A 144179-nucleotide genomic window follows, 5' to 3' on the forward strand; every position below is an offset into this window, starting at 1 on the left:
GCAGTGAAACGGCTGATTTTTAATGGAATATCTACATAGATGAACAGAGGTCCATTATCAGCAACCATCACTCCTATGTTCCAATGGCACGTTGTGTTAGCTAATCCAAGTTTATTATTTTAAAAAGGTTAATTGATCATTAGAAAACCCTTGTGCAATTATGTTAGCACAGCTGAAAACTGTTGTGCTCATTAAAGAAGCAATAAAACTGGCCTTCTTTAGACTAGTTGAGTATCTGGAGCATCAGCATTTGTGGGTTCGATTACAGGCTTAAAATGGCCAGAAATAAATAACTTTCTTCTGAAACTCGTCAGTCTATTCTTGTTCTGAGAAATGAAGGCTATTCCATGCGAGAAATTTCAAATAAACTGAAGATCTGGTACAACGCTGTGTACTACTCCCTTCACAGAACAGCGCAAACTGGCCCTAACCAGAATAGAAAGAGTGGGAGGCCCCGGTGCACAACTGAGCAAGAGGACAAGGACATTAGAGTGTCTATTTTGAGATACAGACGCCTCACAAGTCCTCAACTAGCAGCTTCATTAAATAGTACCCGCAAAACACCAGTCTCAATGTCAACAGTGAAGAGGCGACTCCGGGACGATGGCCTTATAGGCAGAGTTGCAAAGAAAAAGCCATATCTCAGACTGGCCAATAAAATGAAAATATTAAGATGGGCAAAAGAACACAGACACTGGACAGAGGAAGATTGGGAAAAAAAGTGTTATGGACAGACAAATCTAAGTTTGAGGTGTTCAGATCACAAAGAAGAACATTCGTGACACAGAAAAAATGAAAAGATGCTGGATGAGTTCTTGACACCACCAACATGGTGGAGGCAATGTGATGGTCTGGGGGTGATGGTCTGGGGGTGCTTTGGTGGTGGTAAAGTGGGAGATTTGTTCAGGGTCAAAGGGATCTTGAAGAAGGAAGGCTATCACTCCATTTTTCAACGCCATGACATGCCCTGTGGACGGCGCTTAATTGGAGCCAATTTCTTCCTACAACAGGACAATGACCCAAAGCACAGCTCCAAACTATGCAAGAACTATTTAGGGAAGAAGCAGTCAGCTGGTATTCTGTCTATAATGGAGTGGCCAGCACAGTCACCGGATCTCAACCCTATTGATCTGTTGTGGGAGCAGCTTGCCCATCAAGCCAGTCCAACTTGTGGGAGGGGCTTCAGGATGCATGGGGTGAAATCTCTTCAGATTACCTCAACAAATTGACAACTAGAACACCAAAGGTCTGCAAGGCTGTAATTTGATGAAAGCAAACGTTTGAAGGACACAATTATTATTTCAATTAAAAATCATTATTTATAACCATGTCAACGTCTTCACTATATTTCCTGTTCATTTTGCAACTCATTTCATGTATGTTTTCATGGAAAACAAGGACATTTCTAAGTGATCCCCAAACTTTTGTCACGGTAGTGTACATATAGACAAGTCATGTCCTGTTCAACAAGTTACACCCTGACACGTGTTTAAACTATTTATTTTAGTAGCCAACTGAAAGACAACTGTAGCGGATCAATATAAACACGAGACGAGGCAGTTCATGGATTGATAAGGTGATTGGAGTTTCAGAGAAATCAGTAGAAACACTACATACATACGTTAATGTCCTAGGTTCTGGATGTATTTCATGTCAGATTGATTGGCAAAAAGCCAATCTAGAAATTCTTCAACAGATAAAAAATAAATAAAAAAAAAACAGCTTTCATTTGAGTTTGATTTATTGATCGGGAACATTGACAGCTTGATTTCATCTGATTAAAAAGAGAACACGTTATTATGAAATCAAACACACATCAATTCATTTCTACAAGACCCCCTGTCCTGTTTTAGAATGGCCCCCTGTCCTGTTTTAGAATGGCCCCCTGTCCTGTTTTAGAATGGCCCCCTGTCCCGTTTTAGAATGGCCCCCTGTCCTGTTTTAGAATGGCCCCCTGTCCTGTTTTAGAATGGCCCCCTGTCCCGTTTTAGAATGGCCCCCTGTCCCATTTTAGAATGGCCCCCTGTCCTGTTTTAGAATTCGCCCCCGATCCTGTTTTAGAATGGCTGTCTAATACCAATTCATCAAAGATCATCATACACAGACTACAGGGAGACTTTAGGGAGACTACAGGGAGCAGAGACTACAGGGAGACTACAGGGAGACTACAGGGGGCAGAGACTACAGGGAGACTTTAGGGAGACTACAGGGAGACTACGGGGAGCAGAGACTATGGGGAGACTACAGGGAGACTACAGGGAGACTACAGGGAGACTACAGGGAGCAGAGACTACGGGGAGACTACAGGGAGCAGAGACTACAGGGAGACTACAGGGAGCAGAGACCACAGGGAGACTACAGGGAGACTACAGGGGGCAGAGACTACAGGGAGACTTTAGGGAGACTACAGGGAGACTACGGGGAGCAGAGACTACGGGGAGACTACAGGGAGACTACGGGGAGACTACGGGGAGACTACAGGGAGCAGAGACTACGGGGAGACTACAGGGAGCAGAGACTACAGGGAGACTACAGGGAGCAGAGACCACAGGGAGACCACAGGGAGACTACAGGGAGACTACAGGGGGCAGAGACTACAGGGAGACTTTAGGGAGACTACAGAAGGCAGAGACTACAGGGAGACTACAGGGGGCATCCAGAGAACATAGAGTCACAATGATCATTCTAAAAGTGTATCTCTGGGAAAGCACCAAACTCATCCTGAATGGCTCCAGAAACGTAGGACCACCTAGATTCTTTACAGCAGATATTCAGTCCAAAACTACCCGATGAGAATCACTCTGTGCATAGACCCAGTTCTTTCATGTATGAACAGAGGCCTACTGTACTGTAACACAGAAACCCGAGGACTATTGTGCATCCCAAACGGCACCCTATTCTCTCTCTATAATAATATATAGTGCACTACTTTGTATCAGAGCCATATGGGAGTAGTGCACTACAAAGGGATTAGGGTGCCATTTGAGACGACCGTTCAAGAGAAGACGGTTCTAATAGTTCTACAAAGAATGTAGATCTGTTCTCTTCTTCTTCTTCTTCTTGTCCTTTTTAGATTTCTTCTCTTTTACCGCGATCACCTCATCCTCCACGACAACCACCTCCTCCCCCCATTTCTTATTTACAACCTCACACTCCGTTGTTAAGTCTACTATTTGGCGGTCCTGGTAGTTCTGCTCCACGCCAGTGGTGGCGCTGCAGTCTTCAGCCAACACCTCTTTCTCCGCCCGCTTTCTCTGTCTCTTCTTCTCGCGCCCCTCCGACACGGGAGCTACGACACACTCTTCCTTCACCACCACCACCACGTCATCCTCTTCCCTCTCCCCCTTTCTCTTCTTCTCGCGCCCCTCCGACACGGGAGCTACGACACACTCTTCCTTCACCACCACCACGTCATCCTCTTCCCTCTCCCCCTTTCTCTTCTTCTCGCGCCCCTCCGACACGGGAGCTACGACACACTCTTGCTTCACCACCACCACGTCATCCTCTTCCCTCTCCCCCTTTCTCTTCTTCTCGCGCCCCTCCGACACGGGATCTACGACACACTCTTCCTTCACCACCACCACGTCATCCTCTTCCCTCTCTCTCTTTCTCCTCTTCTTCTTCTTCTTCTTCTTTGACGTGAGTTCCTCTGTGTGGTCAGGGACAAAATCAGCCGGGACTTGCTGCGTATCACTGGTCTCTGGTGATGAGGTTGAAGTGGGAGCCTCGCCACGACCCTTTTTCAGCTGAGCCATCCGCTGGGCAAAGTACTCCTGCATGGAGAGGTTGCTGGTGACTGTCTTGGTGATGGCCTCTACATCAGGTTCAGGGGTCGTAACCTTTGTAGCTGGTGCTGTAACTGCCCTGGTCTCCTTCTCGTTCATTCCCTGGGAGTCTGGCCCACTGCTCTCCTACAGATACAGAGACATATAGAAACACATTAGAAATGTAAAAGTAAGAATAGTTTTATGTCCCCCTACTGTCTACCACTTTACATAATCACTGGTATGTCTAATAAAATCACTGTGTGCATTTATTTCATGAAAAATAACAAATAAATATATACTTGTAATAATAGATTTCCCCTGAGCCACCTTTTGCCATTAAATGCTCAGGTCTGATTGGGTGAGAGTGTTGACACAAATGTAAATATATTTACATACACGGCCCTGATTGGCGGATAGCATTGTGTAGACTCTAAAAGCAGACTCTTCATTTTGACGAGATGAAAACATAAGTTATTTGTTGAAGTGAAATGGGGGGGGGGGGGGTCATTAGAATTTAAAAATGTTTGAATACAACTGTTCTAGTAACTACCACCCGTCATATGCAAATTAAAGATGACTGGTCATTCATTGGTCAGAATAATCCGATTGTGATGTCATGCTCTGGTCCAAAAACTCCATCCCACCTGCCCAGGCTGAAATTACAACCTTTTCCCACCCCACCAAAAAAGCTCTTACACTAAAAAGGCCCTGACAATAATTTCCACAATTTCAAAGTGTTGTTTTCAACCTCCGGGTGGAAATATATGTATATTTTTAAACAGGGGGGGAAAAAGAAAACAAGTGTTTGTCTGCACTGACCCTTTAAAACAGTCAACACCTCCCCAGTCTCTACATCTCACCTCCACAACCACTGACGGTCAATGAACTGGTCTTCTGTACATGTCCCAGTGACATCGTCACATTGCAGCACTGTTGGGCTTTCAGAACAGCTCACCAGTGTACAACACAAATAAAATAGAGAATGTGAGATCTTGACAGTATAGTTCCCTGAAGCTTTCGGCTTCTATTGGTTTCAATTAGAAGACACGTTTTTTTTTTGGTGTTGCTAAGGGAGTTGCTAAGGGAGTCTTTGCACCCCGTCTATGGTAGGTGCCAGGCACACCGGTTTGAGTGTGTCGAGAACTGCACCTCTCCTAGGGTTTACACAATCAACTGTTTCCCGTTTGTATCAAGAATGGTCCACAACCTGAAGTACATCCAGCCAATGGGACACAACCTAAAGTACATCCAGCCAATGGGACACAACCTAAAGTACATCCAGCCAATGGGACACAACCTAAAGTACATCCAGCCAATGGTCCACAACCTAAAGTACATCCAGCCAATGGGACACAACCTAAAGTACATCCAGCCAATGGTCCACAACCTAAAGTACATCCAGCCAATGGGACACAACCTAAAGTACATCCAGCCAATGGGACACAACTGCGAGAAGCATACGAGTCAACGATGGGCCACTACCCCAGTGGAACTTTTGACACCTTATAGAAGTCCCCTGACGAATTGAGTCTGTCCTGGAGGGCAACGCAATATCAGGAAGGTGTTCCTAATGTTTTGTAAACTCACAGGGTTCTTTCTCCTCTGATATTTGCAGGGGGGGGGGGGGAAATGACATTCCCATTTCCTCTGGCTCTGAAGTCAGCTTCACTCCCTTATGTTAATGTATTCATATACATACAGCAATATATATTCTCTGTGTCTGAATCCCAAATAGCACCCTATTCCCTAAATAGTGTACTACTTTTGACCAGAACCTGGTGCACTATATAGGGTACAAGGCCAGTATGGTTATTTTTTCTTTCTTCGCTCTTTGTTCATGCAGCTGGTTAACTTAAGCAATTCGGGAATATTGCAAGATTTACAGATTCCTCTTGGTTAGGCCACATGGGATTAAAGCAAGCATTCTACTGGTCATTAATCTCTGTCCTCGACCAACCAGAACACAGATTATAGTCGATACTATCCCACACAGGAAAGGGAGGGTAGTGTTCTGAGGACGTATACATTGATCCAGCGGACAAAAACAAATAAATGATTTGAGCTGAACAATGGGATGTTTGATTTTTTTGGGGGGGTTGGTATTTTGATATTATGTAAATCGGGATGAGTCCTGAGATGATTAAATATTTAAAATCATTAAACCTCTCACTTAAAGCTTCACCCTATACAAAAGTCTCACTTCAAACCAAAACGATTCTCCAGTAGATTACTAAGAAACGCCGATTCCTTGTTCAAAGTATCTCTCTTTCCCAAACATGCAATTTTATTTATTTTATCTTTATTTAACTAGGCAAGTCAGTTAAGAACAAATTCTTATTTTCAAAGACGGCCTACCGGGGAACAGTGGGTTAACTGCCTGTTCAGGGGCAGAATGATAGATTTGTACCTTGTCAGCTCAGGGATTCGAACTTGCAACCTTTCGGTTACTAGTCCAACGCTCTAACCACTAGGCTACCCTGCCGCCTCCACACTCTAACCACTAGGCTACCCTGCTCCCCCTACACTCTAACCACTAGGCTACCCTGCCGCCTCCACACTCTAACCACTAGGCTACCCTGCCGCCTCCACACTCTAACCACTAGGCTACCCTGCCGCCTCCACACTCTAACCACTAGGCTACCCTGCCGCCCCTCCACTCTAACCACTAGGCTACCCTGCCGCCTCTCCACTCTAACCACTAGGCTACCCTGCCGCCTCTCCACTCTAACCACTAGGCTATCCTGCCGCCTCTACACTCTAACCACTAGGCTACTCTGCCGCCTCTACACTCTAACCACTAGGCTACTCTGCCGCCTCTACACTCTAACCACTAGGCTACTCTGCCGCCTCTACACTCTAACCACTAGGCTACCCTGCCGCCTCTACACTCTAACCACTAGGCTACCCTGCCGCCCCTACACTCTAACCACTAGGCTACTCTGCCGCCTCTACACTCTAACCACTAGGCTACCCTGCCGCCCCTCCACTCTAACCACTAGGCTATCCTGCCGCCCCTCCACTCTAACCACTAGGCTACCCTGCCGCCTCTACACTCTAACCACTAGGCTACCCTGCCGCCCCTACACTCTAACCACTAGGCTATCCTGCCGCCTCTACACTCTAACCACTAGGCTACCCTGCCGCCCCTCCACTCTAACCACTAGGCTATCCTGCCGCCTCTACACTCTAACCACTAGGCTATCCTGCCGCCTCTACACTCTAACCACTAGGCTACCCTGCCGCCTCTACACTCTAACCACTAGGCTATCCTGCCGCCTCTACACTCTAACCACTAGGCTATCCTGCCGCCTCTACACTCTAACCACTAGGCTATCCTGCCGCCTCTACACTCTAACCACTAGGCTATCCTGCCGCCTCTACACTCTAACCACTAGGCTACTGCCGCAATAAAGAGCTGGTTACAATTGTTTCAATATCATCCACTAGAAAAGACAGAATAAATGATCATACCACAGTCGGTCACTGGTTTTGCCCATTCTAACGTTCAATGGAACAGTAACTGAATGCCTCGATGCCTGTCTGCCTGCTTTATATAGCAAGCCACGGCCTCGTGACTCACTAGCTGTTGGAGCGATCCATTTTCGAGAACGGGTTAGTGTACCTAGTAAACTGTTACGGTGTAAAGTACTTAAGTAAAAATACTTTAAAGTACTACTTAAGTAGTTTTTGGGGGGTTTCTGTACTTTACTATTTATTTATATTTATATATATATATATATTTATATTTATATATATATATATATATATATATATATATATATATATATATATATATATATATATATATATATATATATATAGGACTCACTAAACAGAGAACATCCCTGGTCATCCCTACTGTCTCTGATCTGGAGGACTCACTAAACAGAGAACATCCCTGGTCCTCCCTACTGCCTCTGATCTGGAGGACTCACTAAACAGAGAACATCCCTGGTCATCCCTACTGCCTCTGATATGGAGGACTCACTAAACAGAGAACATCCCTGGTCCTCCCTACTGCCTCTGATATGGAGGACTCACTAAACAGAGAACATCCCTGGTCCTCCCTACTGCCTCTGATCTGGAGGACTCACTAAACAGAGAACATCCCTGGTCCTCCCTACTGCCTCTGATATGGAGGACTCACTAAACAGAGAACATCCCTGGTCCTCCCTACTGCCTCTGATATGGAGGACTCACTAAACAGAGAACATCCCTGGTCCTCCCTACTGCCTCTGATATGGAGGACTCACTAAACAGAGAACATCCCTGGTCATCCCTACTGCCTCTGATCTGGAGGACTCACTAAACAGAGAACATCCCTGGTCATCACTACTGCCTCTGATCTGGAGGACTCACTAAACAGAGAACATCCCTGGTCATCCCTACTGCCTCTGATATGGAGGACTCACTAAACAGAGAACATCCCTGGTCCTCCCTACTGCCTCTGATATGGAGTACTCACTAAACAGAGAACATCCCTGGTCCTCCCTACTGCCTCTGATCTGGAGGACTCACTAAACAGAGAACATCCCTGGTCATCCCTACTGCCTCTGATCTGGAGGACTCACTAAACAGAGAACATCCCTGGTCCTCCCTACTGCCTCTGATCTGGCAGACTCACTAAACAGAGAACATCCCTGGTCATCCCTACTGCCTCTGATCTGGAGGACTCACTAAACAGAGAACATCCCTGGTTGTCCCTACTGCCTCTGATCTGGCAGACTCACGAAACACAAATGCTCTGTTTATAAATTATGTCAGAGAGTTAGTGGCTATCATTAAATAAAAAAATAAAAAAAATAAAATTGTGCCGTCTGGTTTGCTTAATATAAGGAATTTGAAGTATATTTAAAACCAAATACTTGTAGACTTTTATTCAAGAGGTATTTGGCTGGGTGACTTTCACTTTTACTTGATTCATTTTCTATTAAGGTATCTTTACTTTTACTCAAGTATGACAATTGGGTACTTTTTCCACCACTGATAAACCATCTGGTGAGTGTATATATTTTCAAGAGCACAATGTGACGAGTTGGAAAGTCTAACTTAAATACGGGACAAAACCTCCCCCACAAAAAAAAAATAGTGGTGTTTGAATTTGTTGATAAAATGCAGGACATTTATTGTTTGGTTGTAGGATGTGAGGCAAAGGGCCAACATGCAGGACTGTTTTCGCACAATCTGGGACAATGGTGGTCCCCCATTCAACTGATTTAATAAACAGCTGGAGAAATGTTATACACACACACACACCTCTCAAAAAAAGCTCATGAGGCATTTATAAATTATATTCTTCAAGAATCAAATGGGTATACAGTACATCATTCGTTGAAAAGTCCCAAAATGGATGTGACAACCACAGATTGTCTATTTAAGGTGCCAGTGTGGCTGTCAAGTTGATGACTGCTTATTGTTTAAAATCAAACTGCACATCAACTTTTACCACCCTAACGGCTAGATGGTTTCGGTACGGTGTTACGGTAGATGGGTACGGGTAGATGGTTACGGGTAGATGATTACAGGTAGATGGTTTCGGTACGGTGTTACGGTAGATGATTACGGGTAGATGGTTACGGGTAGATGGTTTCGGTATGGTGTTACAGTAGATGGTTACGGCTAGATGGTTTCGGTACGGTGTTACGGTAGATGGTTACGGCTAGATGGTTTCGGTACGGTGTTACGGTAGATGATTACGGGTAGATGGTTTCGGTACGGTGTTACGGTAGATGGTTACGGGTAGATGGTTACGGGTAGATGATTACGGGTAGATGGTTACGGGTAGATGGTTACGGGTAGATGGTTACGGGTAGATGGTTACTGGTAGATGGTTACGGGTAGATCGTTACGGGTAGATCGTTACGGGTAGATTGTTACGGTAGATGATTAAGGGTAGATAGTTACGGGTAGATCGTTACGGTAGATGATTAAGGGTAGATGATTAAGGGTAGATTGTTACGGGTAGATCGTTACGGTAGATGATTAAGGGTAGATGATTAAGGGTAGATTGTTACGGGTAGATCGTTACGGGTAGATCGTTACGGGTAGCTATTGATGACGCCTGTTGTTTCAACGACTAGACAAACACAGACCGCAGTGAAACGGCTGATTTTTAATGGAATATCTACATAGATGAACAGAGGTCCATTATCAGCAACCATCACTCCTATGTTCCAATGGCACGTTGTGTTAGCTAATCCAAGTTTATTATTTTAAAAAGGTTAATTGATCATTAGAAAACCCTTGTGCAATTATGTTAGCACAGCTGAAAACTGTTGTGCTCATTAAAGAAGCAATAAAACTGGCCTTCTTTAGACTAGTTGAGTATCTGGAGCATCAGCATTTGTGGGTTCGATTACAGGCTTAAAATGGCCAGAAATAAATAACTTTCTTCTGAAACTCGTCAGTCTATTCTTGTTCTGAGAAATGAAGGCTATTCCATGCGAGAAATTTCAAATAAACTGAAGATCTGGTACAACGCTGTGTACTACTCCCTTCACAGAACAGCGCAAACTGGCCCTAACCAGAATAGAAAGAGTGGGAGGCCCCGGTGCACAACTGAGCAAGAGGACAAGGACATTAGAGTGTCTATTTTGAGATACAGACGCCTCACAAGTCCTCAACTAGCAGCTTCATTAAATAGTACCCGCAAAACACCAGTCTCAATGTCAACAGTGAAGAGGCGACTCCGGGACGATGGCCTTATAGGCAGAGTTGCAAAGAAAAAGCCATATCTCAGACTGGCCAATAAAATGAAAATATTAAGATGGGCAAAAGAACACAGACACTGGACAGAGGAAGATTGGGAAAAAAAGTGTTATGGACAGACAAATCTAAGTTTGAGGTGTTCAGATCACAAAGAAGAACATTCGTGACACAGAAAAAATGAAAAGATGCTGGATGAGTTCTTGACACCACCAACATGGTGGAGGCAATGTGATGGTCTGGGGGTGATGGTCTGGGGGTGCTTTGGTGGTGGTAAAGTGGGAGATTTGTTCAGGGTCAAAGGGATCTTGAAGAAGGAAGGCTATCACTCCATTTTTCAACGCCATGACATGCCCTGTGGACGGCGCTTAATTGGAGCCAATTTCTTCCTACAACAGGACAATGACCCAAAGCACAGCTCCAAACTATGCAAGAACTATTTAGGGAAGAAGCAGTCAGCTGGTATTCTGTCTATAATGGAGTGGCCAGCACAGTCACCGGATCTCAACCCTATTGATCTGTTGTGGGAGCAGCTTGCCCATCAAGCCAGTCCAACTTGTGGGAGGGGCTTCAGGATGCATGGGGTGAAATCTCTTCAGATTACCTCAACAAATTGACAACTAGAACACCAAAGGTCTGCAAGGCTGTAATTTGATGAAAGCAAACGTTTGAAGGACACAATTATTATTTCAATTAAAAATCATTATTTATAACCATGTCAACGTCTTCACTATATTTCCTGTTCATTTTGCAACTCATTTCATGTATGTTTTCATGGAAAACAAGGACATTTCTAAGTGATCCCCAAACTTTTGTCACGGTAGTGTACATATAGACAAGTCATGTCCTGTTCAACAAGTTACACCCTGACACGTGTTTAAACTATTTATTTTAGTAGCCAACTGAAAGACAACTGTAGCGGATCAATATAAACACGAGACGAGGCAGTTCATGGATTGATAAGGTGATTGGAGTTTCAGAGAAATCAGTAGAAACACTACATACATACGTTAATGTCCTAGGTTCTGGATGTATTTCATGTCAGATTGATTGGCAAAAAGCCAATCTAGAAATTCTTCAACAGATAAAAAATAAAAAATAAAAAAACAGCTTTCATTTGAGTTTGATTTATTGATCGGGAACATTGACAGCTTGATTTCATCTGATTAAAAAGAGAACACGTTATTATGAAATCAAACACACATCAATTCATTTCTACAAGACCCCCTGTCCTGTTTTAGAATGGCCCCCTGTCCTGTTTTAGAATGGCCCCCTGTCCTGTTTTAGAATGGCCCCCTGTCCCGTTTTAGAATGGCCCCCTGTCCTGTTTTAGAATGGCCCCCTGTCCTGTTTTAGAATGGCCCCCTGTCCCGTTTTAGAATGGCCCCCTGTCCCGTTTTAGAATGGCCCCCTGTCCTGTTTTAGAATTCGCCCCCGATCCTGTTTTAGAATGGCTGTCTAATACCAATTCATCAAAGATCATCATACACAGACTACAGGGAGACTTTAGGGAGACTACAGGGAGCAGAGACTACAGGGAGACTACAGGGAGACTACAGGGGGCAGAGACTACAGGGAGACTTTAGGGAGACTACAGGGAGACTACAGGGAGCAGAGACTATGGGGAGACTACAGGGAGACTACAGGGAGACTACGGGGAGACTACAGGGAGCAGAGACTACGGGGAGACTACAGGGAGCAGAGACTACAGGGAGACTACAGGGAGCAGAGACCACAGGGAGACTACAGGGAGACTACAGGGGGCAGAGACTACAGGGAGACTTTAGGGAGACTACAGGGAGACTACGGGGAGCAGAGACTACGGGGAGACTACAGGGAGACTACAGGGAGACTACGGGGAGACTACGGGGAGACTACAGGGAGCAGAGACTACGGGGAGACTACAGGGAGCAGAGACTACAGGGAGACTACAGGGAGCAGAGACCACAGGGAGACCACAGGGAGACTACAGGGAGACTACAGGGGGCAGAGACTACAGGGAGACTTTAGGGAGACTACAGAAGGCAGAGACTACAGGGAGACTACAGGGGGCATCCAGAGAACATAGAGTCACAATGATCATTCTAAAAGTGTATCTCTGGGAAAGCACCAAACTCATCCTGAATGGCTCCAGAAACGTAGGACCACCTAGATTCTTTACAGCAGATATTCAGTCCAAAACTACCCGATGAGAATCACTCTGTGCATAGACCCAGTTCTTTCATGTTTGAACAGAGGCCTACTGTACTGTAACACAGAAACCCGAGGACTATTGTGCATCCCAAACGGCACCCTATTCTCTCTCTATAATAATATATAGTGCACTACTTTGTATCAGAGCCATATGGGAGTAGTGCACTACAAAGGGATTAGGGTGCCATTTGAGACGACCGTTCAAGAGAAGACGGTTCTAATAGTTCTACAAAGAATGTAGATCTGTTCTCTTCTTCTTCTTCTTCTTGTCCTTTTTAGATTTCTTCTCTTTTACCGCGATCACCTCATCCTCCACGACAACCACCTCCTCCCCCCATTTCTTATTTACAACCTCACACTCCGTTGTTAAGTCTACTATTTGGCGGTCCTGGTAGTTCTGCTCCACGCCAGTGGTGGCGCTGCAGTCTTCAGCCAACACCTCTTTCTCCGCCCGCTTTCTCTGTCTCTTCTTCTCGCGCCCCTCCGACACGGGAGCTACGACACACTCTTCCTTCACCACCACCACCACGTCATCCTCTTCCCTCTCCCCCTTTCTCTTCTTCTCGCGCCCCTCCGACACGGGAGCTACGACACACTCTTCCTTCACCACCACCACGTCATCCTCTTCCCTCTCCCCCTTTCTCTTCTTCTCGCGCCCCTCCAACACGGGAGCTACGACACACTCTTGCTTCACCACCACCACGTCATCCTCTTCCCTCTCCCCCTTTCTCTTCTTCTCGCGCCCCTCCGACACGGGAGCTACGACACACTCTTCCTTCATCACCACCACGTCATCCTCTTCCCTCTCCCCCTTTCTCTTCTTCTCGCGCCCCTCCGACACGGGATCTACGACACACTCTTCCTTCACCACCACCACGTCATCCTCTTCCCTCTCTCTCTTTCTCCTCTTCTTCTTCTTCTTCTTCTTTGACGTGAGTTCCTCTGTGTGGTCAGGGACAAAATCAGCCGGGACTTGCTGCGTATCACTGGTCTCTGGTGATGAGGTTGCAGTGGGAGCCTCGCCACGACCCCTTTTCAGCTGAGCCATCCGCTGGGCAAAGTACTCCTGCATGGAGAGGTTGCTGGTGACTGTCTTGGTGATGGCCTCTACATCAGGTTCAGGGGTCGTAACCTTTGTAGCTGGTGCTGTAACTGCCCTGGTCTCCTTCTCGTTCATTCCCTGGGAGTCTGGCCCACTGCTCTCCTACAGATACAGAGACATATAGAAACACATTAGAAATGTAAAAGTAAGAATAGTTTTATGTCCCCCTACTGTCTACCACTTTACATAATCACTGGTATGTCTAATAAAATCACTGTGTGCATTTATTTCATGAAAAATAACAAATAAATATATACTTGTAATAATAGATTTCCCCTGAGCCACCTTTTGCCATTAAATGCTCAGGTCTGATTGGGTGAGAGTGTTGACACAAATGTAAATATATTTACATACACGGCCCTGATTGGCGGATAGCATTGTGTAGACTCTAAAAGCAGACTCTTCATTTTGACGAGATGAAAACATAAGTTATTTGTTGAAGTGAAAGGGGGAGGGGGTCATTAGAATAAAAAAATGTTTGAATACAACTGTTCTAGTAACTACCACCCGTCATATGCAAATTAAAGATGACTGGTCATTCATTGGTCAGAATAATCCGATTGTGATGTCATGCTCTGGTCCAAAAACTCCATCCCACCTGACCAGGCTGAAATTACAACCTTTTCCCAACCCACCAAAAAAGCTCTTACACTAAAAAGGCCCTGACAATAATTTCCACAATTTCAAAGTGTTGTTTTCAACCTCCGGGTGGAAATATATGTATATTTTTAAACAGGGGGGGAAAAAAAAAACAAGTGTTTGTCTGCACTGACCCTTTAAAACAGTCAACACCCCCCCCCCAGTCTCTACATCTCACCTCCACAACCACTGACGGTCAATGAACTGGTCTTCTGTACATGTCCCAGTGACATCGTCACATTGCAGCACTGTTGGGCTTTCAGAACAGCTCACCAGTGTACAACAAAAATAAAATAGAGAACGTGAGATCTTGACAGTATAGTTCCCTGAAGCGTTCGGCTTCTATTGGTTTCAATTAGAAGACAAGTTTTTTTTGTAGGAGTTGCTAAGGGAGTCTTTGCATCCCGTCTATGGTAGGTGCCAGGCACACCGGTTTCCCGTTTCCAACTGTTTCCCGTTTATATCAAGAATGGTCCACAACCTAAAGTACATCCAGCCAATGGGACACAACCTAAAGTACATCCAGCCAATGGGACACAACCTGAAGTACATCCAGCCAATGGGACACAACCTAAAGTACATCCAGCCAATGGGACACAACCTAAAGTACATCCAGCCAATGGGACACAACCTAAAGTACATCCAGCCAATGGGACACAACCTAAAGTACATCCAGCCAATGGGACACAACCTAAAGTACATCCAGCCAATGGGACACAACCTAAAGTACATCCAGCCAATGGGACACAACCTAAAGTACATCCAGCCAATGGGACACAACCTAAAGTACATCCAGCCAATGGGACACAACTGCGAGAAGCATTCGAGTCAACGATGGGCCACTACCCCAGTGGAACGTTTGACACCTTATAGAAGTCCCCTGACGAATTGAGTCTGTCCTGGAGGGCAACGCAATATCAGGAAGGTGTTCCTAATGTTTTGTAACCTCACAGGGTTCTTTCTCCTCTGATATTTGCAGGGGGGGGGGGGGGGGAAATGACATTCCCATTTCCTCTGGCTCTGAAGTCAGCTTCACTCCCTTATGTTAATGTATTCATATACATACAGCAATATATATTATCCGTGACTGAATCCCAAATAGCACCCTATTTCCTAAATAGTGTACTACTTTTGACCAGAACCTGGTGCACTATATAGGGTACAAGGCCAGTATGGTTATTTTTTCTTTCTTCGCTCTTTGTTCATGCAGCTGGTTAACTTAAGCAATTCGGGAATATTGCAAGATTTACAGACACCTCTTGGTTAGGCCACAAGGGATTAAAGCAAGCATTCTACTGGTCATTAATCTCTGTCCTCGACCAACCAGAACACAGATTATAGTCGATACTATCCCACACAGGAAAGGGAGGGTAGTGTTCTGAGGACGTATACATTGATCCAACGGACAAAAACAAATAAATGATTTGAGCTGAACAATGGGATGTTTGATTTTTTTGGGGGGGTTGGTATTTTGATATTATGTAAATCGGGATGAGTCCTGAGATGATTAAATATTTAAAATCATTAAACCTCTCACTTAAAGCTTCACCCTATACAAAAGTCTCACTTCAAACCAAAACGATTCTCCAGTAGATTACTAAGAAACGCCGATTCCTTGTTCAAAGTATCTCTCTTTCCCAAACATGCAATTTTATTTATTTTATCTTTATTTAACCAGGCAAGTCAGTTAAGAACAAATTCTTATTTTCAAAGACGGCCTAGGGAACAGTGGGTTAACTGCCTGTTCAGGGGCAGAATGATAGATTTGTACCTTGTCAGCTCAGGGATTCGAACTTGCAACCTTTCGGTTACTAGTCCAACGCTCTAACCACTATGCTACCCTGCCGCCTCTCCACTCTAACCACTAGGCTACCCTGCCGCCTCTACACTCTAACCACTAGGCTACCCTGCCGCCTCTACACTCTAACCACTAGGCTACCCTGCCGCCTCTACACTCTAACCACTAGGCTACCCTGCCGCCTCTACACTCTAACCACTAGGCTACCCTGCCGCCTCCACACTCTAACCACTATGCTACCCTGCCGCCTCTCCACTCTAACCACTAGGCTACCCTGCCGCCTCTACACTCTAACCACTAGGCTACCCTGCCACCCCTCCACTCTAACCACTAGGCTACCCTGCCGCCTCTACACTCTAACCACTAGGCTACCCTGCCGCCCCTCCACTCTAACCACTAGGCTACCCTGCCGCCCCTCCACTCTAACCACTAGGCTACCCTGCCGCCTCTACAGGACTGTAGGTGAGTTAGACAACAGAACAGGACTGTAGGTGAGTTAGACAACAGAACAGGACTGTAGGTGAGTTAGACAACAGAACAGGACTGTAGGTGAGTTAGACAACAGAACAGGACTGTAGGTGAGTTAGACACAACAGAACAGGACTGTAGGTGAGTTAGACAACATAACAGGACTGTAGGTGAGTTAGACACAACAGAACAGGACTGTAGGTGAGTTAGACACAACAGAACAGGACTGCAGGTGAGTTAGACAACACAACAGGACTGTAGGTGAGTTAGACACAACAGAACAGGACTGCAGGTGAGTTAGACAACATAACAGGACTGTAGGTGAGTTAGACACAACAGAACAGGACTGTAGGTGAGTTAGACACAACAGAACAGGACTGCAGGTGAGTTAGACAACACAACAGGACTGTAGGTGAGTTAGACACAACAGAACAGGACTGTAGGTGAGTTAGACACAACAGAACAGGACTGCAGGTGAGTTAGACAACATAACAGGACTGTAGGTGAGTTAGACACAACAGAACAGGACTGTAGGTGAGTTAGACACAACAGAACAGGACTGTAGGTGAGTTAGACACAACAGAACAGGACTGTAGGTGAGGTAGACAACAGAACAGGACTGCAGGTGAGTTAGACACAACAGAACAGGACTGTAGGTGAGTTAGACACAACACAACAGGACTGTAGGTGAGGTAGACACAACAGAACAGGACTGTAGGTGAGTTAGACACAACAGAACAGGACTGTAGGTGAGTTAGACACAACAGAACAGGACTGTAGGTGAGTTAGACACAACAGAACAGGACTGTAGGTGAGTTAGACACAACAGAACAGGACGGCAGGTGAGGTGCCATTAGGACAAAACTTTCCAACTTCCAACCCAGAGAAAATCTATTCAGTCTGTTACTGGACAATGGTCTCTCTCTTCTCTGGTCTATAGACAGGCTTAGTGTTACACAGGTGATAGAGCCTAACTACATGACGGCTCGCCGGGACTGGGGGATGACGGCTCGCCGGGACTGGGGGATGACGGCTCGCCGGGACTGGGGGATGACGGCCACCTGGGACTGGGGGATGACGGCCACCTGGGACTGGGGGATGACGGCCACCTGGGACTGGTGGATGACGACGACGGCCACCTGGGACTGGTGGATGACGGCCACCTGGGACTGGTGGATGACGGCCACCTAGGACAGGTGGATGACGGCCACCTGGGACTGGGGGATGACGGCCACCTGGGACTGGGGGATGACGGCCACCTGGGACTGGTGGATGACGGCCACCTGGGACTGGTGGATGACGGCCACCTGGGACTGGTGGATGACGGCCACCGGGGGTAGGTGGATGACGGCCACCTGGGGTTGGTGGATGACGGCCACCTGGGGTTGGTGGATGACGGCCACCTGGGGTTGGTGGATGACGGCCACCTGGGGTAGGTGGATGACGGCCACCGGGGGTAGGTGGATGACGGCCACCTGGGGTTGGTGGGGCCACTGAGATGACTCTCAGGAGAGAGATGGAGAAGGAGAAAAGTAAAGTCATGACTTGGTGTGTGGCTCTTCTCTCACCACGCCTGGGGACCACCATTAGGCTCATCTCTGTTACTACTGCTGCGCCGAGCAGACTGGACACACACACAGGAAAACTTCTCCGTCACAACCCAACAACAACAGTGGCAGAGAAAGGCACAACACCAACAGACACTAGCCTGCAACACCAACAGACACTAGCCTGCAACACCAACAGACACTAGCCTGCAACACCAACAGACACCAGCCTGCACCACCAACAGACACGAGCCTGCAACACCAACAGACACTAGCCTGCAACACCAACAGACACTAGCCTGCAACACCAACAGACACTAGCCTGCAACACCAACAGACACCAACCTGCAACACCAACAGACACGAGCCTGCAACACCAACAGACACGAGCCTGCAACGCCAACAGACACGAGCCTGCAACGCCAACAGACACGAGCCTGCAACACCAACAGACACCAACCTGCAACACCAACAGACACGAGCCTGCAACACCAACAGACACCAACCTGCAACACCAACAGACACTAGCCTGCAACACCAACAGACACTAGCCTGCAACACCAACAGACACGAGCCTGCAACACCAACAGACACGAGCCTGCAACACCAACAGACACGAGCCTGCAACACCAACAGACACCAGCCTGCAACACCAACAGACACCAGCCTGCAACACCAACAGACACCAGCCTGCAACACCAACAGACACCAGCCTGCAACACCAACAGACACGAGTCTGCAACACCAACAGACACGAGTCTGCAACACCAACAGACACGAGTCTGCAACACCAACAGACACGAGCCTTCAACACCAACAGACACGAGCCTGCAACACCAACAGACACGAGCCTGCAATAGTTGACTTGCAATTGTCAACTCTTTTTCACGTTGTGTGTTCATGATTAAATGCTGGATACAGGAGAACATACGAGAGGGTCTGAGGAGGAGGGTTTTGAAGACAACGCCTATAGCCAACGACCAGCTCCTCCACAGAGCCACAGGAAGAGGATGTGATGTGTGCAGTCCTGAGATAAGGCTCCTTCTGCAGAGGAGCAGTCTGGCAGGCTATCAGCCCTCTTCCTGCCCTCTCCGTCTGCTCTCCCCAGGCGAGGCCAGGGAACACTGGGAGGTTCCCAGAGAAAGAGAGAGGGGGGGAGAAGAGAGAGAGAGGGGGGAGAAGAGTGAGAGAGAGAGAGGGGGGAGAAGAGAGAGAGAGAGAGAGGGGGGAGAAGAGAGAGAGAGAGGGGGAGAAGAGAGAGAGGGGGAGAAGAGTGAGAGAGGGGGGAGAAGAGTGAGAGACGGGGGGGAAGAGTGAGAGAGAGGGTGAGAAGAGAGAGAGGGGGAGAGAAGAGAGAGAGGGGGAGAGAAGAGAGAGGGGGGAGAGAAGAGAGAGGGGGGGAGAGAAGAGAGAGAGGGAGAGAGAAGAGAGAGGGGGAGAGAAGAGAGAGAGGGCGAGAAGAGAGTGGAGGAGGAGAGAGAGTGGGAGAAGAGAGAGAGAGTGGGAGAAGAGAGAGAGAGTGGGAGAAGAGAGAGAGAGTGGGAGAAGAGAGAGAGGGAGAAGAGAGAGAGAGTGGGAGAAGAGAGAGAGAGGGGGAGAAGAGAGAGAGAGGGGGAGAAGAGAGAGAGGGGGAGAAGAGAGAGAGAGGGGGAGAAGAGAGAGAGAGGGGGAGAAGAGAGAGAGAGTAGTAGAGGGGTAAAGGGACAGTGGGAGAAGAGAGAGGGGGGGAGAAGAGAGAGAGAGGGGGAGAAGAGAGAGAGTAGTAGAGGGGTAAAGGGACAGTGGGAGAAGAGAGAGAGGGGGAGAAGAGAGAGAGGGGGAGAAGAGTGAGAGAGGGGGAGAAGAGAGAGAGAGTAGTAGAGGGGTAAAGGGACAGTGGGAGAAGAGAGAGAGGGGAGAAGAGAGAGAGTAGTAGAGGGGTAAAGGGACAGTGGGAGAAGAGAGAGAGGGGAGAAGAGAGAGAGAGTAGTAGAGGGGTAAAGGGACAGTGGGAGAAGAGAGAGAGGGGAGAAGAGAGAGAGGGGGAGAAGAGTGAGAGAGGGGGAGAAGAGTGAGAGAGGGGGAGAAGAGTGAGAGGGGGAGAGGGGTAAAGGGACGGGTGGAGAAGAGAGAGAGATGGGGAGAAGAGAGAGTAGGAGAAGAGAGAGAGAGGAGGAGAAGAGAGAGAGAGTAGGAGAAGAGAGAGAGAGGGGGAGAAAGAATAGAGAGAGAGGGGGAGAAGAGAGAGAGAGGGGGAGAAGAGAGAGAGGGAGAGGAGAGAGATGGGGAAAAGAGAGAGAGAGGGGGAGAAGAGAGAGAGGGGTTTGGGGCTCTGAAGGCCTCTCCTTCAAAACATTCCATCTCTAGCCTCTGAACAGAGCCAACAGTGAGACGTGGCTGCTGAAGCCAGGACATTACCGTAGATGCCAAGCCAGTTCAGTGTATGAATCAATCAAGCCAGGAATGGATGGCGGTTCAACAGAATGCATTAGCCACCTTTCCACTTGTCCTGCGGTAGACTAGTGTTTGGTCCAGGGTGTGTACTCACAACGCCTTCGGGAAAGTATGCAGACACCTTGACTTTTTACACAATATGCTACAGCCTTATTCTAAAAATAGATTTTTAAACACAAATCCTCAGTAATCAACACACAATATCCTATAATAATTTGTTGTTGTTGTGCGAATTTAGTAAAAATGAAATAAATACCTTATTTACCTAAGTATTCAGATCTTTTTGCTATGAGACTTGAAATTGAGCTCAGGTGCATCCTGTTTCCATTGAACATCCTTGAGATGTTTCTACAACTTGATTAGAGTCCACCTGTGGTCAATTCAATTGATTGGACATGATTTGGAAAGGTACAACACCTGTCTATATAAGGTCCCACAGTTGAAAGTGCATGTCAGAGAAAAAACCAAGCCATGAGGTCGAAGGAATTGTCCGTAGAGCTCCGAGACAGGATTGTGTCGAGGCACAGATCTGGGGAAGGGTGCCAAAACATTTCTGCAGCATTGAAGGTCACCAAAAACACAGTGGGCTCCATCATTCTTAAATGGAAGAAGTTTGGAACCACTAAGACTCTTCCTAGAGCTGGCCGCCCGACCAAACTGACCAATCGGGGTAGAAGGGTCTTAGCCAGGGAGGTGACCAAGAACCCGATGGTCACTCTGACAGAGCTCCAAAATTCCTCTGTGGAGATGGGAGAACCTTCCAGAAGGACAACCATCTCTGCAGCACTCCACCAATCAGGCCTTTATGGTGGAGTGGCCAGACAGAGGCCACTCCTTAGCAAAATGCAAATGACAGCCCTCTTGGACTTTGCCAAAAGGCATCTAAAATACTCTCAAGGCCATGAGAAACAAGATTCTCTGGTCTGATGAAAACAAGAATGAACTCTGACCTGAATGCCAACCGCCATGTCTGGAGGAAACCTGGCACCATCCCTACGGTGAAGCATGGTGGTGGCAGCATCATGCTGTTGGGATGTTTTTCAGCGGCAGGGACTGGGAGACTAGTCAGGATCGAGGCAAAGATGAACGGCGCAAAGTACAGAGAGGTCCTTGATGAAAACCTGCTCCAGAGTGCTTAGGACCTCAGACTGAGGAGAAGGTTCACCTTCCAACAGGACAACAACCCTAAGCACACAGCCGAGACAACGCAGGAGTGGCTTCGGGACAAGTCTCCGAATGTCCTTGAGTGGCCCAGCCAGAGCCCTGACTTGAACCTGATCTAACATCTCTGGAGACCTGAAAATATCTGTGCAGCGACGCTCCCCATCCAACCTGACAGAGCTTGAGAGGATCTGCAGAGAGGAATGGGAGAAACTCCCAAAACAAAGGTGTGCCAAACTTGTAGCGTCATGCCCAAGAAGACTCAAGGCTGTCATTTCTGCCAAAGGTGCTTCAACAAAGTACTGAGTAAAGGGACTGAATACTGATGTAAAAGTGATATTTCAATTTTTTTTCCTTCGTTATGGGGTATTGTGATGTCATTATGGGGTACTGTGATGTCATTATGGGGTATTGTGATGTCATTATGGGGTACTGTGATGTCATTATGGGGTATTGTGTGTAGATTGATGAGGGGAAAAAACATTTAAATCCATTTTAGAATAGATCTGCAAAATTTGGGTAAAAAAAAAAAAATCAATGGGTCTGAATACTTTTCTCAGGCTGTAAACAGTGGGGCAAAAAAGTATTTAGTCAGCCACCAATTGTGCAAGTTCTCCCACTTAAAAAGATGAGGCCTGTAATTTTCATCATAGGTACACTTCAACTATGACAGACAAAAATGAGAAAAAAAATCACATTGTAGGATTTTTAATGAATTTATTTGCAAATTATGGTGAAAAATAAGTATTTGGTCACCTACAAACAAGCAAGATTTCTGGCTCTCACAGACTTGTAACTTATTGTTTAAGAGGCTCCTCTGTCCTCCACTCGTTACCTGTATTAAAGGCACCTGTTTGAACTTGTTATCAGTATAAAAGACACCTGTCCACAACCTCAAATAGTCACACTCCAAACTCCACTATGGCCAAGACCAAAGAGCTGTCAAAGGACACCAGAAACAAAATTGTAGACCTGCACCAGGCTGGGAAGACTGAATCTGCAATAGGTAAGCAGCTTGGTTTGAAGAAATCAACTGTGGGAGCAATTATTAGGAAATGTGAGACATACAAGACCACTGATAATCTCCCTCGATCTGGGGCTCCACGCAAGATCTCACCCCGTGGGGTCAAAATGATCACAAGAACAGTGAGCAAAAATCCCAGAACCACACGGGGGGACCTAGTGAATGACCTGCAGAGAGCTGGGACCAAAGTAACAAAGCCTACCATCAGTAACACACTACGCCGCCAGGGACTCAAATCCTGCAGTGCCAGACGTGTCCCCCTGCTTAAGCCAGTACATGTCCAGGCCCGTCTGAAGTTTGCTAGAGAGCATTTGGATGATCCAGAAGAAGATTGGGAGAATGTCATATGGTCAGATGAAACCAAAATATAACTTTTTGGTAAAAACTCAACTCGGCGTGTTTGGAGGACAAAGAATGCTGAGTTGCATCCAAAGAACACCATACCTACTGTGAAGCATGGGGGTGGGAACATCATGCTTTGGGGCTGTTTTTCTGCAAAGGCACCAGGACGACTGATCCGTGTAAAGGAAAGAATGAATGGGGCCATGTATCGTGAGGTTTTGAGTGAAAACCTCCTTCCATCAGCAAGGGCATTGAAGATGAAACGTGGCTGGGTCTTTCAGCATGACAATGATCCCAAACACAAACGCAACGAAGGAGTGGCTTTGTAAGAAGCATTTCAAGGTCCTGGAGTGGCCTAGCCAGTCTCCAGATCTCAACCCCGAAAATTTTTGGAGGGAGTTGAAAGTCCGTGTTGCCCAGCAACAGCCCCAAAACATCACTGCTCTAGAGGAGATCTGCATGGAGGAATGGGCCAAAATACCAGCAACAGTGTGTGTGAACCTTGTGAAGACTTACAGACAACGTTTGACCTCTGTCATTGCCAACAAAGGGTATATAACAAAGTATTGAGATAAATACTTATTTTCCACCATAATTTGCAAATAAATTCATAAAAAATCCTACAATGTGATTTTCTGGATTTTCTATCCTTTCTCATTTTGTCTGTCATAGTTGAAGTGTACCTATGATGAAAATTACAGGCCTCTCTCATCTTTTTAAGTGGGAGAACTTGCACAATTGGTGGCTGACTAAATACTTTTTTGCCCCACTGTATATCAAACTGTCTCTGGCTCGGACAAGGCTTACATACCTTTTCAATAACTAAACTACATCAGAACACTTTCCCTGTACACTGCTGGTGATCAACGTTTCTCAGAGAGTGAATAGTTATTTAGGGAAACCAAACTAAAAGCAGGTATTGTTAAGTTTTAGATAGTCTCCCATATTTCCAGTACTACTTTTTATTTCTGCTTGGGGGGGGGGGGGGGGGGGGGGGGGGGGGAGTTAAAAAAAAAATATCCCTATCAAACAATTACTCCGATCAGAAGTCAACATTGGAATAATATTCAAATCAATATTTAATGTACAGTACCAGTCAAAAGTTTGGACACACCTACTCATTCCAGGGGTTTTCTTTATTTGTACTCTTTTCTACATTGTAGAATAATAGTGAAGACATCAAAATGATGAAATATCACACATGGAATCATGTAGTAACCAAAAAAAAGTTAAACAAAATGCAAATCTATTTTATATTTGAGATTCTTCAAAGTAGCCACCCTTTGCCTTGATGACAGCTTTGCACACTCTTGACATTCTCTCAACCAGCTTCATGAGGTCAGTCACCTGGAATGCATTTCATTTAATGTGTGCCTTGTTCATTAAAAGTTAACAATGGGGGATTTTTTTCCCTTCTTATTAATGCGTTTGAGCCAATCAGTTGTGTTGTGACAAGGTAGGGGTGGTATACAGAAGACAGCCCTATTTGGCAAAAGACCAAGTTCATATTATGGCAAGAACAGCTCAAATAAACAAAGGAATGACAGTCCATCTTTACTTTCAGACATTACTTTCCACCACTACTCCTCCATCCTTCTTCTGTCTCCTCCTCCTGCCTTCCCCCCCGCCTCCTCCTGCCTTCTCCCCCCCGCCTCCTCCTGCCTTCTCCCCCCCGCCTCCTCCTGCCACCCCGCCCCTCCTCCTGCCCCCCCCCGCCCCCCCGCCTCCTCCTGCCTTCCCCCCCGCCTCCTCCTCCCTTCTCCCCCCTCGCCTCCTCCTGCCTTCTCCCCCCCGCCTCCTCCTGCCTTCTCCCCCCCGCCTCCTCCTGCCACCCCGCCCCTCCTCCTGCCCCTCCTGCCTTCCCCCCGCCTCCTCCTGCCTTCCCCCCCGCCTTCTCCCCCGCCTCCTCCTCCTGCCTTCTCCCCCCCCGCCTCCTCCTGCCTTTTCCCCCCTGCCGCCTCCCGTCTCCCCAACCGCCTCCCTGTCTCCTCCTCCTACCTTCTACCCCCCACCTCCTCCTGCCTTCTCCCCCCTGCCCCCCTCACTCGCTTCCTCCTGCCTCCACCCCCCCCTGCCTCCTGCCTTTTCCCCCTGCCTCCTGCCTCCACCCCCGCCTCCTCCTGCCTTCTCCCCCCTCGCCTCCTCCTGCCTTTTCCCCCTGCCTCCTGCCTTCTCCCCCCTCGCCTACTCCTGCCTTTTCCCCCTGCCTCCTGCCTTCTCCCCCCTTGCCTCCTCCTGCCTTTTCCCCCTGCCTCCTGCCTTCTCCCCCCTCGCCTCCTCCTGCCTTCTCCCCCCCCGCCTCCTCCTGCCTTCTCCCCCCCGCCTCCTCCTGCCTTCTCCCCCCGCCTCCTCCTGCCTTCTCCCCCCCGCCTCCTCCTGCCTTCTCCCCCCCCGCCTCCTCCTGCCTTCTCCCCCCCCCGCCTCCTCCTGCCTTTTCCCCCTCCCCCTCCTCCTGCCTTTTCCCCCTGCCTCCTGCCTTCTCCCCCCTCGCCTCCTCCTGCCTTTTCCCCCTGCCTCCTGCCTTCTCCCCCCTCGCCTCCTCCTGCCTCCTCCTGCCTTTTCCCCCTGCCTCCTGCCTTCTCCCCCCTCGCCTCCTCCTGCCTTTTCCCCCCCTGCCCCCCTCACCTGCCTCCTCCATCTTCCCTCACCACAAGAGAAATCACATGCTCTTGCTTCTGGTATCATAGAGGACTTCTGGTCACTTCTAAATGAAGGTGCGTTGGCTGCTGTAATGTAGCTTCCAGTTCTCCCCATCCTCCCGTCTCTCACCCACCCCAATGCTCCCTGTGCTTTTCAGCAGGCAAGCAGTGCCCCTGGCACCCCCCCTCCTCCTCTACCCCACACCACCAAGACCACCACCCCCAGCCTCTCTCTTCTCTGTCCATCTCCCCAGCCTGGTTGATTTATTTCTCCTTCCCCTCCAGCCACTCTGCCTATCCCCCACCCCGCCTGGCCCCCACTCCGCCTGGCCCCCACTCCGCCTGGCCCCCACCCCGCCTGGCCCCCTCCCCGCCTTGCCCCCACCCCGCCTTGCCCCCACCCCGCCTGGCCCCCTCCCCGCCTGGCCCCCTCCCCGCCTGGCCCCCTCCCCACCTGGCCCCCAGCCAGTCCAGTCCCGGTCACTACGTAAGCGTGAAATAGCCGACGAGGCTCCAACGACTCCAGTGGCTACAGAGCCACACGGCATTAGCTGGAGTAAACCTTCCTGCCGCTGTCGTCGCCCGGCGACCGGTGAAAAATGTCCTGTGATTGGCTAATTAATCAGTCAAAAGGGGGAGCGATGCGGCCTGTTACTGGTGGGACCGGAGCGGGTGCCCGCAGAGGGCCTGCTGATAAATAGTCTCCCTGCCGATTCATACATCAACAAAAGTTAGTCATTTTTCTAAAGCCCAAGGCTGGCTGTGAAAGGTAGGGGAAGGAAGAGGTATCGCCGCCGAATCATACCAAACCAGTTTTCATTTCTCTCTTTCGCTCACTTTATAGATTTTTTTTTTTTTTGATTGTGGAAAAAAGGGGGCTTCTCTACTCGACAGACAATTTTGTTTTGAAAATGTCTCACTTTTTTAAAATCTTGTGTCATTTCTCTCTTTGAAGAGAGCGCTCTCCTTTTTTTTTTTACTTAGCCTAGTCTTGGAAAAGAAAAGCCTGCTGAATGGAAAATCTCCAGGATTTCATCTATGTGCGGGAAACCAGCCCCGTGTGGTTCATGCAGATTAGGGGAGGCAGGTAGCCTAGTGGTTAGAGTGTAGGGACGGCAGGGTAGCCTAGTGGTTAGAGTGTAGGGACGGCAGGTAGCCTAGTGGTTAGAGTGTAGAGGGGGCAGGTAGCCTAGTGGTTAGAGTGTAGAGGGGGCAGGTAGCCTAGTGGTTAGAGTGTAGAGGGGGCAGGTAGCCTAGTGGTTAGAGTGTAGGGACGGCAGGGTAGCCTAGTGGTTAGAGTGTAGGGACGGCAGGGTAGCCTAGTGGTTAGAGTGTAGAGGGGGCAGGTAGCCTAGTGGTTAGAGTGTAGAGGGGGCAGGTAGCCTAGTGGTTAGAGTGTAGAGGGGGCAGGTAGCCTAGTGGTTAGAGTGTAGAGGGGGCAGGTAGCCTAGTGGTTAGAGTGTAGGGACGGCAGGGTAGCCTAGTGGTTAGAGTGTAGGGACGGCAGGTAGCCTAGTGGTTAGAGTGTAGGGACGGCAGGTAGCCTAGTGGTTAGAGCGTTGGGCCAGTAACCGAAAGGGTTGCTAGATCGAATCCCCGAGCTGACAAGGAAAAAAAACCTGTTGTTCAGCCCCTGAACAAGGCGGTTTAGTTAACCCACTGTTCCCCAGTAGGCCGTCATTGAAAATAAGAATTTGTTCTTCACTGACTTGCCTAGTTAAACTAATAAAAACATGTCTGGGATGTATTTAAACTGCCTTTTGACTGTTGTTGATCTACCTGCAGGTGTCTTACAGACCCGTTGGTTGTTTCAGCGCGGGGGGTAAACAGTACACCCCCATAGGGTCATGAATAACACAAAGAAACCCTCACTGCTCTGTCTGAATTCATTTCCAAAACAAATGAGGGTTATAGAGTCTTGGCTAGGCGCCTGCATTCCCATATTCATTCTGGCCTTGTTTTCCTCAATCAGCAAACTCCTCCAGCATTATAGAAATGGTCATCAAGAGATTATATATATATAGCTTGTATACAGAACAGGTTAGAATTGACAGAACGGTTGATGGCACCCCCCCCCCCAAAAAAATAAAAAAATAAACATCATTGGACTTTGAAATGGCGAACCCATCCATCATTTCGGACTCATCTGTATTTTGGAGGTAAACAACTACTTGGCAATATCAACGTTTTATCATCATGTAACAGAATATAGAATGCCCATGGTCGATGGTAATGAATAGGTCTAGCAGTTATTTAGTTAGTTAGTTAGTTAGTAGGCTGGCTGCGTGCATTGGCCTGGTTCCTAGGGTCAACTAGGTTCCAGCCAGGCGGCCGGTACGGAGTACTTCTCTTGGGGTTGAGTCGACCTCCCTGCCCTCTCCCACTCCCACTCCCTGCTCCGCCACAAAGAGGCCAGGCTCCAGCCCTGTCGCTGGTCACCTGTTGGCTGGTTATTCTGCCCACGCCCGTCCACATGACGGATCACTCGTCAGCGTGGAGGGGAGGGGTCCCTGGTGACGTTGTCTTCAGAAAAAAGGAGGATAAGGACCGGATGGTGTAGGGGTGTGTGAGGCAGAGCAGGTTGGGGGTTCAGGGACTACGGGCAGAGCGGGAACAGGGTACGGGGCATTTGGCAGATGCTGGCGGTGTGGCAAGCAGGGCGTCTGGGAACGGACAGGTGGAGTCTACAGAGACGCAGAGCTGCTGGGAACGGACAGGCGGAGTCTACAGGACAGGCGGAGTCTACAGAGACGCAGGGCTGCTGGGAACGGACAGGCGGAGTCTACAGGACAGGCGGAGTCTACAGAGACGCAGAGCTGCTGGGAACGGACAGGCGGAGTCTACAGAGACGCAGAGCTGCTGGGAACGGACAGGCGGAGTCTACAGAGACGCAGAGCTGCTGGGAACGGACAGGCGGAGTCTACAGGACAGGCGGAGTCTACAGAGACGCAGGGCTGCTGGGAACGGACAGGCGGAGTCTACAGGACAGGCGGAGTCTACAGAGACGCAGAGCTGCTGGGAACAGACAGGCGGAGTCTACAGAGACGCAGAGCTGCTGGGAACGGACAGGCGGAGTCTACAGAGACGCAGAGCTGCTGGGAACGGACAGGTGGAGTCTACAGGACAGGCGGAGTCTACAGAGACGCAGAGCTGCTGGGAACGGACAGGCGGAGTCTACAGGACAGGCGGAGTCTACAGAGACGCAGAGCTGCTGGGAACGGACAGGTGGAGTCTACAGGACAGGTGGAGTCTACAGAGACGCAGAGCTGCTGGGAACGGACAGGCGGAGTCTACAGAGACGCAGAGCTGCTGGGAACGGACAGGTGGAGTCTACAGGACAGGCGGAGTCTACAGAGACGCAGAGCTGCTGGGAACGGACAGGTGGAGTCTACAGGACAGGCGGAGTCTACAGAGACGCAGAGCTGCTGGGAACGGACAGGCGGAGTCTACAGGACAGGTGGAGTCTACAGAGACGCAGAGCTGCTGGGAACGGACAGGTGGAGTCTACAGGACAGGTGGAGTCTACAGACGCAGAGCTGCTGGGAACGGACAGGTGGAGTCTACAGGACAGGTGGAGTCTACAGACGCAGAGCTGCTGGGAACGGACAGGCGGAGTCTACAGAGACGCAGAGCTGCTGGGAACGGACAGGTGGAGTCTACAGGACAGGCAGTCTACAGAGACGCAGAGCTGCTGGGAACGGACAGGCGGAGTCTACAGAGACGCAGAGCTGCTGGGAACGGACAGGCGGAGTCTACAGAGACGCAGAGCTGCTGGGAACGGACAGGCGGAGTCTCAAATCAAATCAAATCAAATTTTATTTGTCACATACACATGGTTAGCAGATGTTAATGCGAGTGTAGCGAAATGCTTGTGCTTCTAGTTCCGACAATGCAGTAATAACAAGTAATCTAACTAACAATTCCAAAACTACTGTCTTGTACACAGTGTAAGGGGATAAAGAATATGTACATAAGGATATATGAATGAGTGATGGTACAGAGCAGCATAGGCAAGGTACAGTAGATGGTATCGGGTACAGTATGTACAAATGAGATGAGTATGTAAACAAAGTGGCATAGTATAGTATAAAGTGGCTAGTGATACATGTATTACATAAGGATACCGTCGATGATATAGAGTACAGTATATACGTATGCATATGAGATGAATAATGTAGGGTAAGTAACATTTATATAAGGTAGCATTGTTTAAAGTGGCTAGTGATATATTTACATCATTTCCCATCAATTCCCGTTATTAAAGTGGCTGGAGTTGAGTCAGTGTCAGTGTGTTGGCAGCAGCCACTCAATGTTAGTGGTGGCTGTTTAACAGTCTGATGGCCTTGAGATAGAAGCTGTTTTTCAGTCTCTCGGTCCCAGCTTTGATGCACCTGTACTGACCTCGCCTTCTGGATGATAGCGGGGTGAACAGGCAGTGGCTCGGGTGGTTGATGTCCTTGATGATCTTTATGGCCTTCCTGTGACATCGGGTGGTGTAGGTGTCCTGGAGGGCAGGTAGTTTGCCCCCGGTGATGCGTTGTGCAGACCTCACTACCCTCTGGAGAGCCTTACGGTTGAGGGCGGTGCAGTTGCCATACCAGGCGGTGATACAGCCCGCCAGGATGCTCTCGATTGTGCATCTGTAGAAGTTTGTGAGTGCTTTTGGTGACAAGCCGAATTTCTTCAGCCTCCTGAGGTTGAAGAGGCGCTGCTGCGCCTTCTTCACGATGCTGTCTGTGTGAGTGGACCAATTCAGTTTGTCTGTGATGTGTATGCCGAGGAACTTAAAACTTGCTACCCTCTCCACTACTGTTCCATCGATGTGGATAGGGGGGTGTTCCCTCTGTTGTTTCCTGAAGTCCACAATCATCTCCTTAGTTTTGTTGACGTTGAGTGTGAGGTTGTTTTCCTGACACCACACTCCGAGGGCCCTCACCTCCTCCCTGTAGGCCGTCTCATCGTTGTTGGTAATCAAGCCTACCACTGTTGTGTCGTCCGCAAACTTGATGATTGAGTTGGAGGCGTGCGTGGCCACGCAGTCATGGGTGAACAGGGAGTACAGGAGAGGGCTCAGAACGCAACCTTGTGGGGCCCCAGTGTTGAGGATCAGCGGGGAGGAGATGTTGTTGCCTACCCTCACCACCTGGGGGCGGCCCGTCAGGAAGTCCAGTACCCAGTTGCACAGGGCGGGGTCGAGACCCAGGGTCTCGAGCTTGATGACGAGCTTGGAGGGTACTATGGTGTTGAATGCCGAGCTGTAGTCGATGAACAGCATTCTCACATAGGTATTCCTCTTGTCCAGATGGGTTAGGGCAGTGTGCAGTGTGGTTGAGATTGCATCGTCTGTGGACCTATTTGGGCGGTAAGCAAATTGGAGTGGGTCTAGGGTGTCAGGTAGGGTGGAGGTGATATGGTCCTTGACTAGTCTCTCAAAGCACTTCATGATGACGGATGTGAGTGCTACGGGGCGGTAGTCATTTAGCTCAGTTACCTTAGCTTTCTTGGGAACAGGAACAATGGTGGCCCTCTTGAAGCATGTGGGAACAGCAGACTGGTATAGGGATTGATTGAATATGTCCGTAAACACACCGGCCAGCTGGTCTGCGCATGCTCTGAGGGCGCGGCTGGGGATGCCATCTGGGCCTGCAGCCTTGCGAGGGTTAACACGTTTAAATGTCTTACTCACCTCGGCTGCAGTGAAGGAGAGACCGCATGTTTTCGTTGCAGGCCGTGTCAGTGGCACTGTATTGTCCTCAAAGCGGGCAAAAAAGTTATTTAGTCTGCCTGGGAGCAAGACATCCTGGTCCGTGACTGGGCTGGGTTTCTTCCTGTAGTCCGTGATTGACTGTAGACCCTGCCACATGCCTCTTGTGTCTGAGCCGTTGAATTGAGATTCTACTTTGTCTCTGTACTGGCGCTTAGCTTGTTTGATAGCCTTGCGGAGGGAATAGCTGCACTGTTTGTATTCGGTCATGTTACCAGACACCTTGCCCTGATTAAAAGCAGTGGTTCGCGCTTTCAGTTTCACACGAATGCTGCCATCAATCCACGGTTTCTGGTTAGGGAATGTTTTAATCGTTGCTATGGGAACGACATCTTCAACGCACGTTCTAATGAACTCGCACACCGAATCAGCGTATTCGTCAATGTTGTTATCTGACGCAATACGAAACATCTCCCAGTCCATGTGATGGAAGCAGTCTTGGAGTGTGGAGTCAGCTTGGTCGGACCAGCGTTGGACAGACCTCAGCGTGGGAGCCTCTTGTTTTAGTTTCTGTCTGTAGGCAGGGATCAACAAAATGGAGTCGTGGTCAGCTTTTCCGAAAGGGGGGCGGGGCAGGGCCTTATATGCGTCGCGGAAGTTAGAGTAACAATGGTCCAAGGTCTTTCCTCCCCTGGTTGCGCAATCGATATGCTGATAAAATTTGGGGAGTCTTGTTTTCAGATTAGCCTTGTTAAAATCCCCAGCTACAATGAATGCAGCCTCCGGATAAATTGTTTCCAGTTTGCAGAGAGTTAAATAAAGTTCGTTCAGAGCCATCGATGTGTCTGCTTGGGGGGGGATATATACGGCTGTGATTATAATCAAAGAGAATTCTCTTGGTAGATAATGCGGTCTACATTTGATTGTGAGGAATTCTAAATCAGGTGAACAGAAGGATTTGAGTTCCTGTATGTTTCTTTCATCGCACCATGTCACGTTAGTCATAAGGCATACGCCCCCGCCCCTCTTTTTACCAGAAAGATGTTTTTTCCTGTCTGCGCGATGCGTGGAGAAACCTGTTGGCTGCACCGCTTCGGATAGCGTCTCTCCAGTAAGCCACGTTTCCGTGAAGCAAAGAACGTTACAGTCTCTGATGTCCCTCTGGAATGCTACCCTTGCTCGGATTTCATCAACCTTGTTGTCAAGAGACTGGACATTGGCAAGAAGAATGCTAGGGAGTGGTGCGCGCTGTGCCCGTCTCCGGAGTCTGACCAGAAGACCGCCTCGTTTCCCTCTCTTTTGGAGTCGTTTTTTTGGGTCGCTGCATAGGATCCACTCCGTTGTCCTGTTTGTAAGGCAGAACACAGGATCCGCGTCGCGAAAAACATATTCTTGGTCGTACTGATGGTGAGTTGATGCTGATCTTATATTCAGTAGTTCTTCTCGACTGTATGTAATGAAACCTAAGATGACCTGGGGTACTAATGTAAGAAATAACACGTAAAAAAAACAAAAAACTGCATAGTTTCCTAGGAACGCGAAGCGAGGCGGCCATCTCTGTCGGCGCCGGAAGTAGTAGAGTGGAGTCTACAGACGCAGTCTACAGGACAGGCGGAGTCTACAGAGACGCAGAGCTGCTGGGAACGGACAGGTGGAGTCTACAGGACAGGTGGAGTCTACAGAGACGCAGAGCTGCTGGGAACGGACAGGCGGAGTCTACAGAGACGCAGAGCTGCTGGGAACGGACAGGTGGAGTCTACAGGACAGGCGGAGTCTACAGAGACGCAGAGCTGCTGGGAACGGACAGGTGGAGTCTACAGGACAGGCGGAGTCTACAGAGACGCAGAGCTGCTGGGAACGGACAGGCGGAGTCTACAGGACAGGTGGAGTCTACAGAGACGCAGAGCTGCTGGGAACGGACAGGTGGAGTCTACAGGACAGGTGGAGTCTACAGACGCAGAGCTGCTGGGAACGGACAGGTGGAGTCTACAGGACAGGTGGAGTCTACAGACGCAGAGCTGCTGGGAACGGACAGGCGGAGTCTACAGAGACGCAGAGCTGCTGGGAACGGACAGGTGGAGTCTACAGGACAGGCAGAGTCTACAGAGACGCAGAGCTGCTGGGAACGGACAGGCGGAGTCTACAGAGACGCAGAGCTGCTGGGAACGGACAGGCGGAGTCTACAGAGACGCAGAGCTGCTGGGAACGGACAGGTGGAGTCTACAGGACAGGTGGAGTCTACAGACGCAGAGCTGCTGGGAACGGACAGGCGGAGTCTACAGAGACGCAGAGCTGCTGGGAACGGACAGGTGGAGTCTACAGGACAGGTGGAGTCTACAGACGCAGAGCTGCTGGGAACGGACAGGCGGAGTCTACAGAGACGCAGAGCTGCTGGGAACGGACAGGTGGAGTCTACAGGACAGGCAGAGTCTACAGAGACGCAGAGCTGCTGGGAACGGACAGGTGGAGTCTACAGACGCAGAGCTGCAGGAGGGACTGGTGCACTTCACAAAATAGATAGCATCATGAGGAGGAAAATGATGTGGATTTGTTGAAGCAACATCTAAAGACATCAGTCAGGAAGTTAAAGCTTGGTCGCAAATGGGTCTTCCAAATGGACAATGACCCCAAGCATACTTCCAAAGTTGTGGCAAAATGGCTGTGCGAGCAACGAGGCCTACAAACCTGACTCAGTTACACCAGCTCTGTCAGGAGGAATGGGCCACAATTCACCCAACTTATTGTGGGACGCTTGTGGAAGGCTACCCGAAACATTTGACCCAAGTTAAACTATTTTAAAGGCAATGCAACCAAATACTAATTGAGTGTATGTAAACTTCTGACCCACTGGGAATGTGATGAAAGAAAAAGCTGAAATAAATTCTTCTCTCTACTATTATTCTGACATTTCACATTCTTAAAATAAAGTGGTGATCCTAACTGACGTAAGACAGGGAATTCCTACTAGGATGAAATGTCAGGAATGTATTTATTATTTATTTAAATGTATTTCGCTAAAGTGCATGTCAACTTCCGACTTCAACTGTACACGGAAACAGGGCTGATCGTGACAGGTAGCAGGAAATATAGAAATACTTCAAAGTACTTAAAAGTATTTAAAAGTAATATACTAAAAACCGTCCTACCTCACTGCTACCAACACATCTCCTGGCCACCAGGGGGAGCTAAAACTTTAGACAGGTTTTATTCGACCCACAGAAACACATACAAGCCCCTCCCCTCCTTCCTCACTTCAGCAAATCTGACCAGGACTCCATTCTCCTGCTTCCTGTTTTACAAACCAAAAGTTCAAACAGGAAGTACAGAGTGATGCGCTCAATACGGAAGCAGTCGGACAAAGCAGACGCGAGGCCACAAGTCTGTACCGACTGGGGATATTTCCTGGGATTCATCCGATAACGAATTTCATCAATAGACGATGTCGTCCCCACAGTGACTATAAGAACGTATCCCAACCAAAAACCATGGATCACAGGCAATATATAGCTAAAAGCTAGCGCTACTGCTTTACAAGGAACGGTACTAGGGCTGACCCCAATTAGTCGACTGGTCAATTGTTTGGACACCTCTACTCATACAAGGGTTTTTCTTGCTTTCTATATTTTTTACTTTTTACCCTGCCTTCGTGTACACACCTATCTCAAATACCTTATTATTATTATTATCTATCCTGATGTCTAGTCACTTTACCCTGCCTTCGTGTACACATCTATCTCAAATACCTTATTATTATCTATCCTGATGTCTAGTCTCTTTACCCTGCCGTCATGTACACATCTATCTCAAATACCGTATTATTATCTATCCTGATGTCTAGTCACTTTACCCTGCCTTCATGTACATATCTACCTCAAATACCTTATTATTATCTATCCTGATGTCTAGTCTCTTTACCCTGCCGTCATGTACACATCTATCTCAAATACCGTATTATTATCTATCCTGATGTCTAGTCACTTTACCCTGCCTTCATGTACATATCTACCTCAAATACCTTATTATTATCTATCCTGATGTCTAGTCTCTTTACCCTGCCGTCATGTACATATCTATCTCAAATACCTTATTATTATCTATCCTGATGCCTAGTCTCTTTACCCTGCCTTCCTGTACACATCTATCTCAAATACCTTATTATTATCTATCCTGATGCCTAGTCACTTTACCCTGCCTTCATGTACACATCTATCTCAAATACCTTATTATTATCTATCCTGATGTCTAGTCTCTTTACCCTGCCTTCATGTACACATCTATCTCAAATACCTTATTATTATCTATCCTGATGTCACTTTACCCTGCCTTCGTGTACATATCTATCTCAAATACCTTATTATTATCTATCCTGATGTCTAGTCACTTCACCCTGCCTTCGTGTACACATCTATCTCAAATACCTTATTATTATCTATCCTGATGACTAGTCACTTTACCCTGCCTTCGTGTACACATCTATCTCAAATACAGGGTAAATACGGTAATATTTACGGTAATCAATAGAGAGCAGTGTAGGTGTGTGTGTGTGTGTGGGGGGGGGGGGGGGGGGTTGCATCAGTAATGAGTATGAGTGAGGGTTTATGTGAGTGTGAGTGAGGGTTTATGTGAGTGAGGGTTTATGTAAGTGTGAGTGTGGGTTTATGTGAGTGAGGGTTTATGTGAGTGTGGGTTTATGTGAGTGTGAGTGAGGGTTTATGTGAGTGAGGGTTTATGTGAGTGTGGGTTTATGTGAGTGTGGGTTTATGTGAGTGTGAGGTTGTGAGTGAGGGTTTATGTGAGTGTGAGTGAGGGTTTATGTGAGTGAGGGTTTATGTGGGTTTATGTGAGTGTGGGTTTATGTGAGTGTGAGGTTGTGAGTGAGGGTTTATGTGAGTGTGAGTGAGGGTTTATGTGAGTGAGGGTTTATGTGAGTGTGAGTGAGGGTTTATGTGAGTGTGAGTGAGGGTTTATGTGAGTATGAGTGAGGGTTTATGTGAGTGAAGGTTTATGTGAGTGAGGGTTTATGTGAGTGTGAGTGAGGGTTTATGTGAGTGAGGGTTTATGTGAGTGAAGGTTTATGTGAGTGAGGGTTTATGTGAGTGTGAGTGAGGGTTTATGTGAGTGAGGGTTTATGTGAGTGAGGGTTTATGTGAGTGTGGGTTTATGTGAGTTTATGTGAGTGTGAGTTTATGTGAGTGTGAGTTTATGTGAGTGTGAGTGACGGTTTATGCGAGTGAGGGTTTATGTGAGTGTGGGTTTATGTGAGTGTGGGTTTATGTGAGTTTATGTGAGTGAGGGTTTATGTGAGTGTGGGTTTATGTGAGTGAGGGTTTATGTGAGTGAGGGTTTATGTGAGTGTGAGTGAGGGTTTATGTGAGTGAGGGTTTATGTGAGTGAGGGTTTATGTGAGTGAGTGTTTATGTGAGTGTGAGTGAGGGTTTATGTGAGTGAGGGTTTATGTGAGTGTGAGTGAGGGTTTATGTGAGTGTGAGTGAGGGTTTATGCGAGTGAGGGTTTATGTGAGTGTGGGTTTATGTGAGTGTGGGTGTGGGTTTATGTGAGTGAGGGTTTATGTGAGTGTGGGTTTATGTGAGTGAGGGTTTATGTGAGTGAGGGTTTATGTGAGTGTGAGTGAGGGTTTATGTGAGTGAGGGTTTATGTGAGTGTGAGTGTGGGTTTATGTGAGTGAGGGTTTATGTGAGTGTGAGTGAGGGTTTATGTGAGTGAGGGTTTATGTGAGTGTGAGTGAGGGTTTATGTGAGTGTGAGTGAGGGTTTATGTGAGTAGGAGTGAGGGTTTATGTGAGTAGGAGTGAGGGTTTATGTGAGTGTGGGTTTATGCGAGTGAGGGTTTATGTGAGTGAGGGTTTATGTGAGTGAGGGTTTATGTGAGTGAGGGTTTATGTGAGTGAGGGTTTATGTGAGTGAGGGTTTATGTGAGTGAGGGTTTATGTGAGTGAGGGTTTATGTGAGTGAGGGTTTATGTGAGTGAGGGTTTATGTGAGTGAGGGTTATGTGAGTGACAGTGAAGGTGTGTGTCTGACCGGGTAGAGACTTGTGGATAGGCAGAGTCAGGTAGACAGTGTGTATAGTCTGTGGGAGAATGAGCGCGACACTTCTTAGCCATTTAAACTTACAGCCAGGGGGGACAGAAGCTGTTTATAGGGGCCTGTTGGTCTGAGCACCAGGTCCATGTTCTGTTACTGTAGAACAGCTTACTGGATGGATCGGGGTGTTTTGCCCCATTGGCTGTGTTAGGAATTTGTTATGTAATTCAGACGAAAATGCCCAAATGCACTGTAGTTTCTGTTTGGGGTTAGTAAAGCAGGCGATGCTTGTGGTGTGGACTGCATTGTTAAGCAGCCAGAGTGTGTGTGTGTGTGTGTGTGTTTGGGCAGTGTTGTGTTTGTTGTGAAGGCTAGGAGCTCTAATTTGCTCTCAGATTGCAACTAATTGCGTGAAACAAAAGGACAGCCTCTCCCGAGTGTGTCCATTGACAGGGCCCTCCGAGCACCTCGGAGAACAAGAGCCTGTGACCCACCCCCCCACCCACCACCACCTCTCTCGGTGGCACCCACCAAACTGAGCCAACTCTCTGACACATACAGATTAGCCACGGGGTAAAAGAGAGAAAGAGAAAGAGTTTGTCTCTTGGTTACTGGTCTAAAATGTAATGCAAAGGGGGTAAGGTAATTACAGACACGGAGATGCAGCGAACAGCCTAACGACGATCATCGAGATCCCATTGGTTGGTTACACACACACACACACACACACACACGTCTAATCACTGCCTTTTTGATGTAATCAATCACAGAGGGTAATGTAAACACTGGGGAGTATTTTTTTTGTCTGTGCCCTATTTGTGGGGGAAAACTCATCCCGACCTGCTGGACCTGGCTCCCCAGTGTCTGCGCTTAGGCCCTCCCAGGCCCACCCGTGGTTGTGCCCCTGCCCAGTCATGTGAAATCCATAGATTAGGACCTAATGAATTTATTTCAATTGACTGATTTCCTTATATGAACTGTAACTCAGTAAAATCTTTTAAAATTTTTGCGTTACATACAGTACCAGTCAAAAATTTACACACATACTCATTTAAGGGTTTTTATTTTTTTATTTTTTACATTGTAGAATAATAGTGAAGACATTAAAACTATGAAATAACACATATGGAATCATGTAGTAACCAAAAAAGTGTTAAATCAAAATATATTTAAAGAAAATGTGAGATTCTTCAAAGTAGCCACCCTTTGCCTTGATGACAGATCTGCAGACTTGGCATTTTCTCAACCAGCTTCATGAGGTAGTCACCTGGAATCCATTTAACCTGTTAGAGCTCTAGGGGCGCTATTTCATTTTTGGATAAAAAACGTTCCCGTTTTAAGCGCGATATTTTGTCACGAAAAGATGCTCGACTATGCATATTTACCATTTGATTCAGGGGAGAAAGCATGTGTCCAAGAACGATGTATCAATGAAGAGATATGTGAAAAACACCTTGATGATTGATTCTAAACAACGTTTGCCATGTTTTCAGTCGATATTATGGAGTTAATTTGGAAAAAAGTTCGCGTTTTGAGGACTGAATTTTCAGATTTTTTTTGGTAGCCAAATGTGATGTATAAAACGGAGCTATTTCTAATACACAAGGAATATTTTTGGAAAAACTGAGCATCTGCTATCTAACTGAGAGTATCCTCATTGAAAACATCAGAAGTTCTTCAAAGGTAAATTATTTTATTTGAAGGCTTTTATGTTTTTGTTAATGTTGCGTGCTGGATGCTAACGCTAATGCTAACGCTAAATGCTAACGCGAAATGCTAACGCTAGCTAGCTACTTTTACACAAATGATTGTTTTCCTATGGTTGAGAAGCATATTTTGAAAATCTGAGATGACAGTGTTGTTTACAAAAGGCTAAGCTTGAGAGATGGCATATTTATTTCATTTCATTTGCGATTTTCATAAATAGTTAACGTTGTGTTATGCTAATGAGCTTGCTGATAGATTTACACAATCCTGGATACAGGGGTTTTTTCATAGCTAAACGTGACGCAGAAAACGGAGCGATTTGTCCTAAACAAATAATCTTTCAGGAAAAACTGAACATTTGCTATCTGAGAGTCTCCTCATTGAAAACATCTGAAGTTCTTCAAAGGTAAATGATTTTATTTGAATGCTTTTCTGTTTTTTTGTGTAAATGTTGCCAGCTGAATGCTAATGCTAAATGCTACGTTAGCCATCAATACTGTTACACAAATGCTTGTTTTGCAATGGTTGAGAAGCATATTTTGAAAATCTGAGATGACAGTGTTGTTAACAAAAGGCTAAGCTTGAGAGCTAGCATATTTATTTCATTTCATTTGCGATTTTCATGAATAGTTAACGTTGCGTTATGGTAATGAGCTTGAGTCTGTATTCACGATCCCGGATCCGGGATGGGGAGATCAGAAAGGTTAAGTTCATTTAAGTTAATTTGTGGAATTTCTTTCCTTCTTAATGTGTTTGAGCCAATCAGTTGTTTTGTGACAAGGTAGGGGCGGTATACAGAATATACTTAGAAAGTTTATTCAAGTGCAGTCGCAAAAACCATCAAGTGCTATGATGTAACTCTCATGAGGACCGCCACCGGAAAGGAAGACCCAGAGTTACCTCTGCTGCAGAGGATAAGTTCATTAGAGTTACCAGCCTCAGAAATTGCAGCCCAAATAAATGCTTCCCAGAGTTCAAGTAACAGACACATCTCAACATCAACTGTTCAGAGGAGACTACGTGAATCAGGTCTTCGTGGTTGAATTGCTGCAAAGAAACCACTACTGAAGGACACCAACAAGAAGAAGAGACTTGATTGGGCTAAGAAACACAAGTAATGGACATTAGACCAGTGGAAATCTGTCCTTGGTCTGATGAGTACAAATTAGATTTTTGGTTTCAACCGCCGTGTCTTTGTGAGACGCAGAGTAGGTGAACGGATGATCTCTGCATGTCTGGTTCCCACCGTGAAGCATAGAGGAGGAGGTGGTGTGGGGGTGCTTTGCTGGTGACACTATCTGTGATTTATTTATAATTCAAGGCACACTTAACCAGCATGGCTGCCACAGCATTCTGCAGCAATACGCCACGCTGTCCCATCTGATTTGCGCTTAGTGGGACTATCATTTGTTTTTCAACAGGACAATGACCCAACACACCTCCAGGCTGTGTAAGGACTATTTGACCAAGAAGGAGAGTGATGGAGTGCTGCATCAGATGACCTGGCCTCCACAATCACCTGACCTCAAACCAATTGCGATGGTTTGGGATGAGATGCCAACAAGTGCTCAGCATATGTGGGAACTCCTTCAAGACTGTCAGAAAATCATTCCAGGTGAAGCTGGTTGAGAGAATGCCAAGAGTGTGCAAAGCTGTCATCAAGGCAAAGGGTGACTACTTGGAAGAATCTTAAATATATTTAGATTTATTTAACACTTTCTTGGTTACTACATGATTTCATAGTTTTGATGTCTTCACTATTATTCTACAATGTAGAAAATAGTAAACATTTAAAATAAACCTTGAAATGCACTCGGAACCTCAAGAGTTAACCAATCCTGTCAACGGGTTAGGTAACTCAGGTGTCTCATCCGGTCAACGGGTTAGGTAACTCAGGTGTCTCATCCGGTCAACGGGTTAGGTAACTCAGGTGTCCCATCCTGTCAACGGGTTAGGTAACTCAGGTGTCCCATCCGGTCAACGGGTTAGGTAACTCAGGTGTCCCACCCTGTCAACAGGTTAGGTAACTCAGGTGTCCGATCCTGTCAACGGGTTAGATAACTCAGGTGTCCCACCCTGTCAACGGGTTAGGTAACTCAGGTGTCCCATCCGGTCAACGGGTTAGGTAACTCAGGTGTCCCACCCTGTCAACGGGTTAGGTAACTCAGGTGTCCGATCCTGTCAACGGGTTAGATAACTCAGGTGTCCCACCCTGTCAACGGGTTAGGTAACTCAGGTGTCCCACCCTGTCAACGGGTTAGGTAACTCAGGTGTCCCATCCTGTCAACGGGTTAGGTAACTCAGGTGTCCCACCCTGTCAACGGGTTAGGTAACTCAGATGTCCCATCCTGTCAACGGGTTAGGTAACTCAGGTGTCCCATCCTGTCAACGGGTTAGGTAACTCAGGTGTCCCATCCTGTCAACGGGTTAGGTAAGTCAGGTGTCCCATCCTGTCAACGGGTTAGGTAACTCAGGTGTCTCATCCTGTCAACGGGTTAGGTAACTCAGGTGTCCCACCCTGTCAACGGGTTAGGTAACTCAGGTGTCCCACCCTGTCAACGGGTTAGGTAACTCAGGTGTCCCACCCTGTCAACAGGTTAGGTAACTCAGGTGTCCCACCCTGTCAACGGGTTAGGTAACTCAGGTGTCCCACCCTGTCAACAGGTTAGGTAACTCAGGTGTCCCACCCTGTCAACGGGTTAGGTAACTCAGGTGTCCCATCCTGTCAACGGGTTAGGTAACTCAGGTGTCCCATCCTGTCAACGGGTTAGGTAAGTCAGGTGTCCCATCCTGTCAACGGGTTAGGTAACTCAGGTGTCTCATCCTGTCAACGGGTTAGGTAACTCAGGTGTCCCACCCTGTCAACGGGTTAGGTAACTCAGGTGTCCCACCCTGTCAACGGGTTAGGTAACTCAGGTGTCCCACCCTGTCAACAGGTTAGGTAACTCAGGTGTCCCACCCTGTCAACAGGTTAGGTAACTCAGGTGTCCCACCCTGTCAACGGGTTAGGTAACTCAGGTGTCTCATCCGGTCAACGGGTTAGGTAACTCAGGTGTCTATACTTTAACAGCCAAGGTCCCATTCTAAATTCAAATCTGCTGCTGATGGACCTTATGAGCTGGACTGGTCTGACTGCTCTCTGTGTTTTGATATGAAATCCACATCACCCACTAAATTAACTTATCATTTTTTTCATGTTTCAAGCTAGTAATGTATAAATATTTATCTTTAAAATGTAATTATGACATAGCCAATGAATATATAGCACCATTTTGGATTTCACCTCCCCCCATCTCATAACCAAATGGTTTTGACCGTTTAGAAGTTTGCACGGAGTGAGGAAGTCTCCCCCCCCCCCACAGTGGTTTTACCCAATCATCTTCCAGAGGACACAATCATATTTCTCACCAGAAACAGATTCGTGGCAAAAGAAGCAAATCCCATACACTGTGTAGGTCTAACTGAAGGAGAAGGGGCGGGGTGGGCGCATGGAGGGAAGGGGAGGGTGGTTTTCCTGTCCTCCCACGCCAGGCCTATGAGGGATGGGCTGGCGACCCTTCTCTCCTCTCCCGGCGACCCTTCTCCACTCATCAGGGACAGACAGCTGGGCCGAGCGGCTCTGATCCATACGCCACGGCTATCGCCAGATTTATTATCAGGACAGGACAATGAGGCCACAGTCACATAATTAACCAACCTCCCCAATATTGGCCAGACATTATTGGAAAATGACCCGTACTGCTGGCTTCTTATTATTATTATTTTTTTTAAATACAAAAAAATAACTAAATTTGTCTTTTAACTGACCTGGGACCAACAGGCAAATTGGGGGAATTCAGAATTAACTGAAGGCCGTCTGCATTGAGGTTGGACTGATGGAAATCAGAATAGAAGACAGTTCTCATTAATTAATTAATTAACCATTAACATCATCGCTAACGGCGACACAAAGTGGAGAGACAAGCGCGCGCACACACACACACACACACACACACACACACACACACACACACACACACACACGTTCCAGAAAGTTGGAGGTAAATATTATATCACTGATGCATTTGTCATGCCTTATGATTACCTCGAGCAAAAAAATAAAAAGTTCAATACATATTTGTCGACTTCTGTTTTTAAATGTCTGGATTCAGTGAGTCCACGTTCTCCATAAAGCAGATTTTATAGGGTCCTTATTAGCGCGCTATATAGCGAATACGTTTTCATTTAGGGCGGGCCTCTACCGACCTGGCCTTGGCTCTAGGAGGGGTCACGGGACATGGGGAGGAGACGGTGGTGGTGTTGCCGGTGAGTTGTAGGGTTAGATGTAGATACGGGCTGGTTAGGGTTTCAGTCACAACGGCGTATCTGTATTACAGATGACTTATTGGGACTATATAGGGTCTTACCTCTTCCTGGTCCTCGGCTATGCGCTTCATCCCCCTCTTCCCAAAGATACAGGCCAGGTCTGTCTGGCTGCGGCTGGACAGGTCCTTCCCTAGAAGGAGCAGGTTAGGGTTAGATACAGAGAGATACAGACAGACAGACAGACATGGAGAGAGGGAGACAGAGATACAGAGAGAGAGGGAGACAGAGACCGAGAGAGAGAGGTAACTTCCACAAAGCTGTGAACGATCTGAGAGACAAGGCAAGAAGGGCCTTTATGCCATCAAAAGGAACATAAAATTCAACCGATTAGGATTTGGCTAAAAATACTAGAATCAGTCTTAAAGCCCATTGCCCTTTATGGTTGTGAGGTCTGGGGTCCGCTCACCAACCAAGACTTCACAAAATGGGACAAACACCAAATTGAGACTCTGCAAAAATATCCTCCGTGTACAATGTAAAACACCAAATAATGCATGCAGAGCAGAATAAGCCGATACCCTCTAATTATCAAAATCCAGACAAGAGCTGTTAAATTCTACAACCACCTAAAAGGAAGCGATTCCCAAACCTTCCATAACAAAGCCATCACCTACAGAGAGATGAACCTGGAGAAGAGTCCCCTAAGCAAGCTGGTCCTGGGGCTCTGTTCACAAACACAAACACACCCCACAGGACAGCAACACAATTAGACCCAACCAAATCATGAGAAAACACAAATATAATTACTTGACACATTGGAAAGAATTAACAAAAAAACTGAAAACTACAATGCTATTTGGCCCTAAACAGAGAGTACACAGCGGCAGAATACCTGACCACTGTGACTGACCCAAAATTAAGGAAAGCTTTGACTATGTACAGACTCAGTGAGCATAGCCTTGCTATTGAGAAAGGCCGCCGTAGGCAGACATGGCTCTCAAGAGAAGACAGGCTATGTGCTCACTGCCCACAAAATGAGGTGGAAACTGAGCTGCACTTCCTAACCTCCTGCCCAATGTATGACCATATTAGAGAGACATATTTCCCTCAGATTACACAGATACACAAAGAATTCGAAAACAAATCCAATTTTGATAAACTCCCATATCTACTGGGTGAAATTCCACAGTGTGCCATCACAGCAGCAAGATTTGTGACCTGTTGCCACGAGAAAAGGGCAACCAGTGAAGAACAAACACCATTGTAAATACAACCCATATTTATGCTTATTTATTTTACCTTGTGTTCTTTAACCATTTGTACATCATTGCAACACACATATATATATATATATATATATTATATATATATAAATAAATAAATAATATGACATTTGTAATGTCTTTATTGGTTTGAAACTTCTGTATGTGTAATGTTTACTGTTCATTTGTATTGTTTATTTCACTTTTGTTTATTATCTACCTCACTTGCTTTGGCAATGTTAACATGATTTTCCATGCCAATAAAGCCCCTTGAATTGAATTGAGAGAAAGAACACAGTGAGAGAGAGAGAGACAGACAGACAGATACAGAGAGAGAGAGAGACACAGAGAGAGAGAGAGAGAGAGAGAGAGAGAGAGAGAGAGAGACACAGAGAGAGAGAGAGAGAGACACAGAGAGAGAGAGAGAGAGAGAGAGAGAGACAGAGACAGAGAGAGACAGAGAGAGACAGAGAGAGAGAGCGAGAGAGAGACAGAGAGCGAGGGAGAGAGAGAGCGAGGGAGAGAGAGACAGAGAGCGAGAGAGAGCGAGGGAGAGAGAGAGAGAGCGCGAGGTAGGGAGAAAGAGACAGAGAGAGAAAGAGAGCGCGAGGTAGGGAGAAAGAGACAGAGAGAGAGAGAGAGACAGAGAGAGCGAGGGAGAGCGGTCGATAAGGCTGAGGCATTACATTAGACAGAGGAGAGGTGTTACATTAGATAAGGCTGAGGTATTACATTAGATAGAGGAGAGGTGTTTTATAAGGCTGAGGTATTACAGACAGAGAGAGGAGAGGTGTTTTATAAGGCTGAGGTATTACATTAGACAGAGAGAGGAGAGGTGTTTTATAAGGCTGAGGTATTACATTAGACAGAGAGAGGAGAGGTGTTTTATAAGGCTGAGGTATTACAGACAGAGAGAGAGGAGAGGTGGTTTATAAGGCTGAGGTATTACAGACAGAGAGAGAGGAGAGGTGTTTTATAAGGCTGAGGTATTACAGACAGAGAGAGAGGAGAGGTGTTTTATAAGGCTGAGGTATTACAGACAGAGAGAGAGGAGAGGTGTTTTATAAGGCTGAGGTATTACAGACAGAGAGAGAGGAGAGGTGGTTTATAAGGCTGAGGTATTACAGACAGAGAGAGAGGAGAGGTGGTTTATAAGGCTGAGGTATTACAGACAGAGAGAGAGGAGAGGTGGTTTATAAGGCTGAGGTATTACAGACAGAGAGAGAGGAGAGGTGTTTTATAAGGCTGAGGTATTACAGACAGAGAGAGAGGAGAGGTGGTTTATAAGGCTGAGGTATTACAGACAGAGAGAGAGGAGAGGTGGTTTATAAGGCTGAGGTATTACAGACAGAGAGAGAGGAGAGGTGTTTTATAAGGCTGAGGTATTACAGACAGAGAGAGAGGAGAGGTGGTTTATAAGGCTGAGGTATTACAGACAGAGAGAGAGGAGAGGTGTTTTATAAGGCTGAGGTATTACAGACAGAGAGAGAGAGGAGAGGTGTTTTATAAGGCTGAGGTATTACAGACAGAGAGAGAGGAGAGGTGGTTTATAAGGCTGAGGTATTACAGACAGAGAGGAGAGGTGTTTTATAAGGCTGAGGTATTACATTAGACAGAGAGAGGAGAGGTGTTTTATAAGGCTGAGGTATTACAGACAGAGAGAGAGGAGAGGTGTTTTATAAGGCTGAGGTATTACAGACAGAGAGGAGAGGTGTTTTATACATTTCATATGCATATACCAGGGCCATTATTCTAGCTATTTAGTCTGACTTCTGACTCCCTTCCCTCCAAAGTGTCTTGTTTTGCTAAAGGCGTTTGAGAAAAACAAAAGTCAAATATAGATGCTACTCTCGTTGATACGGCCAGATCCTTTCCTGTTGTCAGGAAAACACGGACGACACCCCCCCCTTACCTCACCTGGCTTGGGAGCGTCGTCTGTCGTCACCCAGTACCTACTTCCTGTTTTCTCTCCTCTAGCCTCCATCTGACACCCTACTTCCTACATAAGTGCACATAACCCATAGGGAATCTTGTCAAAACAAGTGCACTACGTAGAGAATAGTGTGCCATTTTCATTTTCGTAGCCACACTTACGTCAAATCAGGAGCTACTTCCTATTTGGTCCATCTGGCATGTCCATTTACAGCCCCCCCCCTTTACACAACCCTACCTAATAACACCAGACCCTAATCTCTCCACCAGGCCCCGAACGCTCCCAAATGGCACCCTAACCTCTGCATAGTGCACTATAGAGTCAAAAGTAGTGCACTATGTAGAGAATAGGCTACCATTTGGAATATAAACCCCATTTACTCCCGTTGTGCTCCTAATATAGCCGCGAGCGGGAAGGCCGTGCTCCTGATAGATAAAAGCGGGGAGATGGATAGGATGGAGCAGATTGGGAATGCGTCCACAATAGTGCCACGTTCCAAATATATAGTGCACTACTTTATCAGATCAGAACCTTTATAATCAGTGCACTACAAAGGGAATAGGGTGCCATTTTGTACATAGCATGGGATGCTCTCCCAAAGCCCCCCCCCCCCCCCCCCCCCCCCGAGACAGCCTGTTGCTGTTGTTGACCTTTCACCCCAGTTCTTAAAGAAGAAACTCATTAACCCTCAGACGGAGATGGAAGAACGATCACACAATTCTTCCAACAGGCTGTTGTTTCCTCCTCAGTCCTCAGGACAACCTCGTTGACCCCAGATGAACCATCAGAGTTTACCCTCCTCCTCCTCCTCTTCCTCCTGTCTGATGAACAGTTTGCCAAGCGTGGAACAACTGGTTAACGATTTAATTTAACCGTTTAGTAATTAAGAATTGAGGCTGTGTTACCTAACCACTTGTTAGTTGGCTCAATCCATGAGTGCTCGTACACACACACACACACACACACACTAAGCTTAACAGCAGCTATAATGTGCAGCAGGAATGTTGACCCGAGTGTGTTGCCATGGCCACCTGAGGGACGCTCTCCTGTCACTGGCTGGACCACATGCTCCTCCTACAAAACACCGCCTCTCTGAAACGTGATAGGTCCATTCCGAACCTGCCTGCTTGAATTGACGCTTGACGGGTATGTTACTGGCTGCATCAAGCTGCCTCTCAATAGAAACAGGAGACAGACTAGTGTCCTGTCCAGGGGGTGTCCTGTACATCAAGCTGTCTCACTACAGAAACAGGAGATAGACTAGTGTCCTGTACATCAAGCTGTCTCACTACAGAAACAGGAGATTGGCTCATATGGGCTGCTGTGGCTCAGACAAGGCTACTAGGGGGTTGGGGACAGAGCTGGACCAATCACAGACCTAGCTTGCACCAAATGGCGCCCTAATACCTATTTAGTGCAGTACTTTGACAAGGGCCCAGAAAGAATATGGTGCTATTTGGGACGCTCAGTCAGTTTGGATCGCCAAGACGATCGCCACGACGATCCAGACATCGAGCCACACCTCTTTGCATGTTACTGGTTTCTCTTTGCCTGTGGAAGCGTCCTCTTGTCAGGGGTTTGAAACATTGGCAGCTTAATGTTAAGGCTAGGTAATGGATTAGGAAGAGTTGAGCTGTTTATATCTGAAGTTGAAAAGGTTGCTGCTTCCTTCCTTCCTGCCTGCCTTCCTGTCTGCCTTCCTGCCTGCATGCCTTCCTTGCTGCCTTCCTTGCTGCCTTCCTTCCTGTCTGCATGCCTTCCTTCCTGCCTTCCTTCCTGTCTGCCTTCCTTGCTGCCTTCCTTCTTTCCTGCATGCCTACCTTCATGTCTGTCTGCCAGCCTTCATGTCTGTCTGTCTGTCTGTCTGCCTACCTTCATGTCTGTCTGTCTGCCTACCTTCATGTCTGTGTCTGTCTGCCTTCATGCATGTCTGTCTGTCTGCCTACCTTCATGTCTGTCTGTCTGCCTACCTTCATGTCTGTCTGTCTGCCTACCTTCATGTATGTCTGTCTACCTTCATGTCTGTCTGTCTGCCTGCCTTCATGTCTGTCTACCTTCATGTCTGTCTGTCTGCCTACCTTCATGTCTGTCTGTCTGTCTGCCTACCTTCATGTCTGTCTGTCTGTCTGCCTGCCATCATGTCTGTATGTCTGTCTGTCTGCCTTCATGTCTGTATGTCTGTCTGTCTGCCTTCATGTCTGTCTGCCTACCTTCATGTATGTCTGTCTGCCTTCATGTATGTCTGTCTGCCTTCATGTCTGTCTGCCTGCCTGCCTTCATGTCTGTCTGCCTGCCTGCCTTCATGTCTGTCTGCCTGCCTGCCTTCATGTCTGTCTGCCTGCCTACCTTCATGTCTGTCTGCCTGCCTACCTTCATGTCTGTCTGCCTGCCTTCATGTCTGTCTGCCTGCCTGCCTTCATGTCTGTCTGCCTGCCTGCCTTCATGTCTGTCTGTCTGCCTGCCTTCATGTCTGTCTGTCTGCCTACCTTCATGTCTGTCTGTCTGCCTACCTTCATGTATGTCTGTCTACCTTCATGTCTGTCTGTCTGCCTGCCTTCATGTCTGTCTACCTTCATGTCTGTCTACCTTCATGTCTGTCTGTCTGCCTACCTTCATGTCTGTCTGTCTGTCTGCCTACCTTCATGTCTGTCTGTCTGTCTGTCTGCCTTCATGTCTGTATGTCTGTCTGTCTGCCTTCATGTCTGTCTGTCTGCCTTCATGTCTGTCTGCCTACCTTCATGTATGTCTGTCTGCCTTCATGTTTGTCTGTCTGCCTTCATGTCTGTCTGCCTGCCTACCTTCATGTCTGTCTGCCTGCCTACCTTCATGTCTGTCTGCCTGCCTACCTTCATGTCTGTCTGCCTGCCTACCTTCATGTCTGTCTGCCTGCCTTCATGTCTGTCTGCCTGCCTTCATGTCTGTCTGCCTGCCTTCATGTCTGTCTGCCTACCTTCATGTCTGTCTGTCTGTCTGTCTGTCTGTCTGTCTGTCTGTCTGCCTACCTTCATGTCTGTCTGTCTGTCTGTCTGCCTACCTGCCTTCATGTCTGTCTGCCTACCTTCATGTCTGCCTTCATGTCTGTCTGTCTGCCTACCTTCATGTATGTCTCTGCCTTCATGTATGTCTGTCTGCCTTCATGTCTGTCTGTCTTCATGTCTGTCTGCCTACCTTCATGTCTGTCTGTCTGTCTGACTGCCTGCCTTCATGTCTGTCTGCCTACCTTCATGTCTGTCTGTCTGCCTACCTTCATGTATGTCTGCCTACCTTCATGTCTGTCTGTCTGCCTGCCTTCATGTCTGTCTGTCTGCCTTCATGTCTGTCTGTCTGCCTACCTTCATGTCTGTCTGTCTGTCTGCCTACCTTCATGTCTGTATGTCTGTCTGTCTGCCTTCATGTCTGTCTGTCTGCCTACCTTCATGTATGTCTGTCTGCCTACCTTCATGTATGTCTGTCTGTCTGCCTTCATGTCTGTCTGCCTGCCTACCTTCATGTCTGTCTGCCTGCCTACCTTCATGTCTGTCTGCCTGCCTACCTTCATGTCTGTCTGCCTGCCTGCCTATCTTCATGTCTGTCTGCCTGCCTGCCTATCTTCATGTCTGTCTGCCTGCCTACCTTCATGTCTGTCTGCCTGCCTACCTTCATGACTGTCTGCCTTCATGTCTGTCTGCCTGCCTGCCTGCCTTCATGTCTGTCTGTCTGCCTGCCTTCATGTCTGCCTGCCTGCCTTCATGTCTGTCTGTCTACCTTCATGTCTGTCTGTCTGCCTTCATGTCTGTCTGTCTGCCTTCATGTCTGTCTGTCTGCCTACCTTCATGTCTGTCTGTCTGTCTGCCTACCGTCATGTCTGTCTGTCTGTCTGCCTGCCTGCCTTCATGTCTGTCTGTCTGCCTACCTTCATGTATGTCTCTGCCTTCATGCATGTCTGTCTGCCTTCATGTCTGTCTGCCTACCTTCATGTCTTTCTGTCTGTCTGTCTGCCTGCCTTCATGTCTGTCTGTCTGCCTTCAGGACAAATATGGGATTTCAGGACCCCTATGGCGACGGACTGGTCGGGGCGTTGAACGGAGAGACGGACTGGTCGGGGCGTTGAACGGAGAGACGGACTGGTCGGGGCGTTGAACGGAGAGACGGACTGGTCGGGTCGTTGAACGGAGAGACGGACTGGTCGTTGAACGGAGAGACGGACTGGTCGTTGAACGGAGAGACGGACTGGTCGGGTCGTTGAACGGAGAGACGGACTGGTCGGGTCGTTGAACGGAGAGACGGACTGGTCGGGGCGTTGAACGGAGAGACGGACTGGTCGGGGCGTTGAACGGAGAGACGGACTGGTCGGGGCGTTGAACGGAGAGACGGACTGGTCGGGACGTTGAACGGAGAGACGGACTGGTCGGGGCGTTGAACGGAGAGACGGACTGGTCGGGGCGTTGAACGGAGAGACGAAACGGACTGGGCGTTGAACGGAGAGACGAAACGGACGGGGCGTTGAACGGAGAGACGAAACGGACTGGGCGTTGAACGGAGAGACGGACTGGTCGGGGCGTTGAACAGAGAGACGGACTGGTCGGGGCGTTGAACAGAGAGACGGACTGGTCGGGGCGTTGAACAGAGAGACGGACTGGTCGGGGCGTTGAACGGAGAGACGGACTGGTCGGGGCGTTGAAAGGAGAGACGGACTGGTCGGGGCGTTGAAAGGAGAGACGGACTGGTCGGGGCGTTGAAAGGAGAGATGGACTGGTCGTTGAACAGAGAGACGGACTGGTCGTTGAACAGAGAGACGGACTGGTCGTTGAACAGAGAGATGGACTGGTCGTTGAACAGAGAGACGGACGGGGCGTTGAACAGAGAGACGGACTGGTCGGGGCGTTGAACAGAGAGACGGACAGGGCGTTGAACAGAGAGACAGACTGGTCGGGGCGTTGAACAGAGAGACGGACTGGTCGGGGCGTTTCTCTCCTAGCTGGGCCGTTGAGGCCAAACACAATTTTTTATGATTATTTACGCAATACTGACCAAAATACTGACCATTTCGAATCCCACCTTCTCTGTATATATCTATGATCTCGCTCTTGCTGCTGGTGATTCTCTGATCCACCTCTACGCAGACGACACCATTCTGTATACATCTGGACCTTCTTTGGACACCGTGTTAACTAACCTCCAAACGAGCTTCAATGCCATACAACACTCCTTCCGTGGCCTCCAACTGCTCTTAAATTAGAGCTGGGGTCTATTTTCCTGCATTTCCGCCTGACTGACGTGCCCAAAGTAAACTGCCTGTTACTCAGGCCCAGAAGCCAGGATTTGCATATAATTGGTAGCATTGGATAGAAAACACTTTGAAGTGTCTAGAAATGTTAAAATAATGTCTGAGACTATAACACAATTGATATAGTTAGATCAAACCCCCGAGCTGACAAGGGCTCCCAGACTCTTGTAATGGAAAGCTATGTAATTCCAGCTCCCAGATTGCAATTCCTATGGCTTCCACTAGATGTCAACAGTCTTTGTTCATTGTTTCAGGCTTGTTTCTTCAAAAAATGAGTTTTGAAGATGTTTTGGTACAAAGACTCCCGGTTGAAAATCAGTCTTGTTGGCACGCAGTGAAGAGCGCTTACTAATTTTACTTTTCTATTGAACATACTTCTTTCCGTATTAAATATTATAGTTAATTTACATTTTAGGATACCTGAGGATTAGATAGAAACATAGTTTGACTTGTTTGAACAAAGTTTAGCGGTAGCTTTTTGGACTCCTTTGTCTGCATGTTGAACGAGTGGATTACTGAAATCGACGGCGCCAAGTAAACTTTTTGGGATATAAAGACGGATTTTATCTAACAAAACAACCATTCATGTTGTAGCTGGGACCCTTGGGATTGCAAACAAAGTGATTTATTTAATCGCCATTTGTGATTTTATGAAAAATATGATGATGTGGAGCGCCGTCTTCAAACAAAGGGCAAATAAAAATGAAATTAAAAATATAAAAAAAACAGTCCATAATAAATGGCTATCTGGGTCAGTTGGGCATCATTTGAAAGCTTGTTCCACTGCCAACATGACTAGTTAAGTTATAAAATACGATAGTGTTCGGTCTTCACAATACAATTCCGGGAAACATCAATTGCGATGCGCATAGAAAGGTCATAGTCAATCAAATGTATTTATAAAGCCCTTCTTACATCAGCCGATGTCACAAAGTGCTGTACAGAAATCCAGCCTAAAACCCCCAAACAGCAAGCAATGCAGATGTAGAAGCACGGTGGCTAGGGACAAAAAAAATAAAAAATTTACTACAAAAGCTGGAAGTTAGGAAGAAACCTAGAGAGGAACCAGGCTCTGAGGGACGGCCAATCCTCCTCTGGCATTCAGGTGTGTGTGTGTGGTGCTACAAATGTCCTTCACAGTAGACAAACAGGCTCATTCTGCTCAGAATAACCCGGGGTATGATGCCCCGTCATCCATGTTTTATGATATGGAAATGTGAAGTGCGCATTTGAACGGGTGTTTGGCTTGTTTGTATGACATCACCGCACTATTTATTACAATCTTCAACGTCTAAATCTTTCAGAATACACTTAGTCCTATTACATTTATAACATTTTCCTCATTTAGTCAAACATTATTTATTTATTTTTTGCAAAAAATTCTGATCAAATACTTATGTCATGCAATAAAATACAAATTAAAAATGCTAATTAATTAATTTTTGCTTTAAATTCCGTCTCTCACAGTTGAAGTGTACCTATGATAACAAATTACAGACCTCTACATGCTTTGTAAGTAGGAAAACCTGCAAAATCGGCAGGGTATCAAATACTTGTTTTCCCCACTGTATTTGGCTGCCAAAACTGCACATTCTGGCTTTTCACCCAATAAATCACAGTGTAATAGGAAATGCAGCTCTGTCTCTACCCTGGTGCAGAGCGAGCACAGACTGTCCTCTCTGGGCAGCCAGGTTGGTCTGTGACAACCGGTCTCTATAGCCAGACTGTCCTCCCTGGGTAGCCAGGTTTGTCTGTGACGACCGGTCTCTATAGCCAGACTGTCCTCTCTGGGCAGCCAGGTTTGTCTGTGACGACCGGTCTCTATAGCCAGACTGTGCTCACTGGGCAGCCAGGTTTGTCTGTGACGACCGGTCTCTATAGCCAGACTGTCCTCTCTGGGCAGCCAGGTTTGTCTGTGACAACCGGTCTCTATAGCCAGACTGTCCTCTCTGGGCAGCCAGGTTTGTCTGTGACAACCGGTCTCTATAGCCAGACTGTCCTCTCTGGGCAGCCAGGTTGGTCTGTGACGACCGGTCTCTATAGCCAGACTGTGCTCACGACCGGTCTCTATAGCCAGACTGTCCTCTCTGGGCAGCCAGGTTGGTCTGTGATGACCGGTCTCTATAGCCAGACTGTGCTCACTGAGTCTGTACCTAGTCAATGTTTTCCTCAGTTTTCTATCAGTCACAGTGGTCAGATAGTCTGCCACCATGTACTGTCTGTTTAGAGACAAATAGCATTGAAGTTTACTTTGATTTTTTGTGGTCTCTCTCATCACCATACTTGTGCAGATATATGTATTGTGATTCTGCATGTATTGTGATTCTCATGATTCTATATGTATTGTGATTCTATATATATAGTGATTCTCATGATTCTATATGCATTGTGATTCTCATGATTCTATATGTATTGTGATTCTATATATATAGTGATTCTCATGATTCTATATGCATTGTGATTCTCATGATTCTATGTGCATTGTGATTCTCATGATTCTATATGTATTGTGATTCTATATATATAGTGATTCTCATGATTCTATATGCATTGTGATTCTCATGATTCTATATGCATTGTGATTCTCATGATTCTATATGCATTGTGATTCTCATGATTCTATATGCATTGTGATTCTCGTGATTCTATATGTATTGTGATTCTATATATATATATAGTGATTCTAATGATTCTATATGCATTGTGATTCTCATGATTCTATATGCATTGTGATTCTCATGATTCTATATGCATTGTGATTCTCGTGATTCTATATGTAGTGTGATTCTATATATATATAGTGATTCTAATGATTCTATATGCATTGTGATTCTCATGATTCTATATGTAGTGTGATTCTCATGATTATTTTTGTATTGCGATTCTCGTGATTCTATATGTAGTGTGATTCTATATGTAGTGTGATTCTTGTGATTCTATATGTAGTGTGATTCTATATGCAGTGTGATTCTCGTGATTCTATATGTAGTGTGATTCTATATGCAGTGTGATTCTATATGTAGTGTGATTCTATATGCAGTGTGATTCTATATGTAGTGTGATTCTCGTGATTCTATATGCAGTGTGATTCTATATGTAGTGTGATTCTCGTGATTCTATATGTAGTGTGATTCTATATGCAGTGTGATTCTCGTGATTCTATATGTAGTGTGATTCTATATGCAGTGTGATTCTATATGTAGTGTGATTCTATATGCAGTGTGATTCTCGTGATTCTATATGTAGTGTGATTCTATATGCTGTGATTCTATATGTAGTGTGATTCTATATGTAGTGTGATTCTATATGCAGTGTGATTCTATATGTAGTGTGATTCTCGTGATTCTATATGTAGTGTGATTCTATATGCAGTGTGATTCTATATGTAGTGTGATTCTATATGCAGTGTGATTCTATATGTAGTGTGATTCTCGTGATTCTATATGTAGTGTGATTCTATATGCTGTGATTCTATATGTAGTGTGATTCTATATGTAGTGTGATTCTATATGCAGTGTGATTCTATATGCAGTGTGATTCTCGTGATTCTATATGCAGTGTGATTCTCGTGATTCTATATGTAGTGTGATTCTATATGCAGTGTGATTCTATATGTAGTGTGATTCTCGTGATTCTATATGTAGTGTGATTCTCGTGATTCTATATGCAGTGTGATTCTCGTGATTCTATATGCAGTGTGATTCTCGTGATTCTATATGCAGTGTGATTCTATATGCAGTGAGATTCTCGTAATTCTATATGCAGTGTGATTCTCGTGATTCTATATGTAGTGTGATTCTCGTGATTCTATATGTAGTGTGTTTCTCGTGATTCTATATGCAGTGTGATTCTCGTGATTCTATATGCAGTGTGATTCTATATGTAGTGTGATTCTCGTGATTCTATATGCAGTGTGATTCTATATGTAGTGTGATTCTCGTGATTCTATATGCAGTGTGATTCTATATGCAGTGTGATTCTCATGATTCTAAATGTAGTGTGATTCTATATGCAGTGTGATTCTATATGCAGTGTGATTCTTTATGCAGTGTGATTCTATATACAGTGTGATTCTATATGCAGTGTGATTCTATATGCAGTGTGATTCTCATGATTCTATATGTAGTGTGATTCTATATGCAGTGTGATTCTATATGTAGTGTGATTCTATATGTAGTGTGATTCTCATGATTCTATATGTAGTGTGATTCTATATGCAGTTTGATTCTATATGCAGTGTGATTCTATATGCAGTTTGATTATATATGTAGTGTGATTCTATATGCAGTTTGATTATATATGCAGTGTGATTCTATATGCAGTGTGATTCTATATGCAGTTTGATTATATATGTAGTGTGATTCTATATGCAGTTTGATTCTATATGCAGTGTGATTCTATATGCAGTGTGATTCTATATGCAGTGTGATTCTATATGCAGTGTGATTCTATATGCAGTGTGATTCTATATGCAGTGTGATTCTATATGCAGTTTGATTATATATGTAGTGTGATTCTATATGCAGTGTGATTCTATATGCAGTTTGATTATATATGTAGTGTGAATCTCATGATTCTATGATTCTATATGTAGTGTGATTCTATATGTAGTGTGATTCTATATGCAGTGTGATTATCGTGATTCTATATGTAGTGTGATTCTATATGCAGTGTGATTATCGTGATTCTATATGCAGTGTGATTCTATATGCAGTTTGATTATATATGTAGTGTGAATCTCATGATTCTATGATTCTATATGTAGTGTGATTCTATATGTAGTGTGATTCTATATGTAGTGTGATTCTATATGCAGTGTGATTATCGTGATTCTATATGTAGTGTGATTCTATATGCAGTGTGATTATCGTGATTCTATATGCAGTGTGATTCTATATGCAGTGTGATTCTATATGCAGTGTGATTATCGTGATTCTATATGTAGTGTGATTCGTTACTGTGATTTAAAATGTGATGTTCAACATATTGTTCACATTCATGGAGAGATAAAAGACCTGAAAACATGTTGGCTCACTATTTAAAAAGATGGAGAACAATCTATAGGATGAAAAATACCAGCGTTTTGGCGCAGTTACATCTGAACTAGCGCTAGCTAACGCTGCCTACAGTAGAAAAACGTATCTTGCTGGTCTGTTGTTGATGCCCTGTCCTGGCTGAGCTGGGCTGGATTGTCCTGGCTGGACTGCTCTCCCTCATGGTTTCAACCCAGTGTTCAGGATCAATGGCCTTTGTTTCATTTGTGGGGAAAGGTACCGGCGCGTCTCTGCTATATCAACCGAGCCTCTACTCACATCCAGGCACAGTGTATCTGAGCCCACAGGCTACGGAGAGATTCTTTATGACTACACTCCCTGGCTTCAAAAAGCTGTCTCTCCGGTCTGTTGTTATTGATGTCTTGTCCTTGTTCGGGATTGATGGCCTTCGTTAGCGGAGAAAGGCAGCGGCCACTCCTCTCCTCTGCCCAGACCCAGGCTCTCTGCTGCACAGGCCATTTAGGACACACTCCAGCTCCAGGCCTAGTGTGTCCGACCCCACAGCATAAACCAGTAACCCACTTTTATCATTTGTCCAACCATTTATCAGCTGTCAGGCTGTGGAGGTGACTGATATGAGAGTGTAACTGCAATACTGGCTTCACCTGGCCTGACCTGACCTGGCTTCACCTGACCTGACTTCACCTGACCTGACCTGGCTTCACCTGACCTGACCTGGCTTCACCTGACCTGACCTGGCTTCACCTGACCTGACCTGGCTTCACCTGACCTGACCTGGCTGCCTAGTTGACACAGTGTTGTAGAGGAGGCTATACGCTGTATACCCACGTATCCTCCTTAAACCCCACGGGTGCGTAGCGAAGTAGTGTGTCCAATAATATTGTTTAGAAATAATCCTCTACGGAAACCAAAATGGTCCAAACCTCATGTCTCGGTCGTAATCTGTTCAAAAGTTAAGAGTTTAACTCTTGTAGGGGTTAGGACAACTACAATCAATGGAGGCCAGAGGAATTTTAATTTCATTATTAAAAAATATAAAAAAATAGGAAACCAATTAGTTTTCGAGCACTTTTATTTCCATGATTGTCGACTCATTTTCTCATGGCTCTCGTCCCAGAAGACAAATGGTAAGCTATATGTTTGGACCATCGAATCGCAATACATATCGTATCGCCAAGTATCGTGAGCTCCCTGAAAACTCCCAGCCCTTCTGGATTCTGTGGATCAATAATTAAATTAAATGAAAGGAATCCTTATTAAGAACACAACTCTCTCCAGCCGCACACTGTCTTCGTGTTAAAATGTGTGACAACACCTGGGGCTCCATCCTAGATGACACCCTATTTTGGGAGGTAGCCTAGTGGTGAGGGCATAGAGCTAGTAAACCGCAAGGTTTCTGGATCGAATCCCAGAGCTGACAAGGTACAAATCTGTCATTCTGCCCCCTGAACAAGGCAGTTTATAGGCCGTCGTTATAAATAAGAATTTGTTCTTAACTGACTTGCCTCGTTAAATAAAAGACTTCATGTCATCCGGCCATTAATTTGTTAGTTGTCAGATTAGTCCATCTGTCTGGGGGTAAACCCATGGTGATTGGCTGAGTGGTTTAAAGCCATGGTGATTGGCTAATCTGTTTCTTTTTTTGTTGGCAGGAGTCACTCTGATTGGCACTCAGCTGTTTCCATATCGACAGTGACCTTGGCACCCACTAGGTATTCCATAACACTTCCTTGGCAACCTGCAGTACCTGCCTAACGATAGATCCTGCCATGATGTTGAAACATTTAGAAAGGAAGTGGAAAAATAGAAAACTATAAATATTTTTCTTTATCTCAACTAAGGGGCTACGTCCCAAATAGCACCCTTTGCCCTATACAGTGAACATTCTTTGACCAGGGCAGGGCTCATAGGCCCAAAAGCAGTGTACTACGTAGGGAAATAGGGCGTGATTTTAGTCTAGGTCTCACACGTGTCTTTTTGTCGAGCAAAAGGGAAGGTACTAAGCGGTGCACAGACCCCCTTACACAATCAACTTTGTGGAGATACGTTGGCTTTTCTTGTAGGCCTATTTGGCAGGGGAACTGTGAAGCCAGCTGTTTAGCCTGTTGTCTGAGTCTTATTAAAGAACGTGAAACAACATGTTTGCTGCTTTTCATTAAATCATGTATAGCTGTTCTTTATATAACCAATTCAGAATATTATCTAATAGATAGATAGATAGATAGATAGATATAATTTGATCGGTGCGGCAGGGTGGTTAGAGCGTTGGACGAGTAACCGGAAGGTTGCAAGTTCATACCCCCGAGCTGACAAGGTACAAATCTGTCGTTCTGCCCCCTGAACAGACAGTTAACCCACTGTTCCCCGGTAGGCCGTCATTGAAAATAAAAATTTGTTCTTAACTGACTTGCCTGGTTAAATAAAGGTAAAAAATAAATAAAAATTAAGTTCTGAAAATGAACCATTTAATGTGGTGGGGAAAACATCTGGTAAAAGGCTCGACGTTTCAGTTAAAACCAACTGTCAAATTATTACAAAATGGAACCGTTGTGATTTATATAGAGACACAAAGGTAACAACAGCCTCTGACTAAAGGGCTCTCTACTGGGCCACACTGGGCTCTCAGTCATCATTATTCACAGAATTCCAGATTCAAATCAAGGCACAATTATCAGCTTTGGTATTGACATCAGTGAGCAGGCTTTCCCATTGGAGGAGAGAGCAGGCTTTCCCATTGGAGGAGAGAGCAGGCTTTCCCATTGGAGGAGAGAGCAGGCTTTCCCATTGGAGGAGAGAGCAGGCTTTCCCATTGGAGGAGAGAGCAGGCTTTCCCATTGGAGGAGAGAGCAGGCTTTCCCATTGGAGGAGAGACATGGGTAGGCTTACCAACAGAAAACATCTATAAAACAAAAATTATGAAAATTTGGACCACGCAAATCCAACGTTTATATAAAATGTCTGCCATTTCCTCCTCTACATTTTAACAGTCTAAGTAAATGTAATATAGGACAACATTACAAAATCCATTTGTCCTATGTCGTTTCATTTAGTCTCATTATCATACGGAAAATGCAGGCCATTACAAAAGAACAGAATACCACATTGTAAGTTGACTGTGTAGGCTATTCTATTAAAGATAGGCTATTCTATTAAAGATAGGCTATTCTATTAAAGATAGGCTATTCTATTAAGGTCAAAGGGCATCTTTTAAAACTATTTTTGATACTCTCCTCATGTCTTGATAATTATGAATGAGAATGTAGTCTGTTTGAATGATGAAAATATTATAGTATTTGTCCATCTCTCCCATTGGCTCCCATTTTCATTCCAAAAAAAAGATGCACCAGAGACTCACAAGACCATAACAGTGAAATGACGCAACGTGCTGCTTCGACCTAGCTGGCGAGGACACAAGACCATAACAGTGAAATGACGCAACGTGCTGCTTCGACCTAGCTGGCGAGGACACAAGACCATAACAGTGAAATGACGCAACGTGCTGCTTCGACCTAGCTGGCGAGGACACAAGACCATAACAGTGGAATGATGCAACGTGCTGCTTCACCCTAGCTGGCGAGGACACAAGACCATAACAGTGGAATGATGCAACGTGCTGCTTCACCCTAGCTGGCGAGGACACAAGACCATAACAGTGGAACGATGCAACGTGCTGCTTCGCCCTAGCTGGCGAGGACACAAGACCATAACAGTGGAACGATGCAACGTGCTGCTTCGCCCTGGCTGGCGAGGACAAAAGACCATAACAGTGGAACGATGCAACGTGCTGCTTCGCCCTACCTGGCGAGGACACAAGACCATAACAGTGGAATGATGCAACGTGCCGCTTCGCCCTACCTGGCGAGGACACAAGACCATAACAGTGGAACGATGCAACGTGCCGCTTCGCCCTACCTGGCGAGGACACAAGACCATAACAGTGGAACGATGCAACGTGCCGCTTCGCCCTACCTGGCGAGGACACAAGACCATAACAGTGGAACGATGCAACGTGCTGCTTCGCCCTAGCTGGCGAGGACACAAGACCATAACAGTGGAATGACGCAACGTGCTGCTTCGCCCTAGCTGGCGAGGACACAAGACCATAACAGTGGAACGATGCAACGTGCCGCTTCGCCCTACCTGGCGAGGACACAAGACCATAACAGTGGAATGATGCAACGTGCCGCTTCGCCCTAGCTGGCGAGGACACAAGACCATAACAGTGGAACGATGCAACGTGCCGCTTCGCCCTACCTGGCGAGGACACAAGACCATAACAGTGGAACGATGCAACGTGCCGCTTCGCCCTACCTGGCGAGGACACAAGACCATAACAGTGGAACGATGCAACGTGCTGCTTCGCCCTAGCTGGCGAGGACACAAGACCATAACAGTGGAATGACGCAACGTGCTGCTTCGCCCTAGCTGGCGAGGACACAAGACCATAACAGTGGAACGATGCAACGTGCCGCTTCGCCCTACCTGGCGAGGACACAAGACCATAACAGTGGAATGATGCAACGTGCCGCTTCGCCCTAGCTGGCGAGGACACAAGACCATAACAGTGGAATGATGCAACGTGCCGCTTCGCCCTACCTGGCGAGGACACAAGACCATAACAGTGGAACGATGCAACGTGCCGCTTCGCCCTAGCTGGCGAGGACACAAGACCATAACAGTGGAACGATGCAACGTGCCGCTTCGCCCTAGCTGGCGAGGACACAAGACCATAACAGTGGAACGATGCAACGTGCTGCTTCGCCCTGGCTGGCGAGGACACAAGACCATAACAGTGGAACGATGCAACGTGCTGCTTCGCCCTGGCTGGCGAGGACACAAGACCATAGCAGTGGAATGAGCCTGTATAGTTTTGGACTATCCTTTTCATAATGTATGAGACTTCAAAACCCTCTAGAAAAACCTTGTACCTAAACTTTGCTGGACTCCAGGAAGAGTAGCTGCTTAATGTGGATCCATAATATATACAACAGCTGTTTACTTTACCGTCACCCCTCCCCCCCCTCCCTAAATCTGAATCTCCTGATTGGGTTCAAGATCAATGTCTAATTTCACAGGTAAATACTTCTTATATTGAAACACTGTCATTAATACAGGGAACGAAAAGTTTGTGTCACATAATTTTGGACAAGTAGAATGTTAATAAAATACTTTTTTTTTTTTTAAAAGGTGCAATACGCAGAAATCTCTCAGCTATTTCCTGGTTGCAAAAGTTGTTATTAGTTTGCCTAATCAAAGTGTACAGAATCGTCGTACCATCTAAACCGCTGTGAAATATCTTTTCACTAACTAAAAATATTGTATTTTCAGCTGTTTGAAGCTGGTGTACAAAACCCAAAGTAAAAAGAAGCAAAAAACAACAAAAAAAATTATGGGAAGCATAGAAATAGAGTATATAGAACAGATCTATCGCTTCTTAGACTCAATGGAGTGACGGATCTAAAAACTCACATTTCTATGTGAATTTGGTCGGGTGGCAGCTTTAAAATACTGCAGCTTTATTGCAGCTTCAAAAAATAAAAATTAACAGTGACACCCAAAAGACAGTTCTAGTTTTAGGTCATACTTAAAATGTCAAATAAAAATAGGCACACAAACTAAAAAGTATGTTGCTAATGAACAATAACTAGGCCCAACGGATTGTCTTTGAACTGCCGGATCTGAATAAATACGTTGGATGGATGGCTTCGATAGCCTTTTAAGTTTTTAATATGCCAAATCATACAAACATTCTGCTTAAAAATGATTATGCATTGCTACCCCTCTTGCTCTTAGAGGAACAAGCTAGTTAGCTGATCAACGGCGCTGGTCCCAGATTTGTGACAACGTTGTCTTAACCTGTATATTAGCGACCTAGCTCTAACCGTGGCAATTTGACTGGTGAAACTCATGGGCACATTCCCAATGGCTGCCTGGTATTGTGATGCAATCATTTCCTGGGTCATTTTGGAATGTTTATTCAAATGATACGGCTCATGCAACGGAATGTTTATTCAAATGATACGGCTCATGCAACGGAATGTTTATTCAAATGATGCGGCTCATGCAACGGAATGTTTATTCAAATGATGCGGCTCATGCAACGGAATGTTTATTCAAATGATACGGCTCATGCAACGGAATGTTCATTCAAATGATACGGCTCATGCAACGGAATGTTTATTCAAATGATGCGGCTCATGCAACGGAATGTTTATTCAAATGATGCGGCTCATGCAACGGAATGTTCATTCAAATGATACGGCTCATGCAACGGAATGTTCAGTCAAATGATGTGGCTCATGCAACGGAATGTTCATTCAAATGATACAGGTACGGAATGTTATTTTTTTTTGTAGTGTCAGTTGAGCTGACTGAACAAATCACAGCACAGATGGAATGGTACACTTCCTGCTTTTACTTCCTGGCATGGGTCTAGGTCGAAAATATACAGGTTTAGATAACGCCGTCACAAATCTGGGACCAGCATCGTTGCAAACTAGCTTAGCTGGTCCGCAGACACGCTCGCAGACACGCTCGCACTCGCAGACACGCTCACAGGAGTGTTTAGCGTGTGTGTCTTGAGAGCAGGCCTGATGGAGGCTTTGAAAGCCAGGACAGGAGTGGAAAGGTTTAAAGCAATAAATAACCAGTGTTATCAGGAGCCTGCTGGAGGAAGAGGATACAGCTGTAGGAACATAAATGGAATGGGGCCTGAGACGGCCAACTGGAGGGGAGGTAGCTGTAGGAACATGACTGGACTGGGGCCTGAGACAGCTGTCTTGGGGGGGGGGGGTAGCTGTAGGAACATGACTGGACTGGGGCCTGAGACAGCCAACTGGGGGGGAGGAGGGGAGGTAGCTGTAGGAAAATGACTAGACTGGGGCCTGAGACAGCTGTCTTGTGGGGGGGGGGTAGCTGTAGGAACATGACTGGACTGGGGCCTAAGACGGGCCAACTGGGGGTAGGAGGGGAAGTAGCTTTACTTTAGGAACATGACTGGACTGGGGCCTGAGACAGCTGTCTAGGGGGGGGTAGCTGTAGGAACATGACTAGACTGGGGCCTGAGACAGCTGTCTAGGGGGGGGGGTAGCTGTAGGAACATGACTAGACTGGGGCTTGAGATGGTTGGGGGAGGCACGAGAGACGCATGAAGAGGCTAGGCGGGGAGGAGGTAGCTGTAGGAACATGACTGGACCGGGGCCTGAGATGGTTGGGGGAGGCACGAGAGACGCATGAAGAGGCTGGGGGGGGGGGGGGGGGGGAAGCTAGTTGCTCCTGAAGGCTTTGAACCTGGAAAACTGTCTGGGAACCCAGAGGCGTGGTAGAGGCAGGTCCAGCAGATGTTTATTTATCTTAGCTGTTTGGTCTTCTTATCCCGACGCACACGTCCTTTTGCTCTTTCACTACTTCAATAAAATGTCCCCCCCCCCCCCAGCCCCCGCTCTCAACCTCCTTGGCACGGGCTCAAAACAGTGTTCTGATGTTATCAATGTTTTAGTCTGATAAATAAATAAAAAATATAGTTTTTGTAAGGTCGGGACTGTTAAGAAATGCGAGTTGTCATTATTCTGAGAACCTGCATCTTTTGGACATCTGATCAGTTTAAGTTAGCCGAAATACGAATAGATATCGGATCGGATTAAATGCAAAGAAATGGAATGAATAGAACCCCCCACCCCCCATTCAAGTCAATGATTTGTCCCTTCTATTCACTGTATTTCTATGTATTTAGTACAACACGAAAGATCAAGTCCAGATAAATAACTGGCGCCTGGACACGTTTGGAAACTGCGTTAATGTCAGAATAATATGTCGGGCTGTATAACGTTACGCTTCGGTTTCCTGTTAAAATGTTTAAGAGACGAGTGTGTCGGTCTGCCGGACACTAAACCCATCTAAAACAAAACATGGTCACCAAACGCATTCTCAAATTACTTTCTTTCTACCTGAAAATACCTCTCATCTTTTGGTGACCACTTTAGACCAGAGCCCTATGGCACCCTATTCCCTATATAGTACACTACTTTAGACCAGGGCCCTATTCCCTATCTAGTACACTACTTTAGACCAGAGCCCTATGGCACCCTATTCCCTATATAGTACACTACTTTAGACCAGGGCCCTATGGCACCCTATTCCCTATATAGTGCACTACTTTAGACCAGGGCCCTATTCCCTATCTAGTACACTACTTTAGACCAGAGCCCTATGGCACCCTATTCCCTATATAGTACACTACTTTAGACCAGGGCCCTATGTCACCATATTCCCTATATAGTGCACTACTTTAGACCAGAGCCCTATTCACTATATAGTGCACTACTTTAGACCAGGACCCTATTCCCTATATAGTGCACTACTTTAGACCAGAGCCCTATTCCCTACATAGTGCACTACTTTAGACCAGGGCCCTATTCCCTATATAGTGCACTACCTTAGACCAGGGCCCTATGTCACCATATTCCCTATATAGTGCACTACTTTAGACCAGAGCCCTATTCACTATATAGTGCACTACCTTAGACCAGAACCCTATTCCCTATATAGTACACTACTTTAGACCAGGGCCCTATTCCCTATATAGTACACTACTTTAGACCAGGACCCTATTCCCTATATAGTACACTACTTTAGACCAGGGCCCTATTCACTACATAGTGCACTACTTTAGACCAGGGCCCTATTCCCTATATAGTACACTACTTTAGACCAGGGCCCTATTCACTACATAGTGCACTACTTTAGACCAGGGCCCTATGGGGAAGGGAAACAACGGAGGTGAAAACGCCACTCCATCAGTGTTATCACTAGGATGCCTTTTCAGATGCAACCATGTCCCTCTCAAAGTCACTTCTCTGGTTAAATTAAACATTTCATAAAAACCTTTGGTGAACTTCATGTAGTGGACCCTCTTCCTGGACGTCTTTGACTTCTCCTCCAGGCTGAAGGACTTCTCCTGCTGTTTCTCCTCCGATGGGGCTTCTACAAACAAAACGATGACGATCAAAACCTTCTACATGTATTTTTCTTTCATTTTACCTTTATTTAACTAGGCAAGTCAGTTAAGAACAAATTCTTATTTTACAATGACGGCCTAGTGGAACAACTGCCTTGTTCAGGAGGCAGAACGACAGATTTGTACCTTGTCAGCTCGGGGATTCGATCTGACAACCTTTCGGTTACAAGTCCAACGCTCTGACCACTACTGCTACCTGACGTTGAGCGGTTCTGACTGACATTTTGGTGTACAAAGTGCTCTGTGAACATCGTAGAGTCCCGGTCCTTGTAATGCCAGAAAGACCCATTGTGTCTGCTCTGAAACTCACAGCGGCGCTGGCAAAGAGCAAACGAAAACAGGAGAGTACAGTAGTTTCATCTTAATGTGATGTTCTCAGTCAGATTTAGGGGTGCTATCAACAGGAAGAAGAAAAAAAATACCAAATAATTTTATGGGATTGAAACAAAACCCACTCTCTCTTGGTCACATACGAACGAAAGCACTTTGTGATTAAAACTGTGATGAGTTTGCAGACATTTACATGGTGTTTCTGTGCCGCTCAGCGGACATACAGAATTTTCTTCTATGTTGTCAGTATATGAAAAAGTGCCAACATTGTACTGTCACTAAGTATATATATATATATATATATATATATATATATATATATATATATATATATATATATATAATTATTTTTAAGCATTTGTCATTTCAAGCCCTATTGCCACTTTTGTTGAGTAGGGGAGAAAAAAAAAATCTTATAATTTTTTTTTTTTTTTTCATAGTATTTGTACTGTATACTTGAGCTTGTGTTCTCACAAGTGACGACACCTCAGCAATTTACAACGATTTTTACCAGAAAGTTCCAGACCTTTATAAAAGTACGCAACATTACCAGTTGTTTATGGCCATCTCATGAAAAATAAAGTTGTTTGGGTATGTCTATTTAGGCGGAAATCTATATTTTGGCCGACCATTCTAGCTTGTCTAACCAACCATAACTACACTAGCTTCTGTACGTGGCTTTAGATACACATGTCTGCTAAATATGGCTTACATTAACTATTTTATGTAATGAATGGTGTCAACATGTGCCAAGGAATCTACAATCTCACTCTTCTCATCCATCTCTGCAACCCCCCAATTGACCAGTTAAAAGTGGATTGAAAACCAATAGCCCCATTGTCTTACAGTGACATTTAACCTCAACTACCTTTCTGTGAATGGTGCAATAGCACCCCCTAGTGGGCTACTACTTCCCAGTGAATGGTGCAATAGCACCCCCCAGTGGGCTACTACTTCCCAGTGAATGATACTGGGGGCTACATGTGGGCTACATCTATCCTGTAAGTGTTACAAAGGCACAGTAGCACCCCCTATGTACATAATCACGGAACACCTGGTCACTTTTCCAGCAGTATATCCCACGGTTGGCTTGCCTCTGAAGCTAAGCAGGGTTGGTCCTGGTCGGTCCCTGGATGGGAGACCAGATGCTACTGGAAGTGGTGTTGGACAGCCAGTAGGAGACACTATTTCCACTGGTCTAAAATAAAATATCCCAATGCCCCAGGGCAGTGATTGGGGACATTGCCCTGTGTAGGGTGCCATGTTTCGGATTAGACGTTAAATCCCCCTCTCCCCTGTAACTACTCCCTATCTGTTTATTTTAAACTAGGCAAGTCAGTTAACAAATTCTTATTTACAATGACAGCCTACCCCGGCCAAAACCTATGTGATACAGCCTGGATTTGAACCAGGGCCTGTAGTGACGCCTCTAGCACTGAGATGCAGTGCCTTAGACCGCAGCGCCACTCGGGAGGCCTTTCATATCTAGTCAAGGCCTATTGCTGTATGTACACTACTCTATCCTACAGATACACTACATTTTCTATCTACATACTGTCCATAATATATACTAGAGGGTGAGCGATTAATTGGAATGGCTGATTAATTAGGGCCGATTTCAAGTTTTCATAACAATCGGAAATCGGTATTTTTGGAAACCGATTTGGCCAATTTTTATTTTACACCTCTATTTAATCTTTATTTAACTAGGGTGAGTCAGTTAAGAACACGCTCTTATTTTCAATGACAGCCTAGGACTGGTGGGTTAAATGCCTCGTCCAGGGGCAGAACGACAGATTTTCACCTTGTCAGCTCGGGGGATTCAATCTTGCAACCTTATAGTTAACTAGTCCAACGCTAAAACCACCTGCCTCTCATTGCACTCCACAAGGAGACTGCCTGTTATGCGAATGCAGTAAGCCAAGGTAAGTTGCTAGCTAGCATTAAAATGATCTTATAAAAAACAATCAATCATAATCACTAGTTAACTACACATGGTTGATGATATTACTAGTTTATCTAGCGTGTTCTGCGTTGCATATAATCGATGCGATGCGTATCGTTGCACCAATGTACCTAACCATAAACATCAATGCCTTTCTTAAAATCAATACACAGAAGTAGATATTTTTAAACCTGCATATTTAGCTAAAAGAAATCCAGGTTAGCAGGCAATATTAACCAGGTGAAATTGTGTCACTTCTCTTGCGTTCATTGCACGCAGAGTCAGGGTATATGCAATTTCACTGAAAGAATAAACGTCTTGTTTTCGAGATGATAGATTCCGTATTCGACCATATTAATGACCTAAGGCCCGTATTTCTGTGTGTTATTATGTTATAACTAAGTCTATGATTTGATAGAGCAGTCCGACTGAGCGATGGTAGGCAGCAGCAGGCTCATAAGCATTCATTCAAACAGCACTTTTGTGCGTTTTGCCAGCAGCTCTTTGTTGTGTGTCAAGCATTGCGCTGTTTATGACTTCAAGCCCATCAACTCTCGAGATGAGGCTGGTGTAACCGATGTGAAATTGCTGGCTAGTTAGCGGGGTGTACGCTAATAGCGTTTCAAACGTCACTCGCTCTGAGACTTGGAGTAGTTGTTCCCCTTGCTCTGCATGGGTAACGCTGCTTCGAGGGTGGCTGTTGCCGATGTGTTCCTGGTTCGAGCCCAGGGAGGAGCGAGGAGAGGGACGGAAGCTATACTGTTACACTGGCAATACTAAAGTGCCTATAAGAACATCCAGTAGTCAAAGGTTATTGAAATACAAATGGTATAGATATAAATAGTCCTATAATTCCTATAATAACTACAACCTAAAACTTCTTACCTGGGAATATTGAAGACTCATGTTAAAAGGAACCACCAGCTTTCATATGTTCTCATGTTCTGAGCAAGGAACTGAAAACGTTAGCTTTCTTACATGGCACATATTGCACTTTTACTTTCTTCTCCAACACTTTGTTTTTGCATTATTTAAATCAAATTGAACATGTTTCATTATTTATTTGAGGCTAAATTGATTTTATTGATGTATTATATTATGTTAAAATAAGTGTTCATTCAGTATTGTTGTAATTGTCATTATTACAAATACATTTAAAAAAAAAAATATATATATATATATATATATATATATATATATATATATATATATATATATATTTCTTTTTTTAAATCGGCAATTAATCGGTATCGGCTTTTTTGGTCCTCCAATAATCGGTATCGGCGTTGAAAAATCACAATCGGTAGACCTCTAGTCTGTTACCATAGTGTAACCATCAGGTACATCGACCTCTAGTCTATACATTCCAACACTTGTACACACACTCTCTCTGGACTGACATTGCTAGTCCTAATATTTATACATTTATTAATTGTTGTGAATCGTTAGATATTACTGCACCGTTGGCGCTAGGAACACAAGCATTTTGCTACAATCGCAATCACATCTGCTAAATGTGGACCACTACCTTCCACTGAATGGGACAACAGCACCACCTAGTGGGTCAGTCACGCATATATGACGAGTGAGTTTATGAACAGAGTAATGCACGTTGTATATTCTTCTGTCCTTCTGTTTGTCTGGGTATTTACCATTGGCAGTGTTTTGACCATGGCAGTTGTTGAGGTCTGCCAGGAGCTGGTTAAAGTCATCCTGATGGGCGATCCAGTTGTCCTGGAAACAGAACAAATTAGATCAAAACTAGGACATAACTTGGGAGGACACATTCCTTGATAAAACACTGTACATCACTGCAGTCTTGAGTATTCTGGGTCCTATTAACTAGAAACCAAAAAAGAAGAAAAATAACTGACTTGAACTATAAAGGACTACCTGAACTTGATAATGATCATTTTCTGTTGAAAAACATTTTGCTACAATGTGCACTAATTAATAAAACCCTGAACTTCACCCATAAGGAAACAGTTGTTGACAGTGTGCCTTAATGAACACAACCCAGTTGTCCACTCACCTCGTGGCTGGCAGTGGTTCCCAGCCCCAGCTGGTTGTTCTTCACTTTGACTTTAATGTGTTCTGTGGAGCCCTGCTCAGTTCTCCCCAGGCCCTGGTAGAGACAGATGAACATGTCATTCCCGAATGACGCCAAAACAGTTAGATACAGGCTCTTTAATTTGTATCGCCTCGATTCCTCTCTCCTCACCTCCTTTTCCAAACGCATTGGAGAGGGTGGGACCTTGGACCGTCTCCTCCAATAGTTGAAAAGGAAGCGAGGAGAGAGGATGCAAGCCCAGGAAGACGAATTGTCTTGAGATAGAGCTACAGTGGCATACCGTCACTAGTATACTGTTAGTTTATCAGTGGTTTGCTAAGACAAACCCCACAGTACCTTTCCCTTGGACCAGCCCATTCGCTCCAGCATCTTCTGGCCGAACTTGGACTCGTCTTTACTCCACGCGCTGTTCCGCGGGTCAACAGACCACTTCTGTTTTCTCCGGGCTAAAAACAACAAACCATGTTAGAATTGTTTTAAATACAATACCTACTTTATTGGTTCATTTGCACGAACATTTTAGGCTGTCAACAGTACCCAACCTGACAACACACGTCACAGGCTGGGAGCAGTTCGGACGTAAAGTGCCTTGGTTATTAAGGACACAACGGCGGTACGTAGCGTATAGAAAACTGAATCGGTCTCGCTTGTAGATCTGATCCACGCTTTTGCCCACTATCATCCGATGCATTCGCATGGACCCAGGGGTAGTTTAGCGGTAAACCCCGAAACAAACTGCTTTTGACCACTTGAACTTGAGAAATTGCCAACAAAGACAAGTTAGTCAGCACTCAATCAAGTAAGATATATTTACTTCGGCGAGTAACGATAGTATATTAAAACCAGTCACTAAACAACATCGGGGGAAAAAAGCAACATTCTCGACCAGAACTAGTTAGCTGGCTGGGTAACTGGCTGTCAAAAGGTCGCAACTTTATATAACTAATCACATTGGTGATGATCAGAAATGAGACAAGACACCGTAAATATACCAACACATTTAGCCCTAATAAAAAAACGTTATTAACTTAGGTTGCACTCAACTTGTTGAGCTAGTTGAGGTTTACTAGTAACTTGCTAGTTACCGGTAATTAAATGTGATTGTGGTTAGCATTATGCTAGTTAGCTCGACAGACTTTCGAACCGCACATATGTACTGAGGCACTTTTAAAGACATAACTTGCACTAAATCGATGTTGACTTCTTCAGACAACATGACACACCCAAGTATTTGTGTTTCTCTAATGTATGAAACACAACATTTTGGCTAAAACATTCGAAGTAGCACTTACGTTCTGCAAGCATGGACATGATGGGGTCTTTAAACACGTTGACGGAAGTCCGCAAGGGTGCTCTAAAAATGCCTGTATAAAATGTTACCTACTTTTCATCTCTGTCGAGAACTAAATGCACACACTGTGGATTCATAATACTTCGATTGTCATTTAGCTATCTACATAGCTACAATCGATTATTTTTCTCTCTTCTAATAACAAATGTATGTTTGTTTTTTTACCTGAGTGAAGTGTAAATGGTGTTTTAAAACACGAGGTGGCGACAAGGCGTCGCTATACAAATACCTATCAAATTGCAGTGCAATCTGGGCTCCTTGGGACGTCCATACCCTCCCTCAACGTTAACTATAACCTAAACTATTTTAAATGTAAACTTCAATGAGGGGTAGGGACATCCCAAAGATCCCGAATAGCCTGGATCAAACCAGAGGGAAAGAGGTCAAGTTTTACTCAACCCAGGTTTCCATCTGACCTTTTTATGCAAGCGAAGTTCATGTTGGATAGAAAATATAATGACAGGCCTGATGGAAACAGCACATGTGTCAGTTATGAATGTTCAGTGCCACTTAGGCAACGTGCAACGTGACGTTGTGCCTGCGATGGAGATAGATAGGACTCATCATGGCTATAACCTGTTTTAGCATGGACGTTGACATTGGGGCTTCCACCATTTTAAAGTAGTCAACTGGGTGGGAATTCCTATGAGTTGGGAGCAATCAACCAATGAAGTTGAACAAAATTGACTACTTTGATAGCCTCAATGGTGCTGCCCATGCTGTCACAGAAACTACAATGGCACAGATACAAAAATGAGTCCTCTATCTAGCTCTATGGCCTGTTGTTCACACGTGTATCTGCCCTCTCATTGGCTAGAATGGTCACACCTAATCTCCGCCTCCTCATTGCCTGCCTTTCATCTTTGAGGAAGTGTACAGTGTTTCCATTGTTAAAGCGGTCACTTGTCCATCTTGTCACTATAATAGACTATCTTTGCTCAAACCTATCGTAAATGCCGAGAGACTGAAATAATTGTTTGACTAGAATGTAAATAGCCTGCAGCAGCAGCAAAAGCATTAAAAAAAACAATTTATACAACAAATTATACCATAAAGATATGTGTTATCTAGAAACAGCTCCCACATACACCATGAATCATTCCAATCTCTGGAGGTTGAAATTGCTGCATACATTGTGTAGGCTAGGATGACACTTTAAACATGGGTTAAATTGGTTGATTCAACCCACAACAATCATTTACATTGTGTGGCTAATGGGCTATAGGCTACTGTAATGTATGGGCTACTGGATTGTAATTCTATGGAGAGCACTTTATGAGAAGCGACTATTGGCTACCGTGCAAATTAATATTAATGTTCTGTTATGTAACGGGCCTTGCCAGCAGATACCATCAATCAACAAATTATATTTACCACCAGTCCCCTTGCAGGCAACTCAATGTAACTTAGCTCAGTGCAACTCAGTGCAGCTCAGTGCAGCTCAACTCAGTGCAGCTCAACTCAGTGCAACTCAACTCAGTACAGCTCAGTGCAGCTCAACTCAGTGCAGCTCAACTCAGTGCAGCTCAGTGCAGCTCAGTGCAGCTCAACTCAGTGCAGCTCAACTCAGTGCAGCTCAGTGCAGTTCAATTCAGTGCAGCTCAACTCAGTGCAGCTCAACTCAGTGCAGCTCTGTGCAGCTCAACTCAGTGCAGCTCAACTCAGTGTAGCTCAACTCAGAGCAGCTCAACTCAGTGCAGCTCAACTCAGTGTAGCTCAACTCAGTGTAGCTCAACTCAGTGCAGCTCAACTCAGTGCAGCTCAACTCAGTGCAGCTCAGTGCAGCTCAACTCAGTGCAGCTCAACTCAGTGCAGCTCAACTCAGTGCAGCTCAGTGCAGCTCAACTCAGTGCAGCTCAACTCAGTGCAGCTCAGTGCAGCTCAGTGCAGCTCAACTCAGTGCAGCTCAACTCAGTGCAGCTCAGTGCAGTTCAATTCAGTGCAGCTCAAATCAATGCAGCTCAACTCATTGCAGCTCAACTCAGTGCAGCTCAACTCAGTGCAGCTCTGTGCAGCTCAACTCAGTGCAGCTCAACTCAGTGTAGCTCAACTCAGAGCAGCTCAACTCAGTGCAGCTCAACTCAGAGCAGCTCAACTCAGTGCAGCTCAGTATAGGGTTAGAGTTAGGTAGTATAGGGTTAGATAGTATAGGGTTAGATAGTATAGGGTTAGGTAGTATAGGGTTAGATAGTATAGGGTTAGGTAGTATAGGGTTAGGTAGTATAGGGTTAGATAGTATAGGGTTAGATAGTATAGGGTCAGGGTTAGGTAGTATAGGGTTAGGTAGTATAGGGTCAGGGTTAGATAGTATAGGGTTAGTTAGTATAGGGTTAGTTAGTATAGGGTTAGGTAGTATAGGGTCAGGTAGTATAGGGTTAGATAGTATAGGGTTAGATTGTATAGGGTTATGGTTAGGTAGAATAGGGTTAGATAGTATAGGGTTAGGGTTAGATAGTATAGGATTAGGTAGTATAGGGTTAGATAGTATAGGGTTAGGTAGTATAGGGTTAGATAGTATAGGGTTAGATAGTATAGGGTTAGGTAGTATAGGGTTAGGGTTAGGGTTAGGTAGTATAGGGTTAGATAGTATAGGGTTAGATAGTATAGGGTTAGATCGTATAGGGTTAGGTAGTATAGGGTTAGGGTTAGGGTTAGGGTTAGGTAGTATAGGGTTAGGGTTAGGGTTAGGTAGTATAGGGTTAGATAGTATAGGGTTAGGTAGTATAGGGTTAGATAGTATAGGGTTAGGGTTAGGTAGTATAGGATTAGGTAGTATAGGGTTAGATAGTATAGGGTTAGGTAGTATAGGGTTAGGTAGTATAGGGTTAGATAGTATAGGGTTAGGGTTAGGGTTAGGTAGTATAGGGTTAGATAGTATAGGGTTAGGTAGTATAGGGTTAGGGTTAGGTAGTATAGGATTAGGTAGTATAGGGTTAGATAGTATAGGGTTAGTTAGTATAGGGTTAGATAGTATAGGGTCAGGTAGTATAGGGTTAGGTAGTATAGGGTTAGGGTTAGATAGTATAGGGTTAGATAGTATAGGGTTAGGTAGTATAGGGTTAGGTGGTATAGGGTTAGATAGTATAGGGTTAGGGTTAGATAGTATAGGGTTAGGTAGTATAGGGTTAGGTAGTATAGGGTTAGGGTTAGGGTTAGGTAGTATAGGGTTAGATAGTATAGGGTTAGATAGTATAGGGTTAGGGTTAGGTAGTATAGGATTAGGTAGTATAGGGTTAGGTAGTATAGGGTTAGGTATTATAGGGTTAGGTATTATAGGGTTAGGTAGTATAGGATTAGGTAGTATAGGGTTAGATAGTATAGGGTTAGGTAGTATAGGGTTAGGTAGTATAAGGTCAGGGTTAGATAGTATAGGGTTAGGTAGTATAGGGTTAGGTAGTATAGGGTTAGATAGTATAGGGTTAGGTAGTATAGGGTTAGGGTGAGGTAATATAGGGTTAGGTAGTATAGAGTCAGGGTTAGGTAGTATAGGGTTAGGTAGTATAGGGTTATGTAGTATAGGGTTAGATAGTATAGGGCTAGGTAGTATAGGGTCAGGGTTAGATAGTATAGGGTTAGGTAGTATAGGGTTAGATAGTATAGGGTTAGGTAGTATAGGGTTAGGGTGAGGTAATATAGGGTTAGGTAGTATAGAGTCAGGGTTAGGTAGTATAGGGTTAGGTAGTATAGGGTTAGATAGTATAGGGTTAGATAGTATAGGGTTAGGTAGTATAGGGTTAGGTGGTATAGGGTTAGATAGTATAGGGTTAGGGTTAGATAGTATAGGGTTAGGTAGTATAGGGTTAGGTAGTATAGGGTTAGGGTTAGGGTTAGGGTTAGGTAGTATAGGGTTAGATAGTATAGGGTTAGATAGTATAGGGTTAGGGTTAGGTAGTATAGGATTAGGTAGTATAGGGTTAGGGTTAGGTAGTATAAGGTTAGATAGTATAGGGTTAGGTAGTATAGGGTTAGATAGTATAGGGTTAGGTAGTATAGGATTAGGTAGTATAGGGTTAGATAGTATAGGGTTAGGTAGTATAGGGTTAGGTAGTATAGGGTCAGGGTTAGATAGTATAGGGTTAGGTAGTATAGGGTTAGGTAGTATAGGGTTAGATAGTATAGGGTTAGGTAGTATAGGGTTAGGGTGAGGTAATATAGGGTTAGGTAGTATAGGGTCAGGGTTAGATAGTATAGGGTTAGGTAGTATAGGGTTAGGTAGTATAGAGTTTGGTTATAATTGAGCGTACGATAATGTGTCAGAAGGTGTGATGGTATAGGGTCGAAGGTCACAGGGGATTTTTCCAACACGAGAGTTTCTCGACACCGCAGTTTCTCAACACCAGAGTTTCTCAACACCAGAGTTTCTCAACACCAGAGTTTCTCAACACCAGAGTTTCTCAACACCAGAGTTTCTCAACACCAGATTCTTTCAACACCAGAGTTTCTCAACACCAGACTTTCTCAACACCAGAGTTTCTCAACACCAGATTCTCTCAACACCAGAGTTTCTCAACACCAGAGTTTCTAAACACCAGAGTTTCTCAACACCAGAGTTTCTCAACACTATTTGGGCTATTTGACTTTTGATCAAAAGATAAATAAAGGTTCCGTAAGATGGGCCTCGCCCTGAAAGCTTTCTATTTAGGTGAATGAACAAAGACAGAGAGGGGGAGGGGAGGGGGGGGGGGCAAAGAGAAAGAGATGAGTGAGGGAAAGAGAGAGAGAGAGGCAAACTCCAAAGGATTATTTTGTTTTTTTATTCAGTTGACTTGAAGCCGGATAGAGGGAAGACACATCGCTGTAGCATAATAGCTAGGACCCTCCTGACTTGTAAAAATGACTAACTAAAATCAAAAACTGACCCTGACCCTAAATAAATTTGATCAAATTCTGAAGCTAAATATAAGTTTGCAGTTCAGGAGTGTCCCTATACCCGTTTCCATCATAATATCCCTACAAGCTTGGCTTGAGTTCCCATAGCAACAGGTTACCATGTGAACAACAGCTGCAGCACAGTGATATGGCATCTACATCAGTTTGATTGTCAGTGGCTACGTTCCAAATGGTCTCAAATGGCATTCTATTTCCTATATAGTGCACTACTACATAGGGCTCTGGTCAAAAGTAGTACACTATGTAGGGAATAGGGTGCCATTGGGGATTCAGAAGTTTTCCCCCTGTAGCCCCTCCTCTCTACCTACAGCCTCCTGCGTAGCCCCTCCTTTCTACCTAAGCCCTCCTCTGTAGTTCCTCCTCTATACCTAGCCCCTCCTCTCTACCTAGACCCTCTATACCTAGCCCCTCCCCTGTATAGCCCCTTATCTCTACCTAGACCCTCATCTATACCTAGCCCCTCCCCTGTATAGCCCCTTATCTCTACCTAGACCCTCATCTTTACCTAGCCCCTCCCCTGTATAGCCCATTATCTCTACCTAGCCCCTCCTCTCTACCTAGCTCCTCCTTTCTACCTAGACCCTCCTCTCTACCTAGCCCCTCCCCTGTATAGCCCCTTATCTCTACCTAGACCCTCATCTCTACCTAGCCCCTCCCCTGTAGCCCCTCCTCTCTACCTAGCCCCTCCTCTCTACCTAGCCCCTCCCCAGTAGCCCCTCCTCTCTACCTAGTCCCTCCTCTCTACCTAGTCCCTCCTCTATACCTAGCCGTTCCTCTCTACCTAGCCCCTCATCTCTACCTAGCCCCTCCTCTCTACCTAGCCCCTCCCCTGTAGCCCCTCCTCTCTACCTAGTCCCTCCTCTATACCTAGCCATTCCTCTCTACCTAGACCCTCCTCTCTACCTAGCCCCTCCCCTGTAGTCCCTCCTCTATACCAGCCATTCCGCTCTACCTAGCCCCTCCTCTCTACCTAGCCCCTCCCCTGTAGCCCCTCCCCTGTAGCCCCTCCTCTCTACCTAGTCCCACCTCTATACCTAGCTGTTCCTCTCTACCTAGACCCTCCTCTCTACCTAGCCCCTCCCCTGTAGCCCCTCCTCTCTACCTAGTCCCTCCTCTATACCTAGCCATTCCTCTCTACCTAGACCCTCCTCTCTACCTAGCCCCTCCCCTGTAGTCCCTCCTCTATACCAGCCATTCCGCTCTACCTAGCCCCTCCTCTCTACCTAGCCCCTCCCCTGTAGCCCCTCCTCTCTACCTAGACCCTCCTCTCTACCTAGACCCTCAGCTCTACCTAGACCCTCATCTCTACCTAGCCCCTCCTCTCTACCTAGACCCTCCTCTCTACCGAGCCCCTCCCCTGTAGCCCCTCCTCTCTCTACCTAGTCGTTCCTAGCCGTTCCGCTCTCCCTAGGACAGATTTCCATCTGTCTAATGTCCATTGCTTGTGTTTCTTGGCCCAATCAAGTCTCTTCTTATTGGTGTCCTTTAGTTGTCAGGTGCGTGAATGAGGACCCAAAAGCGAATTAACAAAACAGAGTTACTTTAATGACGAAACACACGTAGGCTCAGATGGACAGGCAGATTCCGACAGGACAGGACAAGGTTAGATGAACAGGCAGATTCCGACAGGACAGGACAAGGTTGCAGCAAACACGACGATAGTCTGGTTCAGGCATGAGTAACACAAACGAGAATCCGACAAAGACAGAAGCAGAAAGAGAGAGAGATATAGAGACCTAATCAGAGGGAAAAAGGGAACAGGTGGGAAAAGGGGTGAACGAGGTAGTTAGAGAAGACAAGGAACAGCTGGGGGAAAGAGGGGAAGAAAAGGTAACCTAATACGACCAGCAGAGGGAGACAGGGTGAAGAGAAAGAACAGGAACAGGACACAACATGACAATACATGACAGTACCCCCCCACTCACCGAGCGCCTCCTGGCGCACTCGAGGAGGAAACCTGGCGGCAACGGAGGAAATCATCGATCAGCGAACGGTCCAGCACGTCCCGAGAGGGAACCCAACTCCTCTCCTCAGGACCGTACCCCTCCCAATCCACTAGGTACTGGTGACCACGGCCCCGAGGACGCATGTCCAAAATCTTACGGACCCTGTAGATAGGTGCGCCCTCGACAAGGATGGGGGGGGGGGGGGAAGACGAGCGGGGGCGCGAAGAACGGGCTTAACACAGGAGACATGGAAGACCGGGTGGACGCGACGAAGATAACGCGGAAGAAGAAGTCGCACTGCGACAGGATTAATGATCTGAGAAATACGGAACGGACCAATGAACCGCGGGGTCAACTTGCGAGAAGCTGTCTTAAGGGGAAGATTCTGAGTGGAGAGCCAAACTCTCTGACCGCGACAATATCTAGGACTCTTAGTTCTACGCTTATTAGCAGCTCTCACAGTCTGCGCCCTATAACGGCAAAGTGCAGACCTGACCCTCTTCCAGGTGCGCTCGCAACGTTGGACAAAAGCCTGAGCGGAGGGGACGCTGGACTCGGCGAACTGAGATGAGAACAGCGGAGGCTGGTACCCGAGGCTACTCTGAAAAGGAGATAGCCCGGTCGCAGACGAAGGAAGCGAGTTGTGGGCGTATTCTGCCCAGGGGAGCTGTTCTGACCAAGACGCAGGGTTGCGAAAAGAAAGACTGCGTAAGATGCGACCAATAGTCTGATTGGCCCGTTCTGCTTGACCGTTAGACTGGGGGTGAAAGCCGGAAGAGAGACTGACGGAAGGTCGAGAGGGAATGGGAAGCGGCCTGAGACGGCCGGCAGGAGGGGAGTTACCGGACTTAGTCTGCGCGCAGACCGAACAAGCAGCCACGAAACGACGCGTGTCATGCTCCCGGGTGGGCCACCAAAAACGCTGGCGAATGGAAGCAAGCGTACCCCGAACGCCAGGGTGGCCGGCTAACTTGGCAGAGTGAGCCCACTGAAGAACGGCCAGACGAGTAGGAACGGGAACGAAAAGAAGGTTCCTAGGACAAGCGCGCGGCGACGGAGTGTGAGTGAGTGCTTGCTTTACCTGCCTCTCAATTCCCCAGACAGTCAACCCGACAACACGCCCCTCAGGGAGAATCCCCTCGGGGTCAGTGGAGGCTACTGAAGAACTGAAGAGACGAGATAAAGCATCAGGCTTGGTGTTCTTAGAGCCCGGACGATAAGAAATCACGAACTCGAAACGAGCGAAAAACAGCGCCCAGCGCGCCTGACGCGCATTAAGTCGTTTGGCAGAACGGATGTACTCAAGGTTCCTATGGTCAGTCCAAACGACAAAAGGAACGGTCGCCCCCTCCAACCACTGTCGCCATTCGCCTAGGGCTAAGCGGATGGCGAGCAGTTCGCGGTTTCCCACATCATAGTTACGTTCCGACGGCGACAGGCGATGAGAAAAATACGCGCAAGGGTGGACCTTGTCGTCAGAGAGGGAGCGCTGAGAAAGAATGGCTCCCACGCCCACCTCTGACGAGTCAACCTCGACAACGAACTGTCTAGAGACGTCAGGTGTAACAAGGATAGGTGCGGATGTAAAACGATTCTTGAGGAGATCAAAAGCTCCCTGGGCGGAAACGGACCACTTAAAGCACGTCTTGACAGAAGTAAGGGCTGTGAGAGGAGCTGCCACCTGACCGAAATTACGGATGAAACGACGATAGAAGTTCGCGAAGCCGAGAAAGCGCTGCAGCTCGACGCGTGACTTAGGGACGGGCCAATCAATGACAGCTTGGACCTTAGCGGGATCCATCTTAATGCCTTCAGCGGAAATAACAGAACCGAGAAATGTGACGGAGGAGGCATGAAAAGTGCACTTCTCAGCCTTCACAAAAAGACAATTCTCTAAAAGGCGCTGGAGGACACGTCGAACGTGCTGAACATGAATCTGGAGTGACGGTGAAAAAATCAGGATATCGTCAAGGTAAACGAAAACAAAGATGTTCAGCATGTCTCTCAGGACATCATTGACTAATGCCTGAAAGACAGCTGGAGCGTTAGCGAGGCCGAAAGGAAGAACCCGGTATTCAAAGTGCCCTAACGGAGTGTTAAACGCCGTCTTCCACTCGTCCCCCTCCCTGATGCACACGAGATGGTAAGCGTTACGAAGGTCCAACTTAGTGAAAAACCTGGCTCCCTGCAGGATCTCGAAGGCTGAAGACATAAGAGGAAGCGGATAACGATTCTTCACTGTTATGTCATTCAGCCCTCGATAATCTATGCAGGGGCGCAGGGACCCGTCCTTCTTCTTAACAAAAAAAACCCCCGCTCCGGCGGGAGAGGAGGAGGGGACTATGGTACCGGCGGCAAGAGCTACAGACAAAGGAGATCAATACTACAATCATACGACCGGTGTGGAGGAAGAGAGGTGGCCCTGGACCGACTGAACACCGTGCGCAGATCGTGATATTCCTCCGGCACCCCTGTCAAATCACCAGGCTCCTCCTGTGAAGAAGAGACAGAGGAAACAGGAGGGACAGCAGACATTAAACATTTCACATGACAAGAGACGTTCCAGGAGAGGATAGAATTACTAGACCAATTAATAGAAGGATTATGACAAACTAGCCAGGGATGGCCCAAAACAACAGGTGTAAAAGGTGAACGAAAAATTAAAAAAGAAATGGTTTCGCTATGATTACCAGAGACAGTGAGGGTTAAAGGTAGCGTCTCACGCTGAATCCTGGGGAGAGGACTACCATCCAAGGCGAACAAGGCCGTGGGCTCCCTTAACTGTCTGAGAGGAATGTCATGTTCCCGAGCCCAGGTCTCGTCCATAAAACAGCCCTCCGCCCCAGAGTCTATCAAGGCACTGCAGGAAGCTGACGAACCGGTCCAGCGTAGATGGACCGACAAGGTAGTGCAGGATCTTGAAGGAGAGACAGGAGTAGTAGCGCTCACCAGTAGCCCTCCGCTTACTGATGAGCTCTGGCTTTTACTGGACATGAAGTGACAAAATGACCAGCGGAACCGCAATAGAGACAGAGGCGGTTGGTGATTCTCCGTTCCCTCTCTTTAGTCGAGATGCGGATACCTCCCAGCTGCATAGGCTCAGCACCCGAGCCGGCAGAGGAAGATGGTAGTGATGCGGAGAGGGGGGCAACGGAGAACGCGAGCTCCTTTCCACGAGCTCGGTGACGAAGATCAACCCGTCGCTCAATGCGAATAGCGAGTTCAATCAAGGAATCCACGCTGGAAGGAACCTCCCGGGAGAGAATCTCATCCTTTACCTCTGCGCGGAGACCCTCCAGAAAACGAGCGAGCAAAGCCGGCTCGTTCCAGCCACTGGAGGCAGCAAGAGTGCGAAACTCAATAGAGTAGTCTGTTATGGATCGATTACCTTGACATAGGGAAGACAGGGCCCTGGAAGCCTCCTCCCCAAAAACAGATCGATCAAAAACCCGTATCATCTCCTCCTTAAAGTCCTGATACTGGTTAGTACACTCAGCCCTTGCCTCCCAGATTGCCGTGCCCCACTCACGAGCCCGTCCAGTAAGGAGAGATATGACGTAGGCGATACGAGCAGTGCTCCTAAGTGTTGGGCTGGAGAGAAAACACAATATCACACTGGGTGAGGAACGAGCGGCATTCAGTGGGCTCCCCAGAGTAACACGGCGGGTTATTGATTCTGGGCTCCGGAGATTCGAAAGCCCTGGAAGTGGCCGGTGGATCGAGGCGGAGATGGTGAACCTGTTCTGTGAGGTTGGAGACTTGGGTGGCCAGGGTCTCAACGGCATGTCGAGCAGCAGACAATTCCTGCTCGTGTCTGCCTAGCATCGCTCCCTGGATCTCGACGGCTGAGTGGAGAGGATCCGAAGTCGCTGGGTCCATTCTTGGTCGGATTCTTCTGTCAGGTGCGTGAATGAGGACCCAAAAGCGAATTAACAAAACAGAGTTACTTTAATGACGAAACACACGTAGGCTCAGATGGACAGGCAGATTCCGACAGGACAGGACAAGGTTAGATGAACAGGCAGATTCCGACAGGACAGGACAAGGTTGCAGCAAACACGACGATAGTCTGGTTCAGGCATGAGTAACACAAACGAGAATCCGACAAAGACAGAAGCAGAAAGAGAGAGAGATATAGAGACCTAATCAGAGGGAAAAAGGGAACAGGTGGGAAAAGGGGTGAACGAGGTAGTTAGAGAAGACAAGGAACAGCTGGGGGAAAGAGGGGAAGAAAAGGTAACCTAATACGACCAGCAGAGGGAGACAGGGTGAAGAGAAAGAACAGGAACAGGACACAACATGACAATACATGACATTAGTAGTGGTTTCTTTGCAGCAATTCGACCATGAAGGCCTGATTCACAGTCTCCTCTAAACAGTTGATGTTGAGATATGTCTGTTACTTTACCTCTGTGAAGCATTTATTTGGGATGCAGTCTGAGGTGCAGTTAACTCGAATGAACTAATCCTCTGCAGCAGAGGTAACACCGTGTCTTCCTTTCCTGTGGCGGTCATCATGAGAGACAGTTTCATCATAGCGCTTGATGGTTTTTGCGACTGCACTTGAAGAAACTTCCAAAGGTCTTGACATTTTCCGGATTGTCTGACCTTCATGTCTTAAAGTAATGATGGACTGTCATTTCTCTTTGCTTATTTGAGCTGTTCTTGCCATAATATTACCAAATAGGGCTATCTTCTGTATACCAACCCTACCTTGTCACAACACAACTGATTGGCTCAAATGCATTAAGAAGGATAGAAATTCCACAAATTAACTTTTAACAAGGCACACCTGTTAATTGAAATGCATTGTAGGTGACTACCTGTCATGACGTGGCCCTTTCTGGGTATAGATTGTGGCATCCCCCTCTCTCCCTCCAACACCCAGGTTCTGTTATCTCAGGCCATAAATTCCTGGAGGAGACTCTCTCCCCCTGGTCATGCAGAAAGAGAGACACATAGAGAGAACAAAGGATTTCACATGGCCAAACTCCTAAATCCCCAAAATGGGAATTTGATACAAAAGGTCCACTTGTGAGAAGGTGGGAAGGGTCCGTGGACACTTAAGGGACGGGTATGACGAGAGTGTTTCATTTGGTGACCTCAGAGAGGACAGGAAACACAGATATGAGGTTTGCATCTAATTCTTGTACAAAATGAATGAGTAAAGATGAAACTATTTGTGAAAGGATGTAAGGTGATGTTAAACCTTTAATGAAAGAGATCTTAGATAATAATTACCGGTCTGCAGCTAGAAATGATGTCAACCTGAGAAGACCGACAACCGCCGAAACACCTACTCTATGAGAACAATTCTGAATCTCTGAAGATTTTCCTTGGTGCCCCGACTTCCTAGTTAATTACATTTACATGATTCGTTTAATCACGTTATAATAATTACACAGAATTGATTTGATAAAATAACAGTCTTCAAAGACACAACACTACCATGAAGCTGGTTGAGAGAATGCCAAGCGTGTACAAATCTGTCAGGGTGACTACTTTGAAGAATCAAAATAACATTCAAATTATTTTAAAAATAAAAATAAAATATATTTTGGATTTGTTTTAACACTTTTTTTGGTTTACTACGAGATATGATGTCTTCACTATTATTCTACAATGTAGAAAATAGTAAAAATGAAGAAAAAGCCTTGAGTAGCTGTGTCCAAACCTCTGACTGGTACTGTAGGTCCTCTCCTTCCCTTCACCAACCAGACATGGGTGGGTTCAAATAGTATTTGGTTTCATTTCAAAAACTTTGAGATGTGTTTGATAGATCTTGTCTGATGCGATGGGAACCAATGGGATGCCGGTAATCCCAAAGATCCAAACCCTTTCCATCTGGCACTTAAGGTCGGCTCAATTTTTATTTTTTTAAACACACAATTACTATTTTACTATTTAAAACCAGGTCTGTCCCATGTGAGCCTTCCTATCTAATCTTGTTTATATCTCATTCCTTCCCATCCCTTCACACACACACACACACACACACACACACATTTGCCAGTACGTCCCAGAGCTAATGAGGGAGTATTTTGACTCCCTAAGGACCCTGGATTCTTAGAACCAGTGGGAGTGTTCTATGAATGGGTTGGAACCTGCTTCTAGATGTAATCAGCACACATTTAGCTCCAGAGGAGACAGGGTGGATGTGGAACTGAGAACCACAAGGTGTGGGTCTAACACAGGGCAGCAGGTAGCCTAGTGGTTAGAGCGTTGGTTGCAAGATATATGCATAGTCACTTTAACTATACATTCATGTACATACTACCTCAATTGGGCCGACCAACCAGTGCTCCCACACATTGGCTAACCGGGCTATCTGCAATGTGTCTCACCACCCCAACCCCTCTTTTACGCTACTGCTACTCTCTGTTCATCATATATGCATAGTCACTTTAACCATATCTACATGTACATACTACTTTAATCAGCCTGACTAACCGGTGTCTGTATGTAGCCTCACAACTTTTGTAGCCTCACAACTTTTATAGCCTCTCTACTGTATATAGCCTCTCTGCTGTATATAGCCTCTGCTGTATATAGCCTCTCTGCTGTATGTAGCCTCTCTGCTGTATGTAGCCTCTCTGCTGTATATAGCCTCTCTGCTGTATGTAGCCTCTCTGCTGTATGTAGCCTCTCTGCTGTATGTAGCCTCTCTGCTGTATGTAGCCTCTCTACTGTATATAGCCTCTCTGCTGTATATAGCCTCTCTGCTGTATGTAGCCTCTCTGCTGTATGTAGCCTCTCTGCTGTATGTAGCCTCTCTGCTGTATATAGCCTCTCTGCTGTATATAGCCTCTCTGCTGTATATAGCCTCTCTGCTGTATATAGCCTCTCTACTGTATGTAGCCTCTCTACTGTATATAGCCTCTCTGCTGTATGTAGCCTCTCTGCTGTATATAGCCTCTCTGCTGTATATATCCTCTCTGCTGTATGTAGCCTCTCTGCTGTATGTAGCCTCTCTACTGTATATAGCCTCTCTGCTGTATGTGGCCTCCCTACTGTATGTAGCCTCTCTACTGTATATAGCCTCTACTTGAAGAAGCCTCTCTGCTGTATATAGCCTCTACTGTATATAGCCTCTACTGTATGTAGCCTCTCTGCTGTATATAGCCTCTACTGTATATAGCCTCTACTGTATGTAGCCTCTCTGCTGTATATAGCCTCTACTGTATGTAGCCTCTCTGCTGTATATAGCCTCTCTGCTGTATATAGCCTCTCTGCTGTATATAGCCTCTCTGCTGTATGTAGCCCCTCTGCTGTATGTAGCCTCTCTACTGTATATAGCCTCTCTGCTGTATGTGGCCTCCCTACTGTATATAGCCTCTCTACTGTATATATCCTCTCTACTGTTATTGTCACGAATCCCGCTTCCTGAGTCTGTGTTTGCCTGTGTTTCTGTCCTGGAGTGTGTTTCCGGTGTTCAGTAATCTGCACACCTGTCCTGATCATCACCTCTCCCCTTCAAAAGCTCTGACCTGACATCCATTCCCTGCCGGATCGTTAGCCATGAACAGTATGTTGTGCCAGAGTATCAGCAGTATCAGTATCAGTTGGATAGAATTTGTTTTGTTGTTCGTTACGTATTGCTTGCCTTGAACTTACCTCTGTTTGTTCTGTCTTCAGTTACTCACCCGGATCATTTACCCCATTCCCGCCTGGTCGTCAGAGGATTCCGCTTCCCCATTGGATCCACCTATTTACTCCCATCAACTCATCACCGCTACCCGCTACACCACCTGGATATATCTACCCATTCACATTCACTTGTAAATAAATACTCACCTTCTTCCTACTCTCCTTGTCCTGGTCTGCTTCTGGGTTCGATTTTGAAGAATCGTGACAGTTATAGCCTCTCTACTGTTATAGCCTCTCTACTGTTATAGCCTCTCTACTGTATATAGCCTCTCTACTGTATATAGCATGTCTACTGTATATAGCATGTCTACTGTATATAGCCTGTCTACTGTATATAGCCTGTCTACTGTATATAGCCTCTCTATTGTATATAGCCTCTACTGTATATAGCCTCTCTACTGTATACATCCTGTCTTGTTACTGTTTTATTTCTTTACCTACCTATTGTTCACCTAATACCTTTTTTGCACTATTGGTTAGAGCCGGTTAGTCAGCATTTCACTGTGAGGTCTACTACACCTGTTGTATTCAGCATTTCACTGTAAGGTCTACTACACCTGTTGTATTCAGCATTTCACTGTGAGGTCTACTACACCTGTTGTATTCAGCATTTCACTGTGAGGTCTACTACACCTGTTGTATTCAGCATTTCACTGTGAGGTCTACTACACCTGTTGTATTCAGCATTTCACTGTGAGGTCTACTACACCTGTTGTATTCAGCATTTCACTGTGAGGTCTACTACACCTGTTGTATTCAGCATTTCACTGTGAGGTCTACTACACCTGTTGTATTCAGCATTTCACTGTGAGGTCTACTACACCTGTTGTATTCAGCATTTCACTGTAAGGTCTACTACACCTGTTGTATTCAGCATTTCACTGTGATGTCTACTACACCTGTTGTATTCAGCATTTCACTGTGAGGTCTACTACACCTGTTGTATTCAGCATTTCACTGTAAGGTCTACTACACCTGTTGTATTCAGCATTTCACTGTAAGGTCTACTACACCTGTTGTATTCAGCATTTCACCGTAAGGTCTACTACACCTGTTGTATTCAGCATTTCACTGTAAGGTCTACTACACCTGTTGTATTCAGCATTTCACTGTGAGGTCACCTACACCTGTTGTATTCAGCATTTCACTGTAAGGTCTACTACACCTGTTGTATTCAGCATTTCACTGTAAGGTCTACTACACCTGTTGTATTCAGCATTTCACTGTGAGGTCTACTACACCTGTTGTATTCAGCATTTCACTGTGAGGTCTACTACACCTGTTGTATTCAGCATTTCACTGTAAGGTCTACTACACCTGCTGTATTCAGCATTTCACAGTGAGGTCTACTACACCTGTTGTATTCGGCATTTCACTGTGAGGTCTACTACACCTGTTGTATTCAGCATTTCACTGTAAGGTCTACTACACCTGTTGTATTCAGCATTTCACTGTGAGGTCTACTACACCTGTTGTGTTCGGCATTTCACTGTAAGGTCTACTACACCTGTTGTATTCAGCATTTCACTGTAAGGTCTACTACACCTGTTGTATTCAGCATTTCACTGTGAGGTCTACTACACCTGTTGTGTTCGGCATTTCACTGTAAGGTCTACTACACCTGTTGTATTCAGCATTTCACTGTAAGGTCTACTACACCTGTTGTATTCGGCGCACGTGACAAATAAACTTTGATTTAAAGATATAATCCACGAGCTGACAAGGTAAACATCTGTCGCTCTGCCCCTGAACAAGGCAGTTTAACCTGCTGTTCCTAGACCTTCATTATAAAATAAGAATTTGTTCTTAACTGACTTGCCTGGTCAAATAAAGGTAATTAAAAAATTTAAAAAAAAACATAAGACATGAGGGAGGATTAGGGTTGTGTAATTTATTTGGAGGGATTTGGCCCCCTGGAGTATTTACAAATACAACCCCCCCCCCATTTGTTTTTACACTGCTGCTGCTCGCTGTCTAATATCTATGCATAGTCACTTTACAAATGACCTCGACTAACCTGTACCCCCCCCCCCCCCCTCGCACGTACCCCCTGTATATATCCTCATTACTAACCTGTTAGGAAGTATTTCACTTTAAGGTCTACCTACACCTGTTGTTGGTAGAGGTAGCTGGTAGTCGAGGTAGCTGGTACTCGAGGGTAGACGGTAGAATATTATTCTCTCGTAAATTAGGTACAATTTAATGAAATGCTTAAAAAAAAAAGGCCAATTAGAATGTTCAGCATGTGTGGAAATCCTAAAAACCCCTCTGCTCAACTTAAGCCTAATGCCTCATCGCAAATGTTATTATGGCGTTATTACAAAGGGTATTTCTCTTCCACAGTAAATTTACAACGAGTCAAATTGCGTCATGGTGCACGGATTTATTTACAGAAAATGATGGTGTCTGCGAATAGTGTGTTTGCTGGGAGGGGGGGGGGGGGGGGTGCTATCATAAAACAGCCCCGGATTTCTTCATCTGGTCCCGACCTTCACCGGTATCATGTTTAGCTGAGCTGACATCGTTCAGGTCAATAAAGGTGACGTCATTAAAGAGCATTATGCAAAGTTGTCATACAACATCGGCACAATGAACACAACGATTATCTAACCCAGTCTTGGTGGCTTTATTTTTTCCATCTTCTCAAATTCTGATCAAAATAGCCCCGTTTTGATTTCAGGACATCGTAATGGAGAACAGGTGTAGATGATTTGGCTCCGAGGATGTTGACGGTCTGCCAGAGATAATAACCCCGCGTTTGACAAGAGAACCCACTTTCACCCTTTTTTGTCGGTTCAACCCAATCCAAAAACGCAGTAGCTACCCAGTCTTGGGTGGCCAAACCAAATTGTAATCAAATAAATACCTCGTGATTCCAGTGAAGTAATGAATTCATAGATATTTTAATATGCATCAAACCTTTAAAAAAAGGCATGAGGAGTTGGATTACATTTTGTACTGAACACACGTTATAAACAAAGCCTTATAAAAACACCTCCGGTAGTAATGTGGCTTTACTAATACTGCCTTATAACACTTCTTGTCATGTCAAAGCTGGAAACGCACAGGAAACTTAGGAAGATAGTTTTTTTAAATCATTGTATCAGTGAGGAGGCAGAATAACAATATATAGAAACAGAACGAGGCACAAAATAAGAGAAACAATGACTGAGATAGTTGAGAGAGAAAATAAAAAGAGTCTTTAATGACAAAAGGAGATTTTGTGATTGAAAGAACACACATTTGTTCCAACTTTCACATAGAAAAGATGCATTCACACTGCACCTTAACTCGGGGCTAAGAGCCTCGTCAGGCCTGGGCTATGGGAGATTTTAGCCCAGGCCTAAGCGCCTCGTCAGGCCTGGGCTATGGGAGATTTTAGCCCAGGCGAATATTCGCCCAGGGCTAGCCGGGCCCTGTTCCGGAGCAGGGTTAGAGCCGACTTTTCAGGGCCCCAGAAACACGGTGCCAAAATAGCCAGTGACCAAAACGGGTCAAGAACAACGCATAGAATCTTTACTGTCCAATCACAAAAGCTGCACATTCACTTAACTTACATACGCTTGTGATGCGTTCTGCCATTTTAATAAATACATTTATACTATTTCATCCTTCTATCAGAGGACAAAAATAAAAACTAAAAATAAATAAAAACAATACTTTCATCTATGCAAAAAACATTTGGTTTCTAAGGCTAATAAAAATAATAATACAATTGGTTGCTCTACCGGCTGGCTAACTTCTTCTCACTTAGCTAGCCAACCGAAGCCACAAACTCTACAGCTGGAAGGGCATCAAGCTCTTCCCTCTGTTTTCATATTAGACATGTACTTGGATTATGGCTATCCATGACAATAAAATATTGTTGCATGATTTCGCCTGGATCAGAAAAGTTGATGTCTCGTCTGTGCACAGAATTCTCTGTACAGGGGCGCGCGAGATCGCATTTCAAAATGCGATCCGCCTGCCTGACCCCCCGAGGTCAGGCAGGCGGACAGCGAGGTTTAAACAAGTCATCACTAAAAGCTTGTGTGAACCGTGAAGACAGGATAAGCTAGTCCAGGTCTTGCTGCTTTTTATTTTATGTTGCTCTGTCTGTATGCTGCGTCTTGCTCGTCCTATGCTGCTATTGTCTAGATTGTAATTGTTTTTAATAACCTGCCCAGGGACTGCGGTTGAAAATTAGCCGGCTGGCTAAAACCGGCACTTTTACTGAAACGTTGATTAATGTGCACTGTCCCTGTAAAAAATAAAATAAAATAAAACTCAAACTCAGGGGTCAGTCTTAGCCTGGGGCTAAGATCACTGCAGTGGGAAAAAGCTTATAGCATTGGATTCATTAACAACAATAGCATCTGAAAAGAAAAACATAACCAGCAGAAATGTATTTTATATATAACATCCACAACACTCACCCCTTTGAAGAACAGAGTTAGAGGGTGAAAACGGGCATCCCCGACGCCTAAATTACCAACTAAAGCAAACCGTCCATACTTAACCAGTCAAACTGTGCATCCCAAATGGGACCCTATTGGCACTATAGGGGAATAGAGAATATGGGAAAATAAGGAACAGGGCGCCACTATGTAGGGCATAGGGTGCCATCATATAGGGCATAGGGTGCCATCATATAGGGAATAGGGTGCCACCATATAGGGAACAGGGTGCCATCATATAGGGAATAGGGTGCCACCATATAGGGAATAGGGTGCCACCATATAGGCAACAGGGTGCCATCATATAGGGAATAGGGTGCCATCATATAGGGAATAGGGCGCCATCATATAGGGAATAGGGCGCCACCATATAGGGAATAGGGTGCCACCATATAGGCAACAGGGTGCCATCATATAGGGAATAGGGCGCCATCATATAGGGAATAGGGTGCCACCATATAGGGAATAGGGTGCCACCATATAGGGAATAGGGCGCCATCATATAGGGAATAGGGTGCCACCATATAGGGAATAGGGTGCCACCATATAGGGAATAGGGCGCCATCATATAGGGAATAGGGTGCCACCATATAGGGAATAGGGTGCCATCATATAGGGAATAGGGTGCCATTTGAGATACAACCAAAGGATTCCAGAGGAACGGAGGTCTATTCATTCACACTTTACATACAAGTGCCAGAAACACATGGAGTCACCATGACTCCCAGTCAGTGGTTCCCAGTCAGTGGTCCCCAGCAGACAGAGTACATAAAATAATGTAGAATCAGTGGGCAGAGAACAACTTGTACTCAATGTGTTCCTCCACACCTCAATGTATGTTTGATGATTTTTTTAAAAAGGGTTTAAAATAATTTTCCTCTCATACTCTAAAGTGCATCAAACACAACGCTTATATTAAATAAACCTCTTCAATCTAAAACTTGTGTGATTATGACTGTAAATGTAGGACCTTTGAAACCTGAATTCCCAGCTTTTGGCTAAATACTTCTACAACAGTGAACCCCTTTGCAATAGCTTTACGTACATAGAAGGTGACCTTTATAACATCAGCTCTCCCACAGAGAGAAGAAGGATTCTTTAGATTGACCAATGCGCCATTCTTTTGTTTGTTTGCCTGTTAAAATGTTAAATCATGATTTATAGCCACGCGAGTCAACCCCACGGAGTCAACCCCACGGAGTCAACCCCACGGAGTCAACCGCACGGAGTCAACCCCACGGAGTCAACCCCACGGAGTCAACCGCACGGAGTCAACCCCACGGAGTCAACCGCACGGAGTCAACCCCACGGAGTCAACCGCACGGAGTCAACCCCACGGAGTCAACCCCACGGAGTCAACCCCACGGAGTCAACCGCACGGAGTCAACCCCACGGAGTCAACCCCACGGAGTCAACCCCACGGAGTCAACCCCACGGAGCCAACCCCACGGAGCCAACCCCACGGAGTCAACCCCACGGAGTCAACCGCACGGAGTCAACCGCACGGAGTCAACCCCACGGAGTCAACCGCACGGAGTCAACCCCACGGAGTCAACCCCACGGAGTCAACCCCACGGAGTCAACCCCACGGAGTCAACCGCACGGAGTCAACCCCACGGAGTCAACCCCACGGAGTCAACCCCACGGAGTCAACCCCACGGAGCCAACCCCACGGAGCCAACCCCACGGAGCCAACCCTATGGAGTCAACCCCATGGAGTCAATTTATGGAGTCAACCCCTCCAATGTTTTATCTCAACATGTTCTCAGACCCTGTGTTCCAACCTCTCCTCCTTCCTGAGAGGGAGGGAGGGAGGGAGAGAAGGAGGGGAATCGGCCCGCTACTTCTCACACGACCACGTTCTAGTAACTTGTTCAGACAGACACCGAGACAGAGACACCGACAGACAGACACCGACAGACAGACACAGTCAGACCCCGAGACAGTCAGACCCCGAGACAGACACACAGACCCCGAGACAGACACACAGACCCCGAGACAGACACACAGACCCCGAGACAGACACACAGACCCAGAGACAGACACACAGACCCAGAGACAGACACACAGACCCAGAGACAGACACACAGACCCAGAGACAGACACACAGACCCAGAGACACACAGACCCCGAGACACACAGACCCCGAGACACACAGACCCCGAGACAGACACACAGACCCAGAGACACACAGACCCAGAGACACACAGACCCAAAGACACACAGACAGATTGAGAGCCCTTCCAAATGACAGAGAAAACGACTATTTACACACCACGTGTCTCCCTCCTATAAAACAACAGTCTTTACAGTATGTACAAAGAAACACTGCTCCAGCATCACGCCACCCAGCATCACGTCACCCAGCATCACCCCACCCAGCATCACGCCACCCAGCATCACGCCACCTCTGGCCCCCTCAGTTAGCCTTTGCGATGCGCGAGTCTGAGCCGATGTAGTTGAGCATGGTCTGGACGAGCTCCGGGAGGTCGTAGTCGTGTTTCCAGCCCCAGTCGTTCCGCGCGTTAGAGTCGTCAAAGTTCATTGGCCAGCTGTCGGCTGTAAAGGGAGAGAAGAGGGGGGACATCGTCAATGTCTTTGACACTTTTGGGGGGTTTTTTGTCGGTCAAATTGTCACAAGACTTTGTTGTTGTTCGTTTCTACATTAAAACTTAAAACATCAAAATCTTAAAATGCATGTAAGTTTGGAGAATCTCAATGACGAGGCCTCGTGTGGCACATTTAGACTGGTCTTCCTCGTTCATTGATCCTTGATCTCAGATGGTATCATCCACCAGTATTATAGTTGCTAATTCCCAGCTTTTCAAGAAATCCCCGGGTTAGAGGATTCCCGGAATCAGAAGGGAATCTTCCCGGAATCAGTAGGGAATCTTCCCGGAATCAGTAGGGAATCTTCCCAGACTCAGTAGGGAATCTTCCCAGACTCAGTAGGGAATCTTCCCAGAATCAGTAGGGAATCTTCCCACTGGATTTTTCAGGAAAACATTAGGAATTTTGCAACTCCAAACCAGGATAAATAAAAGCATCAATAAAATGATCTTACCGATGGCCTGTCTGACTTGGTCGATGTCGTAGGTGACCTCCAGGTCCGGCAGCTGTTTCTGGACCTCCTGAGCCAGCTCTTCAGGGGAAAAGCTCATGGCGTTGATGTTATAGGTCCTCATGGAGAGTGTGTCTGCGGGCGCTTCCATCATCTCCACGGTGGCACGCAGACAGTCGTCGATGTACATCATGGGCAGCCGCGTGTCTGGCTTCAGGTTGCACTCAAACTTCCCCGTCTTTACAGCGTCGTGAAAGATGGCTACCGCGTAGTCTGGAGAAAGGGAGGCAGGAGATAGATGTGTTTACATCACACCGTCTCACTACAGAAACAGGAGACAGACTAGTGTCCTGGTACATCAAGCTGTCTCACTACAGAAACAGGAGACAGACTAGTGTCCTGGTACATCAAGCTGTCTCACTACAGAAACAGGAGATAGACTAGTGTCCTGTCCAGGGAGTGTCCTGTACATCAAGCTGTCTCACTACAGAAACAGGGGATTCAGGAAATTGTGTCCTGGACAAGGCTAACTCCCTTCAGTTACAGACGCCACCTCATCAGCCCCAAAGTGAGGGAACGCCATTGGATAACCAGGCATGGGGTGAGGGGTGTGTCATAAAGGGGAGGGGTTGAGACATAGGTAATACTGCTACAGTATTACCTAATGTCTTAGCATTGTCACCCTGTAGCAGCATTACCTAATGTTTTAGCATTGTCACCCTGTAGCAGCATTACCTAGCATTATCACCCTGTAGCAGCATTACCTAATGTCTTAGAATTAACACCCTGTAGCAGCATTACCTAATGTCTTAGCATTGTCACCCTGTAGCAGCATTACCTAGCATTATCACCCTGTAGCAGCATTACCTAATGTCTTAGCATTATCACCCTGTAGCCGCATTACCTAGTGTCTTAGCATTATCACCCTGTAGCAGCATTACCTAATGTCTTAGCATTATCACCCTGTAGCAGCATTACCTAATGTCTTAGCATTGTCACCATGTAGCAGCATTACCTAGCATTATCACCCTGTAGCAGCATTACCTAGTGTCTTAGCATTGTCACCCTGTAGCAGCATTACCTAATGTCTTAGCATTATCACCCTGTAGCAGCATTACCTAATGTCTTAGCATTGTCACCCTGGCAAAAAAGGCCATAAGCACAAGGACCATGTTCTGTTGTTACATAACCCCAATGACATGTTGAAGTCAGGAGGCAGAACACAAATAGAGTTACGATAGTGAAGGGACTGGTGTTACGCTATGTGTGTGTGTGGGAGGACAGAGGTGTGTGTGTGTGTGTGTGTGTGTGTGAGAGAGAGTGTGTGTAGGAGGACAGAGGTGTGTGTGTGTGTGAGAGAGAGAGAGAGAGAGAGAGAGTGTGTGAGGGAGGACAGGTGCGTAGGTGTTCTGCTACAGTGCGTGTCTCTAACTCACCTGTCGTTCCTCCTCCAGGCTGCGAGTCAGCAGAGATGATGCCTGGGTAGCGCAGACAGCGGAAGTCAAGGCCGTAGCGGTGGTGGTAGTACTGTTGGAGGGAAGACGGCCAATAAGGGTTCGGATGTTTCACTTATAGCGACGTTACAAACCAATGATTTCAGACGACTGAAGGGGTCAAATTCACCAGGTCAGATTCCTGAGTAGCCAGGGGCAGTGTGGCTTGAGGCTGAATGCTCATTGTCAATTGATCCCCATTTTATATTTTGTATTTCTTACAATATTGTATATATATTTTTATCTCTCACCTCTCCCATGAGCTCTGCGTGGACTTTGGAGACCCCATAGATGGTTCTGGGTCTCTGGACACAGAGGTCAGGGGTCGGGTTCCGGGGAGAGGTGGGCCCGAAAGCTCCGATGGTGCTGGGGACGAACAGACGCAGTCCGTGCTCCGCTGCAATGTCCAGGACGTTGTGGAGCCCTGACGAACAGGAAGTTCACAATTACTCCCCGTGGACACCTTCCAGGGCTTGGTTATAAACAAATATATATAAAAACAACTGGTGTGTTGTGGAGACCTGACGAACAGGAAGTTCACAATTACTCCCCGTGGACACCTTCCAGGCTTGGTTATAAACAAATATATATAAAAACAACTGGTGTGTTGTGGAGACCTGACGAACAGGAAGTTCACAATTACTCCCCGTGGACACCTTCCAGGCTTGGTTATAAACAAATATATATAAAACAACTGGTGTGTTGTGGATCTAAGTTGAGCCAAGATGGCGGATTCTCTATGGCTCACCAGTGATGTTGACGTCCCGTGCCAGAGCGACATTGGACTCTCCCACGGCACTGAGCAGGGCACTGTAATGAACCAACCAGGTGATGCGGTTGTTGACAACGATCTCACGAAGGTTTTTATAGTCCAGGATGTCAGAGTAGATGAAGGGTCCTGGAGGGGGAGGGGAGGGGGGGGTAAAACAGGAAATAAAACATTAAAACCTGCAACAGGTTCTCTCTCCGCCAACAAGAGGGGTGCGAACAGTTTGTGTCATGAACAGTGCTTGTTACCATAGAAATAGACATGGCGCGTGCATGTGGGAAGGGGGGGGGGGTCCCCAAATATTGGAACGGGGGGGATGGGGGGGGGGGGGGGGGGGTCTGAGTGAAAGAGTTTGGGAACCCCTGGTTTAGGGTTTCTAGCCATTCTTCCATTTAGCTCATCGGCAGCTACAGTATTATCTAGGGTGTCCAAAAGGCGCTTTTGGTGATGAAATTACACTTCCTTATGTTATTAAATACATTTTACTAAAGACAAAACATGATTCTTCATGTTATGAATCATTCAGTGGGGTCATTCTCTTAACATGATATTTATATACATTTATAAATATTTTTTTTTAAAGTCAGATTTCATTAACGTAATAATACATCACATAATAAGCACGGAGATCCGTCGACAGAACGATGCCGCTTTCTCGCAGCGTCTTTTTAGGATTGTTCAAGTCCCCCCCCAAAAAATCCAAATGAACACGACACGAGCTGAATTAAAAGGCTTGAGGAACACTCAGTGCTCGTTGACATTTCAGAGATACGCTTGGTTAACAGGGCTCGAGACAGTATTCTCGGTTAACAGGGCTCGAGACAGTATTCTCGGTTAACAGGGCTCGAGACAGTATTCTCGGTTAACAGGGCCCGAGACCGTATTCTCGGTTAACAGGGCTCTAGACAGTATTCTCGGTTAACAGGGCTCTAGACAGTATTCTCGGTTAACAGGGCTCTAGACAGTATTCTCGGTTAACAGGGCTCTAGACCGTATTCTCGGTTAACAGGGCTCGAGACAGTATTCTCGGTTAACAGGGCTCGAGACAGTATTCTCGGTTAACAGGGCTCGAGACAGTATTCTCGGTTAACAGGGCCCGAGACCGTATTCTCGGTTAACAGGGCTCTAGACAGTATTCTCGGTTAACAGGGCTCTAGACAGTATTCTCGGTTAACAGGGCTCTAGACAGTATTCTCGGTTAACAGGGCTCTAGACAGTATTCTCAGTTAACAGGGCTCTAGACAGTATTCTCGGTTAACAGGGCTCGAGACAGTATTCTCGGTTAACAGGGCCCGAGACCGTATTCTCGGTTAACAGGGCTCTAGACAGTATTCTCGGTTAACAGGGCTCGAGACAGTATTCTCGGTTAACAGGGCCCGAGACCGTATTCTCGGTTAACAGGGCTCTAGACAGTATTCTCGGTTAACAGGGCTCGAGACAGTATTCTCAGTTAACAGGGCTCTAGACAGTATTCTCGGTTAACAGGGCTCTAGACAGTATTCTCGGTTAACAGGGCTCTAGACAGTATTCTCGGTTAACAGGGCTCTAGACAGTATTCTCGGTTAACAGGGCTCTAGACCGTATTCTCGGTTAACAGGGCTCTAGACCGTATTCTCGGTTAACAGGGCTCTAGACAGTATTCTCGGTTAACAGGGCTCTAGACAGTATTCTCGGGTTAACAGGGCTCTAGACAGTATTCTCGGTTAACAGGGCTCTAGACAGTATTCTCGGTTAACAGGGCTCTAGACAGTATTCTCGGGTTAACAGGGCTCTAGACAGTACTCTCGGTTAACAGGGCTCTAGACTGTATTCTCGGTTAACAGGGCTCTAGACAGTATTCTCGGGTTAACAGGGCTCTAGACAGTATTCTCGGTTAACAGGGCTCTGGACAGTATTCTCGGTTAACAGGGCTCTAGACAGTATTCTCGGTTAACAGGGAACGAGACAGTATTCTCGGTTAACAGGGCTCTAGACAGTATTCTCGGTTAACAGGGCTCTAGACAGTATTCTCGGTTAACAGGGCTCTAGACCGTATTCTCGGTTAACAGGGCTCTAGACCGTATTCTCGGTTAACAGGGCTCTAGACAGTATTCTCGGTTAAAAGGGCTCTAGACAGTATTCTCGGTTAACAGGGCTATAGACAGTATTCTCGGTTAACAGGGCTCTAGACCGTATTCTCGGTTAACAGGGCTCTAGACAGTATTCTCGGTTAACAGGGCTCTAGACCGTATTCTCGGTTAACAGGGCTCTAGACCGTATTCTCGGTTCTCAGATCGGTAGATAGATAACACCAGTCTACTTCAGTAGGACAGCAGTAAACCAGGTGGCTCAGATCGGTAGATAGATAACACCAGTCTACTTCAGTAGGACAGCAGTAAACCAGGTGGCTCAGATCGGTAGATAGATAACACCAGTCTACTTCAGTAGGACAGCAGTAAACCAGGTGGCTCAGATCGGTAGATAGATAACACCAGTCTACTTCAGTAGGACAGCAGTAAACCAGGTGGCTCAGATCGGTAGATAGATAACACCAGTCTACTTCAGTAGGACAGCAGTAAACCAGGTGGCTCAGATCGGTAGATAGATAACACCAGTCTACTTCAGTAGGACAGCAGTAAACCAGGTGGCTCAGATCGGTAGATAGATAACACCAGTCTACTTCAGTAGGACAGCAGTAAACCAGGTGGCTCAGATCGGTAGATAGATAACACCAGTCTCCTTCAGTAGGACAGCAGTAAACCAGGTGGCTCAGATCGGTAGATAGATAACAGTCTACTTCAGTAGGACAGCAGTAAATCAGGTGGCTCAGATCGGTAGATAGATAACACCAGTCTACTTCAGTAGGACAGCAGTAAACCAGGTGGCTCCGATCGGTAGATAGATAACACCAGTCTACTTCAGTAGGACAGCAGTAAACCAGGAGGCTCAGATCGGTAGATAGATAACACCAGTCTACTTCAGTAGGACAGCAGTAAACCAGGTGGCTCAGATCGTTAGATAGATAACACCAGTCTACTTCAGTAGGACAGCAGTAAACCAGGTGGCTCAGATCGGTAGATAGATAACAGTCTACTTCAGTAGGACAGCAGTAAACCAGGTGGCTCAGATCGGTAGATAGATAACACCAGTCTACTTCAGTAGGACAGCAGTAAACCAGGAGGCTCAGATCGGTAGATAGATAACACCAGTCTACTTCAGTAGGACATCAGTAAACCAGGAGGCTCAGATCGGTAGATAGATAACACCAGTCTACTTCAGTAGGACAGCAGTAAACCAGGTGGCTCAGATCGTTAGATAGATAACACCAGTCTACTTCAGTAGGACAGCAGTAAACTAGGAGGCTCAGATCGGTAGATAGATGACACCAGTCTACTTCAGTAGGACAGCAGTAAACCAGGAGGCTCAGATCGGTAGATAGATAACACCAGTCTACTTCAGTAGGACAGCAGTAAACCAGGAGGCTCAGATCGGTAGATAGATAACACCAGTCTACTTCAGTAGGACAGCAGTAAACCAGGTGGCTCAGATCGGTAGATAGATAACACCAGTCTACTTCAGTAGGACAGCAGTAAACCAGGTGGCTCAGATCGGTAGATAGATAACACCAGTCTACTTCAGTAGGACAGCAGTAAACCAGGTGGCTCAGATCGGTAGATAGATAACACCAGTCTACTTCAGTAGGACAGCAGTAAACCAGGTGGCTCAGATCGGTAGATAGATAACACCAGTCTACTTCAGTAGGACAGCAGTAAACCAGGTGGCTCAGATCGTTAGATAGATAACACCAGTCTACTTCAGTAGGACAGCAGTAAACCAGGTGGCTCAGATCGGTAGATAGATAACACCAGTCTACTTCAGTAGGACAGCAGTAAACCAGGTGGCTCAGATCGGTAGATAGATAACACCAGTCTACTTCAGTAGGACAGCAGTAAACCAGGTGGCTCAGATCGGTAGATAGATAACACCAGTCTACTGCATAAAGCCTGAAGTCTCACCTCATATTCAGAACAGACCAATGGAGTAATACTCTAAAGAGCATAGGATGGAGGGAACATCCTGGAAAGCTCAGGACCTGGAGCCGTATGTGTCAAGTAGGGTTGAATGGCGGGAACCCGGTTACCGAGATTTACCGCCCAAAACCACTCGGTATTCCCCCCCCATTGATAAATAACTGCGAGAAACCGGTGAATTACAATAAATTATTTAAATGAAGAGCGTAGTGTGAAATGGAAAGTGACAGACGGCCCACCTCAGGGCTGGGCGGGGGGGGGGGGGGGGGGGGGGTGGGACAGACGGCCCACCTCAGGGCAGGGGGGGAAAGACGGCCCACCTCAGGGCTGGGGGGGGGACGGACAGACGGGGACAGACGGCTCACCTCAGGGCGGGGGAAGACGGCCCACCTCAGGGCGGGGGCAGACGGCCCACCTCAGGGCAGGGGGGGGACGGGGACAGACGGCCCACCTCAGACGCATTTCCGCATTTTTTAAACCAATCGACTATTCGAAGTGGGATGCAGGAGCCAATAGAACTCCTGGGTAGTTTCAAAGAAGACCGATCAAATCCAGACATATTTATATGCTTTCTAATGCTTTTTTAAATGACACTTCCGGATTTGACGGGGAAAACCGGGTTACCCGGGAGACACGCATTTCATTCTCGGGATGGAACATCTGTAAAAAATACCGGGAAAATATTCACCCCTAGTGTCAAGTGTGTCAGAGTAGGAGCGCTGATCTAGGATCAGGTCCTCCCATCTCCATGTAATCTGATTCATTATGATCTAGGATCAGGTCCTCCCCTCTCCATGTAATCTGATTCATTATGATCTAGGATCAGGTCCCACCTGTCCATGTAATCTGATTCATTATGATCTAGGATCAGGTCCCCCTCTCCATGTAATCTGATTCATTATGATCTAGGATCAGGTCCCCCTCTCCATGTAATCTGATTCATTATGATCTAGGATCAGGTCCTCCCCTCTCCATGTAATCTGATTCATTATGATCTAGGATCCTCTCCATGTAATCAGATTCACTATGATCTAGGATCAGGTCCTCCCCTCTCCATGTAATCTGATTCATTATGATCTAGGATCAGGTCCTCCCCTCTCCATGTAATCTGATTCATTATGATCTAGGATCAGGTCCTCCCCTCTCCATGTAATCTGATTCATTATGATCTAGGATCAGGTCCCCCTCTCCATGTAATCTGATTCATTATGATCTAGGATCAGGTCCCCCTCTCCATGTAATCTGATTCATTATGATCTAGGATCCTCTCCATGTAATCAGATTCACTATGATCTAGGATCAGGTCCTCCCCTCTCCATGTAATCTGATTCATTATGATCTAAAAGACTAAACTGATCCTAAATCACTCCTATGGTGAGATGTTTGATACATGGGCCAATGGCCTTGTGGTCAGGTCAGAGATGTTTGACACATGGGCCAATGGCCTTGTGGTCCGATCAGAGATGCTTGATACATGGGCCAATGGCCTTGTGGTCAGGTCAGAGATGCTTGATGCATGGGCCAATGGCCTTGTGGTCAGGTCAGAGATGTTGGATACATGGGCCAATGGCCTTGTGGTCCGGTCAGAGATGTTATTTTGTGTCTACATGTTTTGTATCACTCACCGCTGTGAAAGATGTGACTTGGAGGCTTCCTGATGTCCGACAGGATCACGTTGTTGTTTCCGAACCGCTTCCTGTGAAACAGGATGTTACATTTAAACACGGGAAGACGAAGCTTGACTAAAACACCCCCCCCCCCCCCCCCCCCTGTTGAGTACAGGGTTACCACAAGTGCTATGAATAATGTTCCCTCGTTTTTTTTGGCACAGAGCAAATATCAGGTCTGCTGAGGGCAAACATGAATGTTGTTCAAATTCAGTGCAACTTCCAGCTTGCCTTTAATGTGAACACTGAGGTTGTATCCACTTTAAGTTACAGTTTCAACTAGGCATGCACGATATATAAAAAAATTATAAAAAAAAAAAAGTTTAAAAATTTTAAAAAAGTAATAAAAAAAATTAAATAATTTAAATTAAAAAAATAAAATAGGTGAACATATCGGAATCGGACGATATTAGCTAAAAAATGCGAACATCGGTGTCGGCACGATGTCAAAGCGTAATGACGTCATGTGATATTTTACACCACACGTGCAACACAGCGTTCCTAACCTGCGCCCACAACGTCTGCTGCGTGGATCGAGCAGTCAACAAGTCCAGCAGTCATTTGAAAAAGAGTAAGAACATTTCAGCGAGACGACTCAAAAAAGGCGAAATCCGATTAACGCCAAGATAATGGAATTCATTGCCCTTGACAATCAACCGTTCTCTGTCGTGGGTGATGTTGGCTTTTCGCACCAGTACACACTACCAAGTGGGCCATTTTTCAGATGTTGCCCTACAGGAGTTACACAGTAATAGCGTCACTGCTTTTAGCTTCACGACATACTATGGAACGCCGTTTGGGTCTTTGCGCGTCTTAAAAGAGACGTCAAATAATAAATAATATTAATAAATAAGCTTTTAAAAGTCAAATAACACATTATATAATGTTGTGTGTTCTACATTTGCACGTGCAAGCCAAGCGCCACCACTACTATCAGTAGCACTGTCAAAGCTGTACAAGAAAAGTCTGTAAACAAGCAACCACAGGCCACGAACGACTAATTTGTTCGACAGCAACTTCTAGGGTAGCTAGCTTTAGCTTGGTACCTAGCTAGCACCAATACAACCATTCCTGAAAACAATGACCGGTAGAACCTGCAGTCATTTTCACTATTCTTAGCAATGATTTAGGAATCCTTGTGAGTAAGTATTAGCTAGGTAGTCACTTGTGGTTCGCCTACTGAAATTGAACTTCAGTTCATGAAAATAAATAGCTAGCCAGCTACTTAACCCTGTTGCCCAAAGTTAACGTTATAAGCAGCCAGCTAGCTTCATCTGGCTAGCGAGGCACGACCGGACCGGGTTATGTGTTGTGAAGCTAGCCACAATAAGGATTAGGCACAATTGTGGAATTTGCGGTTTGCCTTCACATAGATGGGTCTCAACCACCAATAATCAAAATAAGAACTGTCTTATAAATTAGGGTTATTTTAGATGATGACACCTAGCTATATATTTAGCTAGCTAGCTAACTATAGCTACTGAAACAGATTGTCATGCTGCTATGTTTTTTGGGGAAGAACATTGTTTGCATCCATGAGCTAGCTAGCTAGCTAGCTTTATGACCAGCACTGTAGGTGCGCGAGACAACTTTACCAGCATACGTATCGATGAACTGTTGTGACGTATGAAATACGAGTGATATAGTGCAATCAATGTGTAATAACGTGTAATAACTACGTAAAAAATTAATGAAAGTGTTAAATTATTATGTGACGTGCAGTCGTATTCAGGTCCTGATTGGTCAACAAGTATATTTTTTGACACGCAAAGACCCAAACGGCTTCCTGGTTGAGAATGAAACAGATGAACAACGAAACAGCACAGCAAGTAAGTGAAAGAAATAGGTTTTGATTATGTTTTACTGGTAATGGGGACACACGTAAATGCCAACAAAATAACTTTTTGGTCAGTGTGGTGTGTAACCTTTATTTAATTAGGCAAGTCAGTGAAGAACAAATTCTTATTTTCAATGACGGCCTACCGGGGAACAGTCGGTTAACTGCCTTGTTCAAGGGAAGAACGACAGATTTTTTACCTTGTCAGCTTGGGGATTCGATCTTGCAACCTTTTGGTTACTAGTCCAACCACTAGGCTACCTGCTCTACCTGCTTACTAGCTCTAACCACTAGACTACCTGCCGCCTCTACACTCTAACCACTAGGCTACCTGTGCTAGTTAGTGAGTTATTAGCCCAGTTATATATAATTTGTAGTCAGCAATAGGGGAGTGATTGCTTCCTACAAGAACACAAAACGTGTACATTTCTAGACATCTTTGAAAAGAGAGTCAGGTAAAGAGCTTTTTTTTGTCTTAAAGGGGCAGTGTTGTATTCTGAGACAGGCTTGACTAAGCCCTGTAGCCAATAGGCAAAGGGGTAGTATAATTTGTCTGATTATATGTAATAATGGTATGGGAATAATAATTTATTTGATTTTGTAAAGTGGTTTCTTGCATTAAACAACATTTTTTTTCCCCCCTCAAAAGGTCTCATGGAATGTAGGTCTACATTGAACACCCCACATTGGCAGCTACTGTAGTCTGAATGATAGAACAGCTGTTTCCATGTTAAAATGTTATGGGATGCATTTTCTCCATTGTTGTTGATGGTAGGCCTCGCTGGTAGGCCTCTCTGGTAGGCCTCTCTGGTAGGCCTCGCTGGTAGGCCTCGCTGGTAGGCCTCGCTGGTAGGCCTCGCTGGTAGGCCTCGCTGGTAGGCCTCTCTGGTAGGCCTCTATTGTGATCAAATAGCCACAGTAGCCTACTTTGCCACTGTTAAAACTATGCACCGACATGACATTTTTTGACCGATATTCTCCTTGCCAAAAAAACCCGATACCGATAACCAGTATTTACAACTTTAGCGGCCTTTTAAGCATTCTAGTTAAATAATTAACACACACACACACGGACGCAGTGGTCTAAGGCACTGCATCTCAGTGCAAGAGGCGTCACTACAGTCCCTGGTTCGAATCCAGACTGTATCACATCCGGGCCGTGATTGGGAGTCCCATAGGGCGGCGCACAATTAGCCCAGCGTCATCCGGGTTTGGCCGTCATTGTAAATAAGAATTTGCTCTTAACTGACTTGCCTAGTTAACTAAAGGTTAAATAAAGGGCATGCAGCTCTTGCTTTGATCTCAAAACAACCTGCATCTACTCATGACCACTCATGCTGTAAACACGGTCCAGTTCAAAGTAAATGTGTAGAATAAAGGTCGAGTCGTGCGCAAATAGAATCCTACTCCGATGCATTCTGCCTAGTTCATTTTGTTTCGGGTATGTTGCATTGAAAGTGGCTAATATATTGGCGTTTGATCACAATTGCCACAGTAAAAGTGAAACGTTGACAGTGTTAACTAAACAGGGGAAACCTCAAGAACAGTTGAATGAAGTTTAATCTCCTGCTTTTTCTCCTTGGGCTGATAGTGCCTCTGTGCAGCTTAGAGGAAACATTGGCACTGAAGCCTTTCTGTATGCTATATAAAGCTTTTTGCAAATTGTTGTTTGTTTTAAGTGGTACCTAGATTATATAGTGTTGGGGATGCCACTCTGAAAATATAGCTTACCAAGCTACCAATTACTTCACACTGGAAGAAGTTAAGCTACACATAAGAAAAATATAGTTTTCTTTACAGAAGTTACTTTTGAAAAAGTAGTTCACTCCACCCAAACTACTCAATGAAAAAGTATCATGTGTAAACATCTGAAATGTCAGAGTACAAATTGGTAGAACGGACGGATCACTCTGGAGTCAAGATGTCGAACATACTTGTCATTTTAAACCACAAAAAAGTGAGAATTAGGCAGATCTGATGCTGAAAAAGAAAGGATATTCTAGCCTAGCAGTAGTGTGTAGTTCCATTAGTTAGCTACACCGCTACATGGTAAAACAGTAGTGTGTAGTTCCAGTAGTTAGCTACACCGCTACATGGTAAAACAGTAGTGTGTAGTTCCAGTAGTTAGCTACACCGCTACATGGTAAAACAGTAGTGTGTAGTTCCAGTAGTTAGCTACACCGCTACATGGTAAAACAGTAGTGTGTAGTTCCAGTAGTTAGCTACACCGCTACATGGTAAAACAGTAGTGTGTAGTTCCAGTAGTTAGCTACACCGCTACATGGTAAAACAGTAGTGTGTAGTTCCAGTAGTTAGCTACACCGCTACATGGTAAAACAGTAGTGTGTAGTTCCAGTAGTTAGCTACACCGCTACATGGTAAAACAGTAGTGTGTAGTTCCAGTAGTTAGCTACACCGCTACATGGTAAAACAGTAGTGTGTAGTTCCAGTAGTTAGCTACACCGCTACATGGTAAAACAGTAGTGTGTAGTTCCAGTAGTTAGCTACACCGCTACACCGCTACATGGTAAAACAGTAGTGTGCAGTTCCAGTAGTTAGCCACATCGCTACATGGTAAAACAGTAATTAAATACTGAAAAAAAAAGACCAATATTTCAATTTAGTTTAACTACCACCAAGCTACTGCAAAATGTAGTTCAATTACTAATCAAACTACATATAGTTCACTACTCCCCAACACTGATTATGTCCTAATAAGAAGCATCCAAAAATGGTCCTAAACGAATGTATTCCATTTAAATGTTAAGCAGCAACACTTAGAGAGAAGAAATGCTTGTCTTTCTACAACAGAACACACTGCTCTTACCTCAACATTGTAGCCAGCCCTACGCCCAACTGTCCAAGGCCACCTGAGAGAGAGAGAGAGAGAGAGAGAGAGAGAGAGAGAGAGAGAGAGAAGAGAAAGAGAGAGAAGAGAGAAAGAGAGAGAGAGAGAGAGAGAGAGAGAGAGAGAGAGAGAGAGAGAGGAGAGAAGAGAGAGAGGAGAGAAGAGAGAGAAAAAGAGAGAAAGAGAGAAAGAGAGAGAAAGAGAGAGAGAGAGAGAAGAGAAAACATACAGTGCAACATTAAAAAGAGGTGGAGAAAAAAACCCATTAAAACAATGCATTCGGAAAGTATTCAGACCCATTGACTTTTCCACATGTTGTTACGTTAAAGCTTTATTCTAAAATGGATTAAATAGTTTCCCCCCCCCCTCGTCAATCTACACACAATACGCCATAATGACATCACAATACCCCATAATGACATCACAATACGCCATAATGACATCACAATACCCCATAATGACATCACAATACGCCATAATGACGTCACAATACCCCATAATGACATCACAATACGCCATAATGACATCACAATACGCCATAATGACATCACAATACCCCATAATGACATCACAATACCCCATAATGACATCACAATACGCCATAATGACAAAGCAACAGGTTTTTAGAAATGTTTCCAAATCTATAAAACAAAACACTGAAACATAACATTTACATAAGTATTCAGACTTTTTACTTAGTACTTTGTTGAAACACATTTGGCAGCGATTACAGCCTCGAGTCTTCTTGGGTATTGACGCTACAAGCTTGGCACACCTGTATTTGGGTGGTTTCTCTCATTCTTCTCTGCAATTCCAATCAAGCTCTATCATGTTGGATGTGGAGCGTTACTGCACAGATATTTTCAAGTCTCTCTAGAGATGTTCAAGGCTCTGGCTGGGCCACATAAGGACATCCAGAGACTTGTCCTGAAGCCACTCCTGCGTTATCTTGGTTGTGTGTTTAGGATCGTTGTCCTGTTGGAAGGTGAACCTTCTCCTCAGTCTGAGGTCCTGAGTCCTCTGGAGCAGGTTTTCATCAAGGACCTCTCTGTATTTTGCTCCGTTCATCTTTCCCTCGATCCTGACTAGTCTCCCAGTCCCTGCCGCTGAAAAACATACCCACATCATGATGCTGCCACCACCATGCTTCACCGTAGTAATGGTGACAGGTTTCCTCCAGACGTGACGCTTGGCATTCAGGACAAAGAGTTCAATATCTGTTTCCTCAGACCAGAGAATCTTGTTTCTCATGGTCTGAGAGTCTTTAGGTGCATTTTGTCAAACTCCAAGAGGGCTGTCATTTACCTTTTACTGAGGAGTGGCTTTCGTCTGGCCACTCCACGATAAAGGCCTGATTGGTGGAGTGCTGCAGAGATGGTTGTCCTTCTGGAAGGTTCTCCCATCTCCACAGAGGAACTGGGTTCATGGTCACCTCTATGACCAAGGCCCATCTCCCCTGATTGTTCAGTTTGGCCGGGTGCTCAGCTCTAGGAATAGTCTTTGTGGTTCCACACTTCTTTCATTTAAGAATGATGGAGGCCACTGTATTCTTGAGGTCCTTCAATGCTGCAGAAATGTTTTGGTACCCTTCCCCAGATCTGTGCCTCGATACAATCCTGACCCGGAGCTCTACGGACAATTCCTTCAACCTCATGGCTTGGTTTTTGCTCTGACATGCACCTGTCAACTGTGGGACCTCATATAGACAGGAATGTGCCTTTCCAAATCATATCCAATCAATTGAAATGTACCACCTGAGCTCAATTTTGAGTCTCATAGCAAAGGGTCTGAATACTTTTGTAAATACAATTTTATTTTTAATACATTTGCAAAGAATGTGAGAAGCAGAGTAGCAGAGGGTGTGAAAAGGAGAGGGTCGGGGCCCTCACTACAGTGGTTCTATCCTATTGATCCTGCTTGTGAACACTGTGATGATCCCTTCACACAACAAACCAAGCACTTTATAAATCCAGCCATCTGTTGCTTGGGAGCCTCGTTTAGGTTCACTTAGACAAAGCTTCTTTACCTTAGACAGAGGTCCTATTGTGTGGTATTGAGGTTGTGAGGTTAGGGTTCACTTCCCATAAATAGAGTTATATCCTACTGTGTCTGTTGCTTGAGAATCCTTCTTAATGTTCAGTTAGACAAAGTTCATCTTCTTCAGAGAGAGAGATTGTGTTATTGAGGTTCGTCCCACAGAATACAGCGAGCTGGAGAGTCGTTAGAGAAAGGTTTGTTTCTTCACATAATTTTGAATAGATCCTATTGTGGTAAGTTGTAACTGGGATTCCTCCCCCAGGTGATGATGTCTCTCTGAGCTTTTACCTGATTGAGTGATTCATTGGATTGGTCTTACCTGTGATGAGCACCTTGGGGTGGTCCGTCTCGGAGAAGGACACGGAGTGGAAACTGGCGTCTGAGGTGACCTGGCGAGGTGAGAAGCTGATGGTCCGTACGGCCACTGTGATTGGCTGACAGCCACATCCTGGGCTCAGGAGGGCCTGCTTAGCCACCTTGCTGAATGCTCTGATAAAAGGCATCTTCACAGTCACCTAAAGAAGGAGGAAGAGGACAGTGTAAGGACCCTTCACCTGAATACTTTTCAAATAGGTAGAATGATTTTGTTGTCAAGGACTCAAACTTATGATTCTGTATACATTACCTATAATAATAATAATAATAAATGTCTTCGTTTTTTTCACTACAAGGTTGGTCATTGCCAGCTTGGCTACGTCTAGGCCCAAGACAGGAAGCATTGAGACTTTCTATCGTCGTGGCGACTAAGTGTCAATTATGCAGCAGCTGTGTCTCATGGCAGAGACACACTGTACAGTAGACATCCCCCCGGGGGGACTCAAGAGGTGCCAAGAAATGAGACGTGAAAAGAAGAACGGGACCCACTAAACCCCGGATTGGAATGAATGACGGAGCGCCTCGCTTGCTCAGCAGTTTCGTCGCTTCGTTTGGTCTGCGAAACACAGGCTCTCTCCTAAAAATAATAAAGGTCATTTATCCCCTTTGTAGTACACGTATTATTTATCTTTACCAGAGCCCGGTCAAAAGTATTGCATTGTGGGAATTGGGTGCCATTTTGGGACGAAGCGACACTGTCTGACTACATAAATGACAGACCTGTCCTCATATTACAGTAGCCTAGGCTACCATTCCTGGCACGGTTTATTACAGCGTCTCAGACGTTGCCTAGGCTAACAGTAATTTGAGTAACTTGGAGAGGGGAAGGGAGGAGGGGGGGGGAGGAAAGTTAGAAAATGGATCTCTTCCTAGATGTTATTATTCCTTCATTCTCTCAGTGAAAATAGGCTTTCCGTCATTAAAGAGTTGTCATTCTATACAAATGTATTTTAAAAAAAAATAATAATAATAATGAATTAACACTGATGATGGAACTTACTACACATTGTGTTCTAAGCCCGTTTACTTTTGTGAGCTGGCAATGTGTACACACGTGAGACAGAGCATATTATCAAACAAAAACAACACCCATCATCCATCCATCATCCACCCATCATCCACCATCATCCATCCATCATCCACCATCATCATCCATCCATCATCCACCAATCATCCATCCATCATCCATCCTCCATCCATCATCCATCCATCATCCACCCATCATCCATCCATCATCCACCCATCATCCACCATCATCATCCATCCATCATCATCCATCCATCATCTATCCATCATCCACCATCATCCACCAATCATCCATCCATCATCCATCCATCATCCATCCATCATCCACCCATCATCCACCCATCATCCACCCATCATCCACCCATCATCCACCCATCATCCATCCATCATCCACCCATCATCCACCCATCATCCACCATCATCCACCCATCATCCACCATCATCCACCATCATCCATCCATCATCCACCCATCATCCACCAACATCACGTCTATCATACTGTGTGGACATCCGTCATTCAATCATTCACACGTCTAATTATTGCTCTAAAGAAAAAACATTTACCTTAACGTCGGATAAAGCTTCTGAAAGAAATTAAAAGTGAACTTAAGTAACCTTATGATAGTGTCTCTCTCTCTCCCCCCCTCCCCCCTCCCCCTCGCTCTATTACCCAATCAGGGAACAGAGGAGTTGATATGAGGGTGGATGAAAATAGTGCCAGACAGACAGTCTGTAGCTGAATGGTGACATTAGCTACAAGCTGTTCCAAGGTTTGCCAGGAGCAGCAGATAAGACACATATGAAATGATTTTAGGGCACTGGGTTTAAAATGTTCCCCACTCTCAGAACTGACTTGTACGTGAACTGGGCCATATGAACTAATGTAGGCTGGCGTAGGCCTACTCTATAGGCCCGTAGTCACATGAGTGATGCAGCTATAGTACTGTAAGGTACTGTAATATCACAGCAGTAGGCTAGGCCAGTTCAGCAGTAGACTATACTCCAGGCCTACTGTACTGTTCAGCAGTAGACTATACTCCAGGCCTACTGTACTGTTCAGCAGTAGACTATACTCCGGGCCTGCTGTACTGTTCAGCAGTAGACTATACTCTGGGACTACTGTACTGTACTGTTCAGCAGTAGACTATACTCCAGGCCTACTGTACTGTTCAGCAGTAGACTATACTCCAGGCCTACTGTACTGTTCAGCAGTAGACTATACTCCAGGCCTACTGTACTGTTCAGCAGTAGACTATACTCCAGGCCTACTGTACTGTTCAGCAGTAGACTATACTCCAGGCCTTCTGTACTGTTCAGCAGTAGACTATACTCCAGGCCTACTGTACTGTTCAGCAGTAGACTATACTCCGGGCCTACTGTACTGTTCAGCAGTAGACTATACTCCAGGCCTACTGTACTGTTCAGCAGTAGACTATACTCCAGGCCTACTGTACTGTTCAGCAGTAGACTATACTCCGGGCCTGCTGTACTGTTCAGCAGTAGACTATACTCTGGGACTACTGTACTGTACTGTTCAGCAGTAGACTATACTCCAGGCCTACTGTACTGTTCAGCAGTAGACTATACTCCAGGCCTACTGTACTGTTCAGCAGTAGACTATACTCCAGGCCTACTGTACTGTTCAGCAGTAGACTATACTCCAGGCCTACTGTACTGTTCAGCAGTAGACTATACTCCAGGCCTACTGTACTGTTCAGCAGTAGACTATACTCCAGGCCTACTGTACTGTTCAGCAGTAGACTATACTCCGGGCCTACTGTACTGTTCAGCAGTAGACTATACTCCAGGCCTACTGTACTGTTCAGCAGTAGACTATACTCCAGGCCTACTGTACTGTTCAGCAGTACACTACACTCCGGTCCTACTGTACTGTACTGTTCAGCAGTAGACTATACTCCGGGCCTACTGTACTGTTCAGCAGTAGACTATACTCCAGGCCTACTGTACTGTTCAGCAGTAGACTATACTCCAGGACTACTGTACTGTTCAGCAGTAGACTATACTCTGGGACTACTGTACTGTTCAGCAGTAGACTATACTCCAAGACTACTGTACTGTTCAGCAGTAGACTATACTCCAGGCCTACTGTACTGTTCAGCAGTAGACTATACTCCGGGCCTACTGTACTGTTCAGCAGTAGACTATACTCCAGGCCTACTGTACTGTTCAGCAGTAGACTATACTCCGGGCCTACTGTACTGTTCAGCAGTAGACTATACTCCAGGCCTACTGTACTGTTCAGCAGTAGACTATACTCCAGGCCTACTGTACTGTTCAGCAGTACACTACACTCCGGTCCTACTGTACTGTTCAGCAGTAGACTATACTCCAGGCCTACTGTACTGTTCAGCAGTAGACTATACTCCGGGCCTACTGTACTGTTCAGCAGTAGACTATACTCTGGGACTACTGTACTGTTCAGCAGCAGACTACACTCCAGGCCTACTGTCAGATAAAAAATAATCACGGGCAGTTGTTCATTTATTTTTAGCTTAGTAATTGTTCTTAGCTTATCCAAGTCATTAATCAAATGTATCGAAGGCTGTTCATTTGGTTATGTGTCTGCAATAAATCTTCAAACAGATAGCCATGCAGTCATTGGCCTCAGAGTGATTTTTACGACAGTTACTAACGTATGAAACTGATTTTACACACTGACCCAATTCCTCTTTTAAAAATGAGCTCCCTCGTCAATCACCATGTGTTGAGCCAAAACCAAGAAGATGCGCCAACACACCAAGATGATGAGCCAAAACCAAGATGATGAGCCAAAACCAAGATGATGCGCCAACACACCAAGATGATGCGCCAACACACCAAGATGATGCGCCAACACACCAAGATGATGCGCCAACACACCAAGATGATGCGCCAACACACCAAGATGATGCGCCAACACACCAAGATGATGCGCCAACACACCAAGATGATGCGCCAACACACCAAGATGATGAGCCAAAACCAAGATGATGCGCCAACACACCAAGATGATGAGCCAACACACCAAGATGATGAGCCAAAACCAAGATGATGCGCCAACACACCAAGATGATGCGCCAACACCCCAAGATGATGAGCCAACACCCCAAGATGATGCGCCAACACCCCAATATGATGAGCCAACACCCCCAAGATGATGAGCCAACACCCCCAAGATGATGAGCCAACACCCCCAAGATGATGAGCCAACACCCCCAAGATGATGAGCCAACACCCCCAAGATGATGAGCCAACACCCCAAGATGATGAGCCAACACACCAAGATGATGAGTCAACACACCAAGATGATGAGCCAACACACCAAGATGATGAGCCAACACCCCAAGATGATGAGCCAACACCCCAAGATGATGAGCCAACACCCCAAGATGATGCGCCAAAACCAAGATGATGAGCCAACACCCCAAGATGATGAGCCAACACCCCAAGATGATGAGCCAACACCCCCAAGATGATGAGCCAACACCCCCAAGATGATGAGCCAACACCCCCAAGATGATGAGCCAACACCCCCAAGATGATGAGCCAACACCCCCAAGATGAGCCAACACCCCCAAGATGAGCCAACACCCCCAAGATGATGAGCCAACACCCCCAAGATGATGACCCAACACACCAAGATGATGACCCAACACCAAGATGATGAGCCAACACACCAAGATGATGAGCCAAAACCAAGATGATGAGCCAAAACCAAGATGATGAGCCAACACACCAAGATGATGAGCCAAAACCAAGATGATGAGCCAACACACCAAGATGATGAGCCAACACACCAAGATGATGAGCCAACACACCAAGATGATGAGCCAAAACCAAGATGATGAGCCAACACACCAAGATGATGAGCCAACACACCAAGATGATGAGCCAACACCCCCAAGATGATGAGCCAAAACCAAGATGATGAGCCAACACACCAAGATGATGAGCCAACACACCAAGATGATGAGCCAACACACCAAGATGATGAGCCAAAACCAAGATGATGAGCCAAAACCAAGATGAGCCAACATTGTTTGACTCTCACATCATGTCGTCCTAAACCGCTTACATAATTTCCTTGGGCTCCTCTTAAATGTTTGTTTTAATTTGGCTAGTCCAGTCAGTGGCCTATTTCATCTGGGTGTGGGTGGCATGATATATCAAATTTTAAAAAGTCAGATTCACATGGTGATTGATGAGGGAGCTATTTTTTAAGAATCTGAAATTATATATATATAAATAATTCATTTTAAAACAGGTTGTTGCTCTATCATGTGGCTATTTTAGTACGTCTGCTAAATTATATTACTGCTTTAGCAATCTTGTCTTGGCTATATTCCCGGAGAGATGACAGCTTTTTCGCTCCTCCTCATTCCATATGCTGATCCTCATCATATAACAAGGTTTGTAACCGCAGCACGTCTCTCTCTATAGGCCCAGACAATGCCCGTTTTTTTTTTTTTTTTTTTTGCAGAATCACGATGATGTTCCATTTCTGCCTCTTCCTTAAATCAAAGGGAGCTTCCGGTCCTGTGCCCTAATGTTTCAATTGACCGCGTTGCCTCTTTTATGATGAAATAATTGAATCATCCTACTCGACACAGTTCATTTTAATGTACACGGTGTCCTGGGACCGATTGGAGTGTACATAGTAATATTATATGCCAAAACCTATCCAACCTCTGGTGTACCAAACAAAGGTCAGGAACACGCCACATAATGAATGGATCTAGGCTCAAACACATGGGATTATTCCGTTCTCGTTACATCAGGATATTATACTGGCAGTAGGATCGCGGAGTCTCGCTCTCTTTTTTTGCCACTCTGCAAAGACACGCTAAACGTTGCATTGTAGTACGGTACAACTGTTTTGCACAGCATTTGTAACCACATTTTTAATTAGCTGTTATATCTCCTGTGTGTTTTCCTATTTGCTTAAAATACATGTTGCTCAAAGGATAGGTGTGCCAACAGTAGAATCAATCTGAGTGTATAGGCTATATAACTAGATTGGCGACAGTCTTTAATAAAATACATCCCAATTTGCGTCTGTAATAAATAACTAAATTCTCGCATTAGATAATTCTCCATTCTTCTGCTTCAGACATTTGAGTAAAATCCCGATTCACTTTACAGAAAACATTCGTTTTAACTCAATGAATTCCAATGAATAATGATTTACTCACCAGATAATTAGCTGGGTGATCTTTATAAAACTCGGAAGATACGAGTGTCCCTTGTTTCTTGGCGCCTTGGTTAGTTACAGAGAAAGGATGTTTGTCTTTAATAGCTGGTGAAGCTGACGACACGTTCCGTCTTCTTGAAGGATTGCATCAGCCCCAGACATGAGGGTTATATATCAGCAGGAGCCATCTGGGTTCAACACAACCCGGCTTCCTCTCTGATTGGCAGAGCCTCGGAGGTGTGGTTCCTCTGTCGCATACACGTGGTAACCTATCTTTTTATTTATTTATTTATTTATTATTTAACCTTTATTTAACTAGGCAAGTCAGTTAAGAACAAATTCTTATTTTACAATGACGGCCTACCAAAAGACAAAAGGCCTCATGCCGGGACTGGGGCTCGGATAAAAAAATAAAAAATAAATAAAAAAAATAAAAAAATAAATATATATATATATATATATATATATATATATATATTTATATATATATATATATATTTATATATATATATATATAAGACAAAAACACACATCATGACAAAAGAGACACCACAGCACGACATAAGCAGTGACCTAAGACAACAACACAGCATGGCAGCAACACATCATGGTAGCAGCACAAAACATGGTACACACATTATTGGGCACAGACAACAGCACAAAGGGCAAGAAGGTAGAGACAACAATACATCACACAAAGCAGCCACAACTGTCAGTAAGAGTCCATGATGGAGTCTTTGAACTGTCCAGTCTGAGTGTTTGTTGCAGATCGTTCCAGTCGCTAGCTGCAGCAAACTGAAAAGAGGAGCGACCCAGGGATGTGTGTGCTTTGGGGACCTTTAACAGAATGTGACCGGCAGAACGGGTGTTGTATGTGGAGGATGAGGGCTGCAGTGGAGATCTCAGACAGGGGGGAGTGAGGCCTAAGAGGGTTTTATAAATAATCATCAACGAGTGGGTCTTGCGACGGGTATAGAGAGATGACCAGTTTACAGAGGAGTATAGAGTGCAGTGATGTGTCCTATAAGGAGCATTGGTGGCAAATCTGATGGCCGAATGGTAAAGAACCTCTAGCCGCTCGAGAGCACCCTTACCTGCCGTCCAATTATTATTATTTTTAACCAGGTAGGCCAGTTGAGAACAAGTTCTCATTTACAACTGCGACCTGGCCAAGATATAGCCATAAGTTTCCTGACTGGTTAAACAGAATGTTTTTGGAACTTTCTGCGAACAGAAGTGAACATTTTGCCTGTTCTGGGAACTTAACTTTTTTGGTTGATGGGAGGTTCTGAGAACGTTTTACTATGGTTCCAGGGAGGTTCTGAGAACGTTTTACTATGGTTCCAGGGAGGTTCTGAGAACGTTTTACTATGGTTCCAGGAAGGTTCTGAGAACGTTTTACTATGGTTCCAGGGAGGTTCTGAGAACGTTTTACTATGGTTCCAGAGAGGTTCTGAGAACGTTTTACTATGGTTCCCTGAAAGTTTTTACTGGGACGTTTTATTAATGTTATTTTGTTTATGAAAATTATTGGTGATTTGGAGATTTTCTAATAACTTTCTTCAAATCTTTCACTTGAATGTTTCAATAATACTTTTAATAACACTGTTTTATAACTCCAAGGACAGATAGGACACAAGGGAATTAATGTGCTTGGCATTAATCATGCAAACACATTACTTTAAAAAAAATTCTGGCACGGCATCAGTGAGTTTAAAATCTACAATCTTCTGTTCTCCATCCTTGGAATTAGTCCACTGTGCCACCAGGATGGAGCTAGCAGGCCATGTTTTTTCTTTATTTTTTACTCATACGAAGCTGTTCATTTTAGTCTATTCAAACAGACCCCATTTCAAAGGAAACAAATTCTTAAAAAGAGTTGTTGTGGCCAATTAGTGGTGCAGCCAACACACCTGAACACACTTAACAAGATAGAGGCCAGAGAGAGTTTTGTTGACTCTGAGAACGGAATGTACATGTTTTTAAATAACATTCTTAGAATGTTCTGTGAACGTTACTAATATTTTATTGTGGTTTATATGGAACGTTTTCCTAATGTTCTCAGAACATGACTTGAGGTGTGTTCGTAAATTCAATCTGGAGTGCCAGAGTGTGCTGAGAGTGAACTATTTGAGAACATTCCCAATGTCAAACCAGTTGGAGAACGTTCCTAAAACATTACCAAAATTTTAACTAAACGTAACCATGTTTGAACTTTTAGGAAACGTTCTGTTAAAGCAAGAAAATACCAAGTTCCTTAAAATGTGCTGAGAATGTTCCAAAGCAACTATCCTGCACCATTCCCAGAAAGTTGTGGGAATGTTGTATACAAAATAACCATAGGACAACCACGTTTCCCACCGAGCTCTGAGAAATATATGGTTCTCAGAACGTTAAGTGCTAGCTGGGAGAGGTGGCTGGTGCCAGTGGAGAGCTGAGACCACTCCCACCAGAAGCCACCTACTGGAGAGAGCCTCCTCCCAGCAAAGGAGTGTTCTGTCACACTGGCATATTGACTGAGGCAGCCGACTTGTGGCTCCATGCCTCACATGAAGCCCCAAGCCCCCCCCCCCACCCCTCCCCCCTGTCCTAAATACTGTGTGCCAGTGGTACAGTAGTAGGGAGGTATGCAATAGGTCTTGTTGAGGAGGGGAGGAGATGGGAGAAGGTTGAGGGAAAGCAATGCCTTGTGGGCTTTGAGATTCATTGCCCCGAAGCAACTTGATTGGTCTTTTATTATACAGTAATGACTATTTATTAGTGAACTAATCTGAGGTCAGACGTAGGCTAATTGGGTCTGTTTCTGCTCTCCCTGTGGAAAATGGAGTAGTCAAAAGCACAGACAGGTCTGGGACCAGGCTGGGCTAATTGGGTCTGTTTCTGCTCTCCCTGTGGAAAATGGAGTAGTCAAAAGCACAGACAGGTCTGGGACCAGGCTGGGCTAATTGGGTCTGTTTCTGCTCTCCCTGTGGAAAATGGAGTAGTCAAAAAGCACAGACAGGTCTGGGACCAGGCTGGGCTAATTGGGTCTGTTTCTGCTCTCCCTGTGGAAAATGGAGTAGTCAAAAGCACAGACAAGTCTGGGACCAGGCTGGGCTAATTGAGGTAGGAGGTGATTGTCTATCAGTGTCCTCTTGTTCAAGAAAAAAGCATTGTTGTTGTGTGTGTGTGTTGAGACAGAAGTGAAATCTGAAAAAAAGTGAATATTGTCTAATTTCTTTTTTTTTTAAAAGCCCGCTAAACATTTGGGAAGCCAAATTGCTAACTCAGAAACGTCCGGCTTCGTGGACTTTTCACGGGTCTAGGGTTTACCGGGAGAATGGTGTGACAAACACAAAACATCCAGTCAGCTTCAGTCCTGTGGGTGAAAACAGCTCGTTGATGAAAGGTCGAAGGAGAAGGACAATAATTGTGCAAGCTAACAGGCCCGGCTGCAAACAGGCAAATAACGGCGCAGTACAACAGTGGTGTGCAGAAAGACATCTCGGAACACACAACTCGTCAGACCTCGTCACGGATTGGCTAGTGCAGCAGAGGACCGGTTTCCACTCCTATCAGTTAAAAACAAGCCTGTTAGCTTCCACAATTCTTCCTATCAGTTAAAAACAAGAGGAAGTGGCTCCGTTGGGCAGCGCTATCACCAACACTGGACAATTGAGGAGTGGGAAAATGTTGCCTGGTCCGACGAATTCTGGTTCCTGTTGCGTCATGCTGATGGCAGAGTCAGGATTGGAGTTAAGCAACTCACAACTCGTCTGTCCTCGTCACGGATGGGCTATTGCAGCAGAGGACCACACCGGGTTCCAATCCTCTCAGCTAAAAACAAGAAGCAGCTCCAGTGGGCACGTCATCACCATCGCCTGATCCTGTTGCGTCAGTATTTGGCGTAAACAGCATGAGTCCATGGACCCGTCCTGCCTGGTGTCAACGGTACAGGCTGGTGGTGTAATGGTGTGGGGAATATTTTCCTGCCCCTTGATACTAATTGAGCAATGTTTCTATGCGCTGAAGAATTCAGGCTTTTCATTTTTAATTGTATTTTAGTAATTTAGCAGACACTCTTATCCAGAGCCCATACAAATCAAATCAAATTTATTTATATAGCCCTTCGTACATCAGCTGATATCTCAAAGTGCTGTACAGAAACCCAGCCTAAAACCGCCAAACAGCAATGCAGGTGTAGAAGTACGGTGGCTAGGAAAAACTCCCTAGAAAGGCCAAAACCTAGGAAGAAACCTAGATTTTCTTACTGGTCCCCGATGGGAATTGAACCGACAACCCTTGCATTGCAAATGCTTAACTGAGCCACACGGGCAAAAGGGGGAGGGGTTTGAACCCAGTTCTAGATGGGTGTACCTAATATACTGGCCATTGAGTGTAGAGATGCCACACAAAAATCTGTCGTTCTGCCCCTGACCAAGGCAGTTAACCCACTGTTCCTAGGTCGTCATTGAAAATTAAGAATTTGTTCTTGACCGTCTTGCCTAGTTAAATAAAAAAATATATATTGTTCATTTACGTGTAAATGATTTACATATACACCTAAATAATCTGCTATACAACATGCAGTACGGAAAACACTGGAGAGATAGAGTAACTGTATTCAAAGTCAATGTTGTCTACTGTCTGACCATATTCTGTCCCACTGTTCAGCAGCCTGGTAATAACTACTGTCTGACCATGTTCTGTCCCACTGTTCAGCAGCCTGGTAATAACTACTGTCTGACCATGTTCTGTCCCACTGTTCAGCAGCCTGGTAATAACTACTGTCTGACCATGTTCTGTCCCGCTGTTCAGCAGCCTGGTAATAACTACTGTCTGACCATGTTCTGTCCCGCTGTTCAGCAGCCTGGTAATAACTACTGTCTGACCATGTTCTGTCCCACTGTTCAGCAGCCTGGTAATAACTACTGTCTGACCATGTTCTGTCCCGCTGTTCAGCAGCCTGGTAATAACTACTGTCTGACCATGTTCTGTCCCGCTGTTCAGCAGCCTGGTAATAACTACTGTCTGACCATGTTCTGTCCCACTGTTCAGCAGCCTGGTAATAACTACTGTCTGACCATGTTCTGTCCCGCTGTTCAGCAGCCTGGTAATAACTACTGTCTGACCATGTTCTGTCCCGCTGTTCAGCAGCCTGGTAATAACTACTGTCTGATCATGTTCTGTCCCACTGTTCAGCAGCCTGGTAATAACTACTGTCTGACCATGTTCTGTCCCGCTGTTCAGCAGCCTGGTAATAACTACTGTCTGACCATGTTCTGTCCCGCTGTTCAGCAGCCTGGTAATAACTACTGTCTGACCATGTTCTGTCCCGCTGTTCAGCAGCCTGGTAATAACTACTGTCTGACCATGTTCTGTCCCGCTGTTCAGCAGCCTGGTAATAACTACTGTCTGACCATGTTCTGTCCCGCTGTTCAGCAGCCTGGTAATAACTACTGTCTGACCATGTTCTGTCCCGCTGTTCAGCAGCCTGGTAATAACTACTGTCTGACCATGTTCTGTCCCGCTGTTCAGCAGCCTGGTAATAACTACTGTCTGACCATGTTCTGTCCCGCTGTTCAGCAGCCTGGTAATAACTACTGTCTGACCATGTTCTGTCCCGCTGTTCAGCAGCCTGGTAATAACTACTGTCTGACCATGTTCTGTCCCGCTGTTCAGCAGCCTGGTAATAACTACTGTCTGACCATGTTCTGTCCCGCTGTTCAGCAGCCTGGTAATAACTACTGTCTGACCATGTTCTGTCCCGCTGTTCAGCAGCCTGGTAATAACTACTGTCTGACCATGTTCTGTCCCACTGTTCAGCAGCCTGGTAATAACTACTGTCTGACCATGTTCTGTCCCACTGTTCAGCAGCCTGGTAATAACTACTGTCTGACCATGTTCTGTCCCACTGTTCAGCAGCCTGGTAATAACTACTGTCTGACCATGTTCTGTCCCACTGTTCAGCAGCCTGGTAATAACTACTGTCTGACCATGTTCTGTCCCACTGTTCAGCTGCCTGGTAATAACTACTGTCTGACCATTTTCTGTCCCACTGTTCAGCAGCCTGGTAATAACTACTGTCTGGCCATGTTCTGTCCCGCTGTTCAGCAGCCTGGTAATAACTACTGTCTGACCATGTTCTGTCCCACTGTTCAGCAGCCTGGTAATAACTACTGTCTGACCATGTTCTGTCCCACTGTTCAGCAGCCTGGTAATAATAGTTTGCTTCAGTTGTCAATAGTTGTCCTTCTAACTTTGAACATCCAATCCATTCCCATCCTGTTATTAGTCCTACAGAGAGATCTACATCCTGTTATTAGGCCTACAGAGAGAACTACATCCTGTTATTAGGCCTACAGAGAGATCTACATCCTGTTATTAGGCCTACAGAGAGAACTACATCCTGTTATTAGTCCTACAGAGAGAACTACATCCTGTTATTAGGCCTACAGAGAGATCTACATCCTGTTATTAGGCTTACAGAGAGAACTACATCCTGTTATTAGGCCTACAGAGAGAACTACATCCTGTTATTAGGCCTACAGAGAGAACTTTCGTTTTGACTTTGAGGTGTGTTTGTATTAGAGGAGCGGCGGTCAGGGCCAAACAGGAAGTGATCAGAGGGCATGGCTAAACAGGAAGTGACCAGAGGGCAGGGCCAAACAGGAAGTGATCAGAAGGCAGGGCCAAACAGGAAGTGACCAGAAGGCAGGGCCAAACAGGAAGTGACCAGTGGTCTGGGCCAAACAGGAAGTGACCAGAGGGCAGGATCATCACTCAGCTGACCTGTGATTGGTTGACAGGTGCACCCCCGTCCCGTCCGTCATCATGGGTCACCTCCCTAATGGAACTCTATCCCCTACGAAAATAAAATAAAATCCTACGTGTTTCATTCACATATTTAGCCGATGTTATTGAGGGTGTAGCAACATGTTTTTGTTCCTAGCTCCAACAGCTCAGTAATATCTAACAATACACAACAATAAAAAACAAATCTAAACGTAAAAGAACGGAATTAAAATATATTAATATTAGATCGATCAATGTCGGAGTGGCATTGACTAAAACACAGTAGAATAGAATACAGTATATACACATGAGATGAGTAGCAGTATGTAAACAGTATTAAAGTGGCTAGTTAGTAAATACAGTAGAATAGAATACAGTATGTACATATGAGATGAGTACAGCAGTATGTAAACATTATTAAAGTGGCTAGTAATTCCATGTACATATACTCTACAGTTCAAAAGTTTGGGGTCACTTAGAAATATCCTTGTTTTTTGGAAAAAATAAAGAACATTTTTTTGTAGATTAAAATAACATCAAATTGATCAGAAATACAGTGTAGACATTGTTAATGTTGTAAATGACTGTTGTAGCTGGAAACGGCTGATTTTTTAATGGAATATCTACATAGGCGTACAGAGGCCCATTATCAGCAACCATCACTCCTGTGTTCCAATGGCACGTTGTGTTAGCTAATCCTAGTTTATAATTTTAAAAGGCTAATTGATCATTAGAAAACAATATTGCAAATATGTTAACACAGCTGAAAACTGTTGTTCTGATTAAAGAAGCAATAAAACTGGCCTTCTTTAGACTAGTTAAATATCTGGAGAATCAGCATTTGTGGGTTCGATTACAGGCTCAAAATGGCCAGAAACAAAGACCTTTCTTTTGAAACTCGTCAGTCTATTCTTGTTCTGAGAAATGAAGGCTATTCCATGTGAGAAATTAACTAGAAACTGAAGATCTGGTACAACGCTGTGTACTACTCCCTTCACAGAACAGACCAAACTGGCTCTAACCAGAATAGAAAGGAGTGGGAGGCCCCGGTGCACAACTGGGCAAGGGGACAAGCACATTTAAGTGTCTATTTTGAGAAACAGGCGCCTCATAAGTCCTCAATTGGCAGCTTCATTATATAGTACCCGCAAAACACCAGTCTCAACGTCAACAGTGAAGAGGCGACTCAGGGACGATGGCCTTCTAGGCAGAGTTGCAAAGAAAAAGCCATCTCTCAGACTGGCCAATAAAAATAAAATATTAAGATGGACAAAATAACACAGACACTGGACAGAGGAACTCTGCCTAGAAGGCCAGCAAAAATAAAAAAATAACCACATAACGCAATTTTTTGTCTTTAAAAAAAAACATGAATTGAACGAAGTAATTCCCCTCAATACGCTCTGGACATTTAATTCTTCAATTCTCCCGATTTTTTAAAACATTTATTCAAAATAGCTTATAAAGTTTCTTAATTATACGTTTGTTAATAGTTAAATGTTTTCGTTTTGGAGATACAGAGTTTTATTTCAACAGAGATAATGATGTTTTATTTGTTCAACATTTAATTCTTCAATTCTCCCGATTTTTGTAATGTAATAAATCACAAGTTAGTGTAATCGACATCGCAATGATTTCAGAAATCATATTAAACATTTTGTTCACAACTAAATCTACATTGCAAAGTGGTCAGTGTGTGACCATGGCTACTAGTCTTTGATGACTGTGTGTGTGTGTGTGTGTGTGTGTTTGTGTGTGTGTGTTTACTAAAATGGTATTTCCTTCAGTCAGTGTGTGTACATAACGCAGCTACTGGCACGTGTTGCCATGGTTACTCAGGCTAGTGCCTATAGAGTCTCCTTACATCCAGCAATAAGAACCTCATTCATAATCTGTTTTAGGTGTGTGTGTGTCTATTTTTTTTTATTTTAAACATGTGGGCTGGTGGGGTTACTAAGGTTACACAGGTTTGGTAGCTGCTGGCTGTACAGGCAGGTGACTGGGGTTATAGCATGAGGAACATATAGGTAACTACCAAACTAATGGAAACACTTGAGTAAATGAGGAATACAAAGTTTATTGAATGTAGGTGCTTCCACACAGGTGTGGTTCCTGAGTTAATTAAGAAATTAACATCCCATCATGCATAGGGTCATGTGTAAAATATGCTGGGCAGGCCATTATTTTTGGTGCCATGGCTACGCCCCCATAGGATGGATAATGCCCCCATCCACAGGGTACTGAACGGTTCGATGAGCATGAAAACGATGTAAACCATACGCCATGGCCGTCTCAGTCACAGTTGAACATTTATTTGAGATTATTATTTAAGATTCTAGAGCCGCGCCTGAGACAGCGTTTTCCACCACCACGCGCCTGTCATGACTTCTGCCCGAAGTCATTGCCTCTCCTTGCCTCTCCTTGTTCGTTGTTCTTCCTACACACCTGTTTTCAATCCCATTCATTACCCGTTGTGTATTTAACCCTCTGTTTCCCCTCATGTCTTTGTCAGAGATTGTTTTATTGCCGGTGTTGTTTATTTGTTGTGTTGGTGCGCGACGGGTCCTCGTACCCATGTTTGATCATGTCTGTACTTTTTAGTGTTATGTAGCATGTTCTGTGGACATTTATTAAAAGACTCCATTTACAGTCCGTTTTGACTCGCCTGACTTCCGTGCCACCTATACACACGACGCTGACAGCGCCTGCGTTTTCCACCACCATTAACAAAACACCAAAATTATGGAATTTCTCAGGGAAGAATGGTGTCACGTCCCTCCAATAGAGTTCCAGACACCTGTAGAATCCATACCAAGGTGCATTGAAACTGATCGTGGTGGTTTATTAAGACTCTGTTGGTGTTTCCTTTATTTGTTGGTATTTACCTGTATCTATAAATATAGATGTATGCAGACTGGCTAGGGGAGGGGCGGTGGGCTTTAGAGAACTCTTGTTTCTTCGTCTTCCTTCCTTCCTGTCTCCCTCTCTCTCTCTCTCTTTCCTCCCTGTCCAGAAATGTTTAATTTTCAGGTTGTTTCTGGACAAGGACATAGTGTAGCCGCTATGAATGGTGATCAGTGTTTACCGCTATATCAGTGGTTACCACTCCACTGTCTCTCCTCTATGGTGTCTGCAGTAGAGGGGTCCTCAGTTTTCAGCTTTTCTCCTGAGGTTGTGTACTTTAATCTGCAGTGTTTTTGTTGTACTCTTTGAAAGAGACAGAGGTACACAGAAACAGACATACATAGAGAGATAGAGACATAGAGAGAGAGAGCAATTTTTTATTTTACCTTTATTTAACTAGGCAAGTCAGTTAAGAACAAATTCTTATTTTCAATGACAACCTAGGAACAGTGGGTTAACTGCCTGTTCAGGGGCAGAATGACAGATTTGTACCTTGTCAGCTCGGGGATTTGAACTTCAACGCTTTAACCACTAGGCTAGGGAGAGAGTGAGAGGCAGACAGACAGACAGACAGACAGACAGAAAGAGAGAGAGAGAGAGAGAGAGAGAGAGAGAGAGAGAGAGAGAGAGAGAGAGAGAGAGAGAGAGAGAGAGAGAGAGAGAGAGAGAGACAGACAGACAGACAGACAGACAGACAGACAGACAGACAGACAGACAGACAGACAGACAGACAGACAGAGACAGCACGAGAGACAGAAGGAGAGAGAGTGACAGACAGACAGACAGACAGACAGACAGACAGACAGACAGACAGACAGACACAGGGGTTAGTTGACACTGAAGGGTTGATCCCGTATGCTCCCTGTGAAACGTAACACCTAGAGAGTGAGAGAGTGAAAGGGAATATATCAATGGAGGCTCCTCCTCAGAGGAAGAGGAGGACCATCCTAAAAATAGTGACACATAAAAAAAGTTATCCTTTTTAGATAAAACTTTAATAACTATATTCACGTCACCAAATGATTGGTGAAACTGATTAAAACACACTGTTTTGCAATGAAGATCTACAGTAGCCTCAACAGCACTCTGTAGGGTAGCACCATTGTGTAGCCTGAGGACAGCTAGCTTCAGTCCTCCTCTGGGTACATTGACTTCAATACAAAATGTAGGAGACTCATGGTTCTCATCCCCTTCCATAGACTTACACAGTAATTATGACAACTTCCGGAGGATGTCCTCTAATCTATAAAAACAAGGCGGTATTGAACGTGTCACTGTCTGTCCACGTGTCACTGTCTGTCACCTCAAATTTTTCTCCCCACCTGTGTGCACCTACATTATAAACTTTCATTCATAGGCTTTCATTAGCTAGCCTGTTACGGATGATGCGAATTCTCGCAGCTTTTCGCAACTTTTTTAAAAAATCGCGCAACATTTCAACGTCCTGCTACTCATGCCAGGAATATAGTATATGCATATGATAAGTATGTGTGGATAGAAAACACTCTGAAGTTTCGAAAACTGGTTAAATCATGTCTGTGGCTATAACAGAACGTGTTCAGGAGTAAAAATCCCAGGGAAAACTGTTCACCAAAAACACAAAAAAAATATTCATCCACCAGTCTTTGAATTGTCTAAGGCGATAGAAAATAGATGAGGTTCCGTTTACAATGCCTACAGCTTCCACACGATGTCGCCAGTACTGGCATTTAATTGCAAGTTTATCCTTGGTGGGATGACGTATAGGGACTTCCTGTCTTGGGGTGCACCCAGGAAATTATGAAAGTGAAAAAAATGGACAATGATTTCAAGACTTGCTGCTATCGAATACAGATCGCCCCGTGATCAATTTGATCGATTATTAACGTTTATTAATGCCTAAAGTTGGTTTACAAAAGTAGTTTGAAGTGATTTGTAAAAGTTTATAGGAAACTTTTTTAATTTTAAAAAGTGACGTTGCGTCTTGTAAAGGTGAAACTTCCTTGGATCAGACGGCCTTCATAAATTGACATTTTGGGCATACTTTGACGGATTTAATCGGGAAAAAGACCCAATTGTGATGTTTATGGGACATATAGGAGTGCCAACAAAGAAGCTCGTCAAAGGTAATGAATGTTTTATATTTTATTTCTGCGTTTTGTGTAGCGCCGGCTACCGCTAAATCTTTTGTTTAGGTCTCGTTCAGGTATTTCGGGGGGTGCATGCTATCAGATAATAGCTTCTCATGCTTTCGCCGAAAAGCATTTTACAAATCTGACATGTTGGCTAGATTCACAACGGGTGTAGCTTTAATTGAGTACCTTGCATGTGTGTTTTAATGAAAGTTTGAGTTTTATCGAGTACTACAGGTGGCGCTCTGAAATTTCCGCTGATTTTGGTTCCTGTACAGGAACAACAATACGTAAGAGGCTAGGCTAGGTTGTAGCAACCTCATGATGGGTACAGGGAATATTCTAGTATCATGTAGTAACCTAAACCTATCAATGTTACATTGAACAGGGTGAATGGAATATGAATGACAGTCATCCCAATATGCTGTAATAGAAATAAGGCCATGCTCGTAAATAAATATAAACGTCCTCCCAAATATTAAATGACACCAACCACCACTGGAATATCTCTTCTGGTTCCTGTTTTAGTGGGTCTTTAGGGGGATACGGTGTGGATGGAACGAAATAATAAGGAGGTACAGTAGCTGGCCACTTCAGATGACACATTTTTCCAATAAGTATTTAATCCGGCACTAAGTAGCTGTCATATTTCGCTAACAACAGAGTCTCTTTTTCATTTGTCAATGAAAATGAGGGTCCTGTCCATTTTGTTCCAGAATTGTAGACGGGATACGCAAGAGTTCTGACTCCTTCAGAGACTTTGATGGTAGAACAACCGGACATGTTAAAACAAATCATTCAATAGATTTAAACTATTTTACACAATTTTACACAATTTTACACTATTTCAAACTATTTCAAACTATTTTACACTATTTTACAACATTTTAAACTATTTTACACTATTTTAAACAATTTTACAGTATTTTAAAATCTTTTACACTATTTCAAACTATTTTAAAATCTTTTACACTATTTCAAACTATTGTACACTATTTTACACTATTTTACTCTATTTTAAAGTCACAGATTCAGGAGTGGAACTGGAACCAGCCGGGTTTAGGAATGGATCTCTTATGACCCAGACAGTGAGTGAGGATACCTAGGGTGCAATAACTCCTATAATAAGCCAGCCATGCAGGACACTTTGGACGGGCCAGGTAGAGTCAACATGCCAAAGATAGCTACCATCACAGCTATGGAGAGAATGTGTGGTGTGTAATTCAGTGATATCTGATAACCCATATTTATTTTTTATTTTTTATTTTTTTATTTCACCTTTATTTAACCAGGTAGGCAAGTTGAGAACAAGTTCTCATTTACAATTGCGACCTGGCCAAGATAAAGCAAAGCAGTTCGACACATACAACGACACAGAGTTACACATGGAGTAAAACAAACATACAGTCAATAATACAGTATAAACAAGTCTATATTCAATGTGAGCAAATGAGGTGAGAAGGGAGGTAAAGGCAAAAAGGCCATGGTGGCAAAGTAAATACAATATAGCAAGTAAAACACTGGAATGGTAGATTTGCAATGGGAGAATGTGCAAAGTAGAAATAAAAATAATGGGGTGCAAAGGAGCAAAATAAATAAATAAATAAAATACAGTAGGGAAAGAGGTAGTTGTTTGGGCTAAATTATAGGTGGGCTATGTACAGGTGCAGTAATCTGTGAGCTGCTCTGACAGTTGGTGCTTAAAGCTAGTGAGGGAGATAAGTGTTTCCAGTTTCATATGACTATCGTAATTCAGTGATATCTGATAACCCATATGAGTATCGTAATTCAGTGATATCTGATAACCCATATGAGTAAGCCAATCATATGAGCACCGTAACATGGTCACATGAGCTTCCTAAGCCAACCATATGAGCTTCATCTGTGTTTGTAACTACAGGTTGACGCTGGTGCTAGTGATGGGCATTCCGGTTCGTTTCAGGGAGCAGGCTCGTCCTGCTCAACTCACCAAGAAAGAGCCTGCTCTTTTGACTCCCAAACGGATCTTTAAAAAATATGTTTTATATTTATTCAAGTCAAACAGTTTGCAGATAGTTTGACTCTGATTGGTGTTAAAACATTTCTAATTAAATTATTAAATGAAATGATACACTACCTTAACCACAATGTATTTAAAAATGCATTGGTTTGTTATGAAAAAGAATGCTATTAAACATTTGCATTTAAAGTATAACTTTTTAATGTATATAAACAAAGTGCTTATAAATGTAACAATTCAAAACGAATACAATCTGAACAACAAAATAATAGAATATTGCACCATATCAAAGACAAATAAATAACAACGTGAAAAACTGCAGCATCCCACTTACAACATTAAACTGGTCCTTCTTTTCTCTCTTCTTTATTGCCATGTTATAACCAGCAGCATCCCACTTACAACATTAAACTGGTCCCTCTTTTCTCTCTCTTCTTTATTGCCATGTTATAACCAGCAGCATCCCACTTACAACATTAAACTGGTCCCTCTTTTCTCTCTCTTCTTTATTGCCATGTTATAACCAGCAGCATCCCACTGAAAACATTAAACTGGTCCCTCTTTTCTCTCTCTTCTTTATTGCCATGTTATAACCAGCAGCATCCCACTTAAAACATTAAACTGGTCCCTCTTTTCTCTCTCTTCTTTATTGCCATGTTATAACCAGCAGCATCCCACTTAAAACATTAAACTGGTCCCTCTTTTCTCTCTCTTCTTTATTGCCATGTTATAACCAGCAGCATCCCACTTACAACATTAAACTGGTCCCTCTTTTCTCTCTCTTCTTTATTGCCATGTTATAACCAGCAGCATCCCACTTACAACATTAAACTGGTCCCTCTTTTCTCTCTCTTCTTTATTGCCATGTTATAAACAGCAGCATCCCACTTACAACATTAAACTGGTCCCTCTTTTCTCTCGCTTCTTTATTGGCATGTTATAAACAGCAGCACACAGCAACGCTGACCATATTTTGCTTTTATGAGAGATTTGCATTCGCATTGCATACAGCTGTCCGTCAATGTGCTTGACTAGCATTTAGCCTGTGGCCCTCTGTGGAGGTCTAGGGGCGTCATGGCTTATGCAAGCTGCCTCACTTTCGAGGGGCTGATGCGGTTTCTTCTCACAGTAATTATTTGTCCCGTTTTTCGAGAAGATCCTGTCAGAGGGAACGGATGTGGCCACTATGCAAAGTCTCCCTGTAATGACCTTAGTAAGCCGTGGGTAGACAGAGGCCTTGTTCTTCCACCAGCTCAGAGGATCTGCAGATCTTTGGGACGGACTCTTCCAAATAGGATCGGACCTCCATTATGGCATCTGCTTAGGGATTCCTTCCTGCTGCATCCCCAGTTGCTCTCTCGTCAAACAGCATCCATTTGTTCGTTGAATTAGTTAATTATATTCATTTAAATCTTTTGATTATTAATATCTTCATTTTGAAAATATTTTTATAAATAGATTCGGCTCTTCTGATATGCGAGCAGGCTCCCAACGTTCACCTACAAGAGCCGGCTCTTAGCGCCGACTCGTTCGCGATCTAGCTGGTGTTGTTTGTGAACATTTCTGTAAAAAAAAACTTTTTTAATGTTATGCCTCAGAGTGAAAACATATTTGACAGGCTCTGGTCATAGGTAGTGCACTAAATAGAGAATATGATGTCCTGTTGGACGTAATTTACTGGGTTTGTCCATTCATCTGATTCAGTGGTTTAAAAACGCAGAGTTGCGCTTCAGACAATCGCTCTATCATTCCACATGAACTATACTGCCCCCTCTTGGTGAAGATATGTAATGGACACACTGTGGCGGAGTGGTGAAATACTGGGAGAAGACATGGAAGAAGAGACGAAGAGGGAAAACAAGGTACAAAAAGATGGTAACTAGAGAGGTGGAGGAAGTGGAGAAGAAGAAGAAGGAGGAGGAGAAAGAGAGTGAACGCTCTAAGAGAGAGAAAGGACAAGAGAGGGAAGGAGAGGAGCGCAAGACAAGAGGAAAGGGAGTGCCTTCGCTGGAATAGAGGTTAGAGGGTAGGATAAGTTTCACGTTTTATTAGTCGTATCTACGGGATACGTATGGTATACATTGTCCAACAAAAATGCTTACTGGCAGGGTCCTTCTCGACAACAACAATAAGAAACAATAAAAGATAAGATTACGAACAACAAAGTAAATTAGCAGTAGAATACAATACATTTTTTAGCACAAGTATAACACAGGAAGGAACGATACACCTGTTTTTGGGAAAGGGATACAGGGTGGGTGTCATTTCAATCATAGAAATAGAATTCATAGAATAGACCTATCCTGCATTTTAAGCTGATACACCATTGAAATTTAAGTTGAATTTACATTTTTTTTTTTTTTTAAACTTCTAATTACTACCAACAAAGATGGCCGCCGGTCCTCCCACTGTTGAATGTCAACTTAAATGATCGCGCCCTATTCTATTCTATATACAGTATATTTCTACGATTTCAATCAGTATCCTACGGAGGATTGACGGGTATAATTTAAAACAACAGATATTTCCCATTCAAGTCAGCAATTCTCTCGTCTTTGTTGAACCCCAATAACATGACACCCTGTAATCAAGAGCATGTCACCGTCTCAAACGATGAAGGTCACAAACACCTCAGATGATGTAAAATAGCGTCTAAGCTACAACATTGATGTTAAAGGTTTTATTTAAAAAAACAAAAAACATGGGTAGGGTGGGGTAGGGTGGGGTAGGGTGGGGTACGGTGGGGTAGGGTGGGGTAGGGTGGGATACGGTGGGGTAGGGTGGGGTACGGTGGGGTAGGGTGGGGTAGGGTGGGATACGGTGGGGTAGGGTGGGGTAGGGTGGGATACGGTGGGGTAGGGTGGGGTAGGGTGGGGTACGGTGGGGTAGGGTTCGGTAGGGTGGGATACTGTGGGGTAGGGTGGAGTAGGGTGGGGTAAGGTGGGGTAGGGTGGGGTAGGGTGGGGTACGGTGGGGTAGGGTGGGGTAGGGTGGGATACGGTGGGGTAGGGTGGGGTACGGTGGGGTAGGGTGGGATACGGTGCGATACGGTGGGGTACGCTGCGATACGGTGGGGTAGGGTGGGGTACGGTGGGGTAGGGTGGGGTAGGGTGGGATACGGTGGGGTAGGGTGGGATACGGTGCGATACGGTGGGGTACGCTGCGATACGGTGGGGTAGGGTGGGGTACGGTGGGGTAGGGTGGGGTAGGGTGGGGTACGGTGGGGTAGGGTGGGGTACGGTGGGGTACGGTGGGGTAGGGTGGGGTACGGTGGGGTACGGTCGGGTACGGTGCGGTAGGGTGGGGTAGGGTGGGGTACGGTGGGGTACGGTCGGGTACGGTGGGGTACGGTCGGGTACGGTGGGGTAGGGTGGGGTAGGTTGGGGTACGGTCGGGTACGGTGGGGTACGGTGGGGTACGGTGGGGTAGGGTGGGGTACGGTGGGATACGGTGCGATACGGTGGGGTACGGTGGGGTACGGTGGGGTTCGGTGGGGTACGGTGGGGTACGGTGGGGTACGGTGGGGTACGGTGGGATACGCTGCGATACGCTGCGATACGGTGGGGTACGGTGGGGTACGGTGGGGTACGGTGGGGTATGCAAAATGGGTCAACTTTGAGCACCTTTACCTTTTGAATGTCACTTTCTGAGCTCTTCTACAATGGGCAAAACAAATATGGAAAGTTTAGTTGAAATCAAAAGGGGAGCAGTCAAAAAGTTCACAACTCAGTGCAGTGTTTCCCCTACCATTCTCTAGCCAGGGCGAGATTGAGATTGAGATTGAAGTAGAAAATGATGTAGTAATTAGAAGAGAATGCAATCGCCAAGGCGATGGGAGTTTGTATTTATGTAAGATCAGACATTGGGTTAAACTATAGATCAGACATTGGGTTCAACTATAGATCAGATATTGGGTTCAACTATAGATCAGACATTGGGTTAAACTATAGATCAGACATTGGGTTAAACTATAGATCAGACATTGGGTTCAACTATAGATCAGACATTGGGTTCAACTATAGATCAGACATTGGGTTCAACTATAGATCAGATATTGGGTTCAACTATAGATCAGATATTGGGTTCAACTATAGATCAGATATTGGGTTAAACTATAGATCAGATATTGGGTTCAACTATAGATCAGATATTGGGTTCAACTATAGATCAGATATTGGGTTAAACTATAGATCAGACATTGGGTTCAACTATAGATCAGATATTGGGTTCAACTATAGATCAGACATTGGGTTCAACTATAGATCAGATATTGGGTTCAACTATAGATCAGATATTGGGTTAAACTATAGATCAGACATTGGGTTAAACTATAGATCAGACATTGGGTTCAACTATAGATCAGATATTGGGTTCAACTATAGATCAGACATTGGGTTCAACTATAGATCAGATATTGGGTTAAACTATAGATCCGACATTGGGTTCAACTATAGATCAGATATTGGGTTCAACTATAGATCAGATATTGGGTTCAACTATAGATCAGATATTGGGTTCAACTATAGATCAGATATTGGGTTCAACTATAGATCAGATATTGGGTTAAACTATAGATCAGACATTGGGTTCAACTATAGATCAGATATTGAGTCTGCTGTATTGAAATGCAATGAGGTGGAGAATGCCTGGGGCCATTTTAAATCATTGTTTTTTTTACATGCTGTAGATAAGCAGGCTCCAGTGAAACAGGTCAGAATTAAGAAAAGAACTGATCCATGGATAAATGATAACATTTTAAAGGCAATTAAGCGTAGAAATTACTGCTTTCTGGAGTTCAGGGAATCCAGGACAGGTGATATCTTTATAGACTTTAAGAAATTAAGAAATTAGGTCAACAGGATGATACAGAAGGCATATTTTAGAAAGTATATTTAAAAGTATATTTTAATGACAAAATAGTTGAACATAGGAACAATCCGAGTAAGTTGTATAAGTGTCTGATGCTGTTAGGTATCAGTAACAGATTAAAGACCAAAGCTCTCAGTCTCAGGGTGTTTTCCCAGTCAACTAAAACGTGCAAGGGTCATTCCTTTATATATATATATATATAATGGATATATTTAATGGAATTAGTTAGATCATGGAAACTATCGTCCTGTCTCAATCCTGTGTGCTTTATCAAAGGTCAAGGTTAAAGCAGATTGACAGTTATATTTCCTTACATAACCTATTATATGAGCTCCAATCTGGCTTCAGGAAATCCCATTCCACTGACACTCGCCTACTATATCTGACTGAGCACGTCAGGAAGGAAGTAGACAGAGGGTAATGTTAGATCTCCAAAAGGCGTTTGATACAGTGGATCGTAAGATTCTGTTCATCAAACTAAGAGCCATGGGCTTTAACAACTTAGCAGTGAAACTTGGGGTCAGCTCTTATCTGCAAGGAAGAAAACAGATGGTGGATATGGATGGGATCCTGTCTAAACCCCCAAAATATGGAACTGTGGGGTACCCCAAGGGAGTGTGCTGGGTCCACTTTTATTTGTATTGTATATAAATGATCTGAAATCTGCCTTTACAGGTGACCTTTTCCTCCATGCAGATGATTCTGCACTGTTGGTTTCCTACAAAGACAAAGATGTGGTTGAGAAAGCCCTCAGTGCTGAACTTCTGAATGTCAGTAAATGGTTATATAACAATAAGCTGTCACTTCACTTTTGGAAAAACAGAGTCCATCTTTTTCAGGACTAAAGTGAAACTGAGGAAATCCCCAGATTTTTAAAGGTGGTAGTAGGTGACATAGTAGTCGTAGAAAAATACTCTGTTAAGTATCTTGGATGTGTGCTAGATAACCATCTGACAGGGGGAGAGCATGGCACAAAATGTTATCGCCAAAGTGAATCATACAATTAGGTTCCTGGCTAGAACCTCCACATATCTGGATAAGAATGCAATTGGAGCATTGGCAGGGGCTCTTGTTCAGTGCCACTTGGACTATGCATGCTCTTCCTGGTACAACAGTGTCATGTTCTGACCTTAGTTATTTTGTTATGTCTTTGTTTAGTATGGTCAGGGCGTGAGTTGGGATGGGTTGTCTATGTTCCTTTTTCTATGATATGGGATTTCTGTGTTTGGCCTGGTATGGTACTCAATCAGAGGCAGCTGTCTATTGTTGTCCCTGATTGAGAACCATACTTAGGTAGCCTGGTTGTCCCTGATTGAGAACCATATTTAGGTAGCCTGGTTGTCCCTGATTGAGAACCATATTTAGGAAGCCTGGTTGTCCCTGATTGAGAACCATATTTAGGTAGCCTGGTTGTCCCTGATTGAGAACCATATTTAGGTAGCCTGGTTGTCCCTGATTGAGAACCATATTTAGGTAGCCTGGTTGTCCCTGATTGAGAACCATATTTAGGCAGCCTGGTTGTCCCTGATTGAGAACCATATTTAGGTAGCCTGGTTGTCCCTGATTGAGAACCATATTTAGGTAGCCTGGTTGTCCCTGATTGAGAACCATACTTAGGCAGCCTGGTTGTCCCTGATTGAGAACCATACTTAGGTAGCCTGGTTGTCCCTGATTGAGAACCATATTTAGGTAGCCTGGTTGTCCCTGATTGAGAACCATACTTAGGTAGCCTGGTTGTCCCTGATTGAGAACCATACTTAGGTAGCCTGGTTGTCCCTGATTGAGAACCATACTTAGGCAGCCTGGTTGTCCCTGATTGAGAACCATACTTAGGTAGCCTGGTTGTCCCTGATTGAGAACCATATTTAGGTAGCCTGGTTGTCCCTGATTGAGAACCATATTTAGGTAGCCTGGTTGTCCCTGATTGAGAACCATATTTAGGCAGCCTGGTTGTCCCTGATTGAGAACCATACTTAGGCAGCCTGGTTGTCCCTGATTGAGAACCATATTTAGGCAGCCTGGTTGTTCCTGATTGAGAACCATATTTAGGTAGCCTGGTTGTCCCTGATTGAGAACCATATTTAGGTAGCCTGGTTTCCCTGTTGAGTGGTGGGTGGTTATTCTCCGTGTCAGTGTTTGTTACCTCACGGGACCGTTTAGTTTGTTTCCCTGTTGAGTGGTGGGTGGTTATTCTCCGTGTCAGTGTTTGTTACCTCACGGGACCGTTTAGTTTGTTTCCCTGTTGAGTGGTGGGTGGTTATTCTCCGTGTCAGTGTTTGTTACCTCACGGGACCGTTTCGTTTGTTTCCCTTGGTTATTTTGTATTGTTGTAGTGTTCAGTTTGTCTGATTAAAATGGACACTTACCACCCTGCAAATTGGTCCGACCTCTCTTTTTCTCCTCGTCAGAGGAAGATGAGGAACGTTACAACAATGAGTAACAATAACCTGGCTGTATACACAGGGTACCAGTACTGAGTCAATAGGGTACGAGGTAGTTGAGGTTGATATGTACATATAACTAGGAATAAAATGGACACTTACCACCCTGCAAATTGGTCCGACCTCTCTTACTCCTCGTCAGAGGAAGACGAGGAACGTTACAACAATGAGTAACAATAACCTGGCTGTATACACAGGGTACCAGTACTGAGTCAATAGGGTACGAGGTAGTTGAGGTTGATATGTACATATAACTAGGAATAAAATGGACACTTACCACCCTGCAAACTGGTCCGGCCTCTCTTACTCCTCGTCAGAGGAAGACGAGGAACGTTACAACAATGAGTAACAATAACCTGGCTGTATACACAGGGTACCAGTACTGAGTCAATAGGGTACGAGGTAGTTGAGGTTGATATGTACATATAACTAGGAATAAAATGGACACTTACCACCCTGCAAATTGGTCCGACCTCTCTTACTCCTCGTCAGAGGAAGACGAGGAACGTTACAACAATGAGTAACAATAACCTGGCTGTATACACAGGGTACCAGTACTGAGTCAATAGGGTACAAGGTAGTTGAGGTTGATATGTACATATAACTAGGAATAAAATGGACACTTACCACCCTGCAAATTGGTCCGACCTCTCTTACTCCTCGTCAGAGGAAGACGAGGAACGTTACAACAATGAGTAACAATAACCTGGCTGTATACACAGGGTACCAGTACTGAGTCAATAGGGTACAAGGTAGTTGAGGTTGATATGTACATATAACTAGGAATAAAATGGACACTTACCACCCTGCAAATTGGTCCGACCTCTCTTACTCCTCGTCAGAGGAAGACGAGGAACGTTACAACAATGAGTAACAATAACCTGGCTGTATACACAGGGTACCAGTACTGAGTCAATAGGGTACAAGGTAGTTGAGGTTGATATGTACATATAACTAGGAATAAAATGGACACTTACCACCCTGCAAATTGGTCCGGCCTCTCTTACTCCTCGTCAGAAGAAGAGGGCGAGCGTTACAATGGCACAACATGTTATCGCCAAAGTGAACCATAAAATTAGGTTCCTGGCTAGAACCTCCAAATATCTGGATAAGAATGCAATGGGGGCATTGGCAGGGGCTCTTGTTCAGTGCCACTTGGACTATGCATGCTCTTCCTGGTACAACAGTGCCCCCAAGATATTAAAACATTAATTGCAGACATCTCAGAACAAATTAGTCAGGATTATTCTTAAACTTTGAGCATTTACGCATCTGGACTATTCCCACTTTGAAAGCCTTCAGATGGCTTAAATTGGAGGAGAGAGTCGCTCAGATTAAATTTGTGTCTTGTACATCAGATTGTCCACAGTATGGTCCCCAGATACGTATACAACTACTATAACTTAGTGAGGGATAACCCATAACTATTCAACTAGAAGGAGTGAAACTGTTCCTTTTAGATTTAAAAGTGGAATGGGGGAAATATATATATATATATATTTTTAAAACTCGGCTGCCATTCTTTGGAAGATTGTCATTCTTTGGAATAATCTTCCAAAGAATTTGAAAAGTATAACTTCCATAGGTAGTTTCAAGTTCTCACTGAAAAAATGGCTAAATAGTAGCATGTCTCAAAGGGGGAGTGGTTAGATTAAAGTAGGTGGCGGAGAGGGAAATGCCCGGGGGTAACATATGGTCTGCCTTTTAGGTGCCTGTTGTTAATTATAATGTGATTGTCGTGTTTGTATATATATATATATATATATATATATATATATATATATATATATATATGTGTGTTAGGGATTGATTGTTTGTGTATTAAGGGTATGTGAGACAAGGACGATGTACCATAGTTGTTTATTAGGAAGGGAAATTGTATTAATTATCAGATGTTGTGAAACAAACAACAATTGTGTCTGTCATTGTCTGTTGTCATTACAATCGCTGTCTAACCTTGTTGTATTCCCTCTTCCCCCTACCCTCTTTTAAAGGACGTAAATGGAAATAAGCTGTTAAGCTTTATTGTGTTATCGTTGATGATTTTCTTAAATTGTATGTGGAGGCGTCACCAGCTGTAGCGTCCTTATGTATGAATTTGACAAATTGTCAAATATATTCAATCATTCAATCAACCAGCACATCCAACACCAACACATCCAACACCAGAACATCCAACACCAACAGCACATCCATCACCAACAGCACATCCATCACCAACAGCACATCCAACACCAACAGCACATCTAACACCAGCACATCTAACACCAGGACATCTAACACCAGGACATCTAACACCAGGACATCTAACACCAACAGTAAATCCAACACCAGCACATCCAACACCAGCACATCTAACACCAGCACATCCAACACCAGAACATCTAACACCAGCACATCCAACACCAGAACATCCAACACCAGAATATCCATCACCAACAGTAAATCCAACACCAGCACATCCAACACCTCCAGAATATCCAACACCAGCACATCCAACACCAACACATCCAACACCACCAGAACATCCAACACCAACACATCCAACACCAACACATCCAACACCAGAACATCCAACACCAACAGCACATCCATCACCAACAGCACATCCATCACCAACAGCACATCTAACACCAGCACATCTAACACCAGCACATCTAACACCAGGACATCTAACACCAGGACATCTAACACCAGGACATCTAACACCAACAGTAAATCCAACACCAGCACATCCAACACCAGCACATCTAACACCAGCACATCCAACACCAGAACATCTAACACCAGCACATCCAACACCAGAACATCCAACACCAGAATATCCATCACCAACAGTAAATCCAACACCAGCACATCCAACACCACCAGAATATCCAACACCAGCACATCCAACACCAACACATCCAACACCACCAGAACATCCAACACCAGCACATCTAACACCAGAACATCTAACACCAGCACATCCAACACCAGAACATCTAACACCAGCACATCCAACACCAGCACATCCAACACCAGAACATCTAACACCAGCACATCCAACACCAGAACATCTAACACCAACACATCCATCACCAACAGTAAATCTATCACCAGCACATCCTACACCAGCACATCCAACACCAGCACATCCAACACCAGCACATCCAACACCAGCACATCCAACACCAGCACATCCAACACCAGCACATCCAACACCAGCACATCCTACACCAGCACATCCTACACCAGCACATCCAACACCAGCACATCCAACACCAGCACATCCAACACCAGCACATCCTACACCAGCACATCCTACACCAGCACATCCAACACCAGCACATCCAACACCAGCACATTCAACAGGACAGAAAGTATCTAGGGGATATCTTAAATTACCTGCTGTACACCATTCAGAGATTGTTAATAGAGTCATAGCTTCCAATTCTTTTCAGACATGCATGATGAGACAGGTGAATAAGCTCACTACATTCATCAAACCATCTTCTCCTAATTCAGACAGGCATGATGAGACAGGTGAATAAACTCACTACATTCATCAAACCATTTTCTCCTAATTCAGAAAGGCACGATGAAACCCAGGTGGTTCCAGTCCAGCATGACTCTGGCTCTGTTTCTGACACCGGCCTTCATCCTGGTCACGTGACTCAGAGCCCTGTCCTGGGACCTTGCCCGGTCTCCAATGTAGATGACCTTAGAGCCCTGTCCTGGGCCTTGCCTGGTCTCCAATGTAGATTACCTTAGAGCCCTGTCCTGGGACCTTGCCTGGTCTCCAATGTAGATTACCTTAGAGCCCTGTCCTGGGACCTTGCCTGGTCTCCAATGTAGATTACCTTAGAGCCCTGTCCTGGGCCTTGCCTGGTCTCCAATGTAGATTACCTTAGAGCCCTGTCCTGGGACCTTGCCTGGTCTCCAATGTAGATTACCTTAGAGCCCTGTCCTGGGACCTTGCCTGGTCTCCAATGTAGATTACCTTAGAGCCCTGTCCTGGGACCTTGCCTGGTCTCCAATGTAGATTACCTTAGAGCCCTGTCCTGGGACCTTGCCTGGTCTCCAATGTAGATTACCTTAGAGCCCTGTCCTGGGCCTTGCCTGGTCTCCAATGTAGATTAACTTAGAGTCCTGTCCTGGGACCTTGCCTGGGCTCCAATGTAGATTACCTTAGAGCCCTGTCCTGGGCCTTGCCCGGTCTCCAATGTAGATTACCTTAGAGCCCTGTCCTGGGACCTTGCCTGGGCTCCAATGTAGATTACCTTAGAGCCCTGTCCTGGGACCTTGCCCGGTCTCCAATGTAGATTACCTTAGAGCCCTGTCCTGGGACCTTGCCCGGACTCCAATGTAGATTACCTTAGAGCCCTGTCCTGGGACCTTGCCCGGTCTCCAATGTAGATTACCTTAGAGCCCTATCCCGGGACCTTGCCTGGTCTCCAATGTAGATTACCTTAGACCCCTGTCCTGGGCCTTGCCTGGTCTCCAATGTAGATTACCTTAGAGCCCTGTCCTGGTCATCCCTACTGCCTCTGATATGGAGAACTCACTGAACAGAGAACATCCCTGGTCCTCCCTACTGCCTCTGATCTGGAGGACTCACTAAACAGAGAACATCCCTGGTCATCCCTACTGCTTCTGATCTGACGGACTCTCTAAACACACAGGCTTCGCCTGTAAATGATGTCTGAGTGTTGGAGTGTGCCCCTAGCTATCTGTAAATTATGTCTGAGTGTTGGAGTGTGCCCCTAGCTATCTGTAAATGATGTCTGAGTGTTGGAGTGTGCCCCTAGCTATCTGTAATGATGTCTGAGTGTTGGAGTGTGCCCCTGGCTATCTGTAAATGATGTCTGAGTGTTGGAGTGTGCCCCTAGCTATCTGTAATGATGTCTGAGTGTTGGAGTTTGCCCCTGGCTATCTGTAAATGATGTCTGAGTGTTGGAGTGTGCCCCTAGCTATCTGTAATGATGTCTGAGTGTTGGAGTGTGCCCCTAGCTATCTGTAATGATGTCTGAGTGTTGGAGTGTGCCCCTAGCTATCTGTAATGATGTCTGAGTGTTGGAGTGTGCCCCTAGCTATCTGTAATGATGTCTGAGTGTTGGAGTGTGCCCCTGGCTATCTGTAAATGATGTCTGAGTGTTGGAGTGTGCCCCTGGCTATCTGTAAATGATGTCTGAGTGTTGGAGTGTGCCCCTAGCTATCTGTAATGATGTCTGAGTGTTGGAGTGTGCCCCTAGCTATCTGTAATGATGTCTGAGTGTTGGAGTGTGCCCCTAGCTATCTGTAATGATGTCTGAGTGTTGGAGTGTGCCCCTAGCTATCTGTAAATGATGTTTGAGTGTTGGAGTGTGCCCCTGGCTATCTGTAAATAATGTCTGAGTGTTGGAGTGTGCCCCTAGCTATCTGTAATGATGTCTGAGTGTTGGAGTGTGCCCCTAGCTATCTGTAATGATATCTGAGTATTGGAGTGTGCCCCTGGCTATCTGTAAATGATGTCTGAGTGTTGGAGTGTGCCCCTAGCTATCTGTAAATGATGTCTGAGTGTTGGAGTGTGCCCCTAGCTATCTGTAAATGATGTTTGAGTGTTGGAGTGTGCCCCTGGCTATCTGTAAATAATGTCTGAGTGTTGGAGTGTGCCCCTAGCTATCTGTAATGATGTCTGAGTGTTGGAGTGTGCCCCTAGCTATCTGTAATGATATCTGAGTATTGGAGTGTACCCCTGGCTATCTGTAAATGATGTCTGAGTGTTGGAGTGTGCCCCTAGCTATCTGTAAATGATGTCTGAGTGTTGGAGTGTGCCCCTAGCTATCTGTAAATGATGTCTGAGTGTTGGAGTGTGCCCCTAGCTATCTGTAATGATGTCTGAGTGTTGGAGTGTGCCCCTAGCTATCTGTAAATGATGTCTGAGTATTGGAGTGTGCCCCTAGCTATCTGTAAATGATGTCTGAGTGTTGGAGTGTGCCCCTAGCTATCTGTAATGATGTCTGAGTGTTGGAGTGTGCCCCTAGCTATCTGTAATGATGTCTGAGTGTTGGAGTGTGCCCCTAGCTATCTGTAAATGATGTCTGAGTGTTGGAGTGTGCCCCTGGCTATCTGTAAATAATGTCTGAGTGTTGGAGTGTGCCCCTAGCTATCTGTAATGATGTCTGAGTGTTGGAGTGTGCCCCTAGCTATCTGTAATGATGTCTGAGTGTTGGAGTGTGCCCCTGGCTATCTGTAAATGATATCTGAGTGTTGTAGTGTGCCCCTGGCTATCTGTAAATAATGTCTGAGTATTGGAGTGTGCCCCTGGCTATCTGTAAATGATGTCTGAGTGTTGGAGTGTGCCCCTGGCTATCTGTAATGATGTCTGAGTGTTGGAGTGTGCCCCTGGCTATCTGTAATGATGTCTGAGTGTTGGAGTGTGCCCCTGGCTATCTGTAATGATGTCTGAGTGTTGGAGTGTGCCCCTGGCTATCTGTAATGATGTCTGAGTGTTGGAGTGTGCCCCTGGCTATCTGTAATGATGTCTGAGTGTTGGAGTGTGCCCCTGGCTATCTGTAATGATGTCTGAGTGTTGGAGTGTGCCACTGGCTATCTGTAAATGATGTCTGAGTGTTGGAGTGTGCCCTGGCTATCTGTAAATGATGTCTGAGTGTTGGAGTGTGTCCCTGGCTATCTGTAAATGATGTCTGAGTGTTAGAGTGTGCCCCTGGCTATCTGTAAATGATGTCTGAGTGTTGGAGTGTGCCCCTGGCTATCTGTAAATGATGTCTGAGTGTTGGAGTGTGCCCCTAGCTATCTGTAAATGATGTCTGAGTATTGGAGTGTGCCCCTTGGCTATCTGTAAATTATGTCTGAGTGTTGGAGTGTGCCCCTAGCTATCTGTAAATGATGTCTGAGTGTTGGAGTGTGCCCCTAGCTATCTGTAAATTATGTCTGAGTGTTGGAGTGTGCCCCTAGCTATCTGTAATGATGTCTGAGTGTTGGAGTGTGCCCCTAGCTATCTGTAAATGATGTCTGAGTGTTGGAGTGTGCCCCTAGCTATCTGTAAATGATGTCTGAGTGTTGAACTGTGCCCCTGGCTGTCTGTAAATGATGTGTGAGTGTTGGAGTGTGCCCCTAGCTATCTGTAAATGATGTCTGAGTGTTGGAGTGTGCCCCTAGCTATCTGTAATGATATCTGAGTGTTGGAGTGTGCCCCTAGCTATCTGTAATGATGTCTGAGTGTTGGAGTGTGCCCCTAGCTATCTGTAAATGATGTCTGAGTATTGGAGTGTGCCCCTAGCTATCTGTAAATGATGTCTGAGTGTTGGAGTGTTCCCCTGGCTATCTGTAATGATGTCTGAGTGTTGGAGTGTGCCCCTAGCTATCTGTAAATGATGTCTGAGTGTAGGAGTGTGCCCCTAGCTATCTGTAAATGATGTCTGAGTGTTGGAGTGTTCCCCTGGCTATCTGTAAATTATGTCTGAGTGTTGGAGTGTGCCCCTAGCTATCTGTAAATGATGTCTGAGTGTTGGAGTGTGCCTCTAGCTATCTGTAATGATGTCTGAGTGTTGGAGTGTGCCCCTGGCTATCTGTAAATGATGTCTGAGTGTTGGAGTGTGCCCCTAGCTATCTGTAATGATGTCTGAGTGTTGGAGTTTGCCCCTGGCTATCTGTAAATGATGTCTGAGTGTTGGAGTGTGCCCCTAGCTATCTGTAATGATGTCTGAGTGTTGGAGTGTGCCCCTAGCTATCTGTAATGATGTCTGAGTGTTGGAGTGTGCCCCTAGCTATCTGTAATGATGTCTGAGTGTTGGAGTGTGCCCCTAGCTATCTGTAATGATGTCTGAGTGTTGGAGTGTGCCCCTGGCTATCTGTAAATGATGTCTGAGTGTTGGAGTGTGCCCCTGGCTATCTGTAAATTATGTCTGAGTGTTGGAGTGTGCCCCTAGCTATCTGTAATGATGTCTGAGTGTTGGAGTGTGCCCCTAGCTATCTGTAATGATGTCTGAGTGTTGGAGTGTGCCCCTAGCTATCTGTAATGATGTCTGAGTGTTGGAGTGTGCCCCTAGCTATCTGTAAATGATGTTTGAGTGTTGGAGTGTGCCCCTGGCTATCTGT

General features: G+C 45.3%; 3 protein-coding genes and 1 long non-coding RNA gene across 4 annotated transcripts; 1 reads left to right on the forward strand and 3 right to left on the reverse strand.

Moving 5' to 3' along the window:
- Positions 1-1723: 1723 nt before the first annotated feature.
- LOC149984191 (uncharacterized) lies at positions 1724-5208 on the reverse strand. Its single transcript, XM_090233317.1, has one exon. It carries the CDS (start codon positions 3882-3884, stop codon positions 3021-3023), a length of 864 nt encoding a protein of 287 aa, XP_090089443.1. The 5' UTR covers positions 3885-5208; the 3' UTR covers positions 1724-3020.
- Positions 5209-11583: 6375 nt separating this feature from the next.
- On the reverse strand, positions 11584-71944 carry LOC110522658 (PIN2 (TERF1) interacting telomerase inhibitor 1). Its single transcript, XM_021601137.3, has 7 exons — positions 71708-71944; positions 70752-70861; positions 70377-70469; positions 69997-70078; positions 65937-66035; positions 43679-43767; positions 11584-13869 (listed from the first exon to the last, which is right to left on the reverse strand). The coding sequence occupies exons 1-7, from the start codon at positions 71724-71726 to the stop codon at positions 12892-12894; spliced, it is 1470 nt and encodes a 489-aa protein (XP_021456812.3). The 5' UTR covers positions 71727-71944; the 3' UTR covers positions 11584-12891.
- Positions 71945-85626: 13682 nt separating this feature from the next.
- LOC149984192 (uncharacterized) lies at positions 85627-86406 on the forward strand. The gene is made up of 2 exons (XR_016495556.1): positions 85627-86127; positions 86238-86406. It is a non-coding gene; the product is annotated as an uncharacterized LOC149984192 (long non-coding RNA).
- A 2727-nt stretch (positions 86407-89133) lies between these two features.
- tdh (L-threonine dehydrogenase) lies at positions 89134-115240 on the reverse strand. The gene is made up of 9 exons (XM_036976396.2): positions 115001-115240; positions 108727-108922; positions 106350-106392; positions 101644-101714; positions 95988-96137; positions 95491-95663; positions 95183-95273; positions 93750-94019; positions 89134-93244 (listed from the first exon to the last, which is right to left on the reverse strand). The coding sequence occupies exons 2-9, from the start codon at positions 108908-108910 to the stop codon at positions 93105-93107; spliced, it is 1122 nt and encodes a 373-aa protein (XP_036832291.1). The 5' UTR covers positions 108911-108922; positions 115001-115240; the 3' UTR covers positions 89134-93104.
- Positions 115241-144179: the final 28939 nt, after the last annotated feature.

Source organism: Oncorhynchus mykiss, chromosome 4 (assembly GCF_057628025.1).
Source record: "Oncorhynchus mykiss isolate SJ-2025 chromosome 4, ASM5762802v1, whole genome shotgun sequence".
Taxonomy (NCBI): domain Eukaryota; kingdom Metazoa; phylum Chordata; class Actinopteri; order Salmoniformes; family Salmonidae; genus Oncorhynchus; species Oncorhynchus mykiss.

Bases quoted from the DNA above. Each gene is read 5' to 3' on its own strand.
- LOC149984191 (XM_090233317.1), bottom strand. From the start codon at position 3,884: ATGAACGAGAAGGAGACCAGGGCAGTTACAGCACCAGCTACAAAGGTT.
- LOC110522658 (XM_021601137.3), bottom strand. The intron at 70,470-70,751 runs GTACTGTGGGGT...TGTCTCTACCAG, and splicing joins TGGGCTGGTCCAAGGGAAAG to GGCCTGGGGAGAACTGAGCA. The intron at 13,870-43,678 runs GTAAGACCCTAT...CTGTATCTGTAG, and splicing joins TAGCCGAGGACCAGGAAGAG to GAGAGCAGTGGGCCAGACTC.
- tdh (XM_036976396.2), bottom strand. From the start codon at position 108,910: ATGCCTTTTATCAGAGCATTCAGCAAGGTGGCTAAGCAGGCCCTCCTG. The intron at 101,715-106,349 runs GTAAGAGCAGTG...CCTGTTTCACAG, and splicing joins GGGCTGGCTACAATGTTGAG to GAAGCGGTTCGGAAACAACA. The intron at 95,664-95,987 runs GTGAGCCATAGA...CCTGTTCGTCAG, and splicing joins ACGGGACGTCAACATCACTG to GGCTCCACAACGTCCTGGAC.